General features: G+C 43.5%; 8 protein-coding genes and 1 long non-coding RNA gene across 14 annotated transcripts; 4 read left to right on the top strand and 5 right to left on the bottom strand.

Annotated features, from left to right (window-relative positions):
• Window positions 1-40,931: 40,931 nt before the first annotated feature.
• On the top strand, window positions 40,932-45,947 carry hps6 (HPS6 biogenesis of lysosomal organelles complex 2 subunit 3). Its single transcript, XM_084021744.1, has one exon. The coding sequence runs from the start codon at window positions 41,294-41,296 to the stop codon at window positions 44,081-44,083; it is 2,790 nt and encodes a 929-aa protein (XP_083877870.1). The 5' UTR covers window positions 40,932-41,293; the 3' UTR covers window positions 44,084-45,947.
• A 1,716-nt stretch (window positions 45,948-47,663) lies between these two features.
• On the bottom strand, window positions 47,664-59,709 carry prom2 (prominin 2). The gene is made up of 25 exons (XM_084020553.1): window positions 59,558-59,709; window positions 58,039-58,175; window positions 56,787-57,123; window positions 55,540-55,604; window positions 55,012-55,217; window positions 54,726-54,846; window positions 54,282-54,345; window positions 54,103-54,192; window positions 53,348-53,550; window positions 52,230-52,304; window positions 51,933-51,996; window positions 51,699-51,855; window positions 51,465-51,617; window positions 51,236-51,359; window positions 51,058-51,146; window positions 50,878-50,962; window positions 50,652-50,795; window positions 50,500-50,568; window positions 50,310-50,402; window positions 50,138-50,191; window positions 49,950-50,030; window positions 49,267-49,335; window positions 49,088-49,177; window positions 48,854-48,966; window positions 47,664-48,724 (listed from the first exon to the last, which is right to left on the bottom strand). The coding sequence occupies exons 3-25, from the start codon at window positions 57,037-57,039 to the stop codon at window positions 48,673-48,675; spliced, it is 2,514 nt and encodes an 837-aa protein (XP_083876679.1). The 5' UTR covers window positions 57,040-57,123; window positions 58,039-58,175; window positions 59,558-59,709; the 3' UTR covers window positions 47,664-48,672.
• A 1,185-nt stretch (window positions 59,710-60,894) lies between these two features.
• Window positions 60,895-80,359, bottom strand: LOC311020509 (LIM domain-binding protein 1-A-like). Of its 4 annotated transcripts, none has more exons than XM_084020569.1 (12): window positions 80,310-80,359; window positions 79,665-79,765; window positions 71,210-71,312; window positions 70,528-70,572; window positions 70,233-70,308; window positions 66,202-66,304; window positions 65,683-65,855; window positions 65,475-65,597; window positions 65,305-65,382; window positions 65,076-65,199; window positions 64,833-64,981; window positions 60,895-62,972 (listed from the first exon to the last, which is right to left on the bottom strand). In XM_084020569.1, exons 1-12 carry the CDS (start codon window positions 80,342-80,344, stop codon window positions 62,919-62,921), a joined length of 1,164 nt encoding a protein of 387 aa, XP_083876695.1. In that variant the 5' UTR covers window positions 80,345-80,359; the 3' UTR covers window positions 60,895-62,918. The 4 variants fall into 4 exon arrangements, with proteins under 4 accessions (XP_083876695.1, XP_083876696.1, XP_083876693.1 ...); XM_084020570.1 differs by having other exon boundaries at window positions 64,839-64,981; XM_084020567.1 differs by lacking the exon at window positions 60,895-62,972 and adding an exon at window positions 63,099-63,857.
• Window positions 80,360-82,984: 2,625 nt separating this feature from the next.
• LOC311020513 lies at window positions 82,985-85,881 on the bottom strand. The gene is made up of 3 exons (XR_014597908.1): window positions 85,723-85,881; window positions 84,498-84,634; window positions 82,985-83,160 (listed from the first exon to the last, which is right to left on the bottom strand). It is a non-coding gene; the product is annotated as an uncharacterized lncRNA (long non-coding RNA).
• A 120-nt stretch (window positions 85,882-86,001) lies between these two features.
• On the top strand, window positions 86,002-96,014 carry pprc1 (PPARG related coactivator 1). The gene is made up of 14 exons (XM_084020551.1): window positions 86,002-86,162; window positions 88,392-88,487; window positions 88,615-88,764; window positions 88,943-89,023; window positions 89,126-91,094; window positions 91,243-91,296; window positions 92,202-92,262; window positions 92,529-92,596; window positions 92,870-93,602; window positions 93,698-93,901; window positions 94,032-94,092; window positions 94,180-94,301; window positions 94,582-94,733; window positions 95,549-96,014. The coding sequence occupies exons 1-14, from the start codon at window positions 86,082-86,084 to the stop codon at window positions 95,647-95,649; spliced, it is 3,933 nt and encodes a 1,310-aa protein (XP_083876677.1). The 5' UTR covers window positions 86,002-86,081; the 3' UTR covers window positions 95,650-96,014.
• A 1,183-nt stretch (window positions 96,015-97,197) lies between these two features.
• Window positions 97,198-109,767, top strand: oga (O-GlcNAcase). The gene is made up of 18 exons (XM_084020854.1): window positions 97,198-97,693; window positions 98,343-98,394; window positions 98,505-98,602; window positions 98,746-98,876; window positions 99,003-99,174; window positions 99,269-99,367; window positions 99,481-99,765; window positions 99,905-100,063; window positions 100,151-100,341; window positions 100,576-100,836; window positions 100,942-101,145; window positions 101,540-101,714; window positions 104,646-104,731; window positions 105,849-105,953; window positions 106,305-106,396; window positions 106,483-106,675; window positions 106,770-106,929; window positions 107,218-109,767. The coding sequence occupies exons 1-18, from the start codon at window positions 97,528-97,530 to the stop codon at window positions 107,352-107,354; spliced, it is 2,766 nt and encodes a 921-aa protein (XP_083876980.1). The 5' UTR covers window positions 97,198-97,527; the 3' UTR covers window positions 107,355-109,767.
• A 1,211-nt stretch (window positions 109,768-110,978) lies between these two features.
• Window positions 110,979-113,513, top strand: npm3 (nucleophosmin/nucleoplasmin, 3). The gene is made up of 5 exons (XM_084021358.1): window positions 110,979-111,149; window positions 111,319-111,404; window positions 111,574-111,693; window positions 111,786-111,879; window positions 112,567-113,513. Exons 1-5 carry the CDS (start codon window positions 111,074-111,076, stop codon window positions 112,680-112,682), a joined length of 492 nt encoding a protein of 163 aa, XP_083877484.1. The 5' UTR covers window positions 110,979-111,073; the 3' UTR covers window positions 112,683-113,513.
• A 7,098-nt stretch (window positions 113,514-120,611) lies between these two features.
• Window positions 120,612-130,173, bottom strand: trim8a (tripartite motif containing 8a). The gene is made up of 7 exons (XM_084021901.1): window positions 129,896-130,173; window positions 128,701-129,303; window positions 123,462-123,557; window positions 122,705-122,938; window positions 122,441-122,472; window positions 121,987-122,102; window positions 120,612-121,902 (listed from the first exon to the last, which is right to left on the bottom strand). The coding sequence occupies exons 2-7, from the start codon at window positions 129,268-129,270 to the stop codon at window positions 121,244-121,246; spliced, it is 1,707 nt and encodes a 568-aa protein (XP_083878027.1). The 5' UTR covers window positions 129,271-129,303; window positions 129,896-130,173; the 3' UTR covers window positions 120,612-121,243.
• Window positions 130,174-130,893: 720 nt separating this feature from the next.
• Window positions 130,894-139,482, bottom strand: sufu (suppressor of fused homolog). Of its 3 annotated transcripts, XM_084021097.1 has the most exons (13): window positions 139,409-139,482; window positions 139,140-139,316; window positions 138,651-138,785; window positions 138,171-138,307; window positions 136,572-136,714; window positions 136,103-136,188; window positions 135,482-135,554; window positions 134,779-134,935; window positions 134,513-134,615; window positions 133,982-134,116; window positions 132,612-132,750; window positions 132,435-132,503; window positions 130,894-132,351 (listed from the first exon to the last, which is right to left on the bottom strand). In XM_084021097.1, the coding sequence occupies exons 2-13, from the start codon at window positions 139,286-139,288 to the stop codon at window positions 132,262-132,264; spliced, it is 1,416 nt and encodes a 471-aa protein (XP_083877223.1). In that variant the 5' UTR covers window positions 139,289-139,316; window positions 139,409-139,482; the 3' UTR covers window positions 130,894-132,261. The 3 variants fall into 3 exon arrangements, with proteins under 3 accessions (XP_083877223.1, XP_083877224.1, XP_083877222.1); XM_084021098.1 differs by lacking the exon at window positions 139,409-139,482 and having other exon boundaries at window positions 134,779-134,932; window positions 139,140-139,387; XM_084021096.1 differs by lacking the exon at window positions 139,409-139,482 and having other exon boundaries at window positions 139,140-139,386.
• Between the last annotated feature and the right edge of the window lie 2,826 nt (window positions 139,483-142,308).

The raw sequence follows: 142,308 nt of genomic DNA, 5'->3' as shown, positions 1-142,308 counted from the left end.
GAATATAACTCAGAGAACCGTCTTCTGTATACATCTACCACATATCATCATCATCATCTTCATCGTCGTCGTCATCCTGCACCATAAAGAAAAGCAATATTCAAGAAGAAAATATATAGAAAGTCAAGCACCAGTATGCCCCGACCAAACAAAAGCACCAGGCTGTTTCCAGGTAATATGCACGGCCAACACTGAGGGAGAACGATAGTAAGACCTGCCACCATCAGCACAACCTCTGGACCTGGTTGTGCATATCTTAAAACCGAAGCTGCAGCCAAGCTTGGCAGGGATTTCATGAAGACCTACATCTGTCGTTTCATGGTTGAATGACTTTGCGGAAAGATAAAAAAACGAAAATAAACAGAACAAAGAAACCACCAACATCACAACCCCCGATATCAGATTTCTGGCGGGATACACAGATGCGAGGAAGAGGTTGAAAAATGGAGAAACATAAAGAGAAAAAAAGGAGAGAAAGAGGGCTGGCAGGGGTTGGAGAGAAAGACAAAGAGTGGGTGAACGATGGAAAAGCGACGGCGGCGGCGTGATTGGAATGTAAGCAGAGCTCAAGGCTGGCGATGACAGGTAATCACTCACACACACAATGTGCTTTGACAGCACAAGAAACATGTCAGAAAAGATCCCCTACGCAAACAAGCAACGAGCAAGTGACACATGCACACATCCCCCCCCACACACACACACACACACACACACACACACACACACACACACACACACACACACACACACACACACACACACACACACACACACACACACACACACACACACACACACACGACAATCATTAGCATTTGTAAATAACAAGCAAGGCTGATGTGTAACTGAAATATCAAGGCCAGAGGAAACGGCAACTTTCCCCTCAGAAATGATTTGTTAATACTCAGAAGATCCTCGGGGGTTTTAAGCCCCAGTTTATGTGCACTAGTTTGCTGGATTATGGCTCGCAGGTTCTATATTTAGTAAATATTGATGAGTCAGGTTCAATCTCATCCACGTTGAATGGTTTGAGGCGAGCCGGGCTGAGCTGCCGTGTATCGATATGCGGCGCAATTACAGCGAGGGAGGGCTTTGACCTCTCACGCACACGTCACCCAACGTGCACGCTCGTTGCCTGAGCGTAGCACAGAGCCAATGAGCCCGGAGCGTGCACGCAGCGCCCCTCGGCAGAGAAGCAGATGTGCCATCCACAAGATGAATCTACTCCACAAATAAATCAGACCTTCATAGAGGGCTCTCCGGAGGATTCGATTTGCTAGGGCACACCTGCGCACTTACACATGCAGACACGTACACTACAGTACTTAGGTAGCGCACACACTTAATGTCCAAACAGCTGTGTGTGTGTCAGGTGCAGTTGTTGCATAATGAACTGTCCTTCTAATCCCAAGGTGTTTGGAGTTCCTCACCCTTCACCTCAGCAGCAGTGAGACGAGGGAGGAGGGGAGGAAAGGGAGGAAAGGGAGCAGTGGATTACGTTCTCTAATCCAACATGAAATCAGTCGTGAAGGTGTGTATTAATCCTCCAGCTGTGAGGGCGACGCACCGCTACTCCCCGGCGTGCCCTGAAGGTGAAGGTCAAACCCAAACGTGTGCTGCAGTGGAACAGTGAGAGCTAAAAGATGTGCATCTAACAATATGAGCTACAAGATTAAGTCAGGGATATTACACAACAATATGAATCAGCTTGAGCTCTGCTGGTCAGGAGATTTAAAAAAATAATCTGGTTAAATTGCAACAAATTCGTTCAAAATCTCAGAACCACTGTACTTTGATGAATAGTGTTTTTATAATGGTAAGCTGGAATGTTAATGTGGGGTTTTTTCTTCTTATTTTTATATAACTTGGTTTCAGTCAATCCAACAACCAGCTTGGTTTGAACTCAAAGTCACTTTCTCTTTTGCCTGATTTTCATTTTTCTAAGACACGGAAATATAATTTACCAAATGAAAGTTGCTTATATTAACAAATCGATTAAAATATATAGAAACTAGCTGAGCTAATGATACTGCAGACGTGCTTTACTGCAATTGATATTGTATATTTCATCTCCCTGGCTGCAGCGTTTCAGCTGCAGGTTGTCTACAGGTAAAATAATGAAGACTCAAACTAGTTTTAGAATATGTTGATGCGAACTTTCATATGAACTTCAGTGACTGTCAACTGCACCAACTATGTCTCCTACCATGCTAGAACCAGGATTCTTCACTTCAAAGTAACTCTGGAGGTTTCTGCAGTGGAATAGCATTATTGTCTGTAAACACTTCAACTTCCTGCACGGCTTAACATTTATTTCCATAATTAATTTAAAAAGTGTACGTACCACAATGCTTTTAGACTAAACAAATTAAAGTAAGACAAAAAAATGAATAAATGATTCAGATAATGCAGAGCTTCAAATACTGGAAGGCCAGACATTCATACATTTCACGCTAGACAAGTTTGAATGGCACAGAGGAGGGAGATGAGATATTTGCCTTGTATTTATTACAGGTTTGGCACCAGTTTCCACTCAACATCATTCTTAGTGCACTCAGGGAATCTATTTCAGAACATACATGAACAAAGCGGACAGAAAAGCAGAGCATATGAACAGAATGCAGCGAACACTGAATTATTCCTGCCAATAGTTAGAAATGACTCCGACACGGCGACAATGTTTCAAGTAGACAAGCAAAACTTGGCAACAGGTTTTGTGCAGCAGGCCTTTTGAAGGAGAGAGAATGAGGCAGAGTGTACAGCATGTATTAGAGAAAAACATTTTATATATATTAAAACATAAACAGAGCTAAAGAGGCAGAGTGAACTATTAGACAGGAGGAATCACAACTCTGCTCCATGGCTGCTGAATCAATAGTTTGCTAACAAACAGCAAACATGCTTAACCCCAGTGATGGGAATAACGGCGTTGAAATAAACGGCGTTACTAACGCCGTTACTTTTTTCAGTAACGAGTAATCTAACTAATTACTTTGACTGTCACTATAACGCCGTTATCATTGCCGACACCCCGTTACTGCACGTTACTCAAGTCGCACAATGAACTTTTTTTTAACTTCATGATAGGACTCGTGCGCGTGTTGTCATGAGAGAAGGGAGGATGAGATAACCTCTCAGCAATTATTGGCTGATGTATAGTAAGATTACGTCTTCAGCTCGTGCCTGGTCTCGGCAGCCTGTTGTCCGTGGAGAAACGTGCAAACTTGCCGCGAGCTGAAGCCGGAGTTTGGGCTGCTGCTGGTCTGAGCGGCGCGCGAGGGCCACGCGGGCCCCGGTGTCCCGCCGTTCTGGTGTTGGACGGGAATCCGGTATAGCTGTGGAGCGCGGATGGTGAAGACGGTGGTGATGATGATGATGATGATGAACGGCGCAGCGGCTCGAGGCACCGGGGTCATTATGTCTACTGCTGTGCGCTCTGACCCTGTTTTGTGATATATGACAGACACAGCGTCTCCCACTGTATAATTTCTCCTCAAGTTTTAATTATTCCCGCATGCGAGGCGCGGAGAATGCGATCTCAATTATTATACACAAGACAACACGCTACGCGACTATAGGAGTAGACTACAAGACTACAGTTTGCCATCTCATTACAAGAAAAATCCAAATTCTTTGACATAAAGCAACTTTTTTTTTTACAGTAACGCAAATAGTTACTTTCCCTGGTAACTAGTTACTTTTATTATAAAGTAATTCAGTTACTAACTCAGTTACTTTTTGGAACAAGTAGTGAGTAACTATAACTAATTACTTTTTTAAAGTAACGTTCCCAACACTGCTTAACCCACCTTTAAACTGCTAGCACTAACTTTCTGCATCCTCCATGTTGCTGCTGACTGCTACTCATCTAGGCCCGCCTCTCCAGCTGTCCCATTGGCCTGTTAGCCACAGTGGGCTTTGCAGGGATTGGTCCTCGCAAAATGCCTGTCAAATCCATGAGGGAGGGTGCAGGTGTAACTTTTGAGTCACACATGTTTTATCTGCTTCCTGATAACCTCACATTATTGCATAACATTACTGTACGTTGGCTTGGCGGGTCCAGGAGTCACATCTCACAGTATTTATGACCCTAGAAGTGAAATTCCTAAACTCCCCACTAGTCATTGAGAATTGAAGAAGCCTCTTGGATGAGAGGAGAAACATAAATCAAGTCCAGTTGCCTACGATAAAGCTTTTAAAGATTAATATGGATGACTGAGAAGCTAGACACTTCATATTTTCAATTATTAATACATGCACTTTGATTGTAAATAAGGTGTCAGAGTGCATTTAAAAAAGCATCAAATCTTGTTTATCATTTTTTCCACAGAGAATGATTCCCCCAGACCACCAGAGGCCTGGGCTGCTCCACTAAACCGCAGCCACACTGAAGTGGAAGTCCACCATCCTTTATCCATCAACAGCCCCCTCCTGCACAGCGAGGCTTCCCTCTCCTCCTGATGGACGAGCTGCAGGAGCTACACGATGTGTGGAGGAGCGGCGGCTACACGGAGAGAGAATGGGGTCGCGGATGACGGAGAGTGGAGTCGGGGAACAGACAGCAGCTGCTTTCACGGTTCAAAGTGGTGGCTGATCACTGGCCTGTGAAATGCAAAGACAGGGATGGCTGTGGTTTAGTCGAGGCTGAAGCTCCGCCGGTCCAGGATCTGTAGAAGAGAATCATCTCGTCTCCTGCTAGGTTGAGTTTAAGGGATTGTCTGGGACTTAAACGTTGTGAACTGCAGGATCGTGTGAGCAGAAAAATTATCGTGAGGCAAATATATATATATATATACACACATTTGTGTCCTTGAGTTTTCTTTGTTTACTCCTTGTATCCTCCTAAGATTATCTCACATGAAGCCAGTATTAGCATGTACTATACTACGTTAGTATTTCTAGGTCTGCATCAAAATACAACGCTCTTTTTAAAGGACATAAATTGTCCTCGGCACTGTTTGCACAGAGACATTCGAAGTAAAATGCCAGCAGCAAACATTCAGTCGACTACTGTCTGTCCACTTGAGCTATTAGAACCAATAACTCTGGTTCCTCTGGGCCGTCTGGCAGTCTGCAGGGCGAAACAGGCGAAGCTGTCAATCACACAGACACCTGACCAATCTGCCAGCTCCCGATGGCCTGAAGGGAAATAAGGGACTTCTACCTCTTGTAGCTCAAATGGCGCATTCACACATGGCATTTACACATTGGCCTTTGTGTCATGCGCTCCCAAGGCCACTCAGATGACTTCATTTTCACTCTCATTTCCACTCCTTTCCATCTGCCCTGCTGCACCCTGAGAAAGTGTGTGTAAAGACTCCACCGCAGGTTTGCATTGATTGCTCCCACAAGGCTCACTCGCGGGTTTAGAGATGATGTAGGATTTCCTTTGTGCACGCTGTCCATGCGGATCGCCGATAACGAGGCACTTCTGCGTGTGTGTTTACATACTATGTGTGTTTGGACAGGCGTGAGAGTGCGTGTCAATAGAGGGAGGAGTACAAATCCAACACCCCGGGGTACAAATACTAGAGCCTGATCCATAACAACTACACAGTCCCAGGATGAAGAGCTTGACCATTAACAATCAATTTCAATCGTCTTTCTCTATACGCCATGTATATAACATCCAATATACAGTTCATTATACCTCACTTAACTGATTTACTCATGCATTTGTATTGTCTGTTTTCTTTTGCTCTAGCAGAAGTAGAAAAAAAAGGCATAGAAGGGGATGAGAAACGTTAGCGTATCCTTTTGAACTTTGATGTCTGAACTGAAAGAGACAAGGGGGCATTGGATTGGAGGGCAAGCTACAGAAAAGGAGCGAAATAAAATAGGAAAAGTCAATTCTCTGATGAGATCAGAGAATGAAAATGAGAGAGAAAAAAATAGAACAGCGGCCTGTAAAATAACAAGTGGAGGATAGAATAAAAGATGGTGTGCAAATAAAGCACAGGAAAACAAAAGGGAGCGACAACAAACACATTTCCAGACAATGATCTAAGGGGAAGGAAAGTTGGACATGAAAGTAATCTGAGAAAAGCTTTTTCTTATTGTGTTGAATTCAACAAAGGGAGCAAGCCGTGGTCTCCTGACTCCAAGTTAAGGGCGAGAGGATGTCGTCCGTTAGGCTGTAATCATCCCCAATTATTTATTTACCAAAGATCAAATCCATGCAATCACACTGGGTCTTATATTATTACATTGCATACACTGCAGCAATGGGACCAGCTTGAGTTACCATTTTGGATTGGAGTGAATGTCCATATATGGGCACTAGAGGTGACCCTAAATAGTGGCTATTGGACCATTCGATCTAAGGAGCCCAAGCATCATTCACATTACAGAAGGAAATTAACATTTTGTGTGATGGATGATCAAAATATGAAAATGTTCCTGAGTTTTATTATTTATTTTTGGCGTACTGTAGAGCCAATATGGACAGCAGCATCTACCGTGCCGACACACACACACACACACACACACACACACACACACACACACACACACACACACACACACACACACCACAGGAGCAATCATTAGATTACACAACCGTTGAAGTGACTCCACATGTCGTCTCCCTGGTAAACGCTGTGCAACAACAGTTAAGCTTCCCAGTGAAATTGAAGCTGAATGTGTGTTGATAACAGTAGCTTAGACTACTATTTCTTCCAAAGAAACATGTTAATTAACTACATGTCTTTAACACTCTTTTTAATTCTGCTGTTCTTCATAAATTCTCAGATCAGAGTCATATAATCACAATTTTATGGCTCTGAGGTTCTGAAATGTTTTCATACTATAATTGTAGTCTATCTTCTTTGCTGTGCCGCTGATCGTTGTTGCTATGGTCAACACAAATCAACATGTGTTTTCACATTTAAAGCCCACCCATGAAGGGAAGGCTGATTTAAGTGGGTTTTAAGCACGATAGCTTAGCATTACTCAAGGAAAAAGGCAGAGTGGAATGCCTGACATGACTCTTGCTGCGTTAAATTATATATATTCATAACAGGCAGAGTTTGTGAAGCAAAGAACAGAACGTTAGAAATAAAAGCCTGCCTTTAATTTAAGCACAAATCAAGGCCCGACTCTCTCTGCCACTAGAGGTAAATATGCACCGGCGGTATCTTGATGGTAAATCCCATTAAAGTCTACTTCAAAAGCTTTCCCATTTACAAGTGCAATACAGGAGGAGATTTAACGTGTTTCTACTTTAGAACAGCCGACGGTGACTCTATTACTCGGTAATTGTAGTTTCAGCAAATACTTCACAGACGATTTGGATTCTTTTCTACTGCAGGGTTTCCTGTTCCTGTCCTTAAAGTGAAGGTTTTGTGTCATATGACTGGCAAGATGTTAATGTAGAGGAACATCAATATTTCAACTTTCTTCATGCAAAGTGAATGACTGGAAAACTTTAAAAAAAAATGACCAAAGCATAGATAGCGTTTTTATTCCCAAGATGTAATTCATATTCTGAGAAGGAGGCCTGTTGTATAACTTTGGGATGACGCTTTCTCTCCATCCACTTCCTGTTTCGACTTACAAGGTCCACGTCGCGGTTGAGTCTAAATACCTAATCATCCCATTGGATTCGGAGCTGAATTTAAATGGTTATCCTGTACGGCTGGAAGACGTCTCCGTGAGATGTTAACCGAACACAGCGTAAAAATATGCAACTCATCATCTGACCTGACTGACTGTGTTGCGTTCTCCTCTCTCACCGCGGCTCTTAGTTAACGTGGCCTGACAAGACCTCCTCCCACAGCATTTACTCTGCTTTGGACTCACTCTGGAAGCACATGAAAATTTAAAATGGAAGGCTGTTGGTAACCGAGAAAGAGCGCCGGAACTGCTGCGGCTTAGGTTCGTTTTTTTTTTTTTTTTTTCTCCAAGAGCATCAAATTATGTAAAGCTGTATTTTTGCATGCTAAGTGCTTTCAACCTGACATCTACTTTCCATTTATGGATAATAGGTGAAGAAACGTGAAAAAAAATATCCTTTTGATATGCTCACATGACACAAATCGTCCCTATTTTGTCAATTAACAGTAAGTCTTTCTGAACCTTGGCCGTGTCCTCGAGCGGATCCTTTTTATCATCAGAGGCTTAAGCTTATTGTCTCTGGTGACCTATCGTCTTTGCTCAAACAGCGTGTCAGCCCGAGCAGGTTTGAATACAGATAATACTGTTCAATAACACGGCTGGCTTCGTGTGCACCAAGTATCGCCCATCACGTTGTGTTTTCTCCACGCGAGTTAAATCAGGCTGACGCGGGGAGTTTAGAGTCTGTCGTCATCGCTACAGTATCTCACCGGAAAGAGCAACAAGGGACAAAAATTAAACAAAAAGGAAAGGAGGGAATGAAAAACGAGTGTGTGTGTGTGAGAGTGTGAGATGACAAGACAAGCTGAAGGATGCCATGAGGCACCTCCACCAATCTCGGAGGTAGATAGCTAATTAATCTCCCAGCAGGAGCGAAATGTCAAAATACCGAAACCGGAGACCCGAGACGGCATCGAGCAGGAAGAGCGGGAGGTGGGTAACACATCAACAGGGAGAGAGGGAACGTCTAGAATGTAATGAGAGGGAGGAAAACAAAAGCCTGACAAACCGTGACAGAGATCACAGTGTGTTTTTATGTAACTTCTCTCCTAGCATAGGTTGAGGATGGAGCAGGATCATTGAAAATTAAGGGAATTAACTCAAAAAAACTTCCTTGAGTGATCTGCACCTGGAAGGGTTCACGGGTTGTATTCACTGTCAGTATCATTGATCTGTAAATCACGTCAACTGCGCTACTCGTGCAAACGTAGCAGCCGCGAGATGTTGTGCTAAAGCAGAGACGTCTCATTAAGCAGCAGCTATCCAGAGGGCCTTCAATTCAAAGCATCAGCTGCACTCAAAGCAGCATCAATAAAATATGTGAAGGGGTTCACATCCACGCAGCCTACTACCACTTGATGATGTCTTTGTTTGGAGAATAAATAAATGAGCCACTCCACCGATTCAGTCAACTTTATTTAGGTGGTATTGCTGGAGTAGTCTTTTTTAATTGGCTGCTAATATAATCAGCTGCCAGCGACGTTTGTGGTTTCAGCCGGCGAAACGGTTGATCAGTGCCGGCTTCAGGTGAGCGCTTCATTCTTCGGTTCGTTGCTCTCTGCTAATGAAGCTGAAGGGGAGAAATTGAAAAGTTAATGATTAAAATTGGTAATTTGTAATTATAATACATATGCACACATATATATAGCATCAGACCTGGGTAAAAAAAATGGGTGTTTTGCTGACCTGGACTGGATATATATTTACCACTGGCCTTTTGGGTTGAAAAACAGGTGTCCAGGCTGTTGTTTTTAACTCCTCTAATAACCACGATACAGAAGAGGCAGCAGAACCAGGCTGGAGAGAAACCGACAGGAAGCAATAAGGAAGGAGAACACGTGAAAACCGGATATTCTCTCGGCACTTGTCTTGTCGTCTCATGAAGTAGGGGAATGATTTCAGACGCTTTCCAGCCCCGTCTTGTTCCCTGTCCCCCATGCACTTGTGCCCTGTCCTTCATCCTCACACACACACACACACACACACACACACACACACACACACACACGGTTGTATACCAGACAAATGCATCAAGCCTTCCTGTGACAGGGGGGAAAACCCATGTGCATCTTTCATTGGGTTGCTGACTGGTCCCCAGATAGTCTGTGTTGACACTGTACACACACACACACACACACACACACACACACACACACACACACACACACACACACACACACACACACACACACACACACACACACACACACACACACACACACACACACACACAGATTAGCCCGACTGAGACAGTGAAGCCAGACATTGAAGAAGGGCGCCCTTGGTAGTAGATAATAATACATCACAGACAGTGTTGAGTACACACTAACAATATATTGGTCCGATAAGAGCAAGACAGAAAACGTTCTGGTCCATTAATATTCATGCCATACATTTATAGGGTTGCACTTTGATCACAGAGACACATTGACAGATTACGTTTGTAGGCAAATAGCATGATAGCATTTTTCTAGTTACCCACTGTAGATGGTAACTGTACACACACACACACACACACACACACACACACACACACACACACACACACACACACACACACACACACACACACACACACACACACACACACACACATCAGCCGCTAAAGCTGTGAGCTTTTACTCTGGTCCATCAGCTGTAGTAGTTTACATAAACACCAGCACCAATGAGCACACACACACACACACACACACACACACACACACACACACACACACACACGGTCACACCTGAGGGGGTTCATTCTGTTTTTTGCTATTTTTGGCCCTGAATGAATCCCATCTTTCATAACTTGCATTATTCAAACAGAATCCAAACACCGTCTGATTGAGAGAGCGCTGGAGAATGCCTCTGGGTGCAGATATGCAAATGCTCATCCCTCCTCACACACACACACACACACACACACACACACACACACACACACACACACACACACACACACACACACACACACACACACACACACACAGAGGCAGAGCTGTCTAAATGACAAACGAGGCTCCGAACCCCAGGGCTATTCAAAAGGTCCGCAGCCAGACTACAGAGAGGGAAACCCCATCTCTCTCCTACCTTCCTACATCTGTATCTCCCCGAACACACACACACACACACACACACACACACACACACACACACACACACACACACACACACACACACACACACACACACACACACACACACACAAAATTTCAATTTTGCTGCAAAATCATCAGGAGAGATTTATTTCATAATTGATCATTGGAAGTGTGTGTGCATGGCAAGGTTCTGAATTTGGATGCTGATCTGGTGACACTCATAAAAAGGTCCATAAAAGATGATTTGCAAAATTGACAATTAATTTCGTTCAATCGAGACTTCCATCATCTGTTGAACGTCTTTCTTTTAACCATCATCAATTTACAGAACCATAATCATTCGTGTGACAGAAGAGAGGCTTGTTCATATCTCTTCCCATGAAACAGTGATTCTGTATTTTTGTCTATTTGTCACATCTATAAAACACAGGCAGCCGTGGCTCAAGTGGTGCAGCTTGATATCTATAAATTTCAGGGTTTGCATTTGATTTGTTTGCTCTGATATCTGTCCAGTTTTTGAATTGGACATCAGAAATGATAAACAAAGGGTCTCACCTAGAAAATGATGCTGGCCTTCTCTGCCTCTGCCTCATGATTGTCAGAATCAATCTTCCGGAGCACATGATTTGAAAACCGGTGCCTTTGATTTCTTCCTCCAGGACACATAAGACCTAAAAGGGCATTCACATAATTGAGCCATATTTTACCAAAATGTCATTTCCGCTCCTATTTTATGAAAATGTGTTGAATATATCAGTATGATATAAACTGGTCCTTCCTTGGCTAGTTTTATAGAAGGCTCTTTGGCGTGATTTTTTTTTTATCTGGCAGAACAAATGTATTCCCAACCAAATGTGACATATCTGATTGAGCTTCTGCTCTTACGTAACAGATGTAGTTCTTCTCATTAAACCGACTCCAACATGTGAAGGATTTAGATGAATTCTTTACAATGAGAAGTCCACAGAAGTCATTGCTCGCCCTAAATTTAACATTAGTCTCTGCTTCATATTCTATTGTTTCTTACACGAGGCCGTTTCACTGAGATGAGAGCTGCGGGTGCTCGCATTAAAACGGAAAGGCTTAAATGTCAGGTTGTTAGATTGACTTCTGTAAAATTCATCACTGGATTTCCTGGAACGGGTCTGGCGATGGGTGTTAATGGCCTAGAAATGTCACTCGTACGCAGTCTATCCACGCATTTCCGGAGGGCCAAGGAAACACGGCTGGGTGGAGACGAGGACTTCTGCTGTGAATGGAAGCCACAAACACAAAGTCCACATCTTAGCTGCTGTGCTTATCTGCCTGTAGTGTCTCAGGGGGGATTAAGTGGAGAAATGTCAACAATATTTATACGTGTGGCAGTTTGTTTTGCGTGTGTGTGTGTGTGTGTGTGTGCTTCAGGGTGATTGTCAGTGACTGCACTTAGTTGTTGTCACCACTGCTTTAGCTTTTAATGAGCTTTCTAATGTGTATAAGGTGTAAACGGAAATGCTTTTTACTGCTAGTGTTGCTCCTACGTAGAGGTTATATTCATGGTTGATTGTTCTGCAGATTACATTCAGATTATGCAGATTGTGTCATTATTACAGTGGATCTTTTGGATAAAGTTATCACTCAACATTTGGAAAAATGACCTTACAGCATCCTTCATTGAGCTTACAGTACAGAATAATGTCTGTTTATCTGTCAGGTAAGAAAGAATCTGTTGTTATACTGGTTGTTCCAAAGAAATATTTGACTATACAACTATACATTTATATCTAAATATATACACATTACCATATAGAATGTTTGAATGAATTTTATTTTTTAGAATGCAGAGATACTTGTGTGAGTTTGACACTTACTCGTCACTCACTGTGCCTTTCTCTCACCCGTGGCAACAAACAGGTCAACACATTTCATGTCGGACACACGAGTGTTATTGCAATGTCTGAGAAAGCAGAATTTTTTTCCTTTTCATTCTTCTGTTTTGAATATAAATTAAAAAGAGAGCAAAAGCCAAAACACAGCATCTCTCAAAGTTCACAACACGTTTTATATTCATATGTTTTTAGACCATTTGGACTATTTTTGAAATATTTCTAGGATCTTTTGAACAAAAGAGCAAAGAGGAAAAAAGAAGTATACTTCAAACGGGTTCATTAACCATGCATGCACTCCAATCTTGATCTTACCCACAACACACACACACACACACACACACACACACACACACACACACACACACACACACACACACACACACACACACACACACACACACACACACACACACACACACACACACACACGCGGAGGAACTTTCGGTTCCCCTCATGAAATATCCATGAAGGTTTGCAAACAGAAAATGGCTTCAAAATCAACTCGAAATAGGTTCTGTTTTCTTTTTTCATCTTTTTTTATTATTGCATATGACAGCAAGTGTCTCCAACAAGAGGAAGGACAACTTTCATGGTTTAGATTGTTTGTGTGTCAGATACTGGGGGAGCAGAAGGGACTGTGTGCAAAACAATGGAATAGGATAGAGTTCAATAGAAAAAAAACATAATCCGCAATACAGACAGACAGACAGACAGACAGACAGAGAGACAGACTGACAGACAGACAGACAGACAGACAGACAGACAGACAGACAGACAGACAGACAGACAGACAGACAGACGGACGGACATTGTATAAAAATACAAATTGTGTATGTTATGTACAAATGTATGTGTTAAAACTTGGCATGTGCAACCTGCATGATCCTATATTGATCACACACACTGTTCCATGTAGGAAATAAAATAAACACACACACACACACACACACACACACACACACACACACACACACACAGCAGTGCTACAGTGTCATGAAAGGAAGGGCGAAACAAAAGATGAAAAAGCAAACAGAGAGAATGAGGAATCAGTGAACCGAGAGAAAAGAGTGTCTCGATGACAATAGACTTTCAGAGCAGAACGCCAACTGTGACTCAGCCTCTTGGAAGAACTCAACTTAAAAGAGAGAGAGAGAGAGAGAGGAGGGGGGGGAAAGGTCAGGCTTTAAGGACAAGGTTGAGATTTGTCCCACTATGATGGGATGCGTCACACAGGTATTGGTGACATTTTGTATCTATCTTGTATCTGTATATCATCCACATATTTAACAAAGCATCCATCCTGAAATGAGGACAGGCTGAGCATGTTACAGGAAATTACACTGTAAACACTTGATGGGGTGTTAAACAGCATCAATAAACAAGCCTCAGCCATAATCAAAGAAAGACACATTATTTTTTTTTCTAGTCATCATTTTTAGCATCAACAATCATGTGGCCAAAAGGAAATCATGAAAAGGATGGTTACAGTCTTTGAAATCAAAATATAAATGACATTACAATCGTATCACTGCACCAATTAGTCACCTATTGTTTGAAATTGTCCGATTTTGCTGTGAATTGGAGTGGCTATCTGTGGATAAATGTGTGGAAGAGATGGACAGGACAAAGGACGAAAGGAGAGAGGAATTGAAGAGCTGGAAAAACTTAGGAAGCAGGCATTATGTCATGTTATGTATATGTATAACCCTGAACCAGTAAAGAGGAGCGTCTATATGACAACTACCACACAATTAATGGAGATATCCAGATAACTGCGATCATCACCTCCGTCTTAAAGCATTATTTCTGCTGCGTCTGTTCCCGTCTGTGTGTTTCTTGGCAACCGTTCTCCCAAATGTCACTGAAGAAATACATTGCTTGGCAGAGGTATGATTATCTACTATCAATAAATTATTCCGTTTTTCATCGCGATGTGTTTATTCTATGAAACCGGGCTTGTGACTAACTCCAATGTAAACACCTGCAAACGTTAGTCATGTCAGTCGTTATGGAGTTAATGTAAAGTACGCTCTTTTCCTAACTTCCTGTGAAGGTGGAAGTTTATTTTGAAAAGCCATTATGCATGCAACAAGCATATATTTCTGTTTTAAAAGTATCATAGTTGGCCTCTGGAGCAAATAGGCTTTCTGGATTTTTGCTATATCAAGGACAAAGAACTAGAGGTATTATGGGTGAATCCCCCCCTCTTCTATAACTATTGCACTAACCCCCGTGTCATTATTTTATCATGAAATCCTCACAGTGGGATACATTCCAGCCAGGCCATTTAACAGCTCCAGATCAAAGCATCCTCCTAGAAGCCATATTTTTCACACCGCCTCCAATGTCCTCATATGAGGGTTACCGCCGTGTGAAGTAAAACTCACAAAAGAGCTCTTTCTATCAAATCTGCATTAGTCTGCAGTCGTTTGTAACACACAATCAATAGACACAAGAACGCTAATATTCTCATTATTCTTCTGTCAATTAGCTAGTCTGCCCCGATTGAAATTCTATCGCCGTCCTCTATAGGATTTTTATTTCAGAAAGATTACACTGAGCAAAGGCCACATCAGCATATTGGAAACAGCACTGCAAATGACACACACACACACACACACACACACACACACACACACACACACACACACACACACACACACACACACACACACACACACACACACACAGATGCATTTCCATCACTTTAGAGGACTAACATTCCTGCTCTGGAGATTTTATAATCATGACTAGCCCTAAACCTCTGCCTAACCTTAAATTAAAACCTAATCTGAAACCAGTCTTCACCCTAAAATTAGAATTTTAGGTCAATTTGCTTACATCACATTTACATTACATTACATTAACAGATATATTTCCTGTATTTTAAGCTAGATTTTGGTCCAAAAGTAGAAGCTTATCCTGACATATAACACGTATTATAGATACGGGTGGTGGAAATATTCCCTTTTCCTTATATATTTCAGGGTGAGCGCCGTGGTCACTAATGTGACTCAGCAGGAAAGCTCTTGATCACAAATATCCCATTAAGACTCATTAATCTGCCATCCCATAAAATACAGCTTGCCTTTTAAGCATATAACACATCTCCCACAGATCTCCCCCTTCAGCCTCATGCACTTTTGTAGTGTGTGTGTGTGTGTGTGTGTGTGTGCGCGTGTGTGTGTGTGTGTGTGCGTGGGACGTTATAGACCTCTTTGTACCCATTAAGTCAGATTTACACCACCTTCTATAGGCTGCCTGTGCTAAGGGCATCCTGCTGTCCACTTTCTTCTTCTTCTTCTTCTTATTCCGTCCATGTCTTCCCTCATTGATGCTTTACTCCTCCCAGCTGCCCTCCTCATCTGCTCTCTCATTTCTCCTCTCATCTAAAACTGCTTTTTTCTTCGATATGCTGCTCTTACGTTACTTTGACGGTTCATCGAAACACATTCTGAACGGGAACTAAGAGTCAGGAAAGAAAAGAAAACTAAAAAACAATCATCACTGTCCAAATGGAGTTATGCTGCATCAAGTATGCTAATGGGCCATATGCTGATCCTCTGGCAAGGCTTAACAGCTTTCACCTTCATGTTCATTCCCTCTCTCTTGCTCCGTCGCTCTCTTGCTGACTCTTCATGCATTAAACAAAGAATTTAACCTCCACCTACAGACCGCAATCTCTTCTTCTACCTGGCAAGCTCTCACCCACATGCAGGTCCACCCATGCACTCTCTGATTCTCATCTACAACGACCACTTCAAAGAGACCGCCAGATAGAAGGTGGAGAGCTTACTTTCCCTTTTTTTTTTTTCTTTCCTCCTTCCATTTTTAAATATATATGAGATAAACCACAGGCAAAGGAGTATCTGTATTCTGCCCTCTCAAGATTAGCTCTGGCCGTGTTGGTTTCATTTGCAAATGAAATTACTTTCATAAATAAGAGCTGTAGGTGTGTAGTCATAGCAACGTAACACTTTTCTGATAAAGGATACTTTCTGTTTATCTGGCACACACATTTCCTCCCCATTATATTCTGAATGTGTTATTGCTTTTCTATCGGTATATTTAGATTCAATCTGTCTCCTTTAGTTTGAAACTTAACGCTAACTCGACGTTTACAGAATGTAAGGACAAATATGTGGCGGATAACCTCCATAAAACTGGGGTTTGATAAGTTATGTCTTGTGCTTTAGCCTCATGAGAATGTCTCCAAGTGCAGCAGCTTGTGGGAGAATGAAGGTGAAGGTATGCGTGTTCATTATTAAATGCCACATTCAGAGCAAGAACAAGAACAGTGGCTGCAGTTGATAGCCCCTTTAATACCACCTGGAATGGGAGGCTATGTTAACACCAAAATTGATGAAGGTTTTAATTGGACCAATCCCTCCATCTGCCCGCAACACTGAAGACTTCATTTGCCTTTTAATTGCAATCAATAAAGCATGATAGGGGGCCTATCTTCAAGCCGTGTGTCCATTCTGCAGGTAGACGGTTAATGGAAGTCATCACCCACAAAACGATATGGTGATAAAGTCAACGTGAGTTATGTACATTCATGGTGGCATTCTTCATTTTCCATAAAAGGAGGGGAATTTATACGATTTAAGCAGTTTTTGTAATTAATGCAAGCCAGACATTGTTCAAAAAGAGGAAAAGGATGTCTGACAAGAAGCATACAGTCTCTAAATAATTTACCCAACATCATGAGACTCCTGTAATCAGCCTGCTAACTGGATGACGGCCACTGAACAAATAAAGTGCTGACTGACCACATGGCCTGCAATAGGGATTTTTTTTTGCCCACTTGGGAGCTGCGAAGCAGGATGAAAACACAACACTGACATATGGTACAAAGTTGATATGGCGAGCATGTTACCAAACACAGCATTCAGCAGCATTCATTATTTGGACTCAACCTGGACACATTCAAGACACCTGTTAGTCCAATAGTCACTCTCCTTTTAGCTCCGTTTTTGGTCTCAACCACCTTCTGAGGGAAATACCTGACTACTTAGAAGCACTATGACTAAACCACTAAAGCAAAACAATGACCTAATAGTTGTGTGATAATTCATCTTGAGCAACAGCTGACAGCTGTCACATTACATGTAATAGCTCGGGCCATAATATAAATATCAGTGCAGCTTTAGCTTTAGCACATTCTGTATATCTTCCATGTCTCAAACAACAATAAGCACAGAATAAATTAATAACCTTTGAAGGAAATCTGATATATGCATGCCTGAGATTGTTTTTTTTTTTTTAATTGGCTCATATGAAATGAGTGATTCCTGGTTTAAAGGCCACTCATGGGTTAGAAGGGTGGATATAAAATGTTTATTCCAAAGAAGACTTCATGTCAGCCCATGAGATGAACAGCTATACCTCCCCCTCCGTTTTCCTCCTAGATGCTTTCTTTGGCACAGAAGAAGTCAAAGTCAGTCATTTGTGAATCACACTGTGTGACTCAGTGGATTTGCAAACAGAGGCACATGAGGCATTTCTGTTCCGTTGGCCATCTGCACCTCCATCAAGCTGGATAAACCCCACTGAAACCCTCTGGCAGAGAGAAGACAGGCAGCAGGTGCAGCGTGACACCCAGCTCTGGTGACTCCAGGACGGCCGAGGCTGAGAGACACCCAGGATCGAGCTTCATGTCGGCGTACGTCCGCCCTGCTGAAGGACCCTTGAGCTAGGTATTAAATCCCAAACATCCTAAAAATGCTTGGAGAGGAACTTTCCCTCCAGATAATCAAGAATTATAATTACCTTTCCTAAGTTCCAAAATACGCATCCTATCTGGGACATAACAGCCCAAACATATTGAAATCATGCGGAAATAATGAATAATAATGTTTGGGTGAAAATAAAATTATGGAAGTGTTATATAACATCAAAGAGAGAGAGAGAGAGAGAGAGAGAGAGAGAGAGAGAGAGAGAGAGAGAGAGAGAGAAACTTTAGCATTGGACCATACTAAGTGGACACATGTGCTCCACTGGAGATGGAGAGCGCTGTGGCTGACAACCATATGGGACAGATGTCACTGTACCTCACATATTCAGATCAAAGTGTGACTCTGTGTGTGTGTGTGTGTGTGTGTGTGTGTGTGTGTGTGTGTGTGTGTGTGTGTGTGTGTGTGTGTGTGTGTGTGTGTGTGTCTAACTAGCACTGAGCAAACTAGCTCATCTCTATATCCTATGATCTCTATATCTTTGCTTCATTAAAAGGGGGAACCAGCACACTGTTGGGTATGAATGCAGACACACACTGTTGAGTTGTATTATGGGAAATGCATATGATTTAGCATTACAAAATACTGTTTATCGCGGCATCAGTTTTAGATTTTGACCAATTCTTAGTGTTACCTGTTGCGGTTGTGTGACGCTGTTGGTAAATCCACCATAAAAACAGCCAAAGGTCATTGTTAATACATTTGTTTCTGGATTGTATTGTAGTGACTGTGGTGTGTATTGGGTGTCTTTTTGCACTGCATCTGAGTTGCATTACAAGATAACCATCCTGCCCTTAGTCGAGCTGCGTCAACATCATGGTCTATTAAGTGGCTCGTTGTTTGGTCTCAGTGTTGTTTTCCCTCCTCCTGTTCTAACCCTCATCTCACATTATAGCTTCTTCTTTCTCTCCATCACAGCCCACTAATCATTATTCATGCTGTGATCCAAGTCTTTGTTTCTTACACCGGACTGTCTCTTAACCCCTAAACATCATAACCGTTTACCCAGACTGCACACGTCACGTTACATGTCACATACGTGTCTGCACATTATGTCGATCTTCCGACCTCATGGTATTTGATTTATTGTCGTTTCTTTGAGAAACTCCATGTACATTCAGCTTCTTACGTTACACGCTGAAATCTCCAGGGGTTTCCTGATTCATCATGAGAAGTGTTTCCTGTTCCCCCCCTCCTCCATCAGCTTCCTCCTCCTCGTATTGAATCTCCGCCCCATGAAACACCTGCACGCAGGTTTGGTATGACCAGTGATGATCCAGTCATTAAAAGGAAAAACACACCCTCCATTCATCACCATTAACTGGTCTCCCAAATGACATGGGGCATTTAACTGGGCTACCACCTATTAATTGGCTGTTAATTGTCAATATAAATGTCTGGACTGGACTGATGGGCCATCTTCCTCCTCCTTTCACTCTGCTGATCTTGTGTGTGATAAAACGTATTTCTGTATGGTTGTAAAATGTGTCATTAAGCGTCTCTGTGTGAGAGGCGTTCACAGGACAGAGGGGGGTAAATAAGAAGCTGCACAGTCAGGCAGCAGCAAACACACACCAGGCTTTCAGGAGCCATTTGCGGGATATTTGTGGTTCCTCCACCTGACCAAGACAACCTCCCCTCGCCCTCTGCCACGCCGCCTTCACCTTCCACAAGGATTGCAGGAGATTAAGTGTCTGGGTGGAACTCGCCAAATTAAACATCTTCTCTCTATATGTATCATTCCCCTCTGCCTTTCTGCCACACTTCTTGAGGTCTTTTTTCCCCTTCTCTCAATTCGGACCACTGATTGCTTTTTCTCTCCCTCACAAATCCCTTCCTTCAGCACAAAGCTGTGCTTGTTTTGGCGTCCTGCTACAGGTTAAGAATGCAGGTCCACAACAAGCCTGGGTTTAATAGCCTTGGACAAAGCTGTGGGATTTAGCCTCTTAGATCAAAAAAGACACAACCTCAGGGATTCTGCAAGTGTATAAAATACTATTTACAGTCGGCGGATTTTAAAATTCGGTTTCAGTGTCGTTTTGGTCTGTTTGTGGTTAAACACAGAGGTGACCAAATAAAAGCATAAGTGATACAATTCTGAAGGATTGTGTCCAATTAAACAACCAAGACAATAAAAAACACAGAATGTCTCTTCTCTCTGTCAACGTCGCCGTGTACACACAGTTTCAACAATATAAGAAGTCGGCATCTCTGGGAGAAAACAAGCACACTTGGGGGGAATAATTGACCACCTCCTGCTGGGAGATAGAATCACATTCATCCACAGACAGATCGATGCAAACCCCATTTATCAAACTGATCACGCTGGTGTGTGTGTGTGTGTGTGTGTGTGTGTGTGTGTGTGTGTGTGTGTGTGTGTGTGTGTGTGCGTGTGTGTGTGAGCCAATTTAAGTGTGAACTCACCCAATAACATAAACTCTAAATCCCCGTCTGTCCACCCACAGCAGTCCTATGCTCTTGTGTAAGATGATTGATCACTGGAGGGGCTTCCGGTAAGATTTTAAATTCAAGGGAGATCTGAACGATCAATAAGCATCCGGACGGAAAAAAAAAGATGATCGTCATGAAGCGATATAAAACCAATCCGACGCCTACAACGATAAGGCGAGCGGTGCTACATGCACTGACATATATGAGCAGAAGAGCTGCCATAGTTATTTCTTTTTATTTCATGCAAAACCGTGTACTTTACCACACAAAACCAGCACTTTACCATTTAAATTGTCCATTTTACGGTTGCATAATTCTATTTAAAGTGGCTGAAAGTAAATTTGAACGAAGCCAATTGTCGTCCGGGTGGAACTACTGTAGCCGAATGGCAAATAATAAGGTAATTGTCCTCTTCACCAATGCAAATTGGAGAAACGTACCGAGCCGTGCTGAATGGATGATTTCGATGAAGTAATGTGATGCAGCATTTTAGATTCAACATCATAGATAGAAAGAAAACCGTGGATTTGACTTACTTCTATTGTACCGTCAGAGAGCAGGCTATAGTTATTGTTTGGGAAATGACAACTACCAGAGTGGAACACCCTAAACCAAGAATGACTCAAAATATTGAAAAATAAAAACAACATCATTCCCTGTCACAACAACTGCAGCTTCCTATCTGCATGCCGGTGCCATCGTCGAATCTTAAATGGAAGGAAAGATTATCGCATCAGTGACGGAGCAGTTCTGCTATAGCATAATGGATTTTGAATGGGTTTGGGGGGCCCTTGAAAGTATCTCAATCCGTAAAGGAGCATTTAAACCTTCAATTCAAGTGGAATTCTCAAAACATCGAAAACATTGAGAAATTCATACAACAGCGGCAATCGAGGAGATTGAGAGTTCCGACTGCTGCTGCTGTTGTTGTTGTTGTTGTTGCTGTAATAATGTGAACCCGAGTGCGTCTGGACTGACAAACACAGAGAAATAAATACAGCCTGTCTCTCTGCAGCCGGCTCTGCCAAGAAGACTGAATGCAACACATTACAAGCAAATAAACGGCTCTGGCAGGACCCCTAATGTATGTGCATGCCATACTATGCTCCCCACAGGAAATATGAGTATTTACATGTACACACACGCATGCAAAAGTAGACATCAGTCGGGCTACAGGCTTCCCTCCACAGCTCGTACATGTGTTAATCAACCAGGAGACAGACAGTCCAAATGACTTCAGACTTAAACCATCCGGCTACAATGAAGCATGTGTCTGATTCTCAGTATCCGCCAATGAACAAGTGAAAAGGAACTAACCAAAAGTCACAGTGACTTTCATGGTGTAATGCAAACTGAAACTGACTGGATGAGGTGGGGTTCACTCAACATCACACACTACATCAATGTGAGCTTGCACCATTTACCACAAGGCTTCACGGCTCTACCAGCTCCCTCCTACCTTTGTTAAAGAAAAGACATCTGGGGTACTACATTCATACTACTACACACACACACACACACACACACACACACACACACATGCAGCTCGATAAATCGGTAATACTCGGCATTGATTTTTGTTGTCAATTCTTACATCCAATTCCTCATTCTTGTAAAACTGATTTTATTATTCTATTTTGTAGATTTATTCAAATGTAAAGGTGTAAAAGTTCTGCAAGCAACTAGACCGCATGCAGATATTAAATATGTATTTGTGACGTGAGATAGGTGTGTTTTTGTGTGTGTGCATGAGTGCGTGTAATTCCGTCTCACTTCATGCATGTGTGCCACAGAATACTGTGTGCCTTCGTGACTGCACTCTATGGAACTTTGCCTAATCTCTGAAACACAAAAGAGGAAAGAGGGGCGAGCTATTACATTATTAAACACACACACACACACACACACACACACACACACACACACACACACACACACACACACACACACACTTGCCTCCGCTAACACGTGCATCGCCTGTTATGCACTTGTTTGGTTTAGTGACTTAGTACCTTACCCACATGGCTTAGTGCAGTAAATACTGTCTTCCCTCCTTCCTGTCTTACATCTATAAGAATATTGCTTTCACCGTGGACGGCTTCAAATCTGCTCCGTCACTCCTCTCTCCTCTCGATGGGCCCGGACACTCATCGCACAAACTCTCACAAACCCACACATCCACACGAGGGTCGCTCACGGTGCCAAACTCTCATACTTATGACATCGCTTGCATAATTCACGAGTCCAAATAAGAGCACATGAAATAGTCATGAACGGGGGCCCGCATTCACGAAGCCATCCGGAGCTAAAAGGTGGTCCTAATTGCCCAATTTAGGAACAAATTCTAAAAGTAATGTGCTTTTCACTTATGATTTTAAAAGCCTCTCTAAAAGCAATCGAAACGCCGGGAAAAAAAAAAAGATTTCTCAGAGGAGGCGGGGAGAGGTTAGGCGAGGATAACACAATCCTCATACGGCGAAATGTTGCCCACACTTGCTGAGCAATAAATGGCTTCATCCCTCACAGTGCCTGTAACTCTCCAGCAATTACAAGAACACTTAAAATCATTACATCAAAGCGCTAATGGTAGGAATGACCAGGCTGCTCTAAATATTGTCTGTGATTGCGTAGCGATGGCGATTACTGCAATAATTGCCTCTTCACCAGCCACTTAGAAACACAGATTACTAACAGATAGAGGTTCAAGCTGTTTCTGCTTTTCCTTAAAAAAAAACAACAACTGTAAAAGCTTCTCTGTGAAGAGTTTATTAGACTCCTTACTCCAAGGAACTTCTTTTATGCTGCCGTTCTGAGAAATATATATATATATTTCTCTTTTTTTTTAGATTTTATATATATATATATATATATATATATATATATATATATATATATATATATATATATATATATATAAATAAAGTATTTTTAGTGGGAAGATATAACGCTGTTTGAATATGCTGACCAGTAAAATTAGTGTATGTGTTTATATACAGTATGTTCAGTATGTTAAATGTGAATTTGATATGTGTATTTATGTATAATATGATTGTATATATGTGCGTATAATTGCTTTATATTTGCCTTATTTATTGAAGGAAAATAATCTTTAAAATATTCTAGTGCAGATTGGGGAACATTAATAGAAAACATATGAATTAAGAATAAAGAACATTTTGAATATATTTTTTTTTAAAAACATTCATACATAATGCAACAATTACTTGAATCCAGTTTTCATGGTTGGCCAAATGAAGACCATTAGTACTGGAGATAGCCGTTAATTCCATCATTTCCTCCCATGAACACTCTGGTACCTGTGGACTAAATTATAAAAGAGTTTATTTGCATATCATTTTCTAGTAATTGATTTGTATTGCTTCATCCAACTCATTTACAGCGTGCCACACAGTGCCTCTCTATACGGAGGTTCTCCAACTGTTCTATTGTTCTTCTGTCTGTGTGTGTGTGTGTGTGTGTGTGTGTGTGTGTGTGTGTGTGTGTGTGTGTGCGTGTGTGTGTGTCTGTCATTTTCCAGCTCTCTAAATCTGTGGTTTTATTCTCTGTGAATTAAACTACAGTATCACAGTTCCCTCCCAACAGTGTTTATCATGGAACATGAAACATCCACGGGGATTTGATTACAGCAAATTACGTTGATAATTACCCCAAAACATTTTAATAACAGAGCTGATTAACGAATGGTAGAGAGAACCGGAACACACTGAGAGGATGTTATGAACCAGGGTGCAGAGGATGGATATGAAAACCAGCTATGCAGACGTCTATTAACACAGTCTACTGCTCCGCTTGAAATGTTCGCAACAAAAACACATAAAATCAATTGATCTAAAGTAGAATTTAAAATGAAGTTGTGCACACAGAGAAGCAGACATACAACTTCTTCCAGTTTGACCCTGAATCTCTAAATCTATCAAAAATAGTGAGCAGTTCAATCTATGTGGTAGTCTGAAACTGAAAAAAAAGAAAATGCATGGTCCGTGCTGGACCACCCACTCTGCTTTAAAAAAAAAAGTCTTTGCATTTAAAATCTGCTCTGTGTGCATTTATTACGCCCACCCAAACGTAGGCGCACATTCCCCAATGCTCTCGCTGTGCCACATTCTCCAGCACTTTAACCTGCGGCTGAGAAGCCCCTTCATGCATTATTCTGTGTCCTTTTCCATGCCTGCTCGCTGGAACACTGAACTCTTAATAGCAGCCAGGCGCTCGCCCAGCTTTACGGCGGCGGCGGCGGCTTCACCCCAACCAGCCCAACTGCAGCCAAGTGGAGGAAATAGGGCTGCAGCCCGAGAGACAAACACAACATGTTTTTTTAGAGCAGTAAGCAAGTTTGAGGGGCAGCATGCTAAACAACCTCCAGGACCCGCCGGAAGCCAACGGGAGAACCAGTTTCATTTTATCACCTCATTGAAGCCTAATGGATGGATTCATTTGAAATAGTGTTCAGCCTTTATGAAGATATAAATTCCCTCAGTCCTTAGGATAGTCTGAAAGCCCATTATTTCTCTCTTTGCTAATATATCTACTATATTTCTCCTCTGTGTGTATTTTAGTGAGTATGCATGTCACTTTGTGTGTGTGTATCAGTGTGTGTGCCTGTATGTCGTATTTTGATTAATCTGCGAAGTGAGTGAAAATAATGGAGGGGAATTCTGAGTTGAAGTAGATTATTACGATTCACTTTCTCTGGCACGCGCTGAAAAATAACCCAATTATTTTCCAAGGTTACTACTGGCGTTCAGTCTCTTTTTAATCACAGCCCCAGAGTGAAGGCAAGCCCGGCTCCGGAGTCGCAATATAAACCTGAAGCAGCGCAGAGATAAGATATGAGAGGAGTTAAATAATTCAAAGTCCTCTAATGAAAGGCAAATCTTGATTTACGGTCGTCTAGAGTATTCATACTTTGCATAAACTTCCCTGACATTTGGTTGCATTTGATATGCACCTTGTCTTTCTATTGTTTTGCTCCAGCATGCAGACATTTTAATAGCCAATGTAGTCCAGGAAATAATGTAACAAATAATATAACGATGTCTGCCCACCAGCTTTCCAATTGTTAGATATAATAAATAAGTGCAAATATTTGACAGGCAGTCACAATGGCTGCATTCTCTCCTTCTATTTTGGGTTTGAGAGCAGGAATTTCCCCAAATAAAAGTACTTGTGTCTGATAGGGCGGCCTGACTTGGACAGAGGTCAACCGAGGTCAGGTGGTACAACTCACCAATCAAATGACGTGGAAGAAGTCCTGCAACAAAGGTTTCCTAATGCATGCTTGTGTCTTCTTCTTTTTCTGCCTAGAAGAAGATGGTTGCTACATTTTTCTAAGGAGAGAAGTGAGAAAAATAAACATTGAATGAATGTGAATTAGATATAAATTAAATTAAATGTTTCACATCTCAACGTGGTTGTTATCTCATTTAGTACGCCAGCAACAAAACGCTTATTCAATCTATCAAGCATGCACTGTTGCGTGTACGACACAAGCGTTTTTGTGTTTGTAGTTGTTCTTTTTTGGGGGGAGAGACAAGCCGAGAGCTGCCTGAGAACCTCCCACACTAACTCAGAATGACACTAATTAATGGCTGCTCTAATAGCGCCTTCTGCAAAGAAAACACTTGGACGGTAAACAAGCATTCAAGGTGAAACAATGACACTAATGAAATATTTACAAGGGTTGCACGATGTCCGAACATGACGCAACACTGTACCTGTCATCCCCCCCCATCTGGTTAAGTGTGTTCTCCATTTGCATCAAGACCCTTTGGCCCTTGAGCATAATAAGATGATTCTGAACAGTGCAGCTGATGTCACGTGGGAACAGGTGTGAGACTGTTCATTATTCGGAGACAGGTTCCCATGCTGCGTTAGATCCGATTCAAGTCACTGGAGTCAAGCAACGAAGAAAAATGACCCTTAATAAGTCTTAACTGAACCTTGGAGAGTCTTAACTGGAACTTGCATGAAAGACTTGAGGGGCCATTCTCACCCTCATGCATCATCGCACCATCATTGTGATACGGGGGGAGGGGCATTATCTGTGTAGAGCAGGATGTAAGGTTGCACTATCACTGAAGCAATAACGATCATTCCTTTATCTCGCACTTCATCCTTCAAGGCCGGGGAGAAAAGGCCTAAATACAAGACCAACAAGGCTCCACGGAGGTACAGAGAGGCCTGACAGTAGAGACAACCAGCACTACCTCATGCCTCTCAGCAGTGGAGATGTGTGTACAAAATCTATCAGTCCACGTAGGTTCTGCTTTTAGAGAGTCATTTTCCACCTACACATGCACATAAATGTGTTCCACATAAGCCCACGTTGAAACATTCCAACAAAAGCACTTTTGCACACAGAAAGGGACACACACTCACACTACGTGTCACTTAGCAGCTAATGATTCAAATCAGAGCTGACGATTTTAAGATTACAAAACTGCAAAGTACTTTATGAGATCTACTTCTTTAAAGTGTAAAACTGAAGATGACGTTTACACCCGAGTTGAACTCGGTCTGTAATGGATCTTATTGGAAGTTTAGGTAATAATTTTACCGTTTGGATGACCTTGAGGTTTGTTTTCCTCTATAATCATCCGATTTCTCAGGTTCCCCGACTTCTTTGACCTTTTTTTGTGGCTTTGCCATGTTCCCAGCACAATAGTTTAAATGAGTGTTATTATTACAGTTATGATGGATGGCTAACACCACAAAAACTATATCCCATCATTATTAGCACAGTTGTAATCAATGGAATCGACAAAGGCTCATTTATTGCAGAGCGAGAGATAGAAATGAGACAATATTTAGTTTTATCTATGATATCGTCTAAAACTCTTTGGTCACCACCTGCCTCCACCTCACGCTGCAGACACAACAGAGAGGCCCTCCATCACTGCACTGCTAATCACCGGCAGCATTAATGCGCTATCTCCCCAGCCTGTTCCGAGTGCCAGCCTCTTATCACAGCACTGTGACAGGCTGATCCACACATGTAGCGCTCCACTCAGCGGCAGGATTCCTCCTCGGCTGCGTGGGCAGAGGCTGCAGCTTTAGATACCATACAATGCCCGAGGTTTTCTTCTAAAAGCTGGACAAGCTGTTGAGCTGTTGTTGATCTCACAGCGAGATAGCATGTTGGTAACCGGCAACAACCGACTCCCACTAAGTCAGAATAGTTGGTTTTTTTTTTTTTTTTTACAGAACAAAAGCTCATTCCTTCTTTTACCTCTTGCTTTCCTCTCTCCCTCTCTTTTTGTTTTGCCTCTGCCTCTCTCCACGGGGATCTGTTACAACTGAGTGGTTCTCTAATGATCTCCGAGTGAGAGGCAGAAAGTCATCCATAATCATGCTCACGGTCACGGTCACACACACACACACACACACGCACACACACACACCTCTTGATATCCTCAGGGATAATTGGGGAAAAGTTCCCCCAGCTCAACGAATCCCAGCATCCTGCCACCATTAATGCATGATGCTGTGTCTGTGCAGCTACATTTAGTGAACTGGTATGGTTACTGTGTGTGCATTTGCAAGTGTGTGTGTGTGTGTGTGTGTGTGTGTTGTTGGAGAAAGCAAGAGCAAGGGGAGAGTAGACAGGTGTTTTTAGGGATGAAGTGCAGCAGACAGCTTGTCAGTTGGATGGGAAGTCAGCATTTCGTGTGTGTGTGTGTGTGTGTGTGTGTGTGTGTGTGTGTGTGTGTGTGTGTGTGTGTGTGTGTGTGTGTGTGTGTGTGTGTGTGTGTGTGTGTGTGTGTGTGTGTGTGTGTGTGTGTGTGTTGGGAGGGCAGGTGCATGTGTGACATGTAAAGTGAAGTGTTAATGCTTGGTCAAGCATGTCGAAGACCTGTACATCTCACAGCTTGGAGACAGGAGGATTCAGGCAGGAAGTGGGAGATGGGGAGATGGGGAGAGAGAGAGAGAGAGAGAGAGAGAGAGAGAGAGAGAGAGAGAGAGAGAGAGAGAGAGAGAAAACGTAAGCAGAATTCATTAATTGGCCAAACTACTCAACACGGTGCCTCAAACTCTCCTAATTGGCTGGTATATTCAGTCCTTAAGACCTAATTTCCTTGGTGGTCTGTGCAATTCCCAGTTAAGTATAAGAGGTCCTTCTATACATGAGGACCACGGTGGAATATAGTACGATGATGTCAGAGGATGGCCTCGTGTGCCAGCTAATGTGTAACTCAGTATAGTTCTGTTCTAAGAATACTATGAATCCTGTTTTCCCACCAGTAACAGTTCAGTTCAGTACTGTCTTCCTCTGTACATCATTTACATGTTATGTTGCTTCACAGTGCATCATCATCTGTGGGAAAACTACACTACAAAACAAGTATAACACACACACTTTGATCATCTCGTCTCACATCTTGCATTATGACGCGTTTGTTCTCTTTAAAGCACTTTGGGTGAACCTGTGAAGTTAAAAGTGATTTATAAATTAACAAGACTTAATTTAACTCGTTCTCTAATCTTGACATTTTTTCAAAAACACCCACGCACACATGCCAACTTATAATGACGTCCCACCAGATGGTTTTTTGCATTATGAAGCTCTCCGCAGATCTAAGACTCTCGCCACTAAATATAATCCTGCAAAATCGCCTCTTGTCAACATATGTGTTGATGTCCAGGACGTGATGTTTGATGTATGGGTCGATGTCCTCTATTGATAGCTGCATAATACTGTGATGGACTGTCACTGGAATTTAAACATACATCCAAGATGAATTCATCCTATAACGATGGCCGTTTCGACTTTTTTGGTGCTTGTACGGATATTCAGTGCTTTAATATGCCTTTATTTTAGGACTCTAATTGATGTTTAAACAGTCAGCTCCATTTCCACAGCAGTGAACATGAGAATAACTGCTGGTGTTGCTATGAAGCTATAATTAGAAGCATAGAGATGATAACGTCACCGATGTCATGTGGATGAACATGTAAAAGATGAGAATATGTCCATTAAAGTTAATCCCAGGCCTGGTTGACCATGCTGACACCTTTACGCTGCACTAAACTCAGTTTTCCAACTTTGACAAAAGAAATTCCACCACAAAAACAACATTTTCTTCTTCATTTTAAATCAGTCGTCTGGTGAGAACCCGGGACCAAACAGGGACTGAGCGAGTTCTGGAAAAACCCTCGTCAATGAGTCACAGTCTGGCCAATAACATATCTTCCCCAGATATTCGCTTAGTGGGCAAATCAAATCCTCTCGTCCCATCTCTGCAGCTCATGCCAAGGTATTAGACAGCAGCCCATGTTTCCCCCCCCACTCCGCCATCACTGGCAGTCAAACACTACCCAGCAACAACAACACCTACTTGTTTAAATCCCCTCAAAGCCGCCACATTATCTCCGCAGCGCAGCTATAGATTGCTGAATCATAAAAACGCCCTGAAAGAATTACGGGACAGGACACCTGCTTCTTAGTCGCATCAGGATACGAGCCACAACTAAAGAACCGCCAGTCACAGTGAAACCTCTCACCTTAATAAGCTCAAGTGTTTGAACATTCAGCGGGGGACGCATGTATAAAACATAATCGCATTATTAACCGTGCTGTGAGAATGATTCTATTAGTTCTTTTAGTGGCAAAAGAGAAACTTCTGCTCCCTCTGAAAGTTTGATTAGGTTTCCACTTCTGCATGCTCAGGCAATCTGGCACACTTCAGTTGTTCAACGGTTTGCTACTTATCACATTAATCATTTAGAGCTAAGAAAAAAATGTTTTTGTCACTCCGGAGCAATTTCCCCGCACAATAATCTGTTCCAACACCGATGCCTGAGCAGAACAATAATACCTTTAAACTGGGAACATTAACAACAAAGATTTGAGTGATTAACGCAATCAAGTTTGCATGAATTGTAATCATTTTAAAGCTTTGCCTTACATGTGACCGTGAAGGACGATGACCCCTCCCATACCTCCCCGCATCGGTTTCAATTACTTTGAACAGGAATAAGCAAGAAAGGATAATTATATGCATCACTTTAATTATAGGCTAAACTAAGTGCATGCAGTGATTTCATAGTCCGCTAGTCCTGACAGCTGTGTGACCATCCCAACACTGCTTTCCATGTAAACATAGTGAATTATTGTTTTGTTTTTTATCATTACATCACATTACAGATATGAGCATCTGCCACACAAAAGGCATCACGCATATGTTTGTGCGTACGCGCTTGTGTATGCTAGGCTCGATGTCTGCTCAATCGCAGCATCTGTTGCCGTCATCGCTCTCGCACAGAAACATCATCCATCACCGGAGGAAGTGACATTATTTATTAGGGCCCTATTTGTCCCATTATGGAAAAGACTTTATCAACGTGGAACCGAATCAGGCGCAGAAACGCCACGAAACAAGGCTCTCTGGTTAATGATTGGATAATCAAAAAATATGATAAAACAAACTAATTTCAATTAGGCGGAGGTCTTTATGAGGAGAGGCGTGTGATCTATGCCAATATGATGAATGTGTGTGTTGGATTAAAGATTGAAGTCTCAGATTGATGTAATATCTGGGCTGTTTTTGGAGGCATGCAGAGTCTGAGTCTCTCTCTCTCTCTCTCTCTCTCTCTCTCTCTCTCTCTCTCTCTCTCTCTCTCTCTCTCTCTCTCTCTCTCTCTCTCTCTCTCAGTTATCTAACACACACTGAGTCATAGTTGCAGCTCGATGGAGATTGAGAAAGTGATGGATATTAAGTGTAGAGGAGGTTAAACCGGGAGATGTGGTGTCTGAGACGTTTACAGGGAAACTATTGACAGGTATATTAACGGTAATCGATGACTCATTACGGTTACTGTATCATTTCAATGATGCTTCAATAACAGTGATGACTGTTAAATGACACTTCTGCTTCTTTCCGTTGGTCAAACCCTCCTTACAAACGTCGGATCAGCCAACTGTAAGACATCATCACTAATCCGTTGGGACAGAAAGAATTTGACGGCCAATATTTGTGTTGTAGATACATTTTGCCAGCATTGAAGTTGCTTTGATCAGCTGTCTAATCCAAACAAACCTGCTGAAACACAGCTGATTTAAACGTCGGCAACCAGCAAACAGGTAAATGATGACACATAACTTTGGTAGCATGTACCCATATGTATCTCGTGTTGTTGGAAGTCAAATGTTTAGCACACACATTAAGTGAGGTTTTGTAAAGTCAGACTTTAGTTTGTCTGTAGCTACATTAGCTTTAAGCCACTACTTCCTGTTCTTTGAGTTACCTGTGCTGGTTGCTGGAGGTGCATCTTTCCAGGCTGGAGAAAACAAAGCTCCTACTGGCTAATCAGAACGTACCAAGTGCCCACCACAGCGTGGGGGTCTGGCATTTATACTTAAGATATTTTGGTTCTTCGGAATATATTAGTTCGCTTGTGCTTTTGTATTTGCAAAATATGTATATTGAATGACTATTTGTCCTGTTTTGTTTTATTTAGAGTTTAGGTAGGCGTTTAGGTTTGCCTTTGTGTTATCCCCTCTATTTCAAAAATGGTCTGCTCTACCTCAACATATCCTACTGCCAATAAACAAGAAGAAGAAGAAGAAGAAGAAGAAGAAGAAGAAGAAGAGGAAGAGGAAGAGGAAGAGTAATGGTGGCTCTGCAGCTGCAGTAAGCTGCCGTTGACTTGGTTACACTTCTTATTCTTTTTGAAAAGTTGTAAATATCGCAGCACAAATCCCTTCCATCGCCATCTGTGATTACAACTCAGGCTGACGAGATTTTTTTTCTTCAGATTTAAGCTTCAAGATAAGATAAGATGGTATGCTAATTAACTGAATGTTTTCTTGGATGTACTTGAATTTGGAAAGACATAGTGCACATGGGTAAAACGTTGAATTCCCCACTGAAGAGACACCCTTTAACTAAAGCTATACGTCAAGCCTTCAAAGTGTTTATTTGAAAAATGAAGTCATTTTCCAGGTGCTCAAACTAAAGTTTATCTGTATTCACTTGGCGTTCCTCCTGTCTGTAGCTTCTGGGCGTGAAAAATAAATAGTGTGTGTGTGTGTGTGTGTGTGTGTGTGTGTGTGTGTGTGTGTGTGTGTGTGTGTGTGTGTGTGTGTGTGTGTGTGTGTGTGTGCGCGTGTGTGTGTGTGTGTGTGTGTGTCACTTCTCTGTCCATGCTGGTTTATTTGCCATATGCCGAGGGCTCTTTGTAACAGAAGCACCATTACCCATTCATCAGGCCTGCAGCATCAGTGTCTGCTGCTTTCCCTGATCCACAGTTTAATTTACACCTCAGACACATGCTCTCCTCCTTCTCAATCCCTTGTTGACATAAAACAGGCACCATAACTATAAATCTACTAACCCTGCACTGTTGCAGACTCCCTCTGATCAACATGTTCCTGTTTTTAAAAGCAGGCGAGCAGCATCTGGACACGAGCTGGGTCTGACCAGCACGGCCGGGTCACCTGGAGGAGGGTGTATGTACCGATGCTGGACCAGAAACACCCGATGAATCCAGGACGTTGACTGAAGACGTTTCCATCGTCATAAGATGTATTACACGGCTGTTTTTAAAAGCAAAACTTTTGATACGAGGCACTTAACCATTAAAAGAGACGGATGGAAGCAATTCACATCTGGCAGTTTAAAAGTTCTGCATTTAGCACACACTCTTATCTTGAAGCTAGAATCTGATCAATGGCAGCGGTGGCAGTGAAAGACACATAAGAGAAGAAGAAGGCTTCATAAACAACAGCTACGTTAAGAGAAACCGCCACAAGTCTTCACCGTGTCTTACATTTGAATTTTCCCCTGCCCTTCCTCGTTACCTTCACGGCTTTTATGGCGGAGGAGCCGCGGGCCGCAGGCATCGATCGTATGCCGAGGACTAATGGGCATGAAGCAGTGAGGGGGAGGCGAGGGAGGCGAGGGAGGAGAAAATAAGAGGAACAGGGGAGTTACCTTTTGAAAAAGATAAATACATAAGTGTCGACTCTGCACATCAGGCTGAAAACGTTTATTCTTTTTGCTAAGGGACGTGAAAGAAGTTGGGAGGACACACTCCCCGCCCATCACGCCCCTCATAGTTCTCCAGTACTAATAAAGTACTATCTATCTATCTATCTATCTATCTATCTATCTATCTATCTATCTATCTATCTATCTATCTATCTATCTATCTAGTTGGGAAAGTGATTTGATAAATTAATGTATTTCGAGGCATTATCGTTCTTTCTTTATACTTTTGTTGGTATGAAATATTGTGAACCACGAAACTGCAGATTTGGACTTGTCGTTGCAGAAAAGGCAACATTTTGTGACCCTTTTTCCATCAAGTGTCCCAGTGAGCAAGCATGGACAATAACCAGAAATGGCCTGGGATCTAACTCTACCAGGGAGGGACAGTTGGAATAACGCACTCTGGAAATGAGGAAGAGTGAAATCAGTCAAGTAGAACATGAAGAATGTGAGAAAGCCTCCTGGAAGGATAGAGGGTCAGATCAGGTCTCTTCTTCCCTAAACGTCGTACATTGATCCGGGTCCAAAAGTGCGTGGCGTCCCTTTTCTCAGAACGGCTCCACAAATGAGTCTCGAGGTAGCTGCTTTCCTCATCCTCTGATCCCTCTTCCCTCCTCCTTTACCTGATCAGGGCCAGCTCCTGGCTCCTGGCCCCTCAGCTACCCAGAGGAAATCATCATCCTGGATGTGAAACTCTCCCCCCAATCTCCGGTCCCCTGAGCTCCACCTTCTTCCAATTAGGACATGTGCTGGCTGATTCCAAGCTACTGCGAGTGCATCTCATTCCTCTTCACTCCCGAGTTTAACGACGATCTGAATATAGCATACGCATCAAACATGTGATGTGAATATGAATACATAGTTTGTTTTTGCTGACAGGTATAGTTTAGTTTTGTTGATTTTTTCAAACGCCAGGGGGGGAAGTTTCTGATAATTCCCAATTAATGCGTTTCCCCCGCTATATGGCCTGTGGTTAGCTCACAATGAATGTGCAGTGTAATGTTGGATGCCTACCAAGGGACCTAATTTATCAAGCGAAAGGCCAAAAGTGTCAATGCCTTTTCCTGGTGAGATGCAGCCACAGACCGTACCACTCAATGAGGCCGTGATGTGCAAGGTGCAGCCATAGGTGTTCTTATCCCCTCCAGCATCCACGCCTGGGAGGGCGGGGGTCGAAATCAAAGGGACAGGCATGCTCAGGTCTGCTGGGAGGATGAGCCAACGTGGCAGGTCTCCTATCACTGGAAAATACTGATTTATCTTCATATAATATTGTGTGAATATTTCATGTTTTTTTATTGTAGTAATCTCAGCAGTGACACTAAAGGTGAGCGCATGTTGGTGTGTTCAAATAAGCCTCGGAATGAGCTTTTCCTCAGAGCATTTCCACTCCCTTGAATGTGAAGCTCCTGTAGCTTCATTTCTAGGAGCTTTGAATGACAGCAGACAGAAGAGCATTTCACGAATTATTAATTTAAAGATATAATATGGACGCTAGCGGATGTGCCGTGCATCGCGTGTTGAACCGGTAAAATGCATTTCATCAGCATTCCGGTCTTGTTGTTGATTCTGAAATCGTTCCCTGAGTCTAATAATAAGTGCTGTGATGCCACCCACCTCACATACAGCACACAGTAACCCACAGGTTTACAGCTTCACAGAGAGATTTAGTCACCAAATGGGAATGTCAAACTACATCAAAAACAGACAAAACATTATTTTGTTTCTCTTTCTTGTGAAGTCAGGGATGAATATGAGCTCAACAAAAGGGTATGCAGGTATTCCCTGAACCAGGCAAATGCCTCACTCGGAGCCAAATTCTAAAAAAAGAAGACAGCAGATGTTGGAGCGGTCAGACACAGTGGCCAGAATGACAACAACAGTCCTTAGCGAGAGACAAGCATCTGGACTGGAAGTGGCCCCCTGCCTCTCCTCTCCAGACTTTCACACCCCTGCAGGTCTAAAGGTCGGCTGAAGTGCGATCACCCTTTTAGGAGGCCATCATGCATCGTCAAAGGGGTGCACGAGGATAATCGCTGTTATAAATGTTGTGATAAAAAACTCAGAGGAGAAATATGATTTTTAACGGGACGGCGCACTCGAAGCTGGTAGCGGTCAAGGTCACTGGGGCTTTATTTGAAACATAAACGCTAGTGTTTCTGGTTTAATATTTCCTTTTAATGTCGCCACATTCCCAGATCTTAGCAATTAATATGGTGAGTACAATGTTAGGATTATTGATAGGAAGGATGGGGGAAACTAACAGGAGACCTTTATCTGATATTTTAAAGGTTTACCTCATTTACCAAACGCTTGGTGGGTTTTCCAGTTAACCACCTGCTTTAGTGTACATTTAATCTGCATCTTCAGTCTGGCTGTTGGTTTTTATAATAAGCTGTCTCCAGTATAATATTTGCTTGGTGGATGAGGCAGAATGCGCTGCCACACGCAGCCGTCTTAGAGCAGAATATACCATTCAGTTAACAAGAGCAGCAGCAAGAAAGAGAGAACGGATATGTGTGTGTGTGTGTGTGTGTGTGTGTGTGTGTGTGTGTGTGTGTGTGTGCGTGTGGCAAGCAGACGTTGTTGTTAATGCATCTCTCTCAGAGCCAACATTACCACCTTTAAAAGATTACAGGCAGTCGCTGAAAGCGCACAAAGACATTTGAAATGCCACCGAGTTCCGATGACGTGGCACGACATCATCATTTTCACAGCTCGTCGCCTGGTTTTCATCCAGGTTTCTGCTCTTTTAGCATTTTTTTCCTCAACGTTGAGCAACACGCTCAACACACACACACACACACTCACACACCGCTTGTGTTTAAAGGGTCTGATCATGAGATGCTGTCAGATTTACCTCAGAATGCCGTTGCCAAGGTGGAGGACTTTTAAGTGATGGCATCAAGGGTTTGTGGTTACAGAACCAGTTAAATTAGGCCACGGCTGGGGGAGAGGATGCTTTGCATGATCAAAGGCCACACCGATACAGGTTTGACTGTTGCGTGTTGCCGAGGCAAGGCGGATGTTTTCAAAGACAAAAAAAAAAAAAAAAGAGAGAGAGAAATTGCATCGGAGGGTTTATCTCAACAGTAATTATATATGATCCCGGGACAGAGAGATGGAAGCAGAAAGGAGAGACAAGCAGAAGCTGAGGCTGAAAGAGAAAGAGAGGGAGAATAAATACCAGAGGTGGAGGGACGCCTTAATGCATCTCCAGGCTGATTAATGAAGAGGCGCTGAGGTGAAATGAGTAGGAAATCAAGGAGGAAGCTACGGCTGAATCCGCTCTTTTGATCTTTTGCTCCGGCGAGACTTCTTACTCTCAAAACTGCAGGAAACACAGTGACTCACGGCTGTAGAACACAGAAGAAGATGGACTTTGCTATTAGCTGGTGAGCTCCCTTGTCACGATCACAGTATGAAAGTCAAAACACTCAGTCAGCGACCTCTGTGTGATGGCATGACCTTTTTATCCTCACATGATCGACCTCAGCTAGCATCAAAGCCAGAGCAGATACTGCCAATCAGTGGTCACTAGCGGAAACACACTTCAGCAGCCGAGTCTGTATGAGGACAGGACAGGACGAGAGCTGCAGAGATAGGAGAGAGAGAGAGAGGCAAAGGGCTCCCAAATCATCATCACATCCGGCAATGAGCCAGGGGCCATGAATCCGATTAGCAGTGTGATGTGAGGGCTCATGCTATTGATGCGAGGGGTCAGAGTATGGATCACTGAGATAAGAGTCAGTGCTAAATGCGGAGCGAAAGTCAGCCGATTGTAAATGGCCGGTTATCTAATCAGCCCGCGAGGCGGGGGTATCCGTGATGAGCGACAGCGCTGCAGACGCTCCAGCACTGCGGTGACCTCGCATTAGAAGTTTCATTTCAAAGATTTCACTAATTCCGGGACGTTGTCGTCGCAACTTTTCTTTCTGTCCCATCAACTTTCATCATTATGCAAAACATCACTGCCCCCATAACATTTCCAAAATGGCCGTTAACATCTCATCCATGTCGTCTCAGAGTCGGTCATAATAACTCATTCATCTTACAAGTCTGTTTGTCTTCCGTCTCTCTCCGCATCGCCTCTCCTCCCTGTACGACCAACAGCCCATCACGGATCGACGCTCCGCGTGCTCGTACAAATTCATTAAGCAGTCAATATTCCGGCAGAGCTGCTGATAAAGATGTGCTGGGATGGTATAATATAATCTTGCTGAAAATGTGTTGCATCTTAAAGGACTCCATCAGTGTCAGCGATGAAGCTCTGGGGGAGAAAATCCTTTCTGAAGAGTAGCGTGGTTATTGCTCTGTTGTTCGCTATTTTCCACCTGGCACAAAAATCTGTCAATTTAACTGTTTTTTAGTTTGAAATCATTGTGTCTGTGAAGGTTCTCAGTCATCCATTGGTAGTATAAAAGATATAAGGAGTGGGGGGTGGATGACTTCACCTCCCACAATGCTATACTGTATATGTCAGCAGAGAGGAGAGGGGATGAAAGACCCTTGAAGCTCAAGACAAAACGCTCCAGTGAAGGGACTTCCAGGAGCAAAGGGAGATCATGTGAGAGAGCAGCTGCGCACATGACAGCTTTACAACAGCGGGGGCAAACTGACAGTAATATCTGGCTGCTCTCACAGGAGGCAGGATGCTGACAGGCAGCTGTAACTTCCATACAGCGATGAGGCGTCTCACTCAGACCCCAAACAGACTGAGCTTTCTTTTTTTCTCACGCATACGCAGACAAGTCTGCCTTCTAAACTGTGCTCAGATTTAAATAATTCGATCCTGAGGGGGATGTGGAGCTGACAGCCCACACCCATCTTCTTTCCCCCGCAAGCTTCTTAAGCATTTTTTTTTTCAGTCATTGGTTTTCCTTTTCTACAACTCAAAAAGGAAATCTCCCCTGCCTCCTACCCCCTCTAGTCTCCAGACAAGCACTTTATCTTCCTGTCCACAGGCACAGCAGACTAAACACACTCTCTAATAGAGGGTGTTTTCTGTCCAAAGCAAGCCTGTCTGCAGGCAGCGGGGTTTCAATATACGGTGTGAATAACATAATGCATCCATATACTTTATCTATTACACAGAGACATTATGGAACATGCACACATGGACACCCACACCCAATATGAATGGTGATACGGCACCCATTCATATCCTGGCACAATAATACAGACAGCCTATAAATAAATATGAGCGCTGAAAGCAAAAAACAAAAAAAAAGCAGACTGACAGAGCAACCTTAAGGAAATTAAATCATGGGATCTACTTAGATCAGACAACGTCTACAAGAACTAGAAAGTAAAGAATATGTGAAACGGCTCAAAAGCTTCTGAAATGAATGACTTTGAATCATCAGACTTGTAAAATCTACAAGAGAATGAGAGATGTTTTCACATGCCTCAGAAAGAATTCAAGGTACCTCTGGAGGACCAGCACCCAGCCGGCTGAAGCATGACCGGACAGCAGCCGTGAGGTTAAACAGGAACAATAAAAGTCATAAGATTTCATGGAGGAGTTTGGATAAGTGAGAGAAGACAGACGCCTCCTGATGCTGGCTCCCATGTGATATTCATTGGAAAACACAGCGAGTGTTGTCTTTGGACTAAGATTCAATGCGTTTGTGCTCTCAGTGTCACAGAGAAAAGCAGAAATGATGAAGAACAACATTTAAATCTCCCCTCGTGAGCACTTATGTGGATATTTTCATTCATTTTCCTTTGTAGTCAACCAGATGCAGTGAGTGAAGATCAATACCGCCTCCTGCTGGATATGAAGTGGAATGAAACTTAGCTGTTAGCAAAAAAAAAAGAGAAAGAAAATCAAGTACTACTCCTAATTAATGTCTCATGTTTCACATTTTTTCATGTGTTTTTCAATGTTTGTGTCACAGACGATATTGAGGCGGTGAGACGGAGACAGTGGAGCTTTCACCATTATTTGATTATGTGATTGGTATCACAAGCTTGTCTGCTAAGCTATTCAATATGATTAAACACAAGTAGTCATGTCCTTTATCACATCTTTCGATCACAATAAGAGAGCTTAAAAACCTCCTAGCGTGGGCGCGTATAAAGATCTCTGCGGAGGACAGGATTTCTAAAATAACATCTATTGGATATTCCTAACGCCAACCAAATTACATATTCCTTTGTCTCCATCTAAGGAGATAAATGTCAGTACAGTGTGGGCTGACTTGAAAGTTGCCATGAAAGTTTTTATAAACGAGCTGTTCAGGCAGACATTCACTTACATGTGAGTCACCACTGAGCCCTCATTCTAATAAATTGTATTTTTTCTTCTTCTTTTCTTTATACCTCTGAGTGCTGTGTTAGAATCTCAGGTTGGTATTAATCCAGCTGATTTGGATCAGATACAGGAACACTTTCTCAGTTTCATCCAGTGAAGATGGATTCTTGCTTGGAGGCAAAACTGGTTTCCATAGTGACACTGTGTATGATTTAGCTTTAAAAAGCATCATTCCAAATATGCTGTCGACGCAGACAAGGAAACCAGCACACTTCCTCAATTGTGCTTTATCTAGATGTTGTTTTCACCTCACCTACTGCAACTGTCAAGCTGTTTGAAGCCAGATATGCCAGCATTGCTGCACACAGTCTGTGTGTCTTTTGAATTATCTTCCAACAACACAAGGGACTGAGGAGTAAAACTTAATGAGCACTTCCTCTTGTTGATGGTCTGGTGAAAGGTCGAGGTTTGCTGCAGCCGGATCTGAAACCAGTTCTTTATCTTGCTCAGGATAGATATACTTCAACACTTATTAAACACTGCCAAAGCTGTGATCCAATATTTATTTTTATTTTTATTTTTATTTATTTTTATTTATTTTATTTATTTATTTATTTATTTATTTTATTTATTTATTTTTTAGTTCCAACAGCACCACACAATAAACTGAGTGAAAACATAACTTGGTTGCCACTAATCTAGATAGATAAATTACAATTTCTATTTTCAACACAAAGATGTAAAGATGTAGAGATGTTGAACTGCGGTTTGTCTATAAACCTGCCCTAGCGGCCGTTTGAATGAAAACAGCCTGACTGAAGACAAACACGCAGCAGCAGTTGCTCTTCTCTCCGCCTCTATACAATCTTTGTGCGCCTTTTATGCTAAACTGACGGTATCCGGAAATTAACAATCCCGTGATGTCAGGGGAGTGCTAGCATAGCATCGGAATGAGTAAAGTGGCTTTTCTCGGTTTGGGCTTGAACTTTTTCAGCGGTTTCTGCCGACTAACAGTCTAGCTCTCGTGTTACCGAGGACCGACATGGGGTTGTTACCGGAGTCGAAGGCTGTCGGAGGACGTATCCTTCCGCACGGACGTTTAACAACGGGATGAAGCCGCTCATGAGACCTAACGGGATGCCGTTCGGCTAGTCTGTGTGGAGCCCCCCGGGTTAGTTTGATGAGACACATACAAGCTAGCAGGCTAGTTCATACGTCGTGTGCGAGTTAAAGTACGAACTACGTCCCGCCGCTGAAGCTGGACACTGGGGGAGTTATGGCGCGGTTGGTGTTGGAGCAACTGTCAGATTTCGGGGACTATACTGGCGGTAAAGAGCTGACGGAGATCTTCAAACTGACAAACAACGAGCACAAAAACAGCCTGTCCAACGTTCGCCTGAGCCCAGATGGACGTCACGTTCATGTCATCCTCCGCAAGCCTAAGGTCGGTCTTGTGACTTTTGATAAGTATGAAAGACCCCATCTGGCCCAGAACCAGAAGAAGCTGGATCTGCGGCTGACGCGAACCGTGCCTATTGTGGATGTTTTATATTTGGAGCATCACAACAGCACCGGCGGCCGTAGAGACACCTCGGCTGTGGCTGTGGTTTATGAGAATGGGAAAGCAGAGTTTTGGAAATTCCAGGAGTGCAAACCTGGCTGGCATCTCCTGCAGACCTCGGATTTGTGCAACAGCCCCCGAGCAAGAGTGGTGTCTGTCTGCGTCTGCTCCAACCTCATCATCTGGTGTGAGGAGAGGCCACCCTCAGAAAGCACCCCTGCCCTCAGCTCCACCAAGAACAAGCTGAGATACTGTGTTTGCAGACGTGACTTTGAGGTGGAGGAGGGGGCCGTCAGCCTGGGGGGAGTGAAAATCGCCCTCCACAACAACCCTAAATTCACCGTGGTCAGCTCGGGTGAATATGTGCATCTTCTCCCCGATTTGAAAGTGAAGCCGCTGCTGAGTGTCTCCAAATGTTTTCTCTCCTGGTCCCCGTGCCACGACTCCTTCACGGTCAGCACCACGTGTAAGAACACCCCCCTGAAAAAGCTTTCAGCTAAAGAGTCTGACTTCAAGAGGCTTGTGACGGACTGTTTGGGATATTTTTCCACCCTTGAACCACCTGAGATCCACGACTTCTCTCCCACCGGCTGCGGAGGCCTGCTGCTGCTGCTCAGCACCGGGTGGGTGTGTCTCCTGCAGAAGGACGGGACGCTGCGGCAGGTATACAAGCTGGCAGACAACTGCGCGGTCAAGTGTGGCGCTCACACGAGCCTCTGCATGTACCAGGACACCCTGGCACTGCTGATGGGGCAAAACCTGCATCTGATAGACGTGAACTCTGGCAGGGAGCTGGAAAATATGACCCTGAAAAAAGAGGGGCTATTGTACGTAAATCTGGCAGAAAGATGCGCTCCTCACCTGCTCTCAGAAACTGGGCTTTTTGTGGTCGTGGACAAGGAGACGGAGCCCAAAGATTGCAACTCTAAGCTGAGTCTTTCTGGTCTCGGTGCGGTGGGGCGCGTTCATCCCGGAGCCCTCCTGGTGGAGGCTGTCTTCGAGGAGGCCTGTAAATACTACCAGCAGAGGAGCCTGAGCAGCACCCAGCTTACTGTGGACGTGCTGAAGAAAGGAGGTCGGTTTCAGGCTCCCATCACTTTAGCCTCCATCCTCGGGAACTTCCTCACCACAGGGTCGAGGCAGAAAGGAGCAGAGCCGTCCCAGAATGGAGGAGGCGGATGTGCAGCAGGGCAAGACATGCTCACGGGCTCTCTGGAGGCTGAGCTCAAGGCTCTGGTCTCTCTGGAGGAGGTGAAGGGGAGAATAGTGAGGGGCGACGTGAAAGAGGTGGAGGCAGTATGTGAGAGTCTAGTCGAGAAAGAAGTAGCCAGGCTGCTGTCAGCCTCGGAGCTGGATAAAGAGGCTCTGCTTTACCTCAACTCCATCTTCAGCATCTTCCCCTGCCAGTCGTGGAGGGCAGCGCAGGCCGCCCTGCAGCTACACTACAACGGAGAGGGCTCTCTGTCCAGCAGGGCTCCCCCAGAGGTCTGGAAAACTGTCCTCGGCCCGACTGTGACCCCCAGCACCCCAGCCTGCCTCCCATTCACAAACGGTGCGTCCAAAAACAATCATAGCCTCAAAGGCGATCACATCGCCAACTGTAAAGCCAAACCCACAAGCTCCACGTTCCCAGCTGCTCTGCCTGTGTTTGAGCTCCTCTGCCACTCAATTGTCCACTTCCAGCCCAGCTGGCTGCCCAGATTCCTGGAACTGGCCCAGCAGCAGCAGGGTTCAGCCGGCCTGGGCCTGAGCTTGGCCTCTTCCTCCTGGGGCTTCTCCGGGGGGCGAGGAGGGGAGGGCGGGGGGAACAAATCGCCGCTCTACAAAAGAGCCCTGCACGTCTTGTCCAGCCTGACGGACCGAGACCAGCGGCAGGACTTGGAGGTGGAGCTGCTGCTGGTCAGTGGGCGGCCTAACGCCATCCTGCAGGCGCTGAGGATCCTCATGGCCAAGCAGCAGTGGGAGCGGGTCACCCAGGTGGCCCAGAAGTTCTGCAAACAGAGTCCGCTGCTCAACAAGGAGATTTTCACTGTTCTGCTGTGTGAGGTGGCTCAGCACAGAGACCTGGACCCCTATTTGGACTTGCTGTGGGCGCTGTGCCCCGAGGACCTCACTGTCACCACCATTCTGAACTTGGTGCTGAAAAACCTCCCCTCCCCTAACACCCCAGCACCATCCTCCTCCTCTTCCTCCTCCTTGTCCATGACCAGGGCGTCCTCCTCGCCGCCCGCTCCGTTTGCAGACTCCCACAGCAGCCAGTTGACCATCGGGCTGTTGAAACCTCTGCTGAGAAAAGTCCTTCAGAGGGAGACCAAGCCAAGCCAGCGCTATGCCGACATCCTGCAGTCACCGACGTTCCCCCCTCCTCCACCTCCTCGCCAGCCTGCAGACCAGCCCAAGACTGTCAGAGATGCTAGCACGGACTCATCGCTCTGCAACAACGTCGCCCAAGCTTCTCATGCAGAAACACCAGCCAGGGTGGCACTTCCTGCTAACCCAGTCTGATCTCCTCAGACATGAACGAACACTAAGAATGTCTCATAAAACATTCCACAGGCGACCAAACTGTGAAGCAGCGTGGTTGATAATCAAATGAAAACAGTATGTTCCAGGTATCATCAGTTTAATGCAGGTAATTGTGATATTTGATGGTGTTTTGAAAAAAAACGAAAGAAGAAAAAAAGAATATTTGTAATATCATGTGTGACTACTATGAAACGACTACTGAAGATCTTACCAGTGTAAATACTGCAGGTAATTTTAAGTCTTATGTATATACTGTATCTGCAAAGTTATTTATCTCTTAAGCCTTAACTGCACGTGGATGGCAATGTTATTGCTTAGTCTTTATCAGAATGCCATCAATTAATAATATATAATATATTGTGTTCATGCGCTCAGTCTAAGACGATGCCACTAACTCCCACTTTTGGGGTTTACCAAATCTGTGTGTAGACTTATTCTTTGCCTTTAAAGGACGCTGACGTCTGCTAATTGTAGCCGAGTGTAGTTGCCTTTCAGTTGTCGATGGAAACGTGTGTTCATGCAGTGTGTAATCTGCTGAGACAAGCTGGGCTTTGTGTTGAAATGTTTGTTTTAAGTGTGGTATGGTTTAGTCGAGGAGGAGGGGAGGCAGGTCCAAGGTTCCTTTATTGACTTCTGGGTTCGGACGTAACATATCATAAGTGCTTAAACATTAACTGTGGTTCTCAGTCGGACCATGTAACCCCCCTGTAAACCAAACCCCAAACAGTCTGCCTGACTCTTACTACCATTTTTCAATTCCTGTCATCCATTTGTCTCTCCAGACTCCATCTTGTCCTCGCTGCTCCCCTCGCAGCCCGACAGGACATTCCAAACGTAATGCCCAGTAAAAGTGACTCACAGTTCCACTTCAAATTCAATTTTGGAGGTAATTCTGTTAGGACTGGAGAGTGTGGGCTGGGCACGCTGTGACTAACATAGACGCGCTGCTGCTGCTGCTCACATAAGGTTACGTACATCTTCCCTCACAGACCCAGTGAGGGTAATGTTATTAGAGATGTTAGGTCCTCTGTCTTCTTCCCCATGCTCTGGAACTGACTGCACTTTCACATCACGCCCAGTCAGTATTGTTTGTACCACGCATCTGTTCAAATGAATGTTTTCTGATTTAAGTGCTGTTAACAAAAAGTATATTTAAGTGCCTCTTATCTTTAACGCCTTGTCTACATAGCTTGTTTTCATCAAAGAAAGTGTTTGTTTGTGTGTAAATGTGGAGCCCTCCGAAACAAAATGTTATTTATTTTGTGCCGATCTTTTGAAGACTACTAAAATAACAAGCCTGCACGGGTGAGGAAGCTGTGACGTCTCTTAAATGTTGAATGACAATCAGACTCCAAAATGCTGCAGAACAATCAGAGAGCTTTTCCCGGCGTTGCTCTTCATTTACAGGGCGGCGTTACATTCCTGCTCGATCCCCTCAGCTTCTTCTCACACTCCGGAGAAAGAACTGCAGGTAGATCAGAGGATAACAGCTCTTGGCCTCTAAAGTCAAAGGCTTTTTTTTTTTTATTAAGTGACATTTTAACTTCAATATGAAGCCTTCCATTCCAAACTCTATACACTTAAACTGTGCCATGACATTTCGCTGTTTATCAGACATGCTTCAGCCGTCTGAGAGTCGCTGTGAGTGACCTCCGCTGCTCAGATGTGAAATATTAATTTGCTACAAACGTTGCTTCTGGTTTCTGTAAACACATAGGAGTTCCTCGTCAAACATTCTTACTTTTGTTTACTTTTAGCGATGCTGTCTTCTCGAAGTGTTATTTGGAAGAAAAAAAATGTATGCAGGTATTTATGAAGTGATGCTGTATGCTATTAAACTGAAGATACAACTTCTGTCTGCTGTCTGGAGTTTTTCTTATGAAGCTCGTAATATTCAGCGTTTTAGGGGGACTGAGGGTAACTGGCAGCATTTCAAAGCTGTTAATTTGTTGCGGTGTTGTTCCTCTGATGCTGGGGTCACTGAACAGACAGACAATTAACAATACACGCATCTGATCAAATGCCATTCTCACCTTCCTGCCACATCCCTGTTGTTCTGGTTTGTTCAGCTTTATCAGCATGTTTCATTCACACCACGACACAACAACAACAGCTCTAGCTGACAGATGATCACAAGCTATTCCATCTCAAACAACTAACACAACAATACACTCTTTTTCAGTTTTATTAACAGAACGTTAGTTGAAATAAAAGCGTCGCTATGTCTTGAACACCCAATCATTCATTCACATGATCTACTGCCCCCATTTCTGAGTTTCACCATATCCTTCCATGGACAAATCCACTTATGGCTGCAGTCTCGTGTGTGTGTGTGTGTGTGTGTGTGTGTGTGTGTTGGTATGTGTGTGTGATCTAGTGGAAGGGTTTGAGTGTGTAAATGCACCGTTTCAAGAGGAATGTGCGGCCCTCACCCATTAAGCCTTACTATAACTAACTCTGAACATTGGCAGGTTCCAGATGGAGAGGTGAAGGTATGCGATCACATAATAAGTGTAGGTGGAAAGTGACTTTAGTGTAGGAGGCAGGAGAGGCTGATATCTAACATCCTTCAGCCGTTCTCTCTAGTTTCCTTCCTTCATTGCTCATTCTTTCTCTTTGTGTCGCACATTTCTTTCTTCGGATTCTGAGCTTCTCTGCATCTCGTATTACAAGGCTTCGGGTCACGCTGGCGCTGTAACGCCATTGATTCACTCGTTCTAATAATAGATGGCATCCTGTAAACACTAAAACTCAGCAGACGCTGGCTGGCCCTGCCTGTTACTCTGTCTCTCAACAACTGTCTATATATAGAGAGAGAGCTGCACCTACATTAAAGGATATTTTCATAATTTATATTAATGGAGCACTCGCGCTAGAGTAAAATGATATGTAGTCGTATAAGTAGAAATTGCCTCCACAAAACACTGACGCTTTAAAATACTTTTACTTTCTTATACCTTGTAGATAACGCAGTATATATATTAAATAACCATATTATATAATATAATAATATATATAATATAAAAATATATATAAAAGACCCTTAATTCCTTATAGAATCTGTACTTTTCCCAAAGACTGATGTCATTTGTGTGCTGATTGGCTGAAGGGGTTCATCATTTATGCAAACAACCATTGTTGAAAACCTGTTTTTAAGTGCTTAAACAGACGATTGTTCCATTTCAGGAAAACAACATGTTTGCCTTTGCCTTCACCTTGATGCAGTCGCCATGACAACGGGGATTTCCAAATCCTCGGTGCAGGTGCAATAAAACACCCTGCGATTAAAGTCCTTAATCACATGGTATGGCTATTAATATTTGACCATTATCTAATCAACACAGGGAAGTAAGATTCATGTTATTGTGAAACTAAAAGATAAAAGGAACAAACTGTGTGATGAAGGTTGGTGTGCGATCCAAAGAGGTCTACTGGGCTACAAATGTACACTGTGAAAAGCACTTTCATGGTTTGTGTGGAAAATAGACTGACTGATCTCTGAGATTCCACTCATTTTATGGCTAATTGATAGAAGAAAAAAAAGAAAATGCACAGCAGACTCAGTGCCATTCTTTTTTACTAGACAGTAGTTTTTTCACAGCAGCTTGGATAAAAATGTTCACAACCTTTTAATAACATTTAGCAAACCGACCAGATAAAGTGCTGTGAAACAGAAATATAAAACACAGTCTACCAGAGTACAAAGCAGCTGAAAGTACAAAAATCACCATTGTGTAATCGGGAATCACATCAAAAATCAATATGTACACAGCAGTGATATGGTGACCTCAGTTAGGTCAATCACAAAAAACATGTTGATTCATTTCAGGATTCATACAAAAAAATCTTGTGCTTTGATTTTCTAAAATTAGTGCAAAGTGTAATTAAAAAGTGTTTCCCGTTGGAATTAGGTTGTTGAAGCACAGCATTGCATTGTAAAAAGCTTGTTGGCACGGTAACACGCTGCTGCGACCTCTGAGAGCTCTGCATACCAACATCACTGTGTAGAAATGTGTAAAGGACCAACTCTCGACACAAAAAAACCTGCTTTACGGTTTGAAATATAACGCGTACGCTCTCAGAATGGAGCAGCAGCTCAGTCGTACATTCAATGCTTAGAAAACATTTGTGTATCACAGTAAGTCTCTTTGAGATATTTACTTAAAGTGATGATCAATCCCTGCAGATTCCCTTTTGGCCTGTGTAACCCTGAGGTCAATTAAAAGACGTGTGTGATGTTTGACGTGTTGAGGTGTTTTTCTCAGCAGCCACTTTGCCTTGTCATTGCAGGGTTGACGCAGATGTTCCATTTAGTAGGTCTTGATAGTGTGCTGGCTCACTGAAATGGCTGTCACACACTAAATAGAATGGGACCATAATTAATTTGATCAATTATACATGTTTACCTGCAACATGTCAAAATGACTGCAGGGAAAGGGGCCTAAAGGTGAAAATTGGACCTTTTATTAGAGTGACAATTTGCCACATCTGTGCCAGAGTGAGCCATACGTCTTTATTCTGACAAGCTACGCCGTCCTTTAAAGCTGTATCCCACGTGTTCCGTCCTCTCAAGGGTACTTCATCTGGGCCCGCGGGATGTGGTTCATAATTAACTCGTCGCTGTAAAACGGAGACATTGAAAGCGGTCAAAGGCAGGCCAGAAATGAATCGGTCATGTGATTCTCCCACAAACACATGGATCCGTGTGTGTGTAAATAGATCTAGCGGATGCATGTTTGTGGCACTTACTCATAGACATCAGAGTGCTTCATTCTCCTGTAGTACTTGGCTAGTTTGATGGAGAGGATGATGCTGGGGATGAAGAAGATCATGCACCAGCCCAGGCTGAACCAGAACGCATTCTAAAGAGAGAGAGAGGTGCACTCATCAAGCTATTCCTGACCTGCTAAGAGAGCATTTGTCAAAAAGAGATCAATGAGGGATGACGCTCGGTAGGTGGAGCTAACAGCATCTGATCCTCACCAGAGACTCCACTATGTGTGAGCAGAGGATGATATCAACAGAGTCCACGGCTCCGGCCACCGGCCCACAGCGGCCCACCTGCTGTGTGATCTGAAGCAGAGTTCACAGGTCAGTAAGGGTGCAAACAGTGGACGCATACTTTGTACGTTAAAAAGTGTAAAAATCGGAAGAAACTTCACCGTGAGATTGGCCCAGTCAGCATAATTAATGAAGTAACCAAGCTGACAGTCCAAAAACGTTCTGCTCTCCTGGGATCGAGAGAGAGAGAGAGAGAGAGAGAGAGAGAGAGAGAGAGAGAGAGAGAGAGAGAGAGAGAGAGAGAGAGAGAGAGAGAGAGAGAGAGGGTAAATTCCACACATTTTCTCCCCGCTTTATGTAGCAGGTCATGAGGAATCAGTGGAACGTCTGGCCATCTCAGCATGTGGAATTCTGAGTAAATCCTCTGAAGTGACCCGTTAATAACTGCATTGGCAGTATGATGAGGCGTGGCGGGGCCATTAGGGTATTTACATAGCACATTTCATGCACAGAGGCTATTCAGATATCGCTTTGAAACATTAAAGGACAAGTCTGGTGATGTTCTATATTTCTCATTTCCATGAAAAGACCCAAATCACCAAGAATGACTTTAAGTCGTGTCTGTACAGCAAAGAGCAAAAGGACAACTACAACTGAAGACAGATACCATAAGACAGTAAATGTAATTCATGCGCTGTGGAACCAACAAGCCCATTGTTTCAACTTTAAGCGGCATACCTCCTCCTCGCCCCCCCTCTGGTTAAATGACTGACTGACCACAGGCATTAACAGACCACATGGAGCACTTTCTCGACCAACTCATGTGACTCTCGGCTCCACTCACGGTCTTGATGATCTGTGTCGTATTTTGGTTGAGGAAGTCTTGTGCTACTCCCACGTTGCCCAGCACCTCCCCCACTGTTCCCTGGAAGAAAAGGGGGAGAATGAGCCACAGGAAAGAAATAAAAAAAAAGGGAGGAGGATGACTTTTTATTCCCTGGCAGTTCCAGGTGTTAGTCTGTGTGCACTCACATTAATCTTTTCGGCGGTGGATCCGAGGCTCTTGATGGTCGCGTTCAGGTTTTCCTGAGGGGCAAAAGCAGTAGATCTTGTATGTTTGAATGGAGATGGATGGCCGACATGGAGAAACAGAATGAGGAGAGAGGGGGAGATGGCGGCCCGAGATGAGACAGGCTATTCTCACCAGTTGTGGGATGATTGTTGTTTCTATGTCGGTCTGGATCCGTCTCAATTCCCTGGCCTCATTTTGAAGCTCTTGTCGAGTATTGTTGTTTGGCTGGAAACGAGGAAATGGTCGGTTAGTTGAAAGAACACTAGGAGGGAAAGAAAAAGGTATTGGAATCATGTGATGTGTGTAAGTTATTGTGACCCACTTGAACAGCAGCAAGCTCATCAAGTTTATCTGCCGTTGTATTCAGATTGATGCGGGAAACGTTGTTCAACTGAGAGAAACGAGGGAGGAATGTGACGTGTGGATACATGTGATGGCAGCGAGTCGACACAAAGACACGTGATCCACGCCTACCTGCTGCGTGACGGCAGTGGAGTCCAGATTCGCAGCCTTGCTGGAGAAGCTGCTGAGTTGGTTTCTAACTTCCGGGCTCAGGAGAGTGACGGTGGACAGACTGATGTCTGTGTTCTCAAAGGACTGCTGGATCTGCTCTGTGTACTGTGCGGTCGGACACATTCAAACATATTCCTTTAATACAAGTTGTTCATTTTTGAAACAGTTGAAAAAAGGACAAACTCACTTTAGATACGTTGAGCAGGTCGTCGAGGTTTATGAGCTCGTACAAGTGAAGCGTCGTCCACAGAGGTTGGTTTTTCTCACAGTCTCTGTAAAACATCAATTCAAACCTTTTAATAATGAAAACCTCACATTAAAACCAGTATTCTTTCTGGGGAGTGTAATGTGAATTGACACCACCTACCTATAGATATCAGAGATATTGATAGGAGTTTTCAATCCCAAAGTTCCACCAATGTCCAACCCTGGAATTAAACCTGGAGTATCAAGGACCTGTGGAGAGGGAGGCGATAATATTAACACAAAAACACCTCACTCACATTTCTGCAGATTTTTTGTATTTATTTTTTTATTCTTGCTACCTCTAGCAGTTGTCCGTTGCTCCAGGGCCGACAGAGCAGAGTGTAAACGTTCCCCCCCAGCAGGAACAGCACCAGCACGACTATCATAAACAGCCATGAGAAGAGGAAGCTGAAGCCTGCACCCCTGCAAACAAGTCCAGGTCAGAGGTCAAACAAGAGGTAAGAGGGTGAAACAGTCGGACGCTTCCCCTCTGCATGAGAGTATCATATGTTCCAACCCAGCACTCACATCATAAGGAAGGTGCCTCCGCAATCCGCCGCGCAGGAGCGCTCTCTGGGGTCCGCTTTGGGTGTCAGACCCGCGGGGCCCAGGACCAGACCCAGGAAGTTACATAGCACCACCAGGAGGACGAGGCAGCACAGGGCCACACCCACTCCCCATCTGGAGGAGTTATACACACATGATGATGACTGATGTTTTTGGCTGTTTGCACACATGCGTTTGCACATCCGGGCTTTTTACCTGATACGCTCGGCCCTCTCCACCTCTGGCGTGACCCTCCTGATTTCTCTCTGCGCCTGGTTCAGACTCTCCAGCACATTGTCCAGAACAGATAGAGGGATGTCATCGGTAACCTTGGAGATCTGTGTTTTTATGTTGTCCAACAGCTTCTTGCTGCCTAAAAACACACAATCCTATAACTAAATCTAATATTTGTGAAAGCCTGTACATCGTAGAGTAAATGTGCTCACTCACTTTGAACGACATCCTTGGTGTCATTGGTCACCCTCTGAGGGATGCTGTCGAAGTATTCCTCCACCTGAAATGCAGAGCATTCGTTTTCTTAACATCACCTAAAGAGTTATTCAAATATAGTGAAGTTGAATTGTGTGGGGAAAGTGGTTTTGTTTACACACAGCTTTGCATCAAGGTGCAAAACTTTCTTATTCTTCCCTCTAGCTGTCCGTTTATTCAGATGTTTTAACAAGGCAGGCGTTACATCATCACGATTCATAGTTATTTGCATATTTTTCTTTATGAGAAGCTACTGACCTCCGTGATTTTGGATTTGAGGTTAGTTTTGTTGACTTCATCCAGTGCAGACTGGAGCTCATTCAAGCTGGGAATCTGTGGAGAACAAACGGAATGACATGTAGTATTTTAAACCAACAGAAGAGGGCAGCAGTCTTCAGCAAAACAAGGGATTACACATTTTTATAGATGTTATTAAAGAGCCACAGGCCGCCCGCAACAGAATGAGATGACACTAAAGAATGATGAATGGTATCTCTACTGTTTGTCGTCATGATGGAGATTATATCTCATACTTAAAATGTTATTAAATACTGATGAGGAGAGAGAGGACAGGCGAGGAAAGGAGATGAGAGAGGAGACGAGACTTGACGAGAGGAGAGATGGAGAGAGGAGAGGAAAGGAGATGAGATGGGAGGAGAGAGGAAAGGAGAGGAGATGAGAGGAGGAGAGAGGAGAGGAAAGGAGATGAGATGGGAGGAGAGAGGAGAGGAGAGGAGATGAGAGGAGGAGAGAGGAGAGGAAAGGAGAGGAGAGGAGGAGAGAGGAGAGGAAAGGAGATGAGATGGGAGGAGAGAGGAGAGGAGAGGAGATGAGAGGAGGAGAGGAGAGGAGATGAGAGGAGGAGAGAGGAGAGGAGACGAGACTTGACGAGAGGAAAGGAGAGGAGAGAGGAGAGAGGAGACAAGACGAGACTTGACGAGAGGGGAGGAGAGAGGAGATGAGAGGAGAGGGGAGGAGAGAGGAGAGGAGAGGAGATGAAAGTCTATATGTGTCAGAGTTAGACGAGTGTAGGAGGAACAGAGAGGAACAGATGGGAGGACTGGGAAGACAGATCAGCTGTTCAGACAAAGCCACAAATGAAGCGCTATCATCATTTGTCACACAGCCTGCGTCAGAGTCAGCGACTGCATACATGAATAAAAATAACTGAATTAAATCCGGTTGCTTTGTGATGATATTGCATCAAACCCGGGAAACAGCACTGATTCTTAGTCTGTACTTCAGGAAGTTTGTAACCCGAGCAGTCGAACCTAACTCCTCTTTTGTTTAACACACTCGAGCTGTCAGGACTCTATTCAAGAGGGAAACGCCGCACGGGAGTTCTACATACTAGGTTACATTAAATCCATGCTTACAGTGACGGGGGCATCCAGTGTAGTATCCAGTTTCTGGAGCTCAGGCTTCAGGTTGTTGCAGCCAATGCAGTTCGGTTGGGATAAAGTGTGATTGATGTGATTTTTAACAGCGGTGACGTTGGCCTGGAGGCGGTCCACACTGGACTGCAGCCGGGCCAGAGATGAGTTCAGCTGGTTCAGTCGAACGTCGGTGTTTACGGTCTCTGCTCAAACCAAAGAGACACAGAGATCGTCAGTGTGTGCTTTGATAGAGTACGGCCTTGATGATGCAGGCTTTTAAAATAAAAAACGTCATTTAGAAAGCTGAAATTAATGGGAAAAGAGTGAGCACTAAAAGAGAAATGGAATTGATTATTAAGGGAGATATCGTGCAGCTTCTCGGCTTAAGAGACGACGATGCCGGTAAATGATGTAACAGCACTTCATTTGTCATTTTGGAATTACTGCAGCCAAAACAAATGTACCTGATGTTGCAAACCTCTGCCCTCATTTACAAAACACAAAACTTTTTTTTCTTTAATGTATTCATTTGTAGCTATTTGTTGCAAGCAGCATGTTTAATAAAAACACAGACTATTCTACTTGAACTGAAGAACTCATTATACCTCTGCTGGTTACAAAAAGAAGCCTGTCTGACTTAAATTAAGCTTTTATCAGTGTATGTGAAGTGGAATTGACTGATGTCTTGTCAAACATGCACACAAGCTTTAACATGCTCAGACTGAAACAGGAAGCAGCATGCAGGAGCAGCATACCTTGGTCCAGCAGTCTAACCGACTGCAGCGCCGGGTCCAGGGTTCCTCTGAATCTCTCCTGGATCTCTGTTCCCAACTGAGGTCCAATGGCTAATTCGTACAAAAACAGGTGTGTCACGGTTAATCCCGCATTGAAAACTGACACCTGTATTTTTATATATTTACTTCCCTGTTCTTACCGTCTAGGTTTCTGGTAACCTCATTCACCGTTCTGTAGCTCTCATTCACCACGTGATTGACTTCCTGGGGAAAGGGCAAAGAATTTCTAAGGATAAGATACAGGTTGAAAAACAACACGGAGTGATTACGCGAGCTAATAGTGTACAGCAGCTTTTGCAGATGCAGAAGAACAAACACAACGGCGTTTGCCTTTCCTCCCAACCTTTTCCCACTCTCTTGTATCTTGAGATAAGTGTGTTGACACTGCAGAGAGCCGAGCTGCTCTTTAGCCGACTGGGGAAGTTTGGCGGGTCTGTTTGCATTTCACACAAAAGCTGTCGACTCACAGCACATTGATGACGGTGATCCAGGACGTTAATGTGGCTCATCTGATAAATGCTGCCACGCTGTAGGTCCCAGACCTTTGACCTTTGCATGTTGCCATACTCAAGGCTTCCTCTTACCTGAGGTACAGCGGTGAGGAAGGTGTGGAGGTTTTCTATAGTTCTGTCGAGGTCCCCTTGACTCTGGTCCACGCTCACTTTGACGGCCTTGTTGCTTATGAACATGCATATGTTCCCAGCACTGCACACACACACACACACACACTTGTGTCATCAACATAACCCAAATGAGACACACGCAGGCAGTGAGGCGTGCACATTCCATGCTAATTTCAGATACCACATCATTATGCTGTTCAAAAACACACATGAGAGCGGGCACACACAACCACACACACACACTCACAGGATGATGACTGTGGTGACGAACGCAGTCCAGTAGAGAGTTCTTCTGCGGCAGTGAGTTGAGGATGTCTGCTTCTGGTACATCTTCCCACCACAGTTACCACAGCAGCGACAGCACGCCAGGAAGAAACCAACTATGGGCATCAGGACGATGTACAAGATGCCAATGGCTACACACACCAGGAACCCCACCTGATACAGCAGGGCCTGGACAGGAAACACACACACACACACACACACACACACATATGTCACAAGATGGCAGAACAGCAGCAGGTCTTTGTGGTCTGTCGTGACGTCAAACGCTGTGAGACAGTTTGACATTGCTGTGGTGACAGTCTAAAATCAGAGTGGATGAGAGAGTCTCAGTTACTTCAGTTGACTGGGATAAACACACACACACACACAGGCTGTGTTCACATTCAACGCTCTCAGATTACCAGCTGGAGGGGCTCTGAGGAGGGTGTGTCTGGTCTTTTTCCCACATATAGAACAACCTAGAATATATCAAACTCATACATTCACTTACTTCTTTGATGACTTCTTGATTGAACTGCGCTTGGTCGGACTCCTGGACTATTTTCCGGATCAGATCTAAATAGAAATTTAAAAAAAAAACTTCAGAAGAGACCATGGGATCGCTAATTGCTATTCTACTTTGCCAGTCTCCGTCCCAATTGCCCGTTTGCAGGAGGCCCGACCGTGGGTTACAGCACATGCTGTTCTCCGTAGTCAAACATTTTAATCCCTTGCATTGTAAAAAGTGGAAATCTGACACCTCCATCTTGTGGTTACTAGGAAACCAGGAAAGCTTTCAAGAGAGATTTCATTTAACACACAAAAAACACAATACGTAGCCTGTAATTTATGGTGGCACTGAACCCTATTGGCCCACATAACAGAGGCTCAGCATTGTTCAGGCGCTCTGCACATGTGCTGTTTGTGTTGTGTCACATCAGATGACAGTCCGGGATTAATGTTTTGTAAATTTGCATTTCACCTGATCGCTTTGCATGTCTTTGTCTCCCCAGCCAGTTGTGTTTTGCATGTGTTTTGCTCTTAATATTAAATTGATATCAAGCCATCTGGAAAGAAGGCAGCAGCGCAACATGCTAATATTTATAACAGGTTTATGAAGCAGAAACCCCACAGTTAATAAGCCATTAAACCATTTGCCTTATCACAGAGCGATTGCAGACAGCGGGTTTAAACGACTGTAGATTTCTACCGGTTCACATGGAAAGTTTTGAAGAGAAGCAGTCCCTGTATGCCTCATTAAGCAAGTATTGGTTGACATCCACCCGCAACATCAATATCCAACAATGTCGATCCCTTTGAACTAGACAAAGGTTGTCCAACAAGTCCATTGGTTTTCCTTTGTGGCATCAGCGCCGAGCAGGAAGTCATAGAGTAATAAAGGGTTCATGCAGCAGCAAACATGTCACAGGTGTGGCACGAGTCTGAGTAAGAGGAAATACTGGCCTAAAACACCGGGGCAGGAAAGGTTAAAGATTGACTGCGCAAAATACAAGAATTCCCATTAACGTACTGATTAACTAATCCTGTCATCTTTCTGTTTAGGCAATATTAGCTTTAGGAGAGGTTAAGTGGGTTAAAACTGATATGCCACCTTTGTCTCTGATGGAACATACTGGCCCAGCACAAAGCGATTTCAGTGTAATTTAAATGAAATCTGTGAGCTGAAGCCCAGACAAGGCGATGAAGCTACGGGTAAGCAGGCAGGGTCCCACGCTTCATTGAGTGAGTAATACTGACCTTTAGGGAAAGGCTTAGGCTGGACGGTGTGGAGGAAGGACTGGACCAGAGCTGCCATGAAGCCCACGCTAGGGTCCTCCTCTGCTGTGTCTTGGTACTGGGGCTGGGTGAGGCTCTGTGGGGCCGCGGACGCAGGACAGACGGTCTGCGGGGGGGCAGACTGGGCCAGGCTGAGCCCCAGGCTGAGCCCCAGCAGCAACACTCCTACTCCAACGCTGCCCTGCCACCTCCAAACCCTCTCAAGTAACCCCATGTCTACAGGGGAAGGGGGTGGGGGGGGACTTGGACTGAACAAACGGAGTGATCACCTCATGGCACTAGCTCTGTCTTGATGCTTCTGGAAACGAGACAAGAAAAAAGGGCAGAATACAATGAGACACTCACACGAGGCAGAAGAACTAGAGATTGAAGAAGAAACCAACAGGCTGAGTCACGGAGATGTTGGAGCGCACTTCATTACAATATGGCAACGGAAAAACACTGCTGCTGTTTTACAGAAGAAGATTAACAATAGCAGTTTGCAAGAGGGAAATATGAACGTTATTTCGTTCCTGGGAACAAAAAGTGACCTTTAAGCATCTTTATGGTACTTCTCTTCTACTGTAGAGTACGGGAAGTGCTGACATTTTAAAGTCGCAGGCAAAGTCGTGGGAAAAATGACAGATAGAGGACTAATAGGTCTGTCTATGGTGACAGCGCTGTGTTCACAGTGTAAACACAAAAGCAGAACGCTGCAGAGGCCGGCGTCACCGCTGTTTATCCAAACCCACGACTCATCAGACAGTAAAACAGCTGACCTGAACAAGGTGTAGAACAAAACTGCTCTGCCGTCACGAAACTCCCGTTCAACAGTTGAACCCTCATCAGCTGTTTTTAGAGGCTCTGAAGCAACTACATTTACAAGGGTGAGGCCCTTAAGTAACTGAACACATCTACTTCCTCTTGTAGTCTACTTGTTGGTCTACTTGGTTTTTTTTAAGAGCCTATTATAAGATAACACAACGTCTTTAAGCGAATACACAGCAGCCTGAGGATATTTACTGTACAGCAAAACATCTCTGGAACAAACTGTCTGAACCCTTCCACCTGGTCAGGTGAGTGAGTGAGTGAGTGAGTGAGTGAGTGAGTGAGTGAGTGAGTGAGTGAGTGAGTGAGTGAGTGAGTGAGTGAGTGAGTGAAACGAGAACAGATAGGGAAGGAATAGAATGTAGAGGAAATAAAATGAACATAAAATGTTTCTGAGTCAACTCACCTCCCTTGGTCAGACAGTGATCGCTCTGAACTCCAGTAATTCAGTAAGGGGTGTGTGTGTGTGACTCTCCCAGTCCCGTAGAAACCCGATATGCTCTCTGCTCCTGCTGAAGCTGAAGTGTGAGAGCCTGGTGAACACTGGCACAAACAAGAGAGGGAGGGTGAGAAGGAACCGGAGGAGGGAGAAAGGGAGGGTCTTAAAGAGAGATCTAGGGGGAGGGATTGACGTGGGAAAGGAGAGTGGTGGGAAGGACGCCAATAATTGGTAGGGTTACCTTCCAACAAATGGTATTATCCCCCTCTTTGCTTCCTGTGAAAACACAGGGGTTGTCAAACCCATTACAATTCCCAGTAACTATTGTGCAAAGGGTATTAACAGTGCTGTGAAAAAAGTATTTGCGCTCGTCCTGATTACTTTGAATGAGTACCGTACCACACCCTACTGCCCTTTTGCTTACTCAATCAACCAAATTACCAAATTGAATTGATAATTGGATGCAATTTCACAAACACACCCAGGAATGGAGGACTCTGACAGACCTGTTCAATCTGAACATCCCTTAAATAGAATCGGTCAGGCAATAAGGTCTCAAAAAGCAGCAAATCATTTCCATTTCTCTGTCTGGGAAGGGTTACAAAGCCATTTCAAAGGCTCTGGGACCCATTATTTACGAATGGAGAAAACATGGAACAGTGGTGAATCTTCCCAGCAGTGGCCGGCCAAAACTCCACCAAAAGCACATCGACGACTCATCCAGGTCACAAAAGAGCCCAGAATAACTTCTAAAAGGACTGTAGGCAGCACTCGCCTCAATTATGGTGAGTGTTCGTCATTCCACAATAAGAAGGACACTGGGCCAAGATGGCACCCATTGGAGAGCTGCTGTCCATAGAGAACACAAAGGCTCGTCATCTTGTTGACCCTCAGAACTTTTGGGATTAGATTCTATGGACTGATGAGTCCAAGGTGGAACTTTTTGGAAGACAAAGATCCCGTTACATCTGGTGGAAATCTAACACAGCATTCCACAATAACAACATCATACCGTCAAACAGGGGTGGTATTTTTCACATGGAATAACTCTTTAACTTCAATACATGGAATAATCATATCAAATCTGTATTCTGTGTTCACTCATCTTTGTCTTATATTACAATTAGTTTGATGATGTGCAACATTTGTGTGACAAATATGCAGCAAAAGGAAGAAATCAGTAAGGGGCCAAATACTTTCCCCTCAGTCTCTCCAAGTAAATGAGCCCACATCTGCAGTCATGTAGTGTCCAAACAAGCAACAACACAACCCGAACTATGCAGGAAAACATCTACATGTTGCCAAGAAATCCTCAAATATTTCATGTTTATTACCATTGTCAAAAGATAAGATGCAGAGCATAACTCTGTAGCTGAACAAGCCAAGACAAGAATGGAACCATTGCTCAACAGACTGAACTACAGCTAGTATTAAACCGTTTTCAGGAAAAGCACCAATGCATGAGGGAGACAATGCTATTACTTACTTTATTCCCGATGACCTGCTCCTGCTGAGGCAAACACTTAACCCAGGGACAGAAGGAACCGTGACGACTCTTCTCATTCCTTATAATCACAGTTTATGAAGTCCTCTCGGTCCACAACCTGCTCAGCATCGTGACTTTGCCTGCCCTTTGGACCCGTCTGAGACACGGATGAGTTGATTGACATTAAAAGGAACTTGGTTGTACAATAGGCGGATACCTGGCTTCCTTTCACTGCTGCGAATGAAGGGGAAGCATTGTAGACCCGTGTCTGTCCACCTGTCTCTCGTTCCACTCATCAGGTGCGAGTTCGCTTGTTGATAACTCAACCCTGGTTCACCTCAACCTGCAGTCATCAATTACAGGCTGATCCTTTAATCTGCTACCAGGAGAGCTCTCAGTAAGTGGCTCTGGCACGCGAAGACTACCGAGGCCAGGCAGTGCGGCCGTTCAGCGGTCGTCCCCAATGACTCTGTGCTCCTGAAGCAACAACAACACCGGACTCCTACCGGTTGGTCTATTGTTGTCGCAATAAGGACGTGATCCCTCACTGGCTTCCCACACATTTTGGATTAATAGAAGCCAGAAATTGAGGTTGAGTCTGGCTTTTTTTAATCAGTCCTTCAGGCTGAAGAAATAAAACCGTAACACATGTCTTTGTGATGTGGATTAAAGTCCAAATAAGAGTTGAGTAGATTTGATCACATACACAGATCCCAAGGTCAAGGACTAGCTCCCATGTGCAAAAGCCAGACATTGCTTTGTAGCCTTTGTTGGTTGTAAGATACACATCTGAAGGCCATTTTGTGCCCGTTATGGACCAGCTTTGAAAAAGTGACCTTTTAACCAAAAAGAAACATACTTATCTGAAGTATCAAAGCTCTGCTCCTCTGTCTCCGGTTTGTTGTACAGAATGTCTGAGACTCTTGTTTGATCCACCAGCTGCTTTTTCAGGTATCTATTACATCTCTTGCTATTATCACAGTTTTCTGTCCTTTGTCATTCTTCTTTTCTTGCCAGCCAACATGGACGCCATCTGCTCTGCCCTGCCAAGTAAGGATGAATATCTCGCTTAAACAACTAGCAAATAGGTCACGCTGAATTGCATCCTTGACTTTGTAAGAGCTGGTGATTGTCAGAAATCACTGAAGTCAGATTTAGCCAAGAATACTTGAGCAATTGTTCCTGCACCATTACTGGCAAAAGTGTCAGTGTTTTGTTTCTTTCCGTCTGTTTTTGTGCAATCATCCTGTTTGGATCAGTTCTGCCTGATAGAAGAAAAAAACATCACATGAATGTAATAACTGACACAGCCGAGTCCAATAACAACAACCGAGTAGTTCAGTGAAAATTCATCTTTATTGATACCATACATGAATTATCAATGACAGAAACCTGGCAAAAAAATATAGATATAAAATCACCCCTATGGTGAGGTGCTACAGGAGCCAGCTATTGGTGAATTGCCATTTCAGCTCTGTCTGACATATCGCAAACCCTTATTCCCTAAATCATGTCAACTTAGGAAACACAGGGTGTTGAAAAGTTCCCCCTAGATCAATCCTTTGTCGGCCTGCTGAGTAAATACACCACAAAAGTAGAGTAGGGCTGCTAGAGACAATGAGTAAGGACTTAACACAACAGCCTGCAGCTCGGTATGGATTCACAAACAGCATTTCCGCCAGATATAACGGTGGAGGAATTTCTGACAGTCTACTCAGTCTGGTGCTCTGGGAGACCCCTAGTGGGTGAGTTTACAAATTGCTAACTGATAGCTGTCAGCTGGGTGACGCTGATTCCCAAGAGTTGGGCAACACTTTTCATCAGGAAAAAGCAGCTAAAAGTCACACCCAGTGAGTCTTCTTCCCAAAATGATGATGTAATATCAATGGTCAGCATGTTTCCAGTAATGAATTACCAACTTTGCAACGTTCAGTCATCAGTTACAGTTTGAAATGTATCTGGAAAACATCCAGCAAATACATATTAAAAAAATCCAGCAGAAAATGACCATTAAATATCTCTTTAATGTGAACATACTGACCACTGATAAAGCGACCAGAACTGGGAGCTGCATGTGAAAAAAAACACAAGGAACAAAATTATCTGTTTTAGCGTTAACTGACTCAGCAGCCCAACAAATTTTTCCATATAACATCATGAGTATAGTACAGGTGGGTTGGACCTAAACAGATAGAAAAATAAATACAGTTTGCTAAAATGAGGGCAAAATTCTTTTATCAGTGATTGTACCATTAAAAATCACGTTTCAATCAAAACTTTTGAGAGGCTTTTAATCTCTTTACATTAGATTGAGTTTCTCATAATTCTAGGGAGGAATACGTAGAATAACTTTTACAGAAATTACTACCTAAAAATATACAAGCACAGACACAAACATGAGGAGTAAAGCCAACAAAATGATTTGTCATAAAACAAACAGCACAGTGTAATCAATATCTAAAGAATCTTTACAGGTAGCTCCTTGGTCTGCAGCTTTCTTAATTGTGATTAAAAACATTTCTGGGAAACTTAAGTTAATACAAAAGTCTTATTTTACAATCCTGTCAAAACTTGTTTTTAAAATATTTTTGAGTAGCAAATTTGAGATGTTTTCTGTTATTGTGTTCTCTGAAGCGAGGACCCCTCCCCCCCCAGATAGAGATTAAGACAAAGCAAACAGTTCTGCAATGACAGGTCCAGATCCAGCCCAGGCACTGGATGGAAATTTAGGTGGGAAAATGGTTTCCAGTGTGCTGTATAAAACACCGGCCATGTTCTCCCCAATTTGTTTCTAGCACTGAAGCCAATGGACCTGATGACAGCGTGATGGCTGCCACAGATGGATAACATTATATCAAGCACAGACTTACATGGAGGTTATAACCATCACAATAAGAATGATCTAACAGCAATACATATACATTAATATACTGCAGGTTTCAGATGTTTTACAGTTCTTACATTAGCAATAATAGAAAAAAAAAATACACCGTCAATTCATAAGAAAAATAGATTGGAGTTAATAGTGGAAAACAGTGCAAAGAATATTCTGGGGTGTTTTTGTTTGCTTGCTTGTCTGTTTATTTTTTAGAAATTGTTTACAAAAATAAAAACAATTCAAAACAATTCTAAAACATAGAAAATGAAAACACACTTCTGTAGCATCTGGTGCTCTGGTCCAGACATGCTGTGTACCACCTCTCTCCAGTACCTCAATGTTTTATGCTGTGGGTGTGGGTGTGTGTGTGCATATGTCAGTGTTTGTTTGTATGTTTGCTTGTGTGTGTATGTGTATGTTTGCTTGTGTGTGTGTATGTGTGTGTGTGTGTGTGTGTGTGTTTAAGATTTAGCGTAGTGGTTCTCAACTCCGGTCCTCAAGCTCCGGCACTGTACAGGTTTTTGTTCCAACCAGGTCCTACAAAAACAAATAATTGAGTTTTTAAAAACCGAACGTTGAATTTTGATACTAAGAGTGCACACAGTTTTCTGCAGCCTGCAAAAAAATAAGTTAAATTAAATCTAAGCATTTCTTCCCTGTGACATGAGCACAACAGAAACAAGGGGGTGCGTCGTCAAGGAAAACGCACGCCTGAGAGACCCGAGGTTGGAACAAGAACCCACTGACATGGTCGCCATGGGGAGCACTCGGACAACAGGACACGCAAACACTGGCTCAAACACTGTGGTGAGCGATGATGGGGGTAAAGACACATGCACACACACCGCCACCCCGCCAGTCTCACCACACCTCTAAGAGGACTGACTGGAGCCGAGCAGACAAGGGCCAGGCTGAGCACCACTGATCATGTGCAACAATGTGAGGGAGCGGGTGGGACTCTGCTGACCCTGTCCTTCATGTGACAGCAAAGAGCTTTATCAGTCCATCAGCTATTGTCCCTTTACCTAACTACTCGCCTTTTGTCTTAAAAGAACATGTCGGAACAAAACAAACAAAAATCAATTGAACACAAGCGCTCGAGGCCACCCTCCCTGACTCCTCTCGCTAGTGTGTTGGCTCAGGTGGATCCCAGTAGGATTTAAGCATTGAATAGGGGACTGGCTGGACCTCAGCACTCTACTGGGATGACTGGGAGTTGTCATTCTTGCTCTCCTGACTGGAGGGAGCCTTGTTGTTCCAGGGCGAGTGTGCCCCCAGTGCAGGTGAGCTGTTGAAACTGTCCTCATCCTCCAGGCCATTCGCCCCATCGAACTGCGCGTTCTCCAGCCGTGTGATCAGACGCTCGTCCTCGTCACCAAACTCCCCTCCCATCAGAGTGGGCTCTCCCACCATCATCACGTCCTAAAGGGGACAGCAAGGGCCGGTACATATTATCCCCATAATACAGGGGTGTGCGCGGAATGACTGGCTGCACGGACGAGTTGTAACTGTAGTGTCCCTTGCCTATGGTCAGGTGATCTAACTGAGTTCAATTCAAGCATTACAGATTAATTTTAATGAATGAAATGCATTATAATTGACACTCTAAGATACGTTGGGGACCATGGGCGTATTAAAACCTGCGGTATGGATGTCCTTCTGATGATTCTTAAACCAACCACAACGGGACAATGTGTTGTCAGGGCAACTACCCTAGCAGTTGTTTCAGTTGTGGCCACGACTCCCTGCCTCTGTTACAAGAACTAAGGTCAAGGGGTCCTCCGTACTGGCCAGCAGTGGGCATCCCTGATCCTTGAGTGCGGCATCAGGGGCGGTCGGGGGGGCAGGGGGGGGGTTCATTCCACCTCGGGTCTCGTTCGATCAATCAAGCAACCAAGTAAGCAAAGGCAGCAGCAGTGCTGTGTGAATAGTGTGCTCTGATAGACTAATACCAAGTTGTTACAGCCGATTTAGAGAGAAAACTGTCCCATTGCAAAACAGAGCAAGGTAACGCTACCCCATGCCCTCAAAATATTTATGCATTACTTAGCAAAGGAGGTCACTTTTACCTCCTTTATATAAACCCATAAACCTGTGGCCACAGAGGACCAGGGACAGCCCATCACTGGTTCACAGGGAATCTGCTAACTAAACTTACTCACCCTCAGAGGAATTATTCCCTCTACCACACCTTAATCCAAACCCCACCTCCAGAAGTCTCTCTGTGCTATACCCTGCAGCTGCATCTATTCCTAAACACACTAACAACCTCAGCTACCACCCCTTACACCCACGCTGTCTTTCTTTCCAACCCCTCCACCCTGTGTCCTATCCTCCGATGCCTTGCTCAGCTGAACTTGGAGGTGCAGATAGAGGTCAAGTAAATGTAATGCTTACAGGTACCTGGCTGGAGAGTGAAAAGCTGTTGGCTGGACTCTTCTTTTTGCTGTTGCTGTTGTTATTGCTGCCTGCGCCAGAGCTGACGGTGCTTCCACCGGACACCTTTCTTTTCCGCCGCTTGTTTGGCGCTTGTCTGGCTGGCTCAGCTACGTAGACAAAAAAGGTTGAAGATGTGTTACAGAATCACACATTTAAGTAAATGTAAAATGCAACGGACAATATCAAAGTTGTGTGTGTTACCTGGAGGTGCTACCATTCTTTGCCACTTTTGGAAGAGGCAGGTCTTCAGGCAGTCTCTGGGGCTCAAGCTATAGGTCTTATGTCTCGACATCAACTCTTGCATGGGCTCCAATATCACACATAGCTTTATGGATGATGAAGAGAGGAACCAAACAGACATGAAGGAGCGTTAATGGGTTGTTTCAGTTAAGGTTTCAAATGAGGAACAAGATGAACATAATATGCTTACACGGAGGTAGTTGAGTGTGGAATTGGACAGCCCACATCTGGTGATATTTTTAGCCAGCTGATCGAGCATTTGGGGATCCTGTATGATCGGGTAGAAAAGATTAGATGAATAAGTGCATGGACAGTATATTTGAGGGCGAGTGAGTATTTTATTTTAAGTCTGCAACTTACATGCATAGCCAAAATGCTCCTTGGTAGGACCTCTCTGTGTTGTCTGATGCTGAAGTGCCACGTCTTGATCCTCATCATATCATCGAACATGAACTCTAGGTACAGGCGACCCTCCACACAAACCTTATCCGCAGGAGAGAAATACAACATTTGAAGTCACAGAAGAAACAACAGGAAGTAGAGGGAAGGCTGTTGACATCAACTGTACCTGTGTGAACATGGGTTTGCCATTCTGGGTTACCATGGTGCACTGGTCACAGTCGAGAGACACAAAGTTACTGTGGAAGGACTCCTTTGGGTGCTTCAATACATAGAACAGCTCAGTGGCGCCCCCCTCAAAAATACTTCGAAAGTATCGTGGAATCAACGTCCTGCCGATGGCTGCACACAAACAGGTAAATTTGTCAATAAATACACATCAATACATACAAATTTAATGATATTTAAACCCTCGGGGTAAGTGTGTAAGTATAGAAGCAAAAAAATCATAGACATGCAAATGATCAAATTAGGAAAAGAGGAGAATGCTACCAACTTCCTTATCTTGATGAATGATAATCAAAACTCAAGTATTTGAAAGATATATAAAAAACATCCGAGATTAAAGATTTGAGATTTTGAAGATTATAATACTTAGCCATTACTGAAATAAGTTAGCTGTGTTAACATTTACAAGATGAACCCGAAAATACAAAACAATATTGATTGTCATTTGCTTTTTTCTTACTGTATCGTTTGGGTCCATCTTCCAGACAGAAAGTGATGGTGAGCATGGCGTCATCCTCAAAAAACTCTGTGGTGAAGGCATCCCACCAGAGATTGTCACAGTCCTGAAAGCAGATGAAGAAACCATTACTTGCAAGCAAGAAATGCAAGGATAACTTTGGTGTAAAGAGCAGGCAAATTCATTTCTCACAGTTCATTTGTAACACAACTTAAAATGCATCGGCTAAATCTATTTTCGGGAGTCAGTTTACAATTCAAATTAGTTAATTGGGGATAATGTTACACTCCTAAAAACAGTGACATAGGTCTCCAGGTTGTAATAGACACTCCACTTCTCCCAGCGAGCCTCATCGAATCCCCACACCATTTAATGCAGCCTCCGCACCCTTTTAATAAGGGAATCTCAAGATGTATAATCTGGATGCAGCCCAGCTCGCTAACACTCTTAATACATCTGCAATCTCATCCAACCAATTCCTCACTGCAAATGGGCACAGCTAAATGCTGATGGCTGCCATATGATCACCTGTGTGTATACAGAAACCTCCTCCAACTCCTGTGGCCCTACCTCCTGGAATACTACTGGGCTAACATCCACGTCAAGTCACTAATACCCCACGTATGGCAAAAATGTCCCATTAGCCCCTTTCAAACTGAGCCTACCTTCAATGCAACATCAGCCAAATATAAGAAATGTTGAAGAAAAAACACACAAACAAAAAACCTTTCATTAGGAACTGACACGCTGGACCCATTATCCCACAAACAGGCCAATGGGACCTGCCCCCACTACAGCTTGTATTACTGGAAGAAAACCCACTAACACTTCAGCTACATCTGCCTGATCACTAGATGTCTCCACTGAGCCTGTTTGTCCCTCATCTGTTGGGCTCCCCACTACAGAGGGTGAAAGTTTTCCTGCTGGCCCTGTGCAATCACCCCTACAGCTGCACTAGTCCCATCAGCCCCTCTAGTACTAGCACTGCCTGTGCATCATAAACCCCCCCGCACATACTTGCTAGATGCCCTACAGCTTGGCATCTAAAACAGATGGGCCCACCCGCTGAGTCATACCTGGTCTACTGCCCCCCGCCCCCCCAACTGAAGCTGGAGCTATGCTAAAGCCTCCATTTTGTCATTCTGTCTCCTCATAGCCGAGCCAGTATATGCGGTTCTTCCCCTCACAGCATCATCAGTCATCAATATAGCCTCCTGACACAATTTCTTCAAGGTATGAGTCCTGCTTCAACAGCTGTTTGAGCTCCCTTCCCACGCAACTTATCACCGCCCTTACAGCAGCTAGCTCACTTCTGCAGCATTTCTACTGCAAAATGCTTTATCTCCTACTGAGTGTCCTATTCCAAATGGTTATAAATATAGGCAGCTTTTTCAAAAATTGTTTTTACCTTTGATAACTTACAGAATCCTCAAGCTCTTTCTCTGGTAAATATACAACCTCCAAGCAAGATTATTGGTGGCGGGACGGTTACAGAGAAGGAGGGTGGCAGAAACTTTAGCAGGTGAGTCTCATGCTTCATGTGTTCATTCCAAATACGTAATTTGTCCATCTTTGTCTTCTAGCACACCATCCTCTCCTTAATTCCCGAACCTCCTGCTCCAAGTCCACATTAGAAATGGCTTGACAACCACAACTGAGGCTGACAGAATGTGTCCCTCGCTGATCAAGCCAATATCTTCCACTATGCCACCATTTTTTGAAATTGCCACCATAACTCTTCCTCGTCAAAAATAGATCCTGCTCACAGGACCAATTCTAATGTCACCAGTTAGTCCCCTTGATCAAATGCGAACCCCCTGAATACATTTTTAGGTTAATTTAACCTTACCAAAGGAGGAAAAAATAATAATAATAAACTTAAAATGCATATGCAATAGGGGTGGGTAAAAATATCGATTCAGCAATGCATTGCGATTCTTTTCCCCGCAATTCAATATCGATTCAGCAATCTTCTGAATCGATTCAAGCCCCTGGCCAGTGGCGGCGCTGTGACCGACACCCTCGTGTGATTCGCGCTGTACGGACGGGGGCCGCACTAGACCAAACCATTACAATATGGCGACCGGAGTGAGTACACACCGGCTCGGGAAGCGCCGCGAATAGGCGCGTAGCGGAGCCCGCTTCCTTTCGGCGCCCCTGTTAAGCTATGGTGTCGTTCACACCAGACACGGGACCGCCGCGAATAGGCGCGGCCGTCCGGCGCCGTGAAGCGATCGTTCCGGCGTCTGCTCTATTTTTTGCGCGTCCCGCGAGCGAACGCGTCAGTTCTGGCAGTAAATCACACAGTAGCTGTGTCCCAATTCAGGGTCTGCAGCCACAGCTAAAGAAACACGAGACAATCTGGCCAATTTTCAAAATAAAAGCAATTTTCAAAATAAAATACCGCGATTGACAAATGCGATCATAGTTGTGTATCTCAACTCGCACTGGGAAACAGGAAGAGAAAATACATTTAATAAATGAGTGAAGAGTAGATAAACAAATATGTGCATTTCAACGGTATATCTGCACTACTACTGTCTACTACCATAGCTTCCACGGCCGGTGTGAACCCGTTACATGCACTGTAGTTCAGTGTTTAAGTAGTGTCCTGTTTTATCATGCTATGAGTTATACCACGGCTGTTCATAAGGCATGAAACTAAATAAATTATTTGAAAAAATGATCTGGTACTCTTACTTGTGTATTTCTACTTGAAACTGAATCGATATCAAAGCATTTCAATCAATATCGAATCGAATCGATATTGAATCGAATCGTGACCCAACGAATCGAAATCGAATCGAATCGTGAGATTCTAAACAATACCCAGCCCTAATATGCAACACCTTAACTTTACACTCCTCAAACACACACCCCGGTTTTAACCTTGCAACCCAGGAGAGCCTTATAATGTCCCGGCACCATTTAATGCAGCCTCAGCCTCAGGTCTGCAGTGCCACTCGGAAATATCGGCCAACGCAACAAGTCAGTCAGCTTCCAGCCAACATGATTCAGCAACAAGACCTGGCTCTCTAAGACAAAAATTACAAGATACGTGCTGCAGCACTATGGCGTCCATCTCACCTAAGGACAAGAGGAATAGCTGGCCTTCCCAAGTTATGTCATAGAGACGAGCCAAACCCCCGTCACTGCAACCCAGGGGCTGAGCAGAAGCCTCCGCAGACTAGATTACATACGGGCTTGCAAGTGGGCAATGCCGAAGAGGCTGTGCGTAATGCCTGGAGACAGCAGCCTCAAAGTGGAGCCATTTAGGGGAAGAGGGCCCGTAACGTGACTCAAATCGAGCACATAGAAAGATAAGGGGACGCTGAGCACAGACAGAGGCATAAAAAGATCACTCGTGGACTCACCATGATACATTTTCTGTTTGATAAAACATGCGTGAGGGAAGCCCCTGCACATGTGAAATAGGATTTGTGCTGATTTAAGGACATGAGAGGATAAAGCACTCCTCTGGTCAGGACACAGTCCCCGCACCACCCTCGTGTTTTCAGCAACCCAACCACCGAAGCGTTGCATATTAGCTGTTGATTACTACTGGAGCTGGCTGTCCCCTATACACATTTAATGATATAGGGGACAGGCCTCCAATGCACAGAGGTAAGTGTGCATGTATTTGTAATAGTGTGCAGATTGACGGTCAAATAAAAAGCATGCCTCGTAACAGCTGCTCAGTTGTGCACTCAGGCATATAAACAGTTGGCACTCTAATTACGTTTTAGCCAGGTTGATCAGATAATCCTATTAGACCCTGAATGTAAATTAAGTCGGTGCATTCTCAGGCTTAATTTCACACAAAATCCCTAGCATGGAGAGCTTCACATAAACAGCAGCTGGGAGGGGAAATCGGCAAACATGGCAACACTAAGTAGTTCACAGGAGCTACATGTAGCACTACAGATTGTAATTACAACCAACTTGAAAATGAAACAGATGCCGTGTTTTTGTACAGCAACAATTTGGTGTGGAGTTCTTATTATTCTCTGTGTGAATGATGAAGCGACTCTCACCTCTGTCCAATTCTGTAGCCTTTTGTTCAGCTCATATATCCGGTAATCTGTCTGGTTCCCGTACGGTGTGGGTCTCCTGAAACAGGAAACAGCAGGATTCAACACTTTACAGAGTGAACTGCTCCAGTTGTTTTTTCATGCCCATAGCGCAAACATTTGCAGACTTAATTACAGACTAATTTAATTAATTAAATTTTGTCTGTAATGAATAGAGAATATAACGCATTTATTAATTACTTCTGAGCTTGGAGAAACCACAACTTTATATTTATTATGCATGCATCAGTGTACTCACCCCATTCCAGGCTCCATGTATGATGGGGGATACATGGGTGTAGGTCTATGGAACAAAACAACAAACATCAGCAATCATTTTCTAAGAGACCTTAAGTAACACCAAGCATTGTGTTATTTTGACATATCACCCCAGCCCTAAAAATCCACTGAATAAAGCTTTGTGGTTTCAAGGCAAACAGGGTTTCAGATAAAAATCCACATTACAACAGAACAGGTAGGTATAAGAAAAAGGTTTGAAATACTCTTGCAACAAACAAGTACACGTTGAATAATGATTGTAAAAAGCAATGATTGCACTGTGTGTTATTGTGACAGTCAACTTTCTGTCACTTTGAATTAAGCTGGATGTTCCCTCTTCTCTAGTTTTACTTTTCTATGCCAACACATTTCAACAAATCTAGTTTTGTGTCGTCCATTCTCATTTGATTTCATTCCAGTATCACTATCAAAGACAGGGTGTCAAAAAATCTAAGCCATGAAACATCAATATAGATCATTATTAATAAAAAAAACAATTAAAATAATACAGATTGCATTCAGTACATGTATCTAAATCAAGAAACAAATTATATCAAAACTTACAGCTAGCAAGGAAGGAGACAACATCATTCATGCAAAGGTGCACTAGTATTAGACATATTTTCCTTTTGACAGAAACCTCCAGCATAACTCAGACCTACCCCACATCTCTGTCCAGCATAGCGCCTGGGTGGAAGGGGGGAAAGCTGCCGCCGTTTGGGGGCTCCTTAGGAGAGTACAGCTTGAATGACTTTGACGAACAGCCTGCACACAAGCACACAGCAGAGAAGGAGGGGGAAAAAAGAGCAGAGATTTAGAGATTTAGATTACTTTAGATTTAGCCCATTCAAATCACAGCATCATCGCAGTAATCTAATGCTGGATGATTTTGTTGAGATTTACTCAAATAAAAAGCACACTGCCAAAACAATTTCCTGCTGCCTTCATTATCTAATGCATCTTCAATCGGGTAAATGGACAAGAAAACAAATCATCACAGGGAGGAAAAAACAGCAATATTTATTAGCTGGCAGAAATCTGGGAAAACAATCAGTGAAATGGGTGATACAAGAAGAGGAGATCATCCGTCGTGTTCTTTGCGTTCTCGTACCATTCGTACCATTATAGGGAACCCTCTTCTCTGCATACAGCTCCATGTGATCCTCATCATACGCCTCTGCTGTGTGCGCGGCTCCCCCTCTAGTTGCCTCCTCTACCCATCCCCCATGCATAGCCCGGTTGTTGTTAACCCTTGTCTTTCCAGATAAGGCATTCATGCTCAAACAATTCAGGGCTCTGAGAAAAACATCTATTTGGTATCTCTACTCAAGGAGACCTCACACAGACAGCAACTGCCTACAATTAGGTCTGATCAAAGACAGTGGCAGGCTACAGTGTTGAGAAAAACAACCCCTGGAAATTTGACCCAGGCTGGCCCATCACAATTATTCTACAGCTTCACTTCTTTTTAGCAGCAATACAGAAAAATATGGAGGATTTTAATGTGATGAGGATACATTTATAATAGGGCAAACCGATATGGCGATGCGGAGATCGTGTAGCAGCCTCCTTGATAACGTTCTTCACGCATGCCCTGGTTTTAAATGTGGTATTCCCAACAGGAACCCGCAGGCAGAAAAATGTTAATTTGACTAAGTCACAACTGATTCACACACAACATTTTGTCACTGTCAGCCAGGCTTATAAAGCAGTGATTGTAGCAGGGGGGAGAAGCACGAAGGCAGGATCAAACAGAGCTGCTGCATGTTTAAAGATTTTCACATCACTTTTGGGTAAGATTATTCTACAAAAAGTGAAGACATACAAACAGAGGGAGAAAAGCACCAGTTGGGGTTAAGTATGCCTCTGTGAACTCTGATCTGTCCATCCTTACTTCCCCACTCCTCCAACTCCTCCTCCTCCTTCATTTACTCTCATCCTTTACTCTCTTGCTTATGTATACACCACAGAGTCATGGCAGGTCATCTTCTCCTCCCCATTACAATGTGGGTGAACCTGCTCAGGAGCACCCAACAATGGTTCTTTTTGCATTATGTCTGACCTATAGAGCACCCTGTCCCCAACAGGCCCAGACAGCATTCAACCACATATACGTCTTTGTTCAAGTGGGATGCTGAGGCATATTGTGCCAAACACCACTTCTACTGCAACGAAATCGCCTCCACGTTCAGGAACACACATTCTGAAAAATGCTGACACAGTTTATTCTTACCTTGAATATAAAACAACAACACACAAGCTAAAAAAACAGATCTACATCATCTGCGGATTATAGGATGCTTGCATGTATATAATGACAATTTCACGGGCCGGTCATAACGTCTCTTTAGTGGACGACATACATAATCAGGGAGGCGCCCGGAGTTTGGATACACATTACGAATCCAATCAGTCAGCATGCTTGAATAGAAGAACCCGATTAAGATGAGTGATCGTGAGGCACAAGCAATGAAGCTGAACTTTAAATAGTGGGACTTAGTGGTGCAGTTCATTCCGCCTTAAAATGTCCAGTGCAAACAATAGATCTGCATCCAGAGGCTGGCCCTCAGCCAATAAAACATCCACACCAAATCTGCGAAGACTGTCGGAGTAATTGCTTACTTGTGTGTACTTGTACTTGCTCGGCACACACAGTCGATATATATAAATGAAAATATTACAGTATTATTTTTAACATACGGGACCAGGCGTAAGCTGGAGCGCAGGGCCGCATTCATTCAGTTTGCAGAGGACGGATGCCATTGCTAAGCTAACAACCTAGCTAGTTGCTAAGCTACAATCATCACCGCCGTCCACGTATAATTCTCATGTACTTGTTTGCACGCAGGTTCGGTGGTTAATTGCGTACAGTGGAGCTGTCAAAGTAGTGTGTCTGTGAGTCTTGAGTTACCTGCAGAGAAACGCGGTGTTGACTCAACACCTCCGCTCGGTTGTTTCGAGCCAGCTAGCCTCGCTGCTAGCCGGAGCGGCTGGATGGGGAAAGCTCCAGCGCCGACCGTTGAGAATGTAACGTCAAATCCCACGACCACCAAAACAAGACGACAAGCGGCGAAAAGTAAGCCACTCCAGCTAGTCGGCCCGGCTCCCGCCTATTTGCATTCTCTAACTGGATGTTTTAAATGTCATTTGTTTGGGGGGGGGGACGGTGCTACCTATCTACTACTACTACAGGACCCTTTGTTCCTGCCAGCCGAGACACGAAAAAAAAACAAAGGCCCCGCCTCCTGCAGGCTCCCCCGCCCATCCCATCAAACAGACCGGGACAAACACAAGCCTGCCTCCCTGACAGCCAAGCCAGCACAATGTGTCTTGTCCAGGACGCAGCGTGCACCAATGCCCCCAGAGCGGAACAGTTATCGGGCTATATTCTGCCCCATAATATGTTATTACGGATGGACGAATAATCTTATTCAACAGCCTGTCAGCATAATGTTGTATCAGCTCGTCCCGAAGCCTACTTCAGTCATAATAATACGTTATGAGGAATAAAGTGAATTATTTTTGCTAGTGCTGCTGAAAGTATGTAAACTAGCACCGGTCATCCAGTAATAAAATCCTAAAAATGAAAAAAAAAATAAAAAAAAATGTAAAGGCTCACTTGGTGACTTTGATCACTGAGTTCACAGCACATTTCAGTTATCAAGTAATTTCATATTCTGCACCACTGTCAGACTCATCATGGCAAAAAAAAAAAGAAGAAATAAAGGAACTTGCAACTAAGAACAGATAAAATAAATTAAATCTTGGCAGGTTTGATGAAACGGTCTGTAGCCGAGAGATCAGTGTGACATCTCGAGCTGTTCATCATTTGTTTTTAAAATGTTTTGTTCATTAATTGCTAACATTTTCAGAATGCACTTCTTTATAAATTATGGGGGGATTGGAGGTGTTGTTATTTTACGTTATTATGCAGTTGAGATCAGATTGGGCTATGTGGTCCCTGAAGTAAAATTAGTTTGACACCCCTGTTGTAAAGGCTTATGAAAAATGTTTGACTTGGCTGATGACTCAAATCCTCAATCCTGAGCCTCAGATTATGTAAGGGTATAATCTGCAGCCCCACTTTTAATCAATAACCACTGCAGTGTTTACAAGCAATATATCTGAAGCCCGGAAAACCTTTTGTGGTCTCAAAATGCATTTAAAGTTCAATTTGTTGAGGCTTTCACTTGAGCTGCCAGTCAGTTTGTAGAATTACATTACAAGTCGGAAAAAAGCAGATGAGAAAAGTGAAGCAATGGCATTTCATTGAGAGAGTACATCTGACCCAGACCAGTCACTCTTCCTGCATAAACCCCACATCAGGCTTAGAGCAGGGATACACAGCATCATCTGCAGCCTGATTTCAGTGTTCAGATTGGAGGAGAATGCCACAAAAATATCTGTGGTGAGCTGTGGGCTACATCATCGGCTAAATTTAAATAAAACCTCTCTCTAGGTGACGTAACTGGTCGAATCAAGGCTGTGTATTGAAAACAAAATATAAATTATTAAACAGCTACAGGGGGGGAACAAAATAAAAGAAAGACTAAAGCCTTTTTGTTGCAACATAGGCGTAGCTCTGGAAGCCCTTGTTGAAAACAACGATTCCCCGGTTTGCTGTCTGATCAGTGTTGATGGACTGACACAAGAAGAGATGTGACAGAACAGCATCTCCCTCTGCTGGCAAATGCTGCAAACACCCTCATGCTTCAGAATAGAATACAATCAAATTAACTTGATCCAGATGTTTATACTGTACGATATTCATGAGTAACAAAGGAGTTTCTCATAAAAAAATATATGAAATCTTGAATTTTGATAATGTAGTAATGATTTTTATCTGCCTAATACTGGGAGAGTGTTTAAATCCTGAGAATTAAACCCTGTTTAATCTGTATTCTGTAAGAGTCACATTTGGTACACACATACACACAGTGATATGTCTTTCATGCATTGTAATCATTTATATGATAACTCTCTTTAATAATGAATTATTTGGTTAAATACTCAAACATCCTTACAGTTAGAGGTTTACACTCGACAAAGGAACAAGTACAAACTGACTCCGCGTAGGCCGTACACCATACATGTGTAAACATGCCTTAAAGCATTTCACAACGTATTGTGTTTTACACAAACTTAACGGAGAGACAGAAGCAGCAAGTGAGGAAATCTGCAGAGTGCCGGTGAACAGCATGTTCCGACTCCTGCATGTCGCTGCTTTTCTGGGCGCCACAGTAGAAGCGCAAACCCGTCAGGGAAACTGTTGTGACACCTGACTGGTAGTGATAGCAACAAGGCAGCAGGCAGAACTGTGGCTTGACAAGAGGAAGTTAAACGGCATGTGTTCAAGATAAAGAAGGACGAAGGATAACAACGAAAAACATGTATGTCAACGTCCGTAGGAGGGTTGGGTTTGTAAACACTTGCAATGACAGAGATATCTGATCTGAATACAGGCTTTGTTTGCCCATCCATAGAGATTGTTAACAGACAGGATCTGGTGCTGTTTAAACGGTGGGTTTACTTATTTATACGGCTTCTCTTGTTGTGCCAACATCCAGGGAATTAAATGACCCGTCCTGATGAGAAAATGTCACCTAAACTCACTTCTGTGTATATATACATATACATATATATATACAGTATATATATAAATTAATCCCCCATAAAATAGAGTTTACACTTGCATTCTTATAATACTGCTCAGGCTTAATGGTCGTTCCTAAACTGAACAACGGAGAGACAGTCTGCAGCGATGATGTTATTTAGAGACTAATCTTGGAGCCGCTCCACACATAGTGAATAATGGAACAACTATGACACAGCACCTGGATTTACTGGTAAAGGGACACTTTATCTACTTCACAACACGAAGCCCGGTTCTTGTTCTATGTTACATCTCCAATGCAAATTCTGTAAGGCTGATGAGTCAGTCGCTAATTCAAAGTAAGCCAACCAACGCCACCTCCACTTTCTGACATCATCAATTCAAGTCTTGATGCTCTGATTTTCAGTTTAGGGAAGCATGAACTGTCCAAAAGCACAATATACATTTTGCTTTATAGCAGAAATCCCTTGAACAAAATTTGCCTTGATTTGCATATACACTTCAGAAATAAGTCTGCTTGAACAATTCATCTTTGATGCAAAACAGCTCAAAGAGGCTGGTTTATTCAAAGTACATTAAGGGGAAAATATCTAAATCTGGTAGATGGTTTGTAAGATAGACATCTTGTACAGTAACACTATACACAGAGATACAGCACAAAGCTTTCAAATAACTATGCGGCTGTCCTCACACCTTTTGTTTTCAGTGCAGCTCTGTTACAATCAGTGCTGTTGCCGTCACCTTCTGCCTCGGTCTGTACCAAACCTGCTTTAGTGTTTTAAACGCTCGTCGGCTTGCACATCTCCCACAAATAAAGGTGTGCTTTGATAGAAAATCATGTTTTCCTGCCCACACATTTAGACTTTTCCCCCTCCTCCTTAGCTGTGGCACATGCCAGCTTTCCTCTGCCATCCTGTCGGCCTGCAGCAGATGTGACATCACTACAGCACGTCTCCACTCTGCAATCCCCCCCCCCCCCACCTCCCCATCTCACTGACTCCCCAGCATCTCTGTCTCCCACGCATTCCTTCTTTCTCTCTGCCTCTGCACACACAGCCATTTTGATCTAGCAAACAAGATCTGAGAGACTCACTAGGGTAGAGAGAGGAGGGGGACGGGGAGAAGAGAATAACTGAGGATGGGGGGGGAAAAAACCAGAAGCATGGGTTTTCCACGCTGTGAGATAAAGCTGAGGCAGTCATGTTGTTGTGTAATGGTAACCAAAAAAAGCGATGGCTGCTTGGCTGCCATCTTGGTTCTGCTTTAAGTCACTTTTCTCCAATCAGGAGCCATGTGACTTTCTGCATGAGGTAACACCACTGTTACTGCAAAAGGCAGTGAAGGAGGGATGAGGGAGTGACAGAGAGGGGGAGAGAGAGAGAGAGGGTGGAAAGAGGAAGAGGTTGGGGGGGAGTGAGATGAGGAAGGCAGAAATGGGAGGGAGGGGTTAAAGTGAGATGGGTGAGAGATGGAGAGAGTGGTGAGCAGAGGGGAGCGCATGCTTGAGTGCATGTGAGAACGGAGGGGAGGGAGGGGGGTATCTTCAGCTCACAGGCAATCTATTTTTACCATTTAGTCTGAACAAAGGATGTGATTGGCTCGACTGTGTTAGGACGGATCTCCTTCACGCAGGGAACAAAGCCTTAAAAAGGCTGATTCACAGCAAAGTCACAACAGCAGCAGGATGTCACAGGGTTGTCAATGAACTAGACAGACACGACAAGTCTGTTCTTTATTAGGGCTCACATTCTGCCACATGCAAATATGCTCAGTTCAGAATCCCCTCTTCTCTAATGCTCTGACCCAATAACAAAACAAAGACGAACGGGACCAGACGAAAAAGAGAAAAATGCTGTTGAATAGGAGAGGATTTGTTTTTCCAATGCAGATTCACACACAAAGGACGGGGAGGATCTTCCATCCACCATCGTACAAGAATGTAAACAAACCAGCCTTCAAATATAATGATTTACAGCGCAAGCACAGCCAGGGAGAGAGAAACTGCAAACCTGTGTTGATCAATGTTGCCCTGTGGTTATCTGACAGATCCACCAGCCTAAACGTGTCCTAGCAGGCTCCTCCATGAAAGTGTACGTGTGTGTGTATGAGCGTATGTGCATGCTGTACATGTGCACGCCTGCCTGCATGTGTAAACCTGTGAGTGTCGGTGCACATAGCAGATCTATGTGTTTCGACCTCCGCACATCCCTCAAGAACATGTGGATATCGTTAAAAGTTTTCTGCCCCAGAGTAAAGTGTGTCAACAGAGGGAGCGAAGGAGGCAGATACCCACGGAAAACTACGGCAGAAAGCGAGGAAGCGAGATAGCAGAGAAAAGATCTGAGAGGGGAACATCAAGCAGAGGCCTCTCTAATATTATTCCATCTGATAGGCGACTACCAATGAATCAGAGCGGCCCCCATTAAAATGATACTGACACCTTAATTCAATCTGCCCTCTGTGAGATCCCCCTGAGCAGATGCTACGATTCAATTGCTATCTGTTACTCGCTCCCTTGTGTTGCACAGGGCCGGTCCCCTTGGCCACCGTGTCTGTAGCCTGCCTGCTCTCACCAGGGTACTGATCTGAAGTCAAAAAGGATCAAACGCTCTCTGCAAAAGATTGGATTATAACATCTCCTTGATAGAAACTGAAACAAAATTTTGCCTGCCAAAGACTGACATGTGCAGACTCGATTTCCTTCCTTTCGCTCTGACACAGTAGCACGCCAGAGATAACCACAGCGAAAGCAATAAACCATATTTTATGTAACGTTTATTAAGAGCTTAAGGATGCTGATTTCCGGAAGTATTAAAAAGCTCAATATGCAGGAATGCAAAGCCACGATGACAAAGAGGCTGCCGACTATATCCAAACAGCAACTCCAAGCAAATTCAACTCTTTGTTAAATCTTCTTAAGTACCCTCATTAATGCTTACACTCATCAAGAGAGACCAGCTTTAAACCATTTTGCAGTGAGTAAATTACTTTTGCCTCACTCAGTTCTGCCTCATGGGACAAGTATATAAGAGTTATCGTGACTGTAAGCAGTGCTTTCCACCAACTCCTCTAGACATATAAGAGCACAGATAATCCAGAAGCAGACCTATAGTGGCCAGACAAAGCTGCGAAAAAGGAGTGCAAAGCAAGTGGAGTACTTATTGATATCTCAGTGTCCCTGTATGTGGCAAAACTCAAAGAGCTATTGATCTGCTGCACAGCAAGCTAGTGTGACAGAGAGGGTCTGCTGAATAACTCAATCCTAAAGTGTGGTAGCCTCAGTCCATAACCTTGTTTTAGGACATGTGGTGAGCATGTAGCACGGCTTCACCAACACACACACACGCACATGCGCACACAAACCTCGCACAGCTTGACACCGGCCCTAGGCGGCTTTGCAGCACTTTTACATAAGTCATCTTTCTGACAGCACCGCTGAGCACGGAGATGGAGGAGGACAGAGAAAGAAGAGGGGCAGAAAGAGAAAGAAAGTGAGCACTCACCGGGACAAGCACAACCTCCAACGGACATCTTCTCACATGTTGGGCTCTGCTCTGAACGAAACAGCTGCACTCCGTCCACACGCTGCTCGCATGGGCTAACTCTGAGGAAAACAACACGGACAGAGGGGTGGAGAGATTAGAGGGAGTGGTACAAAGCAGGGCATGTACACCACAACTACACTCCTCGCTCTCTGTCAGAGGCAGGAAGTTGGCAGTGGTGCTCTAGCTGCATCATTAATAGGCATATTGCAACACAAGTGGGAGGGAAAATGAGAGAGGAGTGAAATAGGAAGGGAAAAAAAGCCTTTACATAATGTTAGACTGGAGTAAGTAATATGGAATGAGGACTGTGTGTGTGTGTGTGTGTGTGTGTGTGTGTGTGTGTGTGTGTGTGTGTGTGTGTGTGTGTGTGTGTGTGTGTGTGTGTGTTTTGAAAGGGAGAATGCAAGAGGGAGGCAATTAGAGCAAAAGGAGAGCAAAGAGAGAAAATGCAGAAGGTGTGTGTGTGTGTGTGTGGCAGTGATGCATCGTCCATTTTTGCTCGCCGCTGCTGTGGGAGATAAACATACTCAGTAGGAGCCCAGAGGCACAGGGTCATTACTGCCAAACAAACACACATGCACACACACACACATACACACTCACTCATACACCCTGCCTCGTGTATGACAGATTTCCATCTCTCTTTCTGTCTCCCTCTTGCGTTCCTTCCGTCTGTGTTTCTGCTGCAGAGTGAAGACTGGTGTTAATCACTACAGACAGTATCGATTAAAAATGCAAAGCCCACCTGGAGCGCAGGGACACTGGAGACCCATGGGAGGCAGGAAGAGCGTGCACGTACGGGCGTGCACACGCTCACACTCATCAAGAGCTGCATGTAAACAGTCTTGACTTGACTGCAGACTGTTTGCCCAGCAGCATCTGCCTCTTTTTTCTACTCTTTTCTCCTTTTTTTTAATCTTGCTTCACTCTCTCAATTTAATCTCCTCACCCTGTTGATATTACCTCAACCTTTTCTGCAGCTTGATGTGATTTTGTTTCATTTCCTTTCCCTCCTCCACGTCTCTGGTTTCCCTTTCTCGTTCAACCCATAACTTCTCTTGGTTTGAGCGTGCCTGTTCTCTGAGCCAATAATCTCATAATCTCACACTTCACTACACAAACATAAGAGCACATCGGTGACTCCCATGTGCTGGATGTCTTTGTTGCCCGTGTACCTGATCCTGTCAGATGGATAACGGACTGAGCAGCGTCATTGAGTCATTGTGACTGAATGAAAGAAAAACGAACATGTATCAAGAAACTTCAGGTTTAACTGACTGCAGTTTAACTGATTCCCCAGTACAGATTCAGGGGGACATTTTAGCTCTACTTATTATTTAACTCAATATAATTAATTCAATTTCATTAAAAAATATTTCCACACATTGAATGAGCTGAACACATGCTTATTATACTGTATTGCAGATGAGAGTGCATGAAAACAAGTTAGCAAGCAAGCAGAGAACTTATCTAAAAGCAATGGATAGTTTCAATACTTGCTAAAAGTGATGGATGAAACAATGGAAAAATACTGAACAGCGAACGTAATTAATTAACTGTTCAAGTAGTTAGGTAACTGAGATAAATAAACAGATGAAAAACTTTGTCCAGCTGTCCAAGTGTTGGTCGTTCAAAGGTAAACTCATTTCTAAATCATATGAAAAATGTGTTTTAACAATATCCACTCAATACCATCCAGTGTGGAGTACTGATGCTTTGATGAAAGGCTGCTTTGGTACATCTGATAGGGCTGTGAGGGTACATCAAGTATATCCATGTATCCTCAAGCCTCCCATAGTGAGTTGAAGCCCAGTTTAACAAACCTCAGATCTCTGTTGTCTGTCACTTACAGCCCATATACTAACAAAAGACAAACAACTGTCTCCACTGAAACGAAAGCTGACAGGCGCATTCCCCACACAGCAGCGCACTGGCAGACGCATCACAGTTAAATGTCATACACGGTGTCAGACACTGTTCTCAGGACCAGGACACAATGAACAACCCTGCGGGCCTACTCTGCTTTTCCCCCCTCGCTTGTCTTCTCTCCCTCTTTTCATTTCCACTTCACACACACACACACACACTGTTTTGTTTCTGTTACATCAAGGTCTGTGATGAATGACTCCTGTCATCTCACGCTGCTGTTCTGTTACCATTCCGTCCTTTGTGTCCCTTATAGGTCACAATCTGCGGGTTTGACATTCACAGAACATTCTGCCACTGTTAAAATGGTGAACTCTGAACAAAAGCAGATACGAGCGATAGAGAGGGGAGAAGACATAAGAGCGAGGGAGAAGAAAAGGAGGAGGGGTGCGTGAATGTGATTTGGGAAATGGCTTCTGTTTCCAGGAGCGATTAGGCTTTGAAGCTGAGCACTTCACCACTGACTGCACTGTCAGGCATCCTCTCCCTCCTCTCCTCCTCTCTCTCCCCGACTCTTGCAGATACAAAGATTCCCGCTCTGTCAACATAAAGACACATCGCTCAAAAAGCTGCTCCGAGAATAATGAAGTTCCCCCTCTGTTCTCTCCACTGTGGGAACACGAAGCAGTTCCATAACACTGTGTGACAGACAGCAAAGTGCCTGCACACCGACTGCCATGCTCACAGACGTATGCATCCACCAACACACTCTTAGAATGTTGTCCTCTGACAGCTGGGGAAAAAAAACACTTGCTCACATGCAGTGACAACCTTGTTTCTTCCCAATTCCAGAGAAAAATGCCTATAAAGCTCCTGGTGGCATATTTGTTATCTCAGGTGAGTTCATGCCGTTAATCGCCTCACCTCTCTCTTTTGTCTTACAGCTGTTCTGCGACCCCCCCCCCCCCCCCCCCCCCCCCTTCCTCCCTTCTCTCACAGACAAACACTCTTTAACATCCCCCCGTCTCAACGCCTACCTTTGTCTTCCTCTTTCTTCTGCGCCTACACTCGCTCGGAAAAAGTCCGCCCGGGTCAGCCAAGCTGCGCCAGCAGAGAGGGAGAGAGAGACAGTATGATGAGAAGATGCAGATAGGAGACACAAATGGAAGGGGAGGGGGGGTCTAGCAGTGTGCAAATTGGATGATGAGAAGGAAGGAAGGAGGGAAGGAAGGAAGGAAGGAAAGAGGAGGAGGAGGAAGAGGAGGATGAGGGGTAAAGGGGTGGGGGTGGGGGGGGGGCAGCTCTCAGCTGCACTGGTATGAATATGACGCAGAGGCAGCAGCCAGAGCCACTTCTCCTCTCTAGCCCCATCCCTCCATACCCAGAGAGAGGAGAGAAGGGGGGGGGGGGGGGAGGGCACAGTATCCATGGCAACGGCAGAGCAGCGGTAGGTAGCAGTTAGGAGTGTGTTGGGGCACAGTGGTGTTCCTCTCTCTCTCTCTGTCTCCCTCACAACACAGACGAGCTCATAAGTGCTTCAGCTCGCACAGATGTACAGCATACAGCCTCTGGTACGCTGGAGGGAAAGCTGTAGAGGAAATATGAGCACCGGTGGATTCATTAGGATGTGATTGGTAATGAGAAGCAGACTGGTTCGCCTCAGACACAAGGAGGAACAGGAACCAAGGAAGCGCAAGTTAATTCAGGTGTAACAGCAGCGTATACTGCCAGGATCAAGTACTGGAATAAGTTACTTGTTGTGTCAAATGTGGATAACCTTGCGTCGTGTTTCGAGGTTTGAGACAGAATAAAGACGGTGAAAGTGAAAATTAGAAGAAAACTAAACTCCAACAATCTGTGCGAAGCCCAAGCAAAAAAGAGATCTTCAAACGAAACAATGCAAACACAAAGATGTCTTCATTGAAGTCACACAACAATAGGAATGAATATGCAAAACTTTCTTCTAGACATCTACTTTTTTATTGTTCTATTATATTTCTATATATATTTTATTGCCATTTAGCATATATATGCTTTATTCCACACTCCTCAGGAGCAAGTTTGAAGAGGATTGAACTACAAACCCTTCAATTGTTGGTGAACCCAAATACTAAATGAACATTATATATATATTTGTATATAATTCATATACGTCATGGCACATACTAAAAGGGTCCCTTTCTCCTTAGGAAATCTATGTTCTTCAAACGAAATTCAGCAAGGGACAAACTTGATCAGTCAGAGTAATTGTACACTGCAGTGGGTCTTTAACCTGGTGTGTCTGCTGTTTGGAGACCAGGATACTTGTTCTAATTTAGCATATAACGCGTGGATGATTTTAATGAAGAGCTCTGCGGCAGCGATGAAGCTGTTAACAAATGTAGAAAAACTTTACAAATGGCGAATAAGGCGGTTTTATTCTTCCCATAGCAGAGAATAAAAGATGTAAAACAGAGACTCAGACAAAGTAGTACACCACAATGGAAGACCACAGTGTGTGTGTGTGTGTGTGTGTGTGTGGCTGGTGCTCACCTCTAATCCATTTCTGCCTGTGGGATATAGGGAATTGCCAATGGCTTTTCTGTGCCTTTCAGTGCTGATCCTAATGAGGAATACATCCTCCCTACTTTTCTACTTGACCCAATTTAATCCCCACCTCTGTGTTTCACAGCCTGTCTTCCTGTTCACTCACCATACCTTCCTTTTATGTATTACACCCAGTAACAAAAAGACATCCACCACCTCCACAGCTCGGAGGGGAAAACAACATTTCTTCTCAGTGTGCTGTTTGGTTAGTCCTCAGTGAGCGGTGAATGTTTTCATTGTGGTATTCCATTCATTTCCTATCTGGCTCACTCTACAATGAGTATGTGTTATTAGGTCTAAACAGGAAAATGATCCAACCAAAGCTCAAGGACTACTTACTAGCTTTAACTGCATCCCAGAATCTTCATCCGTCAGTGCAGTTTGTTGAGATTGTCACCTCTGTCACTGTTCAAAAACAGTCGCGTGTGGTGGATGCGAAAGGCCTCCTTGATGTTTCTGGAGCCGTCCGCTGATAACTGGAAAACAGAGAATTTCATATTAACTTTCAGGGGGCAAAATGTGCACCAAAAAATAGATAAGTCAGCATCTTGCAAAATAAAAGTGTGTTTACAGAGCCTATATAACTTTTGCTGAACAGCGCCCACCAGAGCCACAAGTGACAATTACAGGATAATGGTAAGTGTTAAAAAAAAGTCATGAATGTCAACTTTACTCTTTTAAATTCAACATTTCATTCTCAAGAGGATGAATGTGTCTCTTGTCGTTTGAACTGACCTAGGACTGGTGGTTTTACACAAGAAAATAATTAACATCTTATTGTGTGATGTCATGTAGCATATATATATATATATATATATATATATATACATACACAAGGCGAAACAAATGTAAATGTTTGATATTCCTAACAGTGTGATCTAAAATATAAAATGTTAACACATTTCTTGCACTTTAGCTGTGGCACAAACTCCCCCTCAGTCTGAAGGGGAATGATGCTTATCTCATCTAGAGAACAACATAAGAGTCCTCCAGTCCTGAATTCCTTACTTCTTTGTTGCCACGGTCAATGAAAGCACAAGCAATTAGACTAAAACAGTAGGAGCAGAAATCCCAGAAAGATGGAAATTAACCAAGAAACTCTTACCTTTAACCTATTAAACCCATTATTTGAACAAATTCCCTCAACTTCTACTGTCTGATGTGTAGTTAGTTAGGATTGTGCACTAAAACAAGGCAGGTATCTATAACAAACAGAATAGTCTCACACAGCATTGTAAAGTCAAATTGAGAGTTGATATTCTGGTGTTTGCTCAATGCAATGTAAAATCATGTTAACTCCTTGTATCATGACAAACAGGAAGCTAGCTTGTTCTTACAAAACGAGCATAACACCCATGATTAATTTTACAATAACTTCATGCACAATATTACATATAATCCACACCTAACCCTAATGAATGTAGGCCTGGTAGAAATACTCTATTTACAAAGCCAAATACTCCATTTAAACTACTATTGAACAGAGAAAAGCAGTAAAATAAGCACATTTGAGCAGCTTAAACCAGCGAATATTTGGCATTTTGACGACCTGTAACTAACCTACCTGCGTGTAAGTTTATTTACTGGATAGTTAGTTTGCTTCCTGTTGTTTCGGACATTGTTACCATTGTGACAAAGTAAATTAAAAACTTAAAAATCACACTATTTTTGACGTATCGTGCCTGGTTCGCATTTCTGTCCTCTTCACTTTTACCTAAATAAAAGAAACAACGTCAACGGTTCCGGACAGAACTACAAACAAACGTGTTCACAAAACGTGACCCCTCACCTCCGGCGTCACCTAGCGTCATTTTGCCGGGAATGTTGGGACCACGTGTCTCCTACCGGCTTGCTTGTTCCTCCAATGCGCGATTCACTACTTTTCATTCGGAAAAGAGTCGGGGCAGGGAGTGTACTTGCAAGATGGCGGCGCGGTGGGGAGCAGGCGAGGAGACTTTAACTGCCTGCAACATGGAGTTCTTCTCTATGGACACACTAGACGAGGTAACGCAAAATGATACACACATTATTCCCCGTCCCGCAACCCCACTGTTACTAGTTTTGTGTGCGTTTCTGTGAAGCGTGTTGTCTGTACGAGCGTCACACTGCGCATGGAAAAGTGACACGTGGATGCCACCATAGTATCTCTAGTAAAACTTATTTCTTTGTTGTTTTTTTAACAAAACGACTCATTGTTTTGTGACGATAACAGCTAGATGTCACGTTGTGGCATATTTTCCTAATCATGTATAACGCGTCGTTACACGTTTGGTGGTGCATTCTGGGCTGAGTGTTAGCTAGCTAAGTGTAGCCGGTTAGTGGACGCAGATTTCCTCTCCCCTAAAATAAACAGTGGTTCAAACGGGTAAAGTGACAGCTGTGTATTTGTATAGGCAGTCGGTCTGGCGTGTATAGTAAATATGGGTAGTGCGCATTTAAAGCTCCAACAATGTGCAAAAGGACTCTGTGTGCTGCTGGGATCGAACACGCGTTTTTACAAACACTGCAAGATGCTCGTCAGGGGCTTTCTCCTCCCTGCAGGGTGGATGTGTGCTGCTTGTTTTACCGTGGATACAGTGCTTTTTACGTTAATTTCGTCTTAAATAGTTAACAGGCTCCGTGCCAGCAGATTGCAGTAATGTGTCATCAAGTCAGTGATGATGCATACATTGAATACGTTCTTTTATATTTAGACAATGGCTGCAATCAGTACAGTTAAACACGCATACAGGCACCTGGTTCATTCATCCCCGGCACTGCAGCAGCAGCAGCATACCACGTTTTCATTCAAAGCCTGTGTGTATTTCCACATGTGGTTTAGTCGTGGGGAATCACATGTTGGCATCCCTCAGTTCGCACATGCGCAGCAGGGCACGGTCAATCCAATCTGTGCGCGCGCACACACACACACCTATCCGCAGAGTTTTATAAAATACCATCTTACATTAGTTTGGTTTAAATATGTTCCTGTAAATATTGCTCACCAGTTGGCAATTCTTCCCTAAAGTGTAGGATAGGAGAAGAGACAGGGGCCCTGCTCGAGTTTGTTGTAGTGCAACACGTGGGCTAGGTGGCCTCCCATTGGACGGGGTGAGGCAGGATCCAACATGTCTGCGCACTGTGCGTGCATGTGTGGAAGGCAACACGTGGGTCTCTATAAGAGACTGCTGTGTTTTTGGATCAAAGTGCATAATGTAATCAGTTATGTTTGCTTATATATGGGTACCTGTTTGCTGGGCTTAGTGTAGGTATGTGTATGATCCAAATCTGAAGCGTTGTTGTACAGCAAGTGAGCCTATAGTCCCATAGTATCTTGCCTATAACTATATATTGCATTTCTTTTGAATTTTTCTTTTATGTATGCATTTAAAATGTACGTATTTCAGACTTTAAAATATTTTCTCTTGAAATGTGTCATCTTTGTTTATGAATTAAATCATCTATATAAATATTTATATAAAGCTGTAACTTATATTGCTGATGTGAGTATACATTGCTCAGATCGTCTTGTTTATTTCATATTATAGGAAGATGCCTCTGGTATTTTCTTCAAGCTGGATCTAAAAACGGATGCACTCTCTCTTGTCATCTGAGGTTTCCTTTTCAAATACCTAATTTAAACGTGGGCATACTCCCAGCGTCAACAACAACAAATAAATAAGCTGTTGACCTATTTCTCCGTCCAACATTTACACAGACTACACTTTTTTTCGACATTTTTTTAATGTTCTCTGGTTAGATTGAAAATGGAAAAGGAAGGAAGGAATATATTTACATTGTACAACACTGTTTTTCTTGTTGTAATGGAAATCCAGCCCAGAGGTTCATATATGACACTACAGGAATGGTGTAACAGATGCTTAACTGAAGTCCCAGACCCCTAATTACCCCCCACATCTACAGTGCTTTACGGGGGCATAGACACTCGTTTTTAATATCATCATATTGTCGTGACATAATGTCATCTTATAAATACTTGAGTGAGTCTTTTAAAATGTTTAAAATGCTGATGGAATTGGTTTTACTTTTTTATTATGTGAGAATACTGGGGTTGTTTTCAGTCACATCTCTTCAACTGCCTCAACTTTTTAGTGTGGTTATTCAATGTAGCCACAAAGCAAGTATGTACTTGTTAATGGCTGCTGGCAGATTGTTTATATATTCTTTTGCCTTAATCATGTTTTAAGTTTTGCCACTTTTACCAAACAAGGTGTTTTTTTTCCCCCTTTCTAGACTGATGGGCTGAGCTCTGCAGAAACACTAGAGGCCCTTCAAAGCTGCCTAGACCCCTCCATTCTTTCTATCTTTGAGGACACACCAACAATAGAGGCAAGATGAATTTCATGTGTTTTGAAATGAAGTATTATGGGAGCATAAGAGATATATGACGTGTAAGCACTGTGCAGTTGTTTGTTTATGCTGCCCCATTGACCTACTTTCCATGTGATGTATTTAGACTAAAGGTCTAGATGAGGAGTGCGAAGCCACGCTGCTTACTGCGCTGACGGAGATCCTTGACAATGTGGATGATGAGAACCTGTCCCCATTTGACACACTGCCCGACTCAGACCTGCTGTCGGGTCAGAAGGGCAGGGAACACTCTCCGGTTAGTGGCCAGCTGTCGTACATAACTCTCACAGAGTCTCACAGATACTTGCTCTCAAAATCCAAGGACCACGTGTGGACATGTTGTCCTACACGTGGACACATACATACATACATACAAAAAAACACACGCAAACAATAAACTAACCTGTGATGTTTTTATTTCTTTCACACTCCAGCTCAGGAGATTGCTGTGTTTGTCCCGTTCCCCTCCAGACAAAGACACACTATGTAACACCAGAACCGTATCAACTGGAAAGGTAGCGTTTCTCACACAAAACAGTATATATGAACTTATAAATGAATGAATGTAAAGCGAACATGTTTCTGAAGTGTATATTTTACTCCCTCTCTGTACTCAGAGCCTTCCCAGGATATTGGCAAACTCTCTCCAGAGAAGTGATGGGGAGGAAGAGGAAGATGGCTCCCTCACTCTGAGCCCAGTGAGTCATGATTCATTCCCTGACAGTGACCAGCTACACTGGGAAGGTCTGACCCTCCCTCTTCCCGTCAACTTTGACCAGGAGGTTGAAGATGGTGTTTCAGTTAGCCTGGGGGACTTGGTCAGGCATATGCACCCGTACTGTATGACCATCTGTATGGAGAATGACGAGGGGGAACAGATGTTGCCCGAAGGAGGCATCTTACTTGAAGTTGTGGACCAGGGTGAAAATGGAGAACCCATCCTGGCCATCCCAGACATGGAGCTTCCAGGCTCTCTTCCACTTGAAGAGCAGTGCTCAGAAAATGAGCAGAAAGTCTCAGATGAAGCCGAAGATGTGGCCTCTGACAGCTCAGAACATATTGTTGTTGACGATGAAGATGAGGGTCCCGTGGAAGTTGCAGCCCCTGTCACACCACACCTGTGTTCAGATGTGAAGGATAAAATGAGTATTAAGACGCACAAGGAAGAGATAAAAGAGAGAAGCCACTCCCGGAGGAAAAAGAAAAAGAAATGCAAGGAACGGAGCCAACCCAAACCTGTGGAGGGAAGGGTCCTTAGGAGTGGCACAGTAAGAACTACTGTGCAGGAATCTCCCAAAAAGCATGAAAAGAGGTCAGTCAAAGAAGAGAAGAAACACAAAGTGTCAAAGGTTTCTCTTGGCTCATCTACAGCTTCTTCCTCTGTAAAACCTAAGAAACTGAATCCATGCCAAACTGAAACACAAACCGAAATCACCACTACAAAACTGAAAATGAATGTGCAAGTTTCCACATCTGTGGCAACCGGACGGGATGTGGCTTTGTTGAATGATAGGCCTGAAAAGAGTCATCCAAGCTGTTCACCCACTGCAGTGAGGTCCCAGCAGCCTGAGGAAATGCCTAAACAGCCAGACTCTGCCTCTGAGAAGCCAGAACAGTCATCAGGAACTCCCTCTGCTGTTGCGCCCCCAGTGTCTTCAGAAAGCCCAGCAGCTGCTTCTAGTTCCCCAACACCCCAGATGACACCGCCTGTAAGTGAACCCCCCGCCCCTGTGGCTCAAGTGGTCTCAGAGCCAAAGCCCAAATCACTAAGTCTAGCGGAGTACCGGCGGCTCCGACAGCAGAAAAAGCCAGCTCCGGTGGAAAAACAAGACGACAACAGCACCAAATGGCCCAGCCTTCCAGAGCTTCCTAAAGAGCTTTCCCTCATTCCCTGCCTGCCTGACCCCTGCCCCAAGGATCCTCGACGCCCAACCCCCCAAACAGAAGTGGAGGAGATCAGACCTGCTTGGCAGCCTAGGGGACCTTGCGCACCACCCACCCCTGAGGCGCTGTTGGTGCCACCGGCATACTTCGGTTCCTCGTCCAACAAGGTTACTGCTGTTCCTAAACCTCAGCCGACACCCGAACCTTCCAAGCCCTCTGTTCCCCAAAAGCCCTCGGCTCCTGCCCCTAATTCAGTGAGCAGTTTACCCACACATCAACACAGCGCTTCTCAACCTGTTGTGCCTGAGAGCTCAAGGTCTCCAGCTGTCTCTCAGTCCATGTCATCAGCTGATGAGAAATGCTCTCCTGCAACATCTCAATCGGCATCTCCTAAATCCATAGAACTCCCTAAACCCCATTTCAAAACCACTGCAGATGCAATCAAACCCACCGCTGCAACTGTGTCTGCGCCCAGTCCCCCCCAGAAGGCTGTTGTCGTGGCCCAGAAGATGCCTGAAGTTCCTGCTTCTGTGTCATTAAGTAACCCAATCGCATCTAATGGCAAGCTCTTCAAACCCACAGCCAGTCTAAAGGCTGTACCTGTTGTACTTAAAACTAAAATCGGAGCCACTACACCAGTGAAACCCCAAAGGGCAAAAAGTCACACACAGGAGCTGATTGAGGCCTTCACCACTGAGATAGGTGAGCTCAAGGTGGAAACTAAAATTACTAATCATGCACCTGTCTGTGGTCACTTTAATTGAGCCTGTATCATGTCTCTTCTGTCTCATCTGTTAAATAAGTATACTTATGTGTTGTATTCTAATACATTATATGATCATTTTTGTAGGTATTGAAGCTGCTGATCTGACCAGCTTGCTGGAGCAGTTTGAGGAAACCCAAGGTAATCAATAATGGCCTATTTTATCTGCAGCCATTCTGTCTGTCTTTCCATTCCTTGTTTGACAATCTTGCATACCTTATTTCTGGCATTAGGGTTGTACTGGCCAGTAGCTTTATGTGTCACATAATTTAGTACCAAGCTAAATGTAGTCAGAGTATCCGTTTTCCTGGTTTGGTAATGAAGTGCTATCTTCGCTTAGCGGTAGTGGGTTAGAGGACTTCGACTCAAAGATTTCAAGGAATAGAAAGTGCTTATTTATAGAGCTTGTGCGTATGCTTAGAGGTGGGTCATCGGTGAAGTTGTGTGACCATAGTCCAACAACAGTGACCTACCAAACACAGCTATCACAGGGCTGTTCATATTATCTTGAAGGTTATCTGATCCTCCTAGAGAAGTGTGTGTAACGATCAAAGAGGTACTTCAGATGGTTCAAAATGGCAGGTTTTTTTTCCCCCCACTGAAACATTCCCCTTTAAGAGATGGGTGCTGCGGGGGGGCAGAGAAGCTGCTTTGTGCTCTTGTCTGGTCAGCTGCTGGAATTCTGCCCCGTCTGCAAATCCATTTAACTCTCGCCCTGCTGGCTTTGTTTGGGCGGATGTACTAGCCCTAAAAAAATAGCTGGACTCTGTATGTGCATTACTCATGTCAAGTGGGCTCATCATTGAACCATCATACTATGGCTAATGTAACTGCTGACCAATTGGTGAATTCCTATGTAGTATTTCTAGGGCAAAACAAATGATTCACACTGCATATACACCTGACATGCATTGGGTTGTAAAATTCAGCCAAGCAGAATTTTTATTGACACAATTGTAAACGTCTTTTCCTTGGTGTGTGTTGCTCAGTTTGTTTTGTTATTCCCTGTGCTGATGCACTTATTTCCATGTTCCTTCTCTCTTCAGCCAAAGAGGAGCAATGTGTGCTGGAGGTCTCTGGTAGAGCAGCAGCTGTAGGAAACTCGAGGTGAGTTACCCTACAGCCTTCAAGCTGCTCTGTGTGCGCGATGGGAGTCGTGGTTGCTGTGTGTGGGTGTGGAAACGACACGCACACACACACGCACCCTTTGCCAAGACCTACCGCAAACCCTGCTTTTGTCAGGCCAGTGTGGTGGCCCTCTTCAGATATTGACGTGTACACGTTTTCCTTTTCTAGACTTGCACTCTAATCAAGAGGTGCTAGCTACGCTATTTACCAGTGATAAACTAACGGACGCTTTGCTCTATTTACAGTGTTGAGTTGGCTCCAGAGAAAACAGCTGTGGAGCGTGTGAGAGCTAATGACCTCTCAAGTACTGCAGGTAATTCTACATTTTGACTTTGAGTTGGTTCCATTAAGATAAATCGGTAAAATAACAAAGAAAAAGTGTTTTTTTTTAAATAGATTTCTATCTTTTATAAATGTGCACATTTAGAAGTGTTCCCATTTCCTTCTGACTTTGAGTGGCTTCTGTTCTTCAAGCAATTGGATATGGTTATGTGAAATACTACAACATGAACCTTGCAACACGGATGCCCGACTGCTCTTGAATGTGGGGTGTAATTGTGGTGCACATTCTTTCCCTCTGCTCCAGCTTTGACTCCTCCAGCTACTCCTCCCCACCAGATGTGGAAACCCTTGGCCCCTGTGGCCCTACTGGGAAAGAGCAAGGCAGCCGAGGCTTTAAAAGCGAGCCCCTCCAAGGTTATCCAGATAGAAGCCCGGCCTCTGCCCTCAGTCCGGTCCCGCAGCATCCCCACTCCTGCTGCTGCTGCCACTGTGGACCCTGAGCTGGCATGCATGGACCATGACTATTGCCTTCCCAGCAACGGCCCTTCCACCGGTGAGCCAGGCAAGCGTTGGAATGTCAAACAGCCGTCTTTCATCACGATTAAACCCATCAGGCAACCCACTACAACCACTACACAAACACCCCCAGCTGCCCCGGCGTCATCCGCCCATTCTACCACAAACCATGCAGTTAGAACCAAAACGCAAGAGATTCCACTGAGGGAACCCCTGGATCACCGGACTTATCGGATGGAGAGAAGCTCTGTCCTCGAGACTCCTGACGCTTCGCCTGCTCGGCAGGAGACTGATGCCACTGTTAAAGAAGGAATCCCCAGCAGAAGGTCTTTTGAGAGGTCCTACCGCCGACATACCGCTTCTCGCACACCCAGCCCCAGATCTAGTCCCAAAGAGAGGATTGGAGGCCGGTCTAGAAAAAGACGTTCCCATCGCTCTCCCAGCCCCATGTCCAGCGATTCAGAGTCAGACTCCCATTCCTCTAGATCCCGGTCTAGATCTCACTCTCCATCTAAAAAGAGGTTCGGCCCACAGTCAGGATATTCATGCAGCATCTTGATCACCATTTCTGATTTCCCTTGTTCATCACTGGCATTCCTTCCTTTTTGCTCTCTAGGTATCGCCTCGGTCACTCCGAGAGTAGTTCCAGCTCCTCATCCCGTTCCTCCTCTCGGTCCTCCCCCTCTGTGTCCCGCTCCCCTCCCAGGAGGAGGAGGTACTCTTATTCCTCCTCCCGTTCTGGCTCTTGGAGTCGCTCCAGGTCGCGGTCTTGTTCCCCTCAGAGAAGAGCAGAATGGAGTAGCAGCAGGACCGTGTACAGGTATATAAATGATGCCCATCTCGGTGTTGGTCTTTTATATGGATTTGTTATGTTTTGATTGTGAATAGCAAATATTTGCCAAGTGATTTATAAAGATGACTAAAGGCTTCATTGTGTCTTGGATGTGCAGATATGGTCCTAGTGAAAAACAAAATGGGGAGGAGGTGAAGAGACGCAAGGAGAAAGCCATTGTAAGTAAATTTTACTCTCGACTACTCTGGTCTCGTAGCAAAGTATTGTAACCATAAATCATCTGATCGACTATTTTATTCCCTTAGGAGGAGCGGCGGGTTGTTTACGTTGGTCGAATTCGGGGAACGATGACCCAAAATGAACTTAAAGAGCGCTTCTCTTTCTTTGGCGAGATTGAAGAATGCACCCTGCACTTTAGAGATCATGGGTATGTACATAAACTGCTATTCTAAGGGATTATTTTCTATTATATGAGAAAATTGCACTGTCTTTGAACCTTGTTGGTCCCACCCGTGACCTCTTAGGCCAAGCGTCAGTGCTAAAGCAAATTCAGGCTTGTTCATAACTGGAGCCTCCTGGCAACACCCCCAGGACGCTCTTTTAAATTCAAGTCACAGCTCAAAACTACCTGACCTGTTATGACCTTCACTCGTCCTCTGACAAACGGAGAATGAATACAAGCTGATGCTTTTGGTTTTCTGTCACAGGGACAACTATGGCTTTGTGACGTATTACGACACCAAGAATGCATTCACGGCCATCGAGAATGGAAGCAAGCTGCGCAAGCCTGACGAGCTGCCATTTGATCTCTGTTTTGGTGGAAGGAGACAGTTCTGCAAATCCAACTATGCTGATCTGGGTACGCATAAATCAACAGACACAAAATTCCTATAGCCTTTACCCACAATGCTGGTGGTTTGGAGAAGATTGAATATATTGGCTGCAATTCATCCTGATACACTTCTAAATGCAGCTGTGTGCCATTGTACTTTGAACTACAGCCAATCACGAATTAGGGGGGGAATCTCAATGCAGTAAGAAAGTAAAATTTAGTGTTTTTGATACGTGTGCGTTAATGTGCTTTTTGCTTGTTTTTAAGAGGGGGAAAATGTACAATTTTAATCATCAAAAGTATACTGTATATTAACCTAGAATATTATAGCAATAATTTGGATTATTTGAAGTGGACTTGTAAGAGGTACTTCTTATATTACCTACAGTCAATTATATTAGTCAGTTTGGAGAAAGACGAGATGAAAGTAATTTACTGCGATGGATGGAGGCAGCAGCAGAACCTATTTTAGCCACCTAAAAGAGGCCCCCCCACAAAATATCCATATTTAGTTTATTCTCCATTTAGAATATTTTCACCTTCATCTTTACAGCCCTTTCTGACAGAGAACTAAATGTAAAACTACCTATGTCGTCTTTAAAATTGACGGTTTCCATTGACAAAAACACTATAAGATTTTCAATTTAAGATATGTTTCCTGTCTTATGTTCAAATATTACTTAGGATTTTCTGGCAAAAGCAGAATTCAGAAATTGAGATAGATATTGGGAGATGTAAAAGTTGTCCCCAGCATTTGGGAGGGTCTCTTTTTTATATCAAAATAAATAAATTAAATAAATAAAAATTTGATTCAGTGCTGACATCTGCCCTTCTCTTTTCAGATTCGAGTAGAGAGTACGATCCGGTGCCTGTGAAAGGCAAGTATCATGCACTAGACTTCGACACTTTATTGAAGCAGGCCCAGCAGAATCAGAAGAGGTAACAGGAGGCCTGCAGCAGGAAGCAGCTGACACTTACCTCAGAGCCAACGGTTGGCTCCTCACCTGCAACACTGTCTTTACATTTTAGTTGTTGCATTAGATTTTATTTTGTTTTTTTTAATTTTGTTTCTGCAAGCTAACACCTTCTATTGAAGTGAAGATTTGTAATGAAAGTAGTAAAAGAAAAAAAAATGGAATAAGAGAAATTAAATAATTTTTTTTAAAGTTTATTTAAATGTATAATCAAATTTGAATTGTATGGAGAGAATCATTTTTAAAAGAGGAAAGGCAAGTGGGATGGAGCTCCCTGATTGCTGGGAGAGTTTGTAATGCATTAAATGTACTTGCAAACCTAAATAAAAACAACCTGAAATACATTGTTTTTTTCTATTTCATCTTGTGTGTCTGCAATGCTTTTGTCTAGTTTCTTTAAAAACACTTTTTTTCACAGAGTAATGGGCCTTTTTCAGAAGTACAGGTATAAATATATGTTTTGCTGCTTTGTTTCCATAAACATATTCACTGCAAATGAATTGACCCCACAAAAAGCTCATGTCACAATTATGTTAATGACTGCAAAGTGTCCAGTGAGCCACGATGCAAACTATCCCTGGGAACTAGCTCACTTTCATGGAATGCACTTATATTAATTGTATTAATTACACCTGTGCGTCTCCTGTTATGACATGCCAAACTATCTAGGGGTCTAATTGGCTCACTGTCCCATGTTATGGCTGACTGGGACACTCGGTAGAACAGAGCCAGCAGGATCGATATTGGTAACGCACGTGATTTTCCTACACTAAAAATGTCTAATGTGAAGAAGGCACTTTAAGGTTAAAAGGACCAGCGTGCGCTGGCTTTCATTAACCACTGCACGTCATGCTTCCTTTGTGGCGTTTCTTGCTGTATTGGAAGTTCTGGATAAGTATGACAAATTATAATGCGACGTATCCTATTCTTTTAGAACAAAGCATGTGTGTTTTGCTGACTGGCTCAGGTCACCGTTAATGAGCAGCAGCTCCCCCCTCCCTTTTTTGAATGTGGCGTCGGAGCTCAGCTGCATTCCTAATATGGACTGGAATCTCAATACATTAGAAAGCTGTAGAGATGTTCAACACAGTCACTACAAAGAGCGAGTCAATGGGTGCTATCTGAACTTTTGCACTAAGTTCGGGAATTCTGCGACAAATATTAACCATAGTAACTCATACTACTACTATTATCTGCTTCCACCGCAAATAATTCAGGCCGAGTACTTTTCCAAGGTTATTTGTTTAACTATGTATCGTAATTGCGAAATTATGTACCACTGGGAATAAAAAAATAATAATTGCATGTTAGCGGCAATTGCACGGTTACAATGACGAACAATTTTGCTTTTAAAATGTCACCTTCGTGCAGATGTTTAGCGTTGCGGGGGAGACGAGTCATCTATCTCTTTGCCACTGTGACATCTTGGCGGTGTTTTGTCACGCATATCTAGTTTTGACTGGTTTAATCCGGTTCTGCGAGCATGCGCACTCGGTGTAAACAGGAACTGACTGAAAACCAGGACAAATTTGCCATAAAGAGAAGGAAATGATCGGAGCAAAACGAACGAACGTCTTGTTTTCCCTCATATATTAACAAACATACATGTTTTCGCGTACCAGATGACGTTATTTTGATTGCATCGCGTAGAAGACGTATATACGATTTCGACGATTTTGATAGATTCGTCAATTCCGTTGGCTAGCTAACGTTCACGTTAGACAGTGACGATTTTCCTCCAGGCTTTGCTTGGCGTATTCGTCTGTTAAATTTCAGACATAGAAATAACTGCGCGCAATTGATTTGTCTTGAATTTGGAGACTTTCCATCGAGAGAAATCTCTAAAAATGGTTCAAAAAGATAAGGCGCTGGAGACGCCTCAAGTGGACGGTGAACCGAGCCCAAGCCCAGTCTCCGGAGAGGTTTGTGAAGAGGCCGCTGGCCCGGTGGAAGAGTCCGACATCGGAGTCGAACCGGTTGGCAACAGAAAGTTCATCTGTGGAGTCGTGGAAGGTAATATTGAATATTCGATTACACGTTCACATGTGATGCAGCTGTGACCTGCATGCAATCAAAAATGGGGCCTCAAAATGCCGCAGCAGACCTGCTTCATCTTGGGGGAGAAGATTGTTGTTGCAATCACCTGTAGTGTAGTATCGCATCATAACATTTGGAAAATCAATAGTCAGACATTTGATTGGGAATTGTCTCAAGCGACAGGGGACTCTTAAACTTAATGCATATGTTACAAGATAAACAAATTAATCATGTATGGTTTTACAGATTATAAATAAACAGTGAATTGATATTTAAGGTGGACAGTTATGAACATTTGATCATCAATAATTCCCAATTAGTTGTTATAGGATTAATTTTGATTGTCGTTTTTTCAAGAAAATATACAAAACGTGAACTAAGGTGAAGAACAATTTGTTTTGGTTTGTGTGTGATATTATAAATTGAATATTTTGTGTGATTGGCTTCTGCTCAGACAGAATAAGAATTGAAAAATTCATAGGCACAATGATGAGTTATCTTGCAGCCCTGTCTGGGGGCAAATTGGGATATGTAGCAGTCAAGCAGCTGAACATGCACATTAAATGTAACCTAAAGTCCGTACTGTAGAATGCATGTCAATTAATCCCATTGTTTGCTGATGCAGGCTTCTACGGTCGACCATGGACAATGGAGCAGAGGAAGGAGTTATTCAGAAGGTATGCACTATGTGAATTATTAAAGCAGTCCGAATAATGAAATACCAATAATATTGCACCTGGGAGATTTCAGGTGTTACATTGAGTTTGTACATCATTGCATTTCACAGGCAACAAAAATGGGGACTGAGTACATACCTTTATGCACCCAAAGATGACTATAAACACAGAATGTTCTGGAGAGAGCTGTACTCGGTGGAAGAAGCAGGTGACTATTCAGCACAGAAAGGAGTAATAACTAGTTGTCTAAGTAAAAGGTCCTTCTGAATATCGCAGAATAAGAAGCTTTCAGAGTTGTTACAACAGCACAACAATGCATTCAGTGAGTAATTGTTTCCATCTGCCTCCTAGAGCAACTCATGACTTTAATTGGCGCTGCAAAGGAGCATGGGATAGAATTCATCTACGCCATTTCCCCTGGACTGGACATCACCTTCTCAAATCAGAAAGAGGTTTCTGCACTCAAGAGGAAACTCGATCAGGTATTCCGACAATTTCTATGACAGTAGCATGGACAATGTGTCTTGATGTATTCTGTGCATCTTGCACTCTGCAGCATTATGTGCCATAACAATGGATATCATTTTGAATCCCTTTCTCCCCCATAGGTTACTCACTTTGGCTGCAAGTCATTTGCCTTACTTTTTGACGATATTGAACACAACATGTGCCCTGCTGACAAAGAGGTGTTCAGCTCATTCGCACACGCTCAGGTTTCCATTACCAACGAGATCTACCAGTACCTGGGGGAGCCTGAGACGTTCCTCTTCTGTCCCACAGGTACATCAGTTCTGTGTCTGAATCTGCACATTTTACATCGTTGTGTCACCGACTGATTTATTCTCTATTTGCTTGTTTCCTTGCCTTGAAATAGAATACTGTGGAACATTCTGCTACCCAAATGTCCCTCAGTCCCCCTACCTCCACACGGTAGGAGAGAAGCTCCTGCTTGGCATTGAAGTTCTATGGACTGGTGAGTTAACAGTTTTCTGTCTGACCAACCCCATCACTACCGTTAATCCTACAATCATACATGTCAGATTAGTAGATACATCAAGTAATTGCGGTATGTTTTATTTTCTGCAGGCCCCAAGGTGGTGTCCAAAGATATCTCAGTGGAGTCAATTGAGGAGGTGTCAAGAATCCTGAGAAGAGCACCTGTGATCTGGGACAACATTCACGCCAATGATTACGACCAGAAGAGGCTTTTCTTGGGGCCATACAAGGGCCGATCCACAGAGCTCATCCCCAGGCTGAAGGGAGTCCTCACCAACCCCAACTGCGAGTTTGAGTCCAACTTTGTCGCCATCCACACGCTGGCCACCTGGTACAAGTCTAATATGAATGGGGTGCGCAAGGATGTGGTCATGAGTAAGTATGATCCAAATGTTAACTTAGTTGTAATGTTTTAATGCGGATCCACTGTGATCTCTCTCTGCCGGTGGTTATACCGTGTCACAAGGCATCATAATGCAAGTTCATTAATGCGGTCTATTCTATTTTTCACCAGCGGACGGCGAGGATAGCACAGTGTCCATCCAGATCAAGCTGGAGAATGAAGGCAGTGATGAAGAACTGGAGACGGACATGCTCTACAGCCCACAGCTTGCTCTAAAACTGGCTCTCACAGAATGGCTAGGGGACTTTGTTGAGCCTCATCAATACAACAGTGAGAGCAGTCCCATTATCTGATCATATCTTAATGCTAATGGGATGGAAGAACATGATTCAGTGAGGCATACCCTTTGTCTTTCAGGCCGACAGGTGCCTCAAAGTGGTGCCCAAAGCACAGACATCGAAGTGTCGTCCATGGCGGCTCCCTCTCTCTGCTCTTCCACGACAGTCACAACTGTATTCCAGCAGCCCATCATGTCTCCAGCCATGCCAGCTCTCTGTCTGGATCCACTCTCACACATCATGGAAAAGGGACCTCTGGAGGAAGAGGAGGTGAGGCTTATTTTTATAAAGAAACAAAATAGTATCACATGAATGAGTATGTCATGGTTCCTCGAGAAATGAAACGCTCCAACAATGTCGTTTATGCCTTTAGCAATTATTGTACGGGCTTCTTTATGATCATACATCACCAGAAAATGAACTTTCTTTCATAAACATTTGTTTTCTGGAGAGGAGACCATCTGTATATGGATCTACAAATGTATTTATACTGCTCCTGTGCAGGTGGAGACGGAAAAGAAGGATTCAGATGAGGAGCCAATGGAGATGGTGGTTGAGAAGCTGGATGAACCCGAGCCAGGGGCAGAAGCTGACCCAGAGGAGAAGGAGATTGGTCCTATCCTACCTGACAAGATGACTGAGGACCTGAAGCCCATGGATACAGATAAGGAGAGTCTGACAGAGCCAAAGTCTCCTGAGGAGTCTATCCAAGAGGACCCTGGGAGTGATATCGCCCCGATGCAGACAGATGATCTGCTCAAGCAGGTGCCACAATTTTTTTTGACTCTCCGTTTCCTTATATATCTGAAGGCAAAACCCATTAGAATAAGTCAAAGGCACACATTATTTCTGTTTTTTTTTGGTTCTCAGGATATGTATGTGCCTGGGCCCGACGAGACGCCCCTGTTCAAATGTGAGCCCCTCACACTTGAGGACCTGTGCTTGCTGGCGGAGCTCTTCTACCTGCCATATGAACATGGACCCAAGGGCGTGCAGATGTTGAAGGAGTTCAACTGGCTACGAGCCAACAGCAGCGTTGTCAGCGTCAACTGCAAGAGGAAGGAAACTGAAAAGGTGGGTCAACTCCTTTAGAATCAACATACATACACAGTCGAGAGAATGAGGTCTATCTGAGGAAACTAGTTCATAATTAACTGGGCTTGCTTGTTGAAAACAAAATGGTGGATGTGTACTACCTATGCTGCCCATTGGGTGGCGCAGTTGTGAAAGGCGATGGAGAGCACCACAGAGTATTGTTCTGTTTGTGGAAACTACAGCTTCGCCTATTAAACCATCTGTCATTTTTCTGAAAGATGTTTTGCCATTTTACAGAAAAGCACAAGTATGAATAATAAAATGTCAAAACTGTCACGGCTGACTGGGACAGTTGAGTCAAACACATCCGTTGTTAATGTTCATAATTTCTGTATTATGCATTCTTATTTATGAACCGTTGTGCTGCATGCAGGTGGCGGAATGGCAAAGTAGGGCCGAGAAGTTTGAGGAGATGTGCGGCTCCGTCATCCAGATGTTCACGCGGCTGTCCAACTCGGCCAACCGAACCATCCTCTACGACCTCTACTCTTACATCTGGGACATCAAGAGCATCATTTCTATGGTCAAGTCTTTTGTGCAGTGGCTAGGTATGTATGAAGGTAACCACAAGGCACCCGCTCTTAGAGAGCATTGCAGTAGATTAGATTTAATAGTCTGATGAAGTCTGGTAATCCTGACTTTCATTACTCTCAGATACACATTTATACACAATGAATTTAATCACCTTAAAAAAACGATTATATAAATAAAAATCAGTATAACGATTAGCTGCATGGAATATCTTGTAGTCCAGTGCTATATAGTTTAATGAGGCACATTTATAACTATTTTACACATCATGCACAGGCTACTTAACACTTAGAGCAATATGGCTCATAGAGATCTTAGCCACCACCTGTAAGCATGGTGACGGATCAGAGCAGTGGTTAATACCTCCAGTTTTAATTTATGGCAGTACATTATAATTCAGCTTTGCACAGATCAGGTTAGGTGCATCTCAATAGATCAATTTGTCTTGTTCCACACATTGATTTCTTTTGTTTTTTTTTCCTGACTGAATGCCGCTTGCACTGCCAGCATCCTCCTGATTTTATTCCATAACCAGCTGCCCCCCATCTCGGTGACATCTTAACTGGGTCTCTGTGGCAAACGTCCCAGCAGGGTAACTGCTGCTTGCTGTGTATCCAGTAACATCACTGCTGCATTCCCACACAGACACACTTGCTTCCATCTCTCTGTCTGTGGGGATGGGAGCCAGGGGGAAGTCCCCATCCCCCCCCCCCCTCCTCCATGCCCTAGCGCGCACGCGAGCTTGGAGAGCAAGCTGACTGACTATGGAAGGCCATTCTGGTGCATAAACTCCCTGAGTAGACTCTAAAATGAGGCGGGATTTCAACAGCGAATGTTTTGCTCAACCTGTATCCATCGCCCTGTGTAAGAGAGGATATTCTCTCTCTCTCTCTCTCTCTCTCTCTCTCTCTCCCTCCCTTCACCTCAGACTTTCAGATGGTGCACTGTGATGCAGTTTGAGTGACATTCAGCCTTTTGATACCGTCTCCCATCTTTTTTTTTGGAGTGTTCATTTGAATAGTCTGAAGCACCAGCATGGCCTGTAGTTTATCCCCTGTAACCCAGTTTCATTCACAGGTTTCTGTCCTATATGGTAAAGCTGAGGACTCTAGCCCAGAGTACACAGCAGGCAGCATACCCACACTGGCAAAGCCATGTCAAAAAGCTACACTACCTGCTTGATGCATCAGTAAATCACTGTAACCACTCTAGCAACATAGAGGATATCAAGTGCCCCGTGAATATAGTCTCTGAATATTCCTCGTAATAACTACAGTGTCATTAAGTGCCAAACTGTTGACTTCTGCTGTTGCTATTGTCAGGTTTTAGAAATCAGGTCCCACGGTTTCCCCCTTTTTAATAGAAGCTGTGCAGCCGGCATTTAGTCACAACCTCCCTGGTTATTGTACTGCGAACACTTACTAATAACTATTTCTACTGTTTTCTCCCTTCACTATGTACAGATGGAAGAATCCACAGTACAAGTTTCTACTGCTATTGGAGCGACAGTGGCCGATGTATGCACAGTGCAAGCGTCGCGACCTTTTTGTTTTACTCGCAGTTGACAGGAATTTGTGTAATTTTCTTGATTTTCACTAGATTTATAAATGTAAGATCAATTTGGAGGAAAAGGAAGCGGCCCTCCGGATGAAGTCACATTTTTGCGCAGCGATTTTAGCCTTGAATTCTAAGTGTTAACTCCCAAATTTCTCTCTTTGGCAGCATCTCTCTAACTTGTTTTTTTGTTTCTGTCAGTAGGCCTATAGAAATGACACAGACCAGCCTGATGCACCTACTAAAGGGAATTTACACTTGCTTTTGAAATTTAACCATGGCACATGATCTTCATCCTACTCAGGGATATTTTTGATTGTGTATTGACGATAAGTGTGCTCACACACACATGCTTTGTCGAGATCATGCGTGAGCATTGTGTTAAGACAATGCAGTCTGAATGGATCATTGAGGTGGCAGACGAGAGGTCATCCTTTTGTCCGTGTCCGAGTTTTTTAATTTGGGGCGAGCAAGTTCAGAGTTCCTTCCTGTGGGTGCATCTGCGTGCTGTGTTGTGTCAGTTCATCAGAAGAATTGTTTTAGGTATCAGGCTGAGGTTATGTAAAGCACTATTAGGTGTTCCCACGCGCTGCATTTGTCTGGTCACATGACAGGGCTTCTCGTCAACCGGGGTTAGACTTTGTTAGCAGGCACGCTGCTGTATACACACTCTTAAGAGCCCCCCTTGCTTTAGATGTATACCCCTCGATATGCTGTGTCCCTGCAGTGTGTTTCATCTTTGGTCTGACTGACTGTGGCTGTTTAGTAGTGAGTTGAAAGTCCCTTTAACCCAGGGAATGTTCATATTAATCCTCCCCCCTGTTCTAGCTTCCTGGTTTGATGACTCATGCTCCCCAGTCATGTGACGAGGCAGATAATATGATAATGTGACTTCACACGGGGTGCTAAGATGAGTGGGGTGAAGGCACCTGAAGCTTACTTTTGTAGTCCGAGGGCAGTATGGGTTTCAGCTCTGATGGTCAGTGTAATATTTATGTAGTACGTCAGATTTTCAAGGAACGGGGCTGAACTGTACGTAACGCTGTTCTCTCACCAGAGTCCTTACTTCTTAAGACCTGCATACCAATTCATGTGGAACAGCAACACAGAGAATTTATGCTGCGTTTTATTTTGGCCCTGAATTCTTCATGCAAACACGTAAGCTTTAGTTGCTTGAGCCCCCCCGTCATTAAATATTTTCCTCTGAATATAGTTTATTCCAAATTAGGCCCTTTTTTTAATGTTTTAATGAGTAAAATAAAATACATTTATTTATATGGATTATGCTATTAGATACATATGACCCTCCTTCCTCCCCCATTTCCCCACTCCCTTCATCTGTCAGAGAGCCCCATCCTGTGGTAACAATGTCCGCTTGGCTGTGCTCCTAACAGGGTGTCGTAGTCAGTCCTCAGCACAATGCCTTAGAGGAGACCAAGAACCCTGGGCCTTTAGGGGAGGTCTAGCAGGAGAGTTCCAGGTATCTAATGCACTGAATTTACAGCAATCTAATGGGAAAAAAAGAGTCTTGTAAACAAAGTGGACAATGGTAATATGTGCGTATGTAAGAAGGGCTTTGGTCTGTCGAAGGTGAGCTGATCGTATCGGGTTGGGCTTCCTAACATCCGAGTTCCATCCCCTCCACTTATTCTCCATAGTAGTTCACTTCCTTGCATTATTTTGGGTTATGTCAGTTTGTCGGAGGGTTCACCTGAAACCCATCCTGACAAGAGGTCACAGCCAATGTTTGGCATGACATTTTCTGATTGATTAATTTGAATTTCTTTCAGCAACTGCCCAAGGAGATGCTGCTTTTCCCTAAGCGCGCGCAGCGCACGCGAGCATGGCCAGGTTTTATTTTCATGACATCTCATTTCTTTGCAGGAAAGCACAGCGTACAAATTACCAAGCCAACCCTTTGCAAGCGCACGCACAGGCATCGCAGCGCCGGCGAGAACGCAAGCATGTTTTGTAACGGGAAAACTCCATGATCAAACACACCTCTCCAGTCTAAAGTAGTATCTCCATACTTGGAGAGTAGCAAAAAACACCACGATGGCAACTAATATGCCAATGAATTCCTCGCATTTAATTTTTCCTCATTGGTTTTTTTTTTCCTGGAGTTCTCTCTGCCTCTCTGCGCCAGCATCATTATTTTTCTCAACAGGAGGGTCCTGCGCAGCGAAATATTGCGATGTCTTACAAAAGGGAAAGGAGCATCTCCTTCAGACAGTAAAACCTTAGTCAGACCAAAATACCACTCTTGTTTTATTATATACTTGAAAAGAAAATGTGTGTGTGTGTGTGCTTGTTTTGCGCTATTCCTTTAGAAAGGTGAGAAAGATGTGATGTTTGCTCTTGTTGTCCACTGTCAGATCAACAAGGAACGTTATACATGTGGGCTTTTTTTATTTTTTTATATATATATATATATGAAACATTAATATGTATCATTCCAAAGCCCTTTGCTCTCTTTTTGTAGTTCCTTTTGGTTTGGTAGTGGCTCAACTGTAGCAAATGCACAGTGAGGCAGTCAGCCACAGCAACACGCCGCCTGGTCTCAGTTAAACTGAACCCGTTTCTTTTGATACCCACAGAGATTGTTGCCAATAGAAGCGGCAAACGATCTTTTCTACCAACCTCCACCTTCAATGCCGTCCTCCAAAATCTATACCATAAGGCCGTACTTTCCCAAAGATGAGGTAGGATGTTTGTTGGCGGATTTATTATTCAGTCATTCTCCTTCTTTTTTTTCCAAGAGCTCTTTAATAATTACAGTTACTAAGCATTAATAATGTCATAGCCGAAATGTAATGAATGTATGGTTGATGAAATTATGTTGGCCAGTTACAAGTATTCCCAGCAGAACTGGCCTAGTTTAAGCTGTGAATGTTTGCACCTAATGTGCCACGACACTCTACTGCTCTTTACATCAGCAAACGTGCTGAATGTAAAGGCAGCTTCAGATCGTGAATTTCCAAAATGTCTTTTAGCTTTCATATTTCGTGCCATGATTGGTCTAGTTACAGACGTTCTTTCTTTTTTTTTGGCAGACTGCAATTTATAAAATCTGTAAAGAAATGTACAGCGAAGGAATGGAGGATGCCCCAGTCCCTGATGCGGACTCTGACCTCATAGGAGACAGGTAAAACCGTCTGACGCCCGGACTACAGTTTCCCCTTGCAGTGCAAGTCAACACGGCTGACAGAAATCCTTCCCGTTTGTTCACAGGTTAGTAGGAGGTCTCCTGACGCTGAGTTCAGACTACGGGTTTGTGCTCGAGGACGATGAAGGGATCTGCGGTTATGCTGTCGGGACAGTGGACGTCCAGCCCTTCGTCAACAAATGCAAGTTGAACTGGATTCCGTTCATGCAAGAGAAATACCTCAAACCCGACTGTGAGAAGGACCTCACAGATGCTGAGGTAGGATCCTAACCCTTCTCTATTACTACCATGACACGGTTGTGTCTCCCGTTGTTGGATTTAAGTTGACCGTCTCTGTGTGTCGTCCCTGTAGAAAATGATGCTCAGTTTTCACGAAGAGGAGGAAGGTCTTCCAGACTCTTTCCTCTCCAACTTCCCCTCTCTCATCAAGGTTGACATTCACGCCAAGGTGGACGACCCCAGTGTGGCCAAAAGCATGATGGGATGTCTTCTCTCTTGTCTTAAGGCCAATGGTAGGAGGCAGCCGTCTTTATTTATGATAGTAATGTTGTTCGCTACTATGCTAGGACGTGTTGTGTTGTTATTAGTGGTGTTACAACATTACATTAGACAAAGGTGTTAATCAGGACACGTTCAAGCACTGATATAATAATCATCCTGTGACCGAGGTCTTAAACCACTTCATTATGGCTCAGGGACACCGTAGAAGATCATCGTCAGCTTATTTATCCTCACTGATTGTGTGGAAGATGATGTTGGGGATTTCTGTTATTGACTCGGTTATCTGTGCTTTCTTCCAGGGTCTCTCGGTGCGTTCTGTCAGGTTCGGCAGACTGATAAGAGAATGTTGGACTTCTATGGTAAGCTGGGATGCTTTGAAGTGGCCAAAATGGAGGGCTTCCCCAAAGACGTCATCATTATGGGACGCAGCCTATGAAGAAACGTCCTGCTACAATAGCAGACGGACAGAGAGACGGACAGCAGGTCGACATGGCTTAAACATGTTTGCTACCTTCATGAGAAAAAAAACCTTCCATGATGATTTTATACCACATTACCATCTGGGCAAGCCCCGGGAAAAACCTCTTTTTAGGATTTGTGTACAGAAGCACAGCAGTCGCACACAGATTCCCTGCGCTGCCATTAGATTTCATGGCTCGGTTGGATTCAGCAGCTCCGAAGCCAAAAGGCCGATGAGTGATCTGTAATCGGTTGATTTGAGCCAACATGGAAGAGTGGCACTCCAGCAATGATTGCGAGGTTCCGCTACTCATATACCTCCAGGAAAGGCCGGAAGTGATGATTCCACAAGCCTTTTTCTGATTTAATCCGGTAGTCATTACATGGATATTGCCCACATGCCCTAACGCAAAGTGTCTGTATCCGAAATGGAGGCAGAGCTGTGAAATGAGGGCGGCCTGTATCTCAGGCAGTGTCTTACCGGTACATCCTGCCTCGACACCGAGAAATAACGCAGCTGTCGACATAAGTAGGACACCTTTTATACAGGGTGTGAGGTGCTATGTGAGAGTATTCCTTTCATCATCGCGTCATGGTATTTCCAGTTGCTCCACAATAGACTTGGAGAAAGAGGCCTTTTTAAGTGCCGTGTTTCTGTCAAACAAAGCGATGCGAAACGCCGCATGCACACACGAAGGGTGGAAAATGGTAGCTTTTGGGGGGTTTGTGAAACCCTCAACAAAATCGTCACAGCTCATCAAGGCGAAAACGTTTGTTGAGATTGTTAAAGACTCAACCAGGAGGTCCTCCAATTTGTGTTCAAGAAGTAGTAGACATTTGGCAAGTGCTAGGAAAGCTTGCACAAGTTTACAACCATCAGCCTATTTCTGTTCAGCGCTTTTCTCGTGGCCATTTTTTATTTCTTATGATTCAGCGTTTTTTTGCTTATTTCCCTTTTGAGCTTTTGCCTTTTGGTTTATTGCCTTTTGATTTTAGGTTTGTATCGCAGAACCCAGTGTCTTCTGTTTTAAAGGCTTTTCTAATATGTATCAGTCAGATGAAGCTAGAAACGGGTGATTTTAGGACATTGGCCTTGTTATTGCTCAAATTCCAGAGATGTAGCCTGACATCGAGGGTCACATGTCTTAGTTTTGCCCTCTACCAGATCCCAAACTCCAGCACAGAAATGAGTCTATAAACCTTAGCTGACTAGCAGGCGTGTCAGTGTCACAGAAAGTTCAGACAATCTAGCTAAGCTGTATCAAATATATGTAAGTATTAAACGTTTTCTGATACCCAGTGGGACCAAAATTGTGATATTCTGATCTGCTATTAAGAAGAAATATGCAACATTTGATTGAGTGGAATGCATTAGTTAAAATAAGTAAGAACCCTAAAGACCTGGAAGCATTAACCCTCCCACTTTCATTGCTCAGTTTTTTTTTTCTGAACCACTAATTCCAAACCTGACTTGCAAAGCAGCAGGTAATCTGGACGACGTGCAAGAATTGTACTTTGCTAAAAGCTTTTTTTTGGTAATATAAACCACATTACCACAACACATTAACATCTTTCAGTTTGCATTCCTCCCTGCACTTTTTCAACGTGGCATACTCTCAAATGAATGTCTTCTCGGTCGAGCGGTGAGCACTCTTGGTATCCGGTCACCAAAGTGGCTCTCACACTGATGAGCTGTAGTTGTCGGGTCTTGGAGCTAGGCCTTTTCCTATCTGTCCACTGAATGTTTTATATTCTGACCCCTTTCCCATTTGTTTTTGTAAAATGTTATGTTGTTGATTTAAAAAAAAGAAGAAAAAAGAAAAAAAAAAAGCACTTGGACTATAGATAGTTCTGTTGGTAACGTGAGGCTCATAAGTTGCTTTTCAGGAGCTGCTTGCCAATGTGTTGTTTTGATACTGTGTACATTCATAATGTGCATGAGGTGTATTGGATTTGCCGTGGCGGTCATTAGAATAACCTCATTTTATTCTACACAGAGGAAGAAGCATGCCACTCACCTCTGTGAGTATGATACTGTAGTTCGTAGCCAGTCAATCATAAAGTGTTATTATTTTGTATATCTTGATTGAAATTGTGGCTAGCGTTCTGTTAAAAGTGCTGGTTTTTGTTACAATGCCCCTTGTCCGGTACGGCCATCCTATCTGGCTGTGTTTCAGCAAGCTGTGAAACTCACTTACAGTTCTGCTGTTCCTCTTCTCAAACAACAGCAGAATTTTCAGTTGTAAAAAAAAAACGTCCTTGTTGCCGTTGGTCAATACTTTAGCTTTCTCCTCTGCCAACCGGTTTTGATAGAATGGGCTGGGACTGAGGGAAGGGGCTCCAATTGTACATTTTGATTTTCGGAGTTTAGGGCTGGGGAGGGGCGGGCATTAACCGATGTAAAATTTGTATGTAAGATACATAAGATTCAAAACTAATAAACCATAATAAGTTACTTTAGTGTGTTTTTTTGTTGCATGAATCTTTCTGTGAGCATTTCTGTCCAATGTCCTTTTTGTTTCTTATCTGTCAGCCCTGAAAGAAGCGTTGCTGTTTTGACAAATAAAGGGATGGTTATGTCTGTATACGGAGTAGGCCCCGTTAGCAAAAATATGATCCTTGGTTTAATATCCCTGTAAGTGTTGTGGTCATACACGTGAACGAGCTTGTGATGCTGAAAACTGCCCACCCGTTGCATTATTCCTGGAAAAAAAGCCCTTCTTGAGTAAAATACAGTCATAAATGCAATGTTAAAGGAATACTTCACCCATTGGCATTAAGCTTTGTATCGTTAGAAATCCGGTAATACATTTGAATGGTCGTGCATCATTCCTTCATTTTCCCCAGAGACGAGAGATATCCGTATTTCTATTCTGAAAAAGAGCCTCCGATGACGCAAAATCGCCATTTTGCATCATCGCCGCCAAACCGGTAAGCCCACCCGCACCGGTAAGTCCGCCGCTGGACCGCCGGCCCGGTAAGCTCGCCGCCAGATGGCTGGACGGACCGGTCCACTCATTGCTGGACCGCTCATATACGCCGATCCAGAGTGTACTAGAAATATGTGCAGTCGGAACTTGTCAGTAAAGTTTCAGTCATGTTCTCTGTGTTCTCTCTTGTTTATGACTTTGAGACAGTGATGTGTGGGTGTAAATCAGCAGGGGACTGGTGAGATCAGTGGGAGTGGCCTGAGGAGCTGTGCATTGTGGGAATTGTTGTCTGCCATCTACATGTGCCAAAATGTCTGCCTTTTTTCGGTCAAGAATCCACCAAATTCTAAATTCATTTGACATTTCAACTACATTATATGACCCACTTTCAATACAGACTAATGTTTCCACCGGTGAAGTATTCCTTTAATGAATTTCAAATTAAAAGTCTTGGTTTTATAAATACATATTTTGCTTCATTCCTTCGGTAGCTTCATGTTATTAAAAGATAATTAGCATAGCAGCACCGTATTTATTCGTTAATCTAGTTTTAATAAAAAAATAAAAAAAACAGGTGTATAAGGAATACAACGCATTGCTCTCCTACGGTCTGGAAGAGAGAAAAAAAAATATCACCGAGCCACAGGCGCACAGTGATGACGTATCAGGCATGCTCGTTAGTTTGCGACGCGCTTGTTATTTTTCGCGGACGGTTCGTTTGGCTTTAAAGTGTTAACAGCAAAGCCACGTTTTGGACCTCGACAAGATGTCTTGCCACGACGAAGATTGCTCCGTGGACCACGGACTCGCCGGCCAGTCCAAGTTGGAGAGCTTCCTGTTCAGTAAGAACCGTTTTAAATCCAGTTCTTCGGCTCTGTTGGCGCACACGTGGGTCTCTCCTGTGATGTTCCCACAGCGACGAGCCCGCTTTGATATTTTTCTGTTTTCCAACCACTGTATTTACTTGCACAAATGATACTAAACCCATCCTGTGTTTGATGTGTCTTCCAGGCTGCGAGCTGTCATCTAAAGTCCCTTTCTACACTTTCCAGGGAGATGAAGAGGAGGACCTGGAGCACTTCCTTGAACTCAGAACGGTACGTACGTTTGCCACAGTTTCTATAGTCACCGGTTCAAAAGGCTTTGTCCCAGGAAAGTGTGTATCAAAACTATCAAAGGCTGCTAAATCACTTCAAATCATACTTTAATCTGCCAGCCAACAATTCACAGACATTATTGAATATATATATTCTTTGCTTCTGGCAGGTTTGTTTAGGAGAGAGTGCCAAGGAGGAGAGTAATGTGGTGGAGGTAACGGCCATGAACCACCAAGGAAAGACTACTTCAGTGCCCATCGCCAACCTTCACATCAGCTGTCTTCCCATGGTACAGCACAGCGATTCCCCCCCTCCACACGCAGGTGAATGTACCGTACGTGGTAGAGATGTATCTCAACCTTTTGACCTTCTGTTTCTCAGGTGAGCCTGGGCGAGTTTGAGCTGAAAGCCCCCGTGACCATCCGGCTCAAGGCTGGGACAGGACCAGTGACCGTCAGCGGCTTACACCTCATTGGTAATACTCTCCTTTTTAACCCTCCTAGTGTGTTATCTAATGGCATATCTCCAGAACTTGATGCATGGGCTATTAAAAAGCATAACGACATAGTTAAACGAGGCACATTTTCAACAGAAAAATTAGAGTTTTTTTTAGAGAACAGTTTTGTACAAATGTGTCAACCAGGGCTTACAATCAATTAACTGAGAAAATAATCTGCAGATTAATTGAAAATGATCTTCTTGTAATTGTTGCATAAGCTGATTTGTGTGTGTGTGGGGGGGGGGAGAATGCAGTTACTAAGCAACTAATGTGTGTTTGAAAATGCCTTTACCTTAAACACGTAGATACCTATTGTAATGGCAATTATGAATCCTTACTTTCCTAATCTGGTGTGTCTTTAAGGTGAACCAACTACACGGAAGGTTAAATGCTTATTTGGCCAATAAAATGTCAAATGCATTTCTAATTAAAATTCAAGTCTGTTGATATGGACTTCAATGAATACATACATTTAAAAGTCTGTGACGTGCACGTTCCTCAATGCTGCAGATTTGCTCTCATCACTGGCTGTAATGAGTGTGTGCAGCTGCATAATAACCGTGCATGAGGCCAATTAAATAAAGCCGCCCTCTGACCCTGTAATTAAATATAATACCAGGATTCAATTTAATACAGTGATTGAACTTTGCGTTTCTTGTGCAGCCTCACAGGTTGAGGAGTCGGACTTGTCTGATGAGGATGATGACGACGATGAGGAGGAGGAAGAGATCTCTCCCATTAAACCAGCGAAGAAGAAGCAGCTGCAGCTGAAGCAGTAGGGGGAGAGTTCGCTGATAGGTGTTTGGAATGGGCCCCACACTCACTCAATGAAATGTTTTTATGAAATAACAGGTTTTTTTTGTACAGGACGGACACATTTTACAAACGTTGCTACTTCTTTTTTCCACACAGCCACACGAATGCTTTGTGTGGTGGAAGAGGAACACTGTTGGAGGAAGTGACATCACGCTGCGAGCTCTTAGACTCAGCAGTGTATTTGACTGCCGTTAAGACATTCACTTATAGAAGAAGTGTTTTTGCTATGAGATGCCACAGTGTTTTATACTGTATATGATACAGTCACCACTGACACGGAGTTATTGGTGAGAAAAAAAATGTCTTTTACCACCAGTGGATTCTGGTATTGTTTATAGATACTGTATAGATACTAAGGAGACTCTGTGATTCCAGCTGAATGGTGCAATCAGATCACTTGCATACATAGTTTATTAAATGTTCTCAGTGCACAAGAATATCTCCATTTCCTGTTTGTAGTTCAAAAAATGTTTTGTTTTTTTCTGCGTGATGTCGGTCCTAAATGTGAAGATTTTCTACTGTAGTGAAGAAACCATTTTGTTTTCATTAACGGCCTTTTGAAATCATAAATAAAACAGTATTTCATTGACTGTTAAAATAATTACATTAAAACTATGCAGTCGCTAAGTTGAGTTGGTTGTAGACAAACGAAGCAATTGTTCTTCAGTAAATATCGGTACATTTATAACCACAGCACCTCTTTAAAGCCCCTGAAGAAGTATGTTTTCGTTTCCAGTGAATATCAGTTTCACATTGACTGTGTGTGATTTAAATAAAAAGATTCCATTTCAGAAAAGGAAAAATCAGCTACTCTTCATTATGACTGTGGACTCTGTTACTCACAGTAAGAAGCTGATTGAGAAAATGGGTTTTAAGGTTGCGAAGCTGAATTCAGTCAGATGGGTCTTGAGGAGATTACCCTCAGAAAAAACCACAAGCGGAGAGCTAGACGGATGAATAATTACAACAATATTTCTGGAGCGCGTCACTTCCGAGTGTTAAATGTTGTCATTTACTGGCAAAGCAGATGATAAATCACAAACAAATGAGGGCTCATTGGAGTGGCTGAAGGGTGACGGTAAACGGTGTGATCAGCTGAAGCTTCATGAAGGCAGACATGCTGCATCACCTACCAACACAGTAGATCCCTTCTGCACCAGACAAATGTCCTCGCATGTAAACCTGATCTTTAGAGAGATAGCTGTAAACCGCAAATGAGGAGCTGATGATTTAGTTCATCTGCAGTCTGTCTCATTAGAGCCCCTGATTGAAGTAGACATGCTGCACATTATCTTCATATTGAGACGCAATGGAGCTCCTTAACTGATTGGATTCGGCCGTGGAGCTGGAACATTACGAAGACGGATCGTCCTTATCACATATGCTCATCTTTTTTAAGTGTTTAGCTGTTCTTTGCTGTGTAATAAACGATTTATCCGGAAGCCAACCGTCAACTGCGAATAACTAATAAAACCGCAGTCCAGTTGAAAGCAGTGCCAATCCGTCAGCTGCCGTTATCATTTCATCATCTCGTATCATTTCTGTGGGAAGAGCGAGCAGCCTGCAGGCACCGTGAAGACATGATTAGAGGAGATGCAGGGAAAGAGATAGGAGGGAAATCAGGAGAAGGAGGAACATAAGCTGGTACATGTCAACACGTTGTATGCCTGATCAATCAGGGAGGTTCTGTCCACCAAAGATACTCTACTCTATAGATCTGGTCACTTACAGAAGAACATGCAGGAATGTGATCCTCTACGTGTAGAAACTTAAGTATACAGTACTAGTGAAGCATGAAGGGAGGAAAAGGTTGAGGGAGATGCAGAACACAAGATGTCAAAGGTGGTGGCTGCAGCCTGCAGGAAGGTGGAGCTGGACGGAGCAGCCCCGCCCTCGTCCACTATGTTAACCATGCTGCATTCATCTCGAGTGGGAATTTAAAAAATGTGTCTTGTTGCATTTATGGAGATCCCTGTTCTCTCAACTCTAAACAAATATTGTCATGAAAAAACTACAGCAATGCCTAACAGCTCTTCAGGTGATCCCAGGCCAGATGATATATATAGTCTTGTTCTGGGTCTATCCTGGGGCCTCCTACCCTTTGGACATGCCTTGTAAACCTCTAAAGGGAGAGTTCTGAGGTCCTGGACACTCCTCCCCTTGAGTAGGCCTTGAAACCCTGTCCATGAAAATCCCAAAACCCCTCCAACAGACCTGCAAGGGTCCACTGGTCCACTGTTCCTAGTTGTAGTGTTAGCGATTGAGCTAGGTCCGCTTAACGGGGTCATCCCCATGTTCCCCGGGACGTATGTTCCCAGTTTTTCCCCAAAAGGGAACATAGGATCCGGGGTACAAAGGTACACTCCCCGCTTCACCACACTACAGCCATACATGATAGAATAGAACAGATCCACAGCAGCAGATTTAACGCTAGCTTATAAATCAACATTACAAAATCAATCCGCCTTAAACAACTAATTAATGAAATCAGACATAATAACGACAATGTGACACAGACGTTGTGACCATTAGCCAAATTATGGTTTAACTCCCAAACATAATATGAAGACAGTAATTCACTGCAATAAAACTCGTCTCTTCGTGAGATAAATTACGTTCTTTACACTCACTGACATGATGGCCCTTAGAATACTACCAGACACACTGGATGTGGATCAGGCTTGGACCCAAACATGTGGATGTGGGTGGAGCACCACTATTTGAGTTTCGTCCCAACAACCAGCCAGTGCTGCCATGGTAACATGAGAGATGACCAGCGGTGCGGTCATCCTTGATGGCTGATTTCTGCAAACAAGGAGACAAAAAAAAAGGGTCAGAATGCTTCAATCAGAGGTAAAAAGACATGATATAGCATTACTGTGGCGTCACACTCACGCTCTTGTCCTTGATTGTCCCAGGTGGTCGTCGTCTTGTGAAAAAAAACAAGATGAGCAACCCTCACAAGGGTCACGTGACAGACAGCAAATCAACGCGTAACAATCCTCCAACTAGTTAATGTCACCTTGACTTAGAGCAGGTGCTGCTGCTGCTTCTTATTTTCTGACTCATAAACCACATCCGACTGGATGTACGCTGAGTGGGAGTTTTGTGAACCTTTACACCACTTTTATTGGATATCAGGGTTTTATGGTCCAGCATCTGTGTGATGCGTTAAGTCCTTAACCTTCGGCGTAGAGGTCGAAGCCGCGTCCGGAGAAGGGGCTCGCGTCGACAGCGTAAGCAAAAATCTGTCGATAATAATAAAACGGGCATTAAAAGAAATAAGAGTGAAGATGAGGCTCAGAAGCAAATCTCTTTTAGGGAGAGTTGCTCCTACATCAAATCTCCTGTATTCCCTAACTCACCTTCATGTATTCTATGCTCCTTTTACCATATTTGTAGGGTTTATACAGCTCTAAATGAGCCTAAAATGTCACAATTCTCAAAATACTTTTGATGCATTAGGCATTTGTGTTACAATCAGTAATCCTGTATGCTGATCATTAATATTTCTACAGATTAACGGTTCTAAGTCCCCTCTTAAATAATCAAAGGCATTGACAGACTGGACTAGAACCCAACGGCAGGTACTGTCTTGATGACGAGCATTATTTAAACATTAAAAAAAATACAAAATAAAATATTTCACACAACAATGCAGTGTTGGTTGTATTTCTCACCTGAAGTGCTTTCAATAGTTCACCAGTGAATCATATGGTTAGTCAGTGTAGAGCAGCTGCTCTTCAGTGGAATACTGCCCCTCTAAAACACACACACACACACGCACACACACACACACACACACACACACACACACACACACACACACACACACACACACACACACACACACACACACACACACACACAGATAACATATCATAGTTCAAAAAACTTCCTGTTCCTACCGACTGGAATGGATCCATCCAGAAATGTGCCACGGTTGCCAAGGGATATGTCATCTGTCCACCAGTTCTCACCAGCTCTGGGTGGCACAAGGCGGTACGACTGTTCAATATCCTGATATTGAAGCGTTGCTGTCAGCTAGTAAATGAACCCTGATCCCAGCCGGGAGCATCAAAGTCAAAACAGATCAGCTTCATTGTTAAGGCCAACACACAACTATGTAAAACTGGACCACATACTCACAATTATTAAGTTTCCCTTTTAACTATTAAAGACAACAAACAAGTCCCAGTGACGGTTGTACTCTTATATAATAACGCCATGAGATAAATATTACCTGGTGTTGTACATGCAGACTCACACGCACTCTACCGGGACACTCGAATACAACGCAGCCGTCATTAATGTGATTATGAACAGCTGTGCTTTTCCTTCTATAAAAAAGTCAAAATGTCAGCTGTGGAAAAAGGGCCAGTAATTTGATTATTAAAGCAATTTAAAATCTGAAAACAGTGTTTGGAAAGTGACTCACAGGGAGAGCGTGCGTCAGAAAAACCCAGATAAACAAACAAACAAACAAAAAAAGCCAGTTAAAGCAATAACATAAATCCATAAAATCCCTCCCCCCCCCCCATTAAGTACACATTATAACACACTAGTTCGGGCTACTTCAAGGAATAATTGAAGCATTTAGCATTTTGAACACACGTATGTTGAGTCAAACATGTCGGAATCTCTCATCGCAATGATTTTGGAAAGTTAAAGATAGCAACCAAAGAGAAAGAGGAATTACGTTGCTACATTGAAACTGAGAGACAGCTGACGGGGGATTTTGACCCTTCCTGTCAGCGTTTTCTGCTGCAACGCGCTGACTCCATCGCTCAGACTTTCTGAACCGTATCTCAGCTACTTTCAAAGAGTGTGTGCTAATCTGAGCAGCAACTTCATCGTCGTCACGTCATCATGATGAAGTGCAGTACTTGAGTAAAGTTGTTTTTTTGTTTTTTTTACCTACATGTGTCAATCTAGTGTGGTCCAATGTTACTATGGCAACAGCTGAAGCGTGCCACTGTATTCTCCCCTCCATAACTGCATACAGCTGTTCTCTACAGAGGGCCCTCTGAAAAGGCCTCGCCCGCCACATTCATATACACAGACGTGGTGCAGTTTACCTGCACACGCCCTTCCTGTCTTCACTTATATCACGTCTATACATTGTTTCATTGTTGTCGGTCGCCCTGCGGCTGAAACTTGACAGAGGACTGGTTTATGTTGCAGTGATTTCCGCGGGCAAAAATAAACCTGAAGATCAAAAAAAACATTGGCCACGGATCTTTGTCTTTGATGTTTTTCCACCGTGTGTGTGTGTGTGTGTGTGTGTGTGTGTGTGTGTGTGTGTGTGTGTTGATTGGAGTTTTGGCACTGATTTCAAAGACCTTATCAGATGAAGGTTAGCATTCTGCGCGGTTGATGAATAGCCACTCTGTATGCATTATGCAGTTTGTGTCCATGTTCCTGACAGTGTTACCTGGGACGTTCTGCTAAGAATCCGTGTGTCCGGTACTCCTAGCACTAATGGCCACTCATGTTTTACACATACGACGAAGGCTGCCGTGTCAGCCGCTTCTCACATCCACCGCCACCGACCGACAGAACGGTTATGCAAGCTGCAAGCTGTGCAAATGTATTGGGACTATGTCAACAATATTCATCGGAGGCCTGAGTTACAGAGGCGAACTCCACCCTCGGCTGCGATATATCACCAGTGATGTTCGGTGCATTCCAGGGAGTTACTCTGTGATGAAGTGCTTTCTTACGTCCTATTTTTCTCTTTTGTGAGTTTCTTTAATTTCAGTGATTACTTTAACCCCCACGCTCTTGTGTCCATAATGATTGATTATTCAATCTTGGTGCTAAACGGTGAATCTACAAAAGGGGGGGCCACTAACATTCAGAGGTGTTTTAGTGTGATTTTTCTTTTTTGTCATTCAATAGATGTACGTAAATATGGTCTTTACTATAAAACCTCCTCTTCAGTGTGAATGTAGAAGAGCTATTAAAGACATCTCAGGATGCAAACATCTGTTACAGTGTCATACATTTCATCAGATGTTAATACTCTCGGAAATATATAGTAAATGTGTGGAAGAAAGAGAGATAGAGAGCGAGTGGCCACTGTAACTCCAATAGGAGATCCAGCAACTGACTGAAGCACACAAACAGCAGCTGCACAACAACTGACAGTTCCCCATGCATTGAAAACACACACACACACACACACACACACACACACACACACACACACACACACACACACACACACACACACACACTGTGCTGTTGCAGGCAGAGGCGTGTTGTACTCATACATATACAGCTCCAACACACCTGCCACAACAGAGCACAGCTGTCAAGTGCATCACCCTGTACCCTATACGTAACCTCTTTCTCACACACACACACACACACACACACACACACTGATTGTACACCGGCACCTGAGCACACATTCGCTCATCCAACAGGATTCGACTCGCACCAACGTCTGCACACTTTTTTTCCACCCTTATTATGGAGCTAATGCAAATATTGACACATTTAATGTCCCGTTAATGAGTTATGATCTTTAGTGGACAATCAAAAAATATTGCTTAAGAAAACCCGACTGCAAATAAAAATAAATAAAATAAAGCAGAATTTATTCTGTAACATTGAAACCCCTAATTTCTTCTTTTTTTTTATTATGTTTTTACAGTTTAACGTAGCAACGTTGTCATAAACATGTAGCTATGAATGCAATTATTTATATGGATTAAATTAATGGTATGGCCTCCTTCAGGATATCTACTGTATGTTTTATTAATAACACACAGAAGGAACAGTGCTCAAGGGGAATGCTAATAGGCTTACGCGCACACACACACACAATAAATGTCAGATTCATGCCACACTGTAACTAAACCTCAGCTCCTCCTCCTCTGCCTCATGTATTCACCGCTAAAGGGGGCCGAGTTCTTAGGAAAAGATATCAGACATTTTAGTATTCACTCTCTTGAATTGGAAACCCCCCCAAAAAACCCAGACTGGACAAGAGAAAAGGAGAACGAAACTGGAGGGCAGAGCATTTTATAACCCATAAATAAGTGATGTGCCTCACTTGCTCTGTATTTCTCTGTAACCATTCCTCCCTTCCTCCTCTCCTCCCTCTAAGCCCTCCAGCCCCTCCCCTTAGCTCGCTCCCTCTACCTCACCGTCTAGCTTTGGGTGGGAGGGGGATGATGAAAGGAGTATGAGTGACATATAAGTAGATGACTATGCTGTCCCAGCCCTCATTAAAACTCAGCGCTTATATCATCCTCCTCCACGTCAAGCCCCGGCAAATGATACCCCGGGAGAGGAAGAGAGAGAGAGAGAGAGGAAGAAAGAGAGAGAGAGGTGAGGGGAGGGGAGGGGAGGGAGGTGTTGCTCATCAGTTATTCCTGTTCTCTGACCTAACTTGACAATGAGCTCCAATAATGAGACAAAGAGGGATGGGACAGAGATTTTTTTTTTTTTTGCCAGAGACCAGGATGTTGACAAGGAAGTGAACTGTCCTAAATAGGCAGATAATGGGCCTTCTGTGGCCTGGTCTGTAACGAATCATTGTCCAAACCTCCTCCACCGTGTGCTGAGATTCCTCTGAATGCAGTAGAACTTGCTAACATGTGGTCATAGGGTGTCCCCCCCCCACCCCAATTTACAAGCCTTGGAGCCTATGAATAGATTGTGGATGAATTGCAGGGAGGGATGCACTGCAATAACGGCCTCTCTTTTTTTTTTTTTTTTTTTTTACAGGAAGCCACTTCATCTGAAACCCAGTCAGTTAAACTGCAAAACCTCTTAACCTAAACAAAGTACAACACCTTTGTGTCAACGTTGACACTATAACCATAGATAAAACTCCACAAGATTACATTCAAATGTGCTTAAAATACAACAAAAAGGTGAATAATTAATATGCTTGTTTATTCAACATTTTCCACTGATTTTGGTTTATTCATAATCTTGTATAAAAATTCATGAAAAACCTGACAAGCATTTGGAGTCCAGTGTTTTTCTAAAGCCACATGGACTTTGGAGTGCATGGAGAGGCTCCCTGCATACTTTCAGCCGCAAACAGGAAATAATCAAGAGCTAGGAACTTGCAAGTATAATAAGAGCATGTTAACAGTCTTTTTAGGCACTAAAGTCTCTGGAGTCCGTCAGGACCCGTGAAGAAGGATATGTCTCTTCTGCTCACTGCCTGAATGGATTTAGGACTACATTATTCACATTAGCACTTCCAGTTGAATTGAAACAGAAAATAAATTAAACACAAACTTGCATTTTGCAAATAAGAGCATTACTACGCCCACTGTGATTCAAGAAGGAAACAGGGCTACCAACAATAACAGGGCAAGGTTTCTCTAAATGGGGTCAAAAATAATATTATCATGATGGCGTGTTGGAGACAAACTGATAACATCTCTCTTAACCAAATAGGAAAGTAACAAAAAAAAAAAAAAAAAGCAAACATGGATATCCGGATGCTAATTCTGATTTCACAGAAACGGAAAAATAAATGCTGATTCTGGTTTTATTACTTGGTCCCATAATGCTTGGTTGAAGACTGACTGTACAGCCCGTAGAAGTCAGGGTGCCTGGCTGTCTGTGAGGCTTCCATCATTCCCCTCATGGGAAAATGCTGCAGTGGCTGGCTTGTAGGTAGCTGGGCGTGTGGGGGAAACTCCTGAGAGGTCATGGAGGGGAAGGAGTCCGATGCCGGGTACGGAGGCCGGGCACGAGCAGCGGGGGCCCTGGAGCAGCAGCAGTTATTCAGAGTGCACATCAGTACTTTCCTCCCTTCGTACATGGCTTGTTGCGAGGCACCTCCACTGGGGAAATGGGAGGGGGGGAATATGGTCCCTGAGTGGTGGCTAGAGCTGGACCCTAGACCCACCATGTGATGGGCTGCAGTGTCAAGGAGTCGGCTGTGGCCGGGGCCAGCGTGAGGATTCTGGGAGAGGCCTTCGGAGGAATAAATGGATGGAGCGTGATGGCTCTGATCGGCTAGGAAGGGTTTTTTGCTGCTGTACAGCAATGGTGGAGGATCCTGGGAGGTGGAGTTTGTTGTGTTACTCTCCAGGAATGCCATGCCATATTTCCTCTTTTGTAGCCCTGAACCAGTCCCCATGTGGGAGCCAGCAGAGCTGCTGTGAGACTGGACAAGCTCAAGGATGGGCATCTCATTGAACGGTTCTGAGAAAGAGATAATAGTTAATTATGTCCACACATAATACACTTTTCCCTCATCTTTTTTTTTTTCACACATTTATTTCTTACCTTCCAGCATTTTTCGCATGTTCTTTTCTCTAGTTGAAAGTTCAGATAGCAAATGATGAGAGTTGAGCTGGCCCACTCTGAGTGGAGGCATAGCACTACTCAGGTGTGAGTTTGACCTATGGAAAAAAAAAAGACGCACATGAAATACTGTGGATCAGACTTAATAAGCCATAACCATCTTCAGATTTGCATCTAAAGTCCTCCTTATTTGGGGTACGAAAAATAAATTGTGGTCGTAATAGCAGAATGAGGGTCAATGCACCAAAAGTGTGCATGAAGAGAAGACATGCTACTATGTAATAATACCATATCAACACATTACAAGTTGCAGCTTTTATAAATAACATCGTCTCCACTTCCATGTACCTTCTCAGCCCGTTGTCTCACATAAGATACATGATAAATACAATCACGTCCCGGTTAAGTGAAATACAGTAGAAGTAGACATGCTTACCTGTCCATTAGCAGCTGGTAAGGTTTTGTGTTCTGAAAAAGACAATGAGATGCATTCAGACCCACCGTCTGCCTTTAAACATCTCACTAGCAGCCACAAGCCGAGCAATACATAGACATGGCCCTGCTGTGGTCAGTCTGTGCACATGCATGTGTGTTACAAAGCTTTCTTGAAAACCCATCATTTGATACTGCCGTGAAACATTTTCAGTAGACGTGCATGATGTGTGCTTTTGTGTCTATGCAGACATGAACGCACTCGTACCTTCATGAAGTTAATGCCGTCTGCTCTTTTGAAGACCGTCTGTACTGAGCCCAGGAGTTTCTCTGCCTCCTGGCGCTTCTCGTTGAGCTGCAAAACCTGCTGGGAGTTTTTCCTCACATACATGGTGTAGGTGCTCTCCAGCATCTGCATGGTTTCAGTCTGGTTGGCTTCTAGCAGCGCATGCATCCTCTGATACTGGGCTTTCACTCGCTCCTTTAGTTCAGACACTGCGTCCTGTGGAGAAAGGACACGATGATTTATAAACACTCCACCTCTGTTACATGTCAACATTAATTTACTAGCAACGGTTGTACAATATATTTGGTGGCTGGAGGGGAGGTTTCATCCAAAAAATACTGTTGTTTCATGGCATAAGTATACAACATGAATTATTATTTTAATTCATTACAAAACATAAAAAAATGCTTCAATAAACAGGAATGACTCGATGTGTTCAGTAACTGTAGGTTGAATATTTTTTTTCTGACTTCATTTATGGAATCTGTGCGTTTTGAAGAGGAGAAAAGTCATTTGCAAAATGCATTTTCCACCCTAATGCACCAGCCATTCTAAAGCCAGAGATAAATTACATTTTCTTTTCAACAGCGAACAAAAGGTACAGAATCATTTCATTACAGCGGCGTGCGGATGAAATTATAGCACAAAAAACCCGCGTGATGACAAAAGAACCAAGGACCAAGCGCTGATAATGTTCGGCATTGTGTCTCCGTAGGTGCATGCGTGTGCCGTACTTTACCTTCATCAGCGTCTTGTCCGACTCCAGCTTGGTGAGCTGCTCATCGATGTTCTGAACACGACCATCCAGTCTGCCTTGTTGCCTCATTAGCATGGCCTGTGGAGAGGTGACATACAAGCGATGGATTAGATGGGTGAACCACAACAGGATACACTGACAACAGAAATATATATGTGTGTGCACTCCTTCTCAAAACTCAGACCTCTGGTGTGACCGCAGCAAACCTGACTACTGAGTCACTAAGACTCCTCCACAATCCTGATTAGATGAAGGAAACAACAGCTGCCAGCAGCAACCACATGCATCCATCCATGAGGAAAGCACCAGCAAACGCAAACACAATTGGACAGATCCATCTCTGATTGCTGCTAGGTTCGTCGTAGAGGCCTGCTAAATCAAGTGGAGTCCATTGTTGGGACCAGCCTGCTTCCTCTGTGAGCTCAACCGGAGTGCAGAAAGAGCCATAAGACGGTGAAAGAGCCGGTAAACATAATCCTTCTCCATTTACTGCCGGAGATGGAAATCAATCTACTGTCACAGGCTGACAGCTAACTAGGAACAAGGGGTGGGCAGGTACGCTTTTTAATGAACTGTTTCTGTATGGGGAAGGCACTATGCCCAAATAAGAGAACGCCTGCTGTCATGGCAACAAAGCCTTGTGTATGTATTTATATGTGAAAGCTAATGTGTATGTGCGGGAGCGGGAGGGAGCAAAAAGTAGGGGGGGGGGGGATGTCTCACTACCCCTCTCCGCTTTCTCATTTTGCCACATGCATTGCTCCCATTGTTTGCATTGGCCTCTGTGTCAGTGACAGATTGTCATGTCTGTGTGCATAATGCTGGGGTCTGCTCTCTCCCTCCGCATGAGTGTGCACGGCAGAAAAGGGAAAAGTGCTATTTGGGCTTTTTTGCTCGCACATGCCAAGAACAGGACAGAAAGCGAGTGAGAAAAGACATACAAAAAAAAGAGAGTGAAAGCAACGGAGGGAAAGTTTGATTCAAAACAAGAGAGATAGGGAGAATGAGGACATTCCTGCGGTCTCTAGTGAGCGAGTTTCAGGGTAGCTACGTTGTGGTATCACGGCAACAGGCCTCTTCAGCTGCTTACAACACTCATGGAGTCTTATGTGCAACAACTGGCTGGCCGCTATCCTATAGCACAGAGAACACTTTGACTGACTAGTTTCTAAAACAAAAGACGAAAAGCAATGAAATACTAGCCAATGCATAACACTACACCTGCTTTACCAGGTAAACAGCAGCAATGGTTACGTGTCTTCCAGTTCACACGGTTCACAATTGAAGAAAACTTGGCGGAGACATGGACTTTGGACTGTTGACACACAATGCACTAACAAGGGGGAAGGCCACATAATAAACAAAACATTAAGTATTTTCTGGGGCCCCTAAGAGACAGCGGGACAACCTGTAAACACAACACATTACCAGCACATACAGTTGTTGGTGAATGTGTTATCAAACACTAGCCTAGCTACCCATCCAACGTTGGTTGTAGCTGTTCTTGTGAAATCATTACTGTACTGATAGCGATATACTGTTGCACGTTCTTCCGACAAATGTACTTATTGTAAGTCACGTTGGATAGAAGCGCCCGAAATACCTAATACTCATTCTCCTTATTGCACTGTTTTGGTCTCCACCAACGCCTTTCTGGCTTCTTAGCAGCTCAATGTTAGTTAGTCTCTGTCTGTGTGCGGCCAAAACAACTGGAAAACAAAATATTGTTCATGGTATCTACATTAACAATCCCACGATGCAATGTAATGCGATTGGGTCTACTGTATTGGGAGTAGGGAATAAATGAATGAGGTGTACAGCGGCGAGACAGCTGCCATTAGGTCATAAAAATCAAAAGAATTAACTGAAAGACAGTGAAGATCTCCGTAAAGCTGAGGAGAACTGTGGAGTCGGGTGACAAGTGTCTATGGGACCCCTCTTACGTTACACACAGCCATTTAATCTATTGTTCATAAAGAAATATTGGTAAGTGCAACTACAGGTGCTTAGCAGACATCATTGCATTTCCAATAATGTAGCCGTGCATGGATTGCTGCGTCCCTGTTGCAGTGTCGACAGTCAGCATTAAAGGTTGCCAATAATGCGTTTTACTTTATGGTTTGTTATGCTGAGTCCTTTCCAGTGTAAGAGCAAGAGCCCCAACGTCATAACATGATAAATTGTACTGCTTAAAAAGGTAACTGTATGTTGTTAAATGGTTTACTTTGGATGAATGTACTTGACGTATACGCCTGCATAGCATTCTTTTTCACTGGACAGAACACAAGCTCAGAAGGTGTACGGATACTTTTCCCTGTAGCCCCAACAACCTCAGCACTGCACACCTATAAACTATTCTCCTCACTTCTTCGTTTTCTTTTGGTCGTATAAACCCTGTGGAGTTTTTGAGCACTGACTTGACTGTAGAGCAATGTCACGATGAGCGGATCCTCGCATTGCTTGTATCACACCAGCATGAGGACCGTGTATTCAGAGAGCAGCACTGGCTGAGCATGTTATGTTTGATGAATGGTTGGCCATTCCACCCTTGCATATCCAGTTCTACTAAATACACGAGGACACATGTGCAAACAGTGGCAAGGTGGTGGAGTTCATCTTCGGTAAAAAATGGCATTCTCTTGCTTGTCGGGCCTTCAAGTACAAATCCTTCCATTATGCTAAGTAGCTACCGTATTTACTTTTGTGTACCTAAAGTGGTGACATGAACATCATCTTGTTGTAAAGTGTGTGTGGTCCCTAACTGCATGTCATGCTTGCATATACAGACAGGTTTTAGCTCAAATGCCCTCTTCAAAACAACCAATAATCACAGCCGACTCTACCCTGCCAGCTCACACGCTGCCTCGTTACTTGGCTGCGTTTCTTGTTTCGTCCAGTTTTTCGTGTATTGTGTGCGCAACATGTTGCAGAAAACACACTTGCATTAATAATAACCGCGTTGGCGTCGTATACGAGCTCGGTGGCATCTCATACCTTTTGTGTGACTGTTGTATTGACAAAAAAAAACGGGAAGGAACACTTAGGGTTGGGTTATTGCGGTCATAAACAGTGCATGGACTGCTTTATGTGACTTGCCTTCACATAAGCTGTGCCTGGACGCTTCTAGTCAACAACTGTAGTCTTCCTCATTTTGCCACGTTTCCTCCAATTCCCCTTTTTTTGGGGGGGTCTTGTGTGCTTGAAATAGCATAAGGGGACTGGAGGGAACTGTCTGGTTGCTGATCCCTCTGTAGCAATGTGAAAGCCTACCTTTATCAAGATTAAATCCACCAATGATCACTTTCCCCGCTGTCCTATTTAGGCATCCAGACACCCGCGGGTTGCCAGGAAGCTCATGTTTAAATGAGGAGCCGCAGGCTCAATGAACAGAGAGCCTCTTTCACAATCAACTGACAACTATTCCCCACGTCTGATGTCAATGGACTGCCCTCAGCATTCTGGGGAACTGAATCACTACAGCCCAGATACAAGAAGAAAACTGCGACAGAGCTTCCATGAAAGATGCTTTCCTGCTGAGTTTTTTTGAGAAACCCAAGGTGAGGTTGTGTGGGAGGGCTCCTCCTTCGCCTGTCCCAGGGACGACATTACTATTATATTACTCCTCCTTTCTCCTCCTCGTCTCGAAATTACCGACGAGCCTGAAAAAGGTTACGGCAAAAGTCTCCTTTGAGAGCCAAAGATATGAACATAGCTGCATTTGGGTTTTCCCCCCCTTTTTTTTGTTTATCCTTAAAGTAACAAGAGTGCTGCCAGGGGAATTTAAAAATCCTTTCACTAAAATAGACCACAGCTCTTTTAAGAAGAACAACCTCTTAGCAAGAGAAGAAGAGAAGCCACTCTGGCCTCAAATTACTTGAAGAAATGAAGAAGCATACAAGGAGGCCTAACTTTTGGCCATGGCCACATTTATCAGTATTAGAGTGCACTCTACGTGCAAAAGGCCCGAGTATGGACAATGTTAATCTGAGAAGAGCCAGGAACTCGTTTCCCATGCGAACATACAGTTGTCAAAGAAGAGAAAGATGGGTGTGTGTGTGTGCGTATGTGTGTGCTGAGAGCAGCTGTGGAAAGGGCTGAACAGACATCTTTTGTCCCAATAATAGCTCCGAACCAGAGCAACAGTTTGCACCGAAGATTTCAACCAATTTAGAACTTTGATCGACGCACTGGAAAGAAATGCGTCTGTTACTTTCCCAACTGGAATAATACGATCACATAACGTATTAGGACCGCAATACGGCAGATGTTAAAACTAATCTCATTCTCACTTCCGCCCCCCCCCCCCCCTTCGCCGAACGGGGGAAGAGTTGTGTACAAGGCCGTGTGGGTGGTTGTTTTTTTTTTTACATCTTGCCACTTACATGTGACTTGCGAAAAAAGAGAGCGGACTTAAATAACGTATAGAAGTGAAGAAAATACATAAGTGGACGCAGCCGTGGCCTTATGCGAGACACTTTCCCCTCCCGAGGTCAACCCTGCCAAGGCGGTTCATTATTCACCTGCTGTCAGGGAGATTAACACACATATTGGGGAATCCATTTTGCCCTTTCGCTCCCTCCTTTTCTACCCTTTTCTCCCTAAAAATGTCCAACTTGTGGTGCTGAATCGTTGAAATGCAAAGGTATGAACTTGCCGGCTTGTGACTATTTTCCTTCTCAAAAACGGTATGCCAATGAATTCATCAGCTTCTAAAGCCTCGATTTATTAATTTCCTCCTGGACAAAATCCTGAAACTGATCAGGGTGGCTAAAATAAACCAGCTACACGTGGATCCGCCCCCCCCCGCTGCACGGGGGTCATCACTTCCGGTGGATGCAGATTGCATCACAGCACTTACCCGAGGGCACAGGGCGGCTAATGTGAAGGCGTGGCATTGTGGAATGGGTGGTTAGATCAAGGTTAAAAGCTGTGTGGGACGTATGTGTGTGTGTGTGTGTGTGTGTGTGTGTGTGTACATAGTCCTATCATCTACCCTACGGGGGGAGGCTTTCACCTGTCCAGTCCTCTCATGTCACATAAGAATAAAAAGGAAGAGGCAAAGAGAGAAGGCCTTCATACGCTGATGTCTGCTTCCTCGAAATTCAAAAGGAGAATCCACGGGGAAGAAAGTGCGACTTATGAAATATTTTTGGGACAATTCGCCCGCCTGTCATCACGTTAAGTATCAAGCGAACGGTGTGCGTGGGAGCGATGCATGTACCTGCATTTGTATGCGTTGCGTGTCCACATCGCAGACTGTGTGTCTTTGGTTAGTGCAGTGAGAGATGCAGCAGAATGGACACAGAGCCACCTGCTCCTCCTCACAGTGGAGCAGCCTGTACTCCTCGTGACTGGGACAGGTCCAGGCGCTCAGCTCCTCGGCGTCCACTAACAGGTGTCCCGGCGCCGCGCACGGCTGCTGTAGGTGCGTCTGGATGTGGGTTTGGCAGCAGGGCTCCTTGCAGCGCAGGCAGACCTTCCGCACGGGCAGCGGGGGTCCCCGTCTGCAGAGGACACAGTGCAGCACGGCGGGGACCTTCTCAGTGTTCAGGGCGTTGAAGCGCTTCACGATGTTGGCGAGCTTGAAGTTCTTCTCCAGCGTGGGCTTCTGCTCGTAGTCGTGGTTGCATTCGGGACAGCGGACGGCGGCGCTCTCTTTGGCCCAGGCCTCGGAGATGCAGCCCTTGCAGAAGTTGTGCTTGCAAGGCAGCTGGATGGGTTCGTCGAAAACATTCAGGCAAATGGGACACAGGAGCTCCTCTTCGAAGCAGTTTTTCCAGCTTTCATCCATGACTTCAGCTGTATCCAAACTGATGTTGCGTGACTAGAAAAAAAAAGAAAAGCTGAGAATTAATTTCTAAATTTAGATTACTGCTTCCTTTTTGTAAATATACAAAGACAGGGCCTTCTAAAGTCTTATTCCTACTTAGACTTAGATGTGGGCCGAGCCAGCCCACAGGTACAGAGGATTATTGTTGGTGTAAATGCGTATTTAGAGTAAATCATAACAGTAGCCTACGACAGAAGCGTTAGCCGGCCTGATTAAAAAAGAAGACAGGTCAGATTAAGTCCAACGAAGTGCGACCACAGTGAAACTTCGACAACACATCCCTACGAATAAACTGCTGTCGCAATAAAAACAATTCACGTGACGTACAATATTTGGATTGGAGTATTTTCGTTGGGGGGGGGGGGGGGGGGAGAATTCACGACATGACGGTACAAGCTGTGGCGTTTGAAAGCAAGTGACAACTTGCTACGGGGAAACGGGACCGATACGATGTCACCCGGCTACACTGACATTTTTATTTTTTTTTAAACGAGGAGATACTGTTTCCTTCTGTCGATAAAACGTTATAGCGGCGTAACGAAACCAGCTCGGAAGTGTTTTTAAGAGAAGAAAAAAGCAGCGTTACCAACTACTCATTTCCCCATGTCGTCGGCGGACTCCGGTGCACCTTTAACGCAGAGCTTTTCGCATCCAGCCTCCGCGACGAGATCCGGCTCCTCCGTGTGGATTACCGCCGTCTCCACCGACGTACCGGGGGTTTTAAGAAGACGATATCCTCCCGGTTTCGCTTTTCCCCGTCAACTCCGTTTGACTAATATTCATAAGTAAGTGCGGGCAGACTGTGACTCGTCGGTAGGGAGCTCAGCTCAGTGCTTCCACACCGACTGCCCCCCTCCGATAACGTGACCCGTCAGAGTTGATACATAGACGGGGGGAGGAGCCGAGAGGGAGGGAGGGAGGGAGGGAGGAAAGGCGAGGGAACGGCCACAGCAGACTCTACCGGGGAGGTTGGAAACGACCAGGAGACATTTGTGTGACCCATCATTCTTTGCACCACGGGTTCATAACGCAGTGCTGGCCGGGTCAGAGGCCCCCAGGGGCCCATAAGAGGGTTAGTGCATGGGGGAAAACACGGAAGTTGAAATACTGTGAACACCTTGCTTTTTTTTTGAGTAGACAGTGTTATCAACGGCTAGTATAGTTTTGTTAATGGTTAAATATTGCTTTACAGATCAGTTATTAATCACTGTTGCCGAGTTCTACATTCATAACCAAACACCAGCCAAAATGGGGTTATTTTTTTTACAACCTGGCAACCAAAATTTGCATTTATTAATTAGATATTTAAAACATTACAACTACATTTTTATTAAACATTAAGTATGCCAGTAAACTCTAGACCTTTCATAACATTTAATGCTGTTTAATATTCTCATATATCTGATAAGAAATCTCATATTTTCATTGATTTTTTCATTAATAAAAAAAAAGAAGGTATAATCCAGTGCATACTGTATTATACAGTGACATCACGTGGTAGCATTTGTGTGGTTGTTGTATAACACATGGATAAAAGCATTACTTTAAATGAAAAAAAGCTCCTATATAATTCCACATTAGTGTTTCCAGCTTTATTTGTGTAAATACCTACACACTTTAATGCACTTGGGATTACAATCAGGCAGTACAGTCATAAGATAGCAATTACAAAAAAATACCGCATCAACAATGTCTAAACTTTACATTTGTCACTCTGAATAGAAAAAGACAAACAAAAATAAGATGCCATCACATGTGGTATAAGAGTACATATTTGTAGTAAAAGTAGTCCTCTCTGTTTTTGTGTTAAGATGGAATGCAATGACTGTGTCGCTGCAGGCTTGATTCAAAGACACTCCTTCTTAACAGTCTGGAGCTGCAGGCAGCATCGAGAGTCCACAGAGAATATGTGGTCCTTTTCAACACAAGGCACTGAGGAATTTTACTCCAACCCATTTTCAAGCAGGTGCTACTGATCAAACAACACAAAAACGCAACTCACGTATGTGGCCACTGGAGACAACACTCGAGAAAAGGACACTAACCGTGGATTCCCAGTCTTTAAACATTTACAACGGACCGTATGCATTTCATTTCATCATTTTGGAACGCACATTATCGTGATTGGAAAACATCTCATTGGCACAGGTGAGAAGGGTTGGTTACACCTGCAGAATTTGCCAGATAAGAAAACAGGTCAGATGCTTTTTTTATCATCCAAGACAAACAGGCAGTGAGTTTTATCTAATTATAGTTCAGCCTGACATGTCACTCCTAGAAGCATAACACATTTGACACACAGACAGTATTGACAGCGGACTGCCAACGGTAAAACTTTGGTATGACCACAAACAGACAAGAGAAAAATGTCCAGCATTTGTAAATACTATACACATGAGCTCCGTAGAAAGAAACACAGATAGAAATGTTCAACATGTGACTTTTCCGTCCTCTCGAAAGGCCAGTGGAATAAATAGAACTGTTTTTCAGCACAGCACCACAGTTATCGCCTGAGACACTTTGTCTGGTGATCACAGGATGCTGTATCAGATGTATTAGTGACGTATATCTGGGAACTCAGACCTTGGCGGGCCTTACTGCAGGAATGACAACATCCTGATTTGCCATGCAGCTAGTGTGTCACCTATGATGATCGTTCTTACAGGTCATCCGTCTGGACAGGCTGGCTTGGCATTCTCAAAAGCATTTCGAGCCTAAAACAAATGTTGTAAACAGTGGGGCTAGTCTGAGAATGCAGTAACAGTCAAAAGTGTTTAGATCATCCCTCAGATCATTTTTCAGGAGTGAACCCGGCTCTGGCGGTCCACTGTGTGCCCCGACAGCTCAGGGTCGCTGCATGTTCTGGGAGGTCTCCTGTTCATGAGGGTCCACTCTAGAAGTGTGTGTCTGCAGGGCTTTTTGGGAGGTTGCTCGTGATTAAGTGTCTCTGACTCATTGCAGTGGATTATCAAACACGGAGTCTGGTAGGACAGAGATCTTCAGCTTCTTTTCTGGCCAACTGTACTCCTTTGGTAACTTTGTCTACACAACGAGAAAGGATATACAAGGTAAAAACAGGCAGGTGAACAGGACCAAACTTAAAAATACAGCGGGGTATTACTTACCTCCTCTCGAGTGTTCAGTTCCTGTAAATCCCCAAGCATCTGCTCCACAAACTCCTCAGTCAACAATATCTATACAGGGAGAGTAGAAGGTCAAATAAATGTACTAAATATGAAATCGCTACATGGAAACCTTCAGTTTATGTGCAAGTCTGTGTGCGTAAGTCTGTGTGCGTATACCTGAAGCCAGGGGCCATGGGCTGCATATGGATGCTCCTCAGTAGCAAAAGCTCCTTCAACTCCCGTTGATACAAATGTAATAGCCGTGTCTCCATTGATACTTTTATAAGTGAAGTGTCTCCCATGGAGCAACCGGCCGCTGTAAAACATTAAATACAGTACAGTATGAGTGTGTATTTTCATTCATTTTAGGCACAACAGAATACTTCTTTTTCCATGTGAAAATTCCAAACAACTTTGAAAAGGATGAAGTTATTATGAAACTTTGTTTTTGTGACAACTTGGGTGTGGCTGGGTCTGTTACATAACCCAAAATGCTCACCTATTTTCACAAGCTTTTGGATATTAAAAGTCACATATTTTTTGTCAGCACTTTCTGATCTAATCAATTACGCCCCAATGTCGCGGTCATATAATTGGGCCCTTTAATGTGTTCTCATTCTGAACCCTCGGCACATCTCGCTCTCCTACAAAGGAATCTCTGTCAACTAACTTGGTTTGTCTTGTTCTTTCCTCAGACAGAGATTACATAAAGCAGGTTTGTCTCCTTTCTGTGCAGGAGCTTCTCCAGAGAAACATAAAAAAAATAACCTATTGTTCCTATTGAACAGTAATTGCTTTAGTGGTATTTAGTCTGTGAACAAAACACATTCCAAAAAAATGTCACGTTCTTAATAAAGGTGAAAGCTAAGCTCAGATAGTCATCAGCCACGTATGCAATGTAATAACTTTGTGTCTGAATGCTTGTTTTTGTGTTATAATAGTGATTTTTTTGTCGTTACTTTTAAGATTTTCATTGCTTGTGAAACTCAAATGAAAGATGCACTGATCACGTGTTAGATTATGCACAATAATAGGGGAACTTTATTATAGAATATAACCGGGCTCCATGGTAACTGACAGCTTGATGGAGCAGCATGGGCAGGTATAAGCGAAGGGTCAATTATGGTGTCAATGTACGGTAATAACCTTGGTGACTTTTCTAGTTAGTCAAGGCTCAGGAAAGAGAAGTAAAAACAGGAGAACCTATTTCCAGAAAAGTCCTTACCCTTTCTATAAGTTACAAGTGGCCAACAATAAATGCAAGGTTGTCTTTTTATTTGGGCCACAGGTTACATTTATGTTCACCTTTAAAGTTGCAAAAGTAAAAAGTAGGAGGAGGAAAATCAAGTTTGAGGCTGACTTGTAGAACGCCCATTTTATCATCTGAGAAACCGGTGGCATATATGATTTATCTCTGGATTTATTAAGACATTCTGCCACACCCGTCCAACAAGAATGCTAACTGAACTATTTTTTTAATCCCTCTGTCTTGAGGGCATTCCAAAAGGGTAAATATCATGTGTGGGAGTAAAAGAGAGGTGAACTACCGCAGGCAGAGGGGCAGCAGCGTGCCTGACTCTTGGTTGAATTTCAGATGGACGCTCTCCAACTGTCGTGTCCGGACCAACTCATGAGGAACAATGGCTGCTGAACTCTCACTCTCCAAACTGTCCTTCCGGCTCCTGAGAAACAGATATAGAGAGAAGAAAGAGTGAAATATGAGTGAGGTAGTCTGACATGGTACAATCAGTCATGGAAGAATGACTGCTATGAAGGAAATGGCAGCTCCTTGGCTTTTGTCTGCAAATGGAAATGTACAGTCGCAGATTTCACAACTCCTTCCATGTAGCGGTTACCTGATTCTGTGGAAGATGCAAAACCTTCCACAAAAAAATAGCTCCAGACTAGTGACAAACCACCACGTTATGCTGGTAGCTAAGAAACAATGTTGATAACAGTTCAGATGTCAGTGAGTCATTGCACATGGTGGAGGGAGTTATCCTGGTACAACCCTTGTGCTGAGCGCCGTTTGTGTGTGTGTTTGTGTGTGTGTGTGTGGGTGTGGGAGGAACACTCACTGAGGTCTCTCATGGCTCTGTCTCTGGCTGCTGATGGGTGGTAATGCTGCCTTGCTGTTAAACTCCAGTCCTTTTCTCAGCGTCTCCCTGATCTGTTCTGTGTCTGTCAACACACAAGACAAAGATCAGCATGGAATTATTCCATCATGCTCTGCTGACAGCATGAAACCAGAACTCCCTATTCACAGATTGGTTGAGCTCTCTTGGATCTGCCCGGTCTTAATTAGATGATCTACCAATTTCACTCCTTTGGGACTTTGGCATACCTTTGTCTGAGAGCCTCCGTGGCTGTGATCCTATGCAGATGGACCGGCTATCCTCCTCGTCCTCTGGCGGTCGACTAAGATCGTCCCACACACACTTGGCGCTGACCCCACTGAGGTTAGAGCCCTCCGTCTCGATACCCTGGTCCACTCTCTCCTGCTTAGATGAGCAAGACATATACGCAATCATCAACACTAGCTCACATAAACCTCACACAAGGTGAACATTTTCAGAAATGAGAAGACGTGTCATAAAGATTTATCGACCATCAGGGGGCACTAAATAGTGTCAGAGAGCAAAATAATGTAGGAGTTGTTGTAAAATAACCCTATATCATCTAAAAAGGGTTAAATTTAAAATGTTTTTAGATGCGAGGGTCACTTTGCCTCTGATATCGAGGACATATCCATAACCTGTTCAAAGAGAGTCCATGTTAGCACAGCACATTATAAATTATTATCTAAATATATGGACTATCAGTTTCCTTTAGGTCACTTTCAACTGTATTTCTTTAGCTTGACTTTTTCCTCAAATTCTCTTTACTGATCTATCCAATCACATTCCTTCATAATAAATCACTTGCATAATATAATAATGGATTGCAATGACGTTATTCAATTAGCATGTAGCATAGCTGCTGGCAAAAGACACACTATTACAATACAGTTCACTCCCCAGAGTGTGCAGAATTTGATAAAGCCTTACTTGTAGGTGTGGATCAATGTCAAAAATGGTCTCCCCTCTCCTCATGTCTGTGATTAGCCAAGGACCACCAGCTCTGCACACAGGACAATCATCAACATTAGTCTCAGACAGGATTAACCATTAACATTAATCAAACTTAACACAGAGTTAATAAATGAACAAGTAACTACATGCTTCACTTGCTGTTCGCAATGTATTTCTCAGACTGGACTCCATACATTTTACTTCACTGGAGTGTCATTGATGTAACATATCTTTAGTTCGGTTAATTAGAATAGATAAGAACATAGCTGGTATCTGATATGCTAATACCATAAAACAAAGGCATATCTGGTCTGCATTATGTCATGTATGGTAATGGTAAAAAAAAAAACCTAATTCACACACAAATGTACAAAAAAGGACAGATAAGAACATAATTAATTTGTCAAATCAAGTTACATTTACTTCAAATCTGAACACTAAGAATTGCTTTGACTGACATAACAATCCTAAACTATGAAAATGAATCTAGCTTGGTCTGACTAGTGAACAATCACTTATGAAACAAAGTTGAGCAGAAAAATGAAACCTAAGAATTAACATAGCCCACTCGGTGAAGTGGTGCACAGTTGTACTCACACTCTGACTCCACGCATCAGCTCCAGGATGCCTTGGCCGTTCCACTGTTGGGCCGCCTGCAGCTCCTCTGTACATACACCCACAATCTATAGGAAACAGTGAGACAGATAAACGGGTGTGGTCTACAGAACTTCTTACAAATGTTGCTGCCTTTATTTTCACAAATTCTCCATAAGTTTAATACTTAGCAAAAAATATTTTACTTGAATGATACAAAAGGTTTTAATTTAATGTGTTAACTTATTTATTATTTATTATTTTAGTTTGGTATTTTGGCCAAATGTACTGAGTTTTATGATAACTAACTGTGAACGTGAACTGTATAATCATCACTGATATCAAATTACAGTCCATGCGGGTTCATGCATGTCCAAATACCCGTTGTCTGCTTTAATTTAGGAGACAAAAAGATCCCAAAGTGGATGTGGCGTTACATGAAATTATGTAAATATCACATATTTTAACTCACCTGAAGAAAGCTCACTGTGCCAAATGGCGTGAGAACTGGTTGCATCTGTGGGTCCTCTGTGAGCAGCATATGCTGGATACGAGATTCACTGTTGTCGAGTGGACTGTGCCATGAAACATGGTCGCCACTACAAAATGTGTTTTCTGTAGAAGGGACAACAAAAGGAGACAATTATTTTTAAAAGCAAAATATACCGTTTTAACTGATCTAGAATACACAGTCATGAGTCTTAGACTGCAGAGTACATTTGAGCCTGTACATTCAGCCACCAGTGGAAAACAGTCCTACTTTCCTACTTTTCATTATGTGATTGGACAGAACTGCTGAATTAAAGTTGCAGTTACAGAAAAAGACGGGCCGCTGATCAGCGAGAGAGGGAGTAAGTGAGAGGGGAGAGAAATGGAGAACATGTTTGCGGCATGAAAAAGCATTAAAAAACTACATTTCCATCTGAGGAATCCGTCTGCTTGGGAGGTAACATGCACACTGTCCAGATTTGCTGCAGGAGAAAAGCAAGGGGGAAGATGGCCAGGAATCAGCATTCATTTAGCTCAGGAGCCCAGCCCACCCACGCGCAAATTGACCCCAGCTGGATAGCAGAGAAGGGCTGGGTGGCGAGGAGAGGGGGGCCTGGAGAGAATAGCCTTCTTCTCTTTCACAGCTTTTAAATGACCCCTCCCCTCTCAACCACACTTTCTTGTGCACATTATAATACACGACTGACGGATTTAAAGAACTTAGCAGCACAGTATTATACCCATTACTCAGAGCATATATATTCACACACACCACAACAACCGTCTTGTTTGCCATTTGTGAAAACAATCCTATTAAAATGCTGAAGGGAAAGAAAGGGGAAATTAGACTTCCTGTCAATACCCAGAGCTCCAACAAACACAAATAATGTTTACTAAACCTAAGACTGCTGCATTCAGCACACTCCTCTATTCCTGCATATTTGAAAGCATCACAGGAATTACAAGCAACCTTTACAAAGAACACATTCTTCGCATTCACAAAGACGTGACGAGGAGGAGTGCCAACTGCAGCCAAAAAGAGTTGTTTCGTCAAAAAAAAAACATGCAGATAACTCATTTACTAGACTATCAATTTAATTAAGTGTAACTGCATGAAAAACACAAACAACTACTCTTTGTCACACATTTTCTAGGTGAAGGATGAAGAATGTAGGGATGGAACTCTCAATCTGTCGTTCACTTATGGATTCATCGATCAATCAGTTCCTCCTTAAAACCTCCTTGACCCAAACTCCAAATCAATTTGCTTACAATGACTAAGTACTCAAGGTTTTAACTAAAATAAGAAAAGAATACATTCTTTTTTTTTTTACAAAGCCAGCAATCATAATAATACTTAATATTTGATGATTTGCTGATAATACAATAAATACACTCTCAATAGTGCCTTTATCATTGGTATACTTAGCCCATATCATTACTGCTGCAAAATTATCCACAATAAATTTGTTCAAACAATTGATAATTTGAGAATGAGATTAAATGGCCACGGAGGGGCTTAATGTGTAGCTTAATCCGTGCAAAGATACAAAGGGTTTAGCTTCATTTGCTGTGCTCTTACCTGACTGGAAGACATAGCGAGCCAAGCCTTGCATGAGTTCAGCTGGCCAGGTTGGTGGCGCCGTCTCTCCAGTCTCTCTTTTGAGTCTAAAAGTGAGCTCAAAACCAAAGCCACTGGGCCCATCTGCCCCTGTGAATCTAACACACACACACACACATACACACTAAGAAACTGGGTAAGCAAAACATAAGGAGCTATTATTATTTCTTATGCATGAGGGTTGTGAAAATCGCAATGTGTATGAAGATGGTCTACTGTTTAATGGCTCCTCACATAAACACACATAATTCTTAGAAAGGCTTGATGTGATGTACTGATTTACGTTTAAAAATGAATTGGATAAAAGTTTAAAATGAATTAGATAAAAAGAGAAACAGATCAAAACAGCTCTTCATCCATCCCATCAAACGTGTTGAAGTTACCCCCCAACTCCCCTGTGCAACAGGAAGTCAAGTATTTACATTAGCTCAGCGTACTTACTCGTGAACCCTATTATCCCCATACAGGTCACTCAGTCCAAAGCTGACATAGTGCCAATGCTCCTGGATGTCCTGAGCTGGACAGCCCGTACTTCTATACATACTGATGTAGTCTAACGGGTCAGGGCCCCCTAACCTGTAAAAAGCATAAAATGAAAACCATCGGCCATGTCAACATCTTGTTATTGTTGTCAGTGTTTACACTTAAGAACGCCTGTGTACATGCAGTTAGCTTAGCTGGGAGTATAACTTGTATAGAAGCAATGGGCTACATTTAAATGACATTTTAAGATAGTATAGTCGGGTTGTGGATCACCAAACTGCCCAAAACAAAGTAGCAGTTGCTCGAAGTGTAGCCCCTGCTACGCTAAGCTGAAAAGTTAGCTTAGCAGCTAAGGTAACTATTGGCAAAGCGTATAGCCTTCACTAACTAGACATTTTCCAAAACTGCAGATATGTCAGACCAGCAACAACAAAACGGGCTACCTACCAATATTTTACAATGGCTGTAACTTGAAGCGGGTTGGCCTGCTCGGGGTAAAGTCGCCGGCATTCCCCGTAGATAGCCTGCAGTCCAGGGGGAAACAGCGGCACCAGTCCGTGGGTTTGAGCACCACTGGTAGGCCGTACCTCATCCATAGCTAGGCCTCGAACAAATCGGTTTATTCTGTAAAAACAACAACGTATATGCAGTTACCTTCTGCTATCAACCCCACGTTCAACGGAAACGAGACAACCGTAAATAAAAAAAGGCTTTACACTACAAATGGTGACCGACGCAATACGGGTTAAACCCCGAAGCGATGAGCTACACTAGCAGGGAGAACAGCCTGTTGCTCTGCTCATCCTCCACACACAAACTACCTTACCATTGGTTGGATGGGGCTCGTGACGTAACTGACTGATGGCTCATACTGGCCAATGAAGAATCGGATTTTAGGTGCGTATGGCTTTCTTGGTGATTGTGATTGGCTGTTTTCGCTGGCAATCAAACAGAAGGCAGACGTGGGTTTTTGGTCGGGCTTCAAAGTTTTATAGGCTTTATGGTTTATAGCTTTAAGAAAAACTCAACTATCATGTGTTTGAATAATTATTGATATTCTTTATATAACCAAAATAAGGAAAAATATACAAACCAACTTTATGGAATTTGATAAACACAACTATTACTATGGACCTTATGTTGTAATGTTGTTCAATCCGTGGGAGGTAAATACAGTTTGTCATGGGGTGTACACTGCATGACATATCCTAAAATAACATTGAGACACCTAAAAAAACTTCTTTAAAACCAGTGGGTGTACTGGTGTTCTATATCTATCCATGATTGAAGCTTCCTTTCTTAAAAGTTCACATGACAACATGCTGTTTTGAATAGTATTAATTTTGTAATAGTATATTTCAGTGGTTGCAACAAGCAGTTTTGTACAACTCCTGTCATGTTGTAATTGAAAAGGATGTTGGCTGTTGTAAACTATCTAATCATATGCCGTCACCATGGTTGCAGATTTTTATGGAACTAGAGCTGAGATTAGATCTGAACCCTTGTATTTCTGAAAATCATTGTCCTTAAATGCTCTCACTCTTTGACCTGCATTACTTAAATGTTGCAATATAAAATGGTTATGTGAGTCAATAAATTACAGAGGAAAACCATTATATTTGATTTGGTTTATTCACAATAAGTAAAATGCTCGATAATCTTTGGTCAGTCATTTACAAATGTCTTTATTTTCACAGCAAAAATAGATGCAGTTTGAAATGAACTCCTCATTCATCATTTGAAGAAAGGAAACACTATACACAAACAAAAGTTGAATGACATGCTGGAATGAATGTAAACCACACAAGTATTAAAGCTTTTAGCCGGTCATGATTTCCATTTTGTGGTGCTGTGCAGTAAGGTTGAAAAACTAGTGCCATTCCAAAAGAACTGAGCCCATAGATGACACCTGAAGATGCCACCATCTATGGAATTCAGTTCTCATGGTACAGCACTTATGAAAAGTTGGTCCTCAGGAGCCTCAAATGATCCTTGAACGGCGTAATCAATCGACACGACTCACGTTTTATTATCGACTCAGTTCACTGCCCATATCTTAAAGAAACAAAACCCCAAATAAACGTAGAATCAAAAAACAGCATAAAACGCTATGTATTGAACAATAAAAGTGTTTTTTTTTTAAAGATATACGAATGACAAGGCGGCGAGCTGCATGTTGGGGTTGAGTCATGCATGACCTTCCCCATTTCTCAAGAAATGTCAGCGTGATGATGAGCCGATAACACCAGCTCTACGTCACCCGTCATTGATGGGAAGATTGAGCAAGAGACCATTACAACTGAAGTTATTGAACAGTCATAGATGGCATTTACATTATTAGTGAAACGTGTCATTTAAAACAGACTTTTTCATAAATAGGCAGCAGATTGTGAGGCATTTCATGAAAGTGAAATAAAACCAAAGTGGATATCAAACCTCCAGAATGCCGTTGCGATTGAATGGATCCATTGCTGCGGTTGAACAGAGCCTATGGGGAGTTTCAGGGATGTCTGAGGAAATCTAACCATCTTAATCTGAGTATTCCTGGAAACGCTTCTCAACCGCTGAAATGAAAGTCTCCTCGCTGAGCTGAGGCAAGCACTGAATCAGATCGTGGTGATAGTGCTCTGGTCAAGGCATAAAATGACTCATCTTTTATGGCTGTACACTCCCAGGAAAAGAACTTTGAGACAATACGATTATTGGCATACAGTTGGTTGATTAGAACCCTCCAAAGTGAGTTTGATATTAACTGGCCTGTGTTGTTTTTACAGGATCTCTTCCTTCATCTAAATGGACCTGGAGTCAATATTGACAGTGACAGCATCGTGCGATAATGCCTCACTGTTATCTCAGTCGATATGGGTTTATTCAGTATGAATGTACATTCTTTTCGGAGGCTTGTAATACAGTGCAATGAACTTTGTAAGGAAGGCCACACCTGAACACGTCCAGGAAACTCCTATCTTTCCGGCAGTTGGACTGGGAAACAACCGGTTCTGCAGCCTATTACTAGAAGATCATTCTCGTATGAGGACAATCATCATACCTCCAATGGTTTTAACAGCCTTCACACGAAGAACAATTTTGTTTACATTGTATGACAGCATTAACATTCATCTGCTAGTTTTTTAAAAAGATTTAGAGGTTGGTTTCTTTGGAAGAACTCTTTTCTACCTTATTCAAAGGGTTCACATCTTTAAACAAGTTAAAAGTGTGTAGCTTGCGGTTTTATAGAAGTTTTCCTGACAATTTTAGATAATCTGCCCACTATTGTTTGTTAAATTGACCATTTGACCAGTTTGATAAAAGTTTCTAGCTAGATACTTACCCCGAATATTCACCACAAACTTTTCTCTCCGGACTCGGAAAAATCAATCATTATATTTCCTCATGAAGACCTCCCAGGACTGAACTCCTTCAGGCTCAAGCTGTAAACACTCTTCAGCAGTCCCGTCTCAACAAAAAGATGTTTTAGCAATGAATCAGCAGCAAGTCTCTCAAAACTGAATGAGTAAACAATAAGCCATCCCTCCCCCAGTTCACCTGCATGTTCTGGTCAGTCTCCCATGTCCTCCAAGCCCCGAGGAAAGATACTGCGTCTGACATTCAGAGC

The sequence above is a fragment of the Eutrigla gurnardus genome (assembly GCF_963514095.1).
Source record: "Eutrigla gurnardus genome assembly, chromosome: 11".
NCBI classification, from domain to species: Eukaryota; Metazoa; Chordata; class Actinopteri; order Perciformes; family Triglidae; genus Eutrigla; species Eutrigla gurnardus.
This window is presented reverse-complemented; position numbering and strand designations above follow the sequence as displayed.

What these genes read in the sequence shown, in the direction of transcription:
- hps6 (XM_084021744.1), top strand. Translation starts at nt 41,294, where the DNA reads ATGGCGCGGTTGGTGTTGGAGCAACTGTCAGATTTCGGGGACTATACT.
- prom2 (XM_084020553.1), bottom strand. Translation starts at nt 57,039, where the DNA reads ATGGGGTTACTTGAGAGGGTTTGGAGGTGGCAGGGCAGCGTTGGAGTA. An exon ending in CACTGGATGCCCCCGTCACT is followed by an intron (nt 52,305 to 53,347) that starts GTAAGCATGGAT and finishes TGTTCTCCACAG; the next exon opens with ATTCCCAGCTTGAATGAGCT. An exon ending in ATGAGCTTGCTGCTGTTCAA is followed by an intron (nt 50,403 to 50,499) that starts GTGGGTCACAAT and finishes CCTCGTTTCCAG; the next exon opens with CCAAACAACAATACTCGACA.
- LOC311020509 (XM_084020567.1), bottom strand. Translation starts at nt 80,344, where the DNA reads ATGGAAATCTGTCATACACGAGGCAGGGTGTATGA. An exon ending in AGATGGACCCAAACGATACA is followed by an intron (nt 65,856 to 66,201) that starts GTAAGAAAAAAG and finishes GTTTGTGTGCAG; the next exon opens with CCATCGGCAGGACGTTGATT. An exon ending in GGAGCATTTTGGCTATGCAT is followed by an intron (nt 65,383 to 65,474) that starts GTAAGTTGCAGA and finishes CCGATCATACAG; the next exon opens with GATCCCCAAATGCTCGATCA.
- pprc1 (XM_084020551.1), top strand. Translation starts at nt 86,082, where the DNA reads ATGGCGGCGCGGTGGGGAGCAGGCGAGGAGACTTTAACTGCCTGCAAC. An exon ending in GCAGTTTGAGGAAACCCAAG is followed by an intron (nt 91,297 to 92,201) that starts GTAATCAATAAT and finishes TTCTCTCTTCAG; the next exon opens with CCAAAGAGGAGCAATGTGTG. An exon ending in TGACCTCTCAAGTACTGCAG is followed by an intron (nt 92,597 to 92,869) that starts GTAATTCTACAT and finishes CCTCTGCTCCAG; the next exon opens with CTTTGACTCCTCCAGCTACT.
- oga (XM_084020854.1), top strand. Translation starts at nt 97,528, where the DNA reads ATGGTTCAAAAAGATAAGGCGCTGGAGACGCCTCAAGTGGACGGTGAA. An exon ending in GTCTAGCAGGAGAGTTCCAG is followed by an intron (nt 104,732 to 105,848) that starts GTATCTAATGCA and finishes TGATACCCACAG; the next exon opens with AGATTGTTGCCAATAGAAGC. An exon ending in TCTGACCTCATAGGAGACAG is followed by an intron (nt 106,397 to 106,482) that starts GTAAAACCGTCT and finishes GTTTGTTCACAG; the next exon opens with GTTAGTAGGAGGTCTCCTGA.
- npm3 (XM_084021358.1), top strand. Translation starts at nt 111,074, where the DNA reads ATGTCTTGCCACGACGAAGATTGCTCCGTGGACCACGGACTCGCCGGC. An exon ending in GTTGGAGAGCTTCCTGTTCA is followed by an intron (nt 111,150 to 111,318) that starts GTAAGAACCGTT and finishes TGTGTCTTCCAG; the next exon opens with GCTGCGAGCTGTCATCTAAA. An exon ending in ACTTCCTTGAACTCAGAACG is followed by an intron (nt 111,405 to 111,573) that starts GTACGTACGTTT and finishes TGCTTCTGGCAG; the next exon opens with GTTTGTTTAGGAGAGAGTGC.
- trim8a (XM_084021901.1), bottom strand. Translation starts at nt 129,270, where the DNA reads ATGGATGAAAGCTGGAAAAACTGCTTCGAAGAGGAGCTCCTGTGTCCC. An exon ending in ACGGCATTAACTTCATGAAG is followed by an intron (nt 122,473 to 122,704) that starts GTACGAGTGCGT and finishes TGTCTTTTTCAG; the next exon opens with AACACAAAACCTTACCAGCT. An exon ending in CATGCGAAAAATGCTGGAAG is followed by an intron (nt 121,903 to 121,986) that starts GTAAGAAATAAA and finishes TCTCTTTCTCAG; the next exon opens with AACCGTTCAATGAGATGCCC.
- sufu (XM_084021097.1), bottom strand. Translation starts at nt 139,288, where the DNA reads ATGGATGAGGTACGGCCTACCAGTGGTGCTCAAACCCACGGACTGGTG. An exon ending in GCACAGTGAGCTTTCTTCAG is followed by an intron (nt 136,189 to 136,571) that starts GTGAGTTAAAAT and finishes TGTTTCCTATAG; the next exon opens with ATTGTGGGTGTATGTACAGA. An exon ending in ACATTGATCCACACCTACAA is followed by an intron (nt 134,936 to 135,481) that starts GTAAGGCTTTAT and finishes TGCTCATCTAAG; the next exon opens with CAGGAGAGAGTGGACCAGGG.